This window comes from Tachyglossus aculeatus (assembly GCF_015852505.1).
Source record: "Tachyglossus aculeatus isolate mTacAcu1 chromosome Y3 unlocalized genomic scaffold, mTacAcu1.pri scaffold_183_arrow_ctg1, whole genome shotgun sequence".
Taxonomy (NCBI): Eukaryota; Metazoa; Chordata; class Mammalia; order Monotremata; family Tachyglossidae; genus Tachyglossus; species Tachyglossus aculeatus.
This window is the reverse complement of record NW_024044832.1, coordinates 169,761-313,939: the sequence shown is the minus strand read 5'-3', so window position 1 is coordinate 313,939 and position 144,179 is coordinate 169,761. Positions and strand designations below refer to the sequence as shown.

Below are 144,179 nucleotides of genomic sequence, written 5' to 3'. Positions count from 1 at the left end.
ATGAAGTATGGACTGGAGTGGGGAGAGGCAGGAAGTTGGGAGATCATTCATTCATTCATTCATTCATCCATCCATCCATTCATTCATTCATTCATTCAATCAATCAGCAAGGTCAGCAAGGAGGCTGATGCAGTAATCCAGGGGAAATAGCTTGAGTGATTATAGTAACATGGTTGCAGTTCGGATGGAGAGGAAAGGGCAGATTTTAGCGATATTGTGCAGGTGGGACCGAGAGGATTTTGTGACGGATTGAATATGAGGGTAGAATGAGAGAGAGTAGTCAAAGGTAATGCCAGGGTTACGGGCTTGTGAGACAGGATGGATAGTGGTACTATCTAAAGCGATAGGAAAGTCAAGGAGAGGACAGGGTTTGGGTGGGAAGATAAGGCTCTGTATTTTGAACATGTTAAGTTTGAGGTGACAGGAGGACATCCAAGTAAAGATGTCTTGAAGGAAGGAGGAGATGCGAGCCTGGAGAGAGTGAGAGAGATCAGTGGGAAGATGTAGGTTTGAGTAACACCTGCATAGTGACGGTAGTTGAAGCCATGAGAGCAATTGAATTCTCCAAGGGAAAGAGTGTAGATGGAGAATAGAAAGAGGCAGAGAACTGAACCTCGAGGGACCCCCACAATTAGAGGGTGGGAGGCAGAGAAGAAGCCCATGAAGGAGACTGAGAATGAACAGTCAGAGAGATAGGACAACCAGGAGAGGACAGTCAGTGTAGCCAAGGTTGAAAGCATTGGCTTTCCAGGAGAAGGGGGTGGTCACAGTGCAGAAGGCAGCCGAGAGGTTGAAGAGGATTAGGATGGAGTAGAATCTGTTGGATTTGGCAAGAAGGAGATCATTGGTAACCTTTGAAAGGGCAGTTTCTATGGAATGCAGGGAACACAGCCAGATTGGATGAGGTCCAGGAGAGAATTGGAGGAGAGGAATTTGAGACAGCAAGTGTAGACGACTCACTCAAGGAGTTTGGAGAGGTATGGTAGGAGGGAGAGGGGGTAATAACTGGGGTCAAGGGAAGGAGTTTTAGAATAGGGGAGATGTGTGCTTGTTTGAAGGCAGAGGGGAAGAAGCCATTGGAGAGTGAACGGTTGAAGATGGTTGTTAGGGAGGAAGGGAAGGAGAGAGGGGGCGAGAGTATAAGGTGCGAAGGAATGGAGCCTGACATTCATTCATTCATTCATTCATTCAATCATATTTATTGAGCACTTACTGTGAGCAGAGCACTGTACTAAGGGTTTGGAAAGTACAAGTCAGCAACAGATAGAGACAGTCCCTACCCACCAATGGGCTCACAGTCTAGAAAGGGGAGACAGACAGATAACAAAGCAGGACAAGTAGACAGGTGTCAATATCATAAAAATAGATAAACAGAATTATAGCTATATATATATACATCATTAATAAAATAGAATAATAAATATGTACAAATATAGGGCAGAGGGAGGGAGTGGGGGGCAATGGGAAGGGGAGGAGGAGCAGAGGAATAAGGGGGAACTCAGTCTAGGAAGGCCTCCTGGAAGAGGAGAGCTCTCAGTAGGGCTTTGGAGGGAGGAAGAGAGCTGCGTGTGAAGGGCATGGCATTGAGAGGAGGCAGCAGATCTCCTCTGGAAATACTGCTGGGAAGGATAGTAAAGTTGAAGAGGGGGGCCAGAATGGTGAAGGACCGAGGAGGGGCAGTTGTGAATGTTTTGAATGTTGAACCAACAAGATCTAGTGGCAGACTGATTAAGCGAGTTGAATGAGAAACAGAAGTCAAGGATAAAACCAAGGTTTCAGGCTTGTGAAAGGAAGGATGGCATTACCATCTACAGTGATGGGAAACTCAAGACAGAGTTTGTGTGGGAAGATAGGATTTCTGTTTTTGACATGTTAAATCTGAGGTGACTGGAGGACATACAAGTAGAGATATCTTGAAGGCAGTAGGAAATGAGAGACTGCAGAGAGGAGAAGGAGAGAGATAGAGCTCTCCATCAGCTTGCCCCTTCTTACCTCACCTCCCTTCTCTCCTTCTACATCCGAGTTTGCACACTTCACTCCTCTGGTGCTAACTTTTTCACTGTGCCTCAATCTCACCTGTCTTGCTGCCGACCTCTGACGCATGTCCTATCTCTGGCCTGGAATGCCCTCTCTCCTCAAATCCACCAAACAATCACTCTTCCCCTCTTTAGAGCCCTACTGAAGGTGCACCTCCTCCAAAAGGCCTCCTCAGATTTCCTGCAACCCGCTCCCTTTGCTTTCCCCTCCGCCCCATAGCACTTATTTATATAGTTATATATCTATAATTCTATTTACTTATATTGATGCCTGGGTACTTGTTTTGATGTCTGTCTCCCTCCGTCTAGACTGTAAACGAAATGTGGGCAGGGATTGTCTCTTTTTACTGCTGTATTGAACTTTCCAAGCACTTAGTACAGTGCTCTGCACATAGTGAGCAGTCAGTAAAAGTGATTGAATGAATGAATGAATGAATGAATGAATGAGTGAATGAATGAATGAATGAGTGAATGAATGAATGAATGAGTGAATGAATGAATGAATGAATGAATGAATGAATGAATGAATGAATGAATGGGGGAGGGAGGGAGGGGAAGGGAGGGAGGGAGGTTAAGAGAGAGAGAGAGAGAGAAAGAGAGAGAGAGAGAGAGAGAGAATAAGGCTGGAGGTGTAGATTTATATAGAAATGGTAGTTGATGTCATGGAAGTGCATGAGTTCTTCAAGGGAGTGGGTGTAGCTGGAGAAGAAAAGGGGGGCCAGAACTGAGTCTTGAGGGACTCCGACAGTAAGGGGCTGGGAGGCAGAGGAGGAACCCATAAAAGAGACTGCTTGTGAGAATCGTGTAAACTTCCCTCTACAATCAAATTTATTCCCTCATCACTACCCTCTCTACCGAACTCAATTCACTAGCTCCCCTATCCCTTTGCAGTTCTCATACCACCAATCCATAGACCTGGATCACCCCTATCTCTGCCTCCTTCACTCCTGTGCATGAGCTATAGAGCGCTTTTGGTGGAAATCCAGATAAACCCCCTTACCTGTTGTAACTCTGTCCTCTCCTTATCCCAACATTATTGCTCCATCTTTATTGACTACCATGCCCATTCCCCTCACCAGGTGTTTCAGATATTTAACTTCCTCTTCAAACCCCCTGCCCTCCTGTCTCACCCATCTCTTGTACTTAATAACCTGGCCACATATTTTATCGAGAAATTGAACCCACCAGAAGACCAGATGTGATCTTCCTAAAGTCTTTTAAGTAGTGGGGGGGGGGGGGGGAAGTGTGTGTGTGTTTTGAGGGGGGGAGGTGTGGGGTGTCATGGGAGGTGGTGGTATTTGTTAAGTTCTTACTATATGCCAGGCACTGTTCTATACACTGGGACAGATACAACTGAATCACATTAGACACAGTCCATGTCCCACCTGAGGCTCACAAACTTAATCCCCGTTTTACTGATGAGGGGATTGGGGCACAGAGATATTAAGTGACTTGCCCAAGTTCACCCAGGGGACAAGTGGCAGAGCCGGGACTAGAACCCATGTCCTTTGGTCTCCCGGTCCCATGCTCTATCTCCTAGGCCATGCTGCTTCGCTTCCTTGCTAATCTCCAGTTCCTCCCTTGCCTTCCAAAACACTCATTCTTTAACACTCCCATTTTTAACAGCAGTATCTCAAGAGGAGATTTCATTCATTCATTCATTCAATTCATTCAATCATATTTATTGAGTGTTTACTGTGTGCAGAGCACTGTACTAAGTGCTTGGAAAGTACAATTTGGCAACAGATAGAGACAATCCCTACCCAACAACGGGCTCACAGTCTAGGAGGGGGACACAGACATCAAAAGAAAACAAGTAGACAGGCATCAGTACCATCTATCTATATCTATCTATCTATCTATCTATCTATCTATCTATCTATCTATCTATCTATCTATCTATCTATCTATCTATCTATCTATCTATCTATCTATCTATCTATCTATCTATCTATCTATCTATCTATCTATCTATCTATCTATCTATCTATCTATCTATCTATCTATCTATCTATCTATCTATCTATCTATCTATCTATCTATCTATCTATCTATCTATCTATCTATCTATCTATCTATCTATCTATCTATCTATCTTATCTATCTATCTATCTGTCTATCTGTCTGTCTGTCTGTCTGTCTGTCTGTCTGTCTGTCTGTCTGTCTGTCTGTCTGTCTATCTATCTATCTATCTATCTATCTATATTAATATGCATATTAATAAAATAGAGTAATAAATATGTACAAATATACACAAGTGCTGTAGCGGGGAAAAGGGGTAGAGCAGAGGGAGGGAGTAGGGGTGATGGGGGAGGGGAGGAGGAGCAGAGAAAAAGGGGGGCCCACTCTGGGAAGGCCTCCCGGAGGAGGTGAACTCTCAGTAGGGCTTTGAAGAGGGGAAGAGAGCCAGTTTGGCAGATGTGAGGAGGGAGGGCATTCCAGGCCAGAGGTAGGATATGGGCCAGGGGTCGATGGTGGACAGGCGAGAATGAGGCACAGTGAGGAGGTTAGCGGCAGAGAAGCAGAGGTTGCGGGCTGGGCTGTAGAAGGAGATAAGGGAGGTGAAGCAGGAGGGGGCAAGGTGATGGAGAGCTCTGAAGCCTGCCTTCTCTCAAAATCCATCCCATTTCCCTTGCCACCAACTCCATCCCTTTGCACCTTACCAAAGTGCTTTCTCCTCCCTTCTTCCCTCCCTGACTGCCATCTTCATAAGCAGCATTGTTTAGTGGAAAGTGCACGGGTTTGGGAGTCAGAGGACATGGGTTCTAATCTCGGCTCTCAAGGTCTGCTGTATGACCTTGGGCAAGTCATTTAACTTCTCTGTGCCTCAGTTACCTCATTTGTAAAATGGGGATTAAAACTGTGAGCCCCCATATGGGGCAACCTGATTACCCTCTATCTACCCAGTGCTTAGAACAGTGCTTGGCACCTAGCAAGTGCTTAACAAATACCATAATAGTGATAGTAAGTAATCTTCACCTGTTCACTATTCAGTGGCTTCTTTCCCACTGCTTTCCTTCCTACCATCCTTTCCAAACATCTTGAGCAAGTTGTCTATATCCACTGCCTCCTCTTCCACTCCTCCAATTCTCTCCTTGACCTCCTTCAGTCTGGCTTGTGCCCCCTTCATTCCACTGAAACCACTCTCTCAGTGGTTATAAATGATTTCCTTTTTGCCCAACGTCATAATCCTTCTCAACCTCTCAACTGCCTTCAACCGCTGTTAACCACCCCCTACTTCTGGAAACATTATCCAATCTTGTCTTCTAGGACACTCTTCTCTTCTGGTTCTTCTCTTGTCTCTCTGTCAGTTCCTTCTTAGTCTCTTTCTCAGGCTCCTCTCCTACCACCCACCATCTAACTGTGGGGATTCCTTAAGTCTCAGTTCTGGTCCCCTTCCCACTCCCTTGGTGAACTCATTCACTGCCATGGCTTCAACTACCATACAAGTACAGCTACATTGATGATTCCCAAATCTACTCCTCCAGCCCTTAAAATCTAAAATGGGAGTTGAACATTCCTGTTTTTCCTTCAACTGAGAGTCCAATATAGGACAGGGATAGGAGCCATTCTTATTATCCTGTGTCCACCCCCAACACTTAGTACAGTGTCTGGCACATAGTAAGCGCTTAGCAAGAACTATTAAAATACCAAAAACTAAAAAATAAAATGTGAAGGGAGGTGTTCCAGGGAGAAGGAGGGTGTAATCCTGCCTGTTGTTCCTTCACAACGTTTCTAAGTTCACCTTGTAACAGAACTCACTGCCCTAATCCAAGCACTTGTAATGTCCCAGTTTGATTAACTGCATAATCTTCCTTTCTGGCCTCCCCACCTCCTGTCTCTCCTCACTCTAGTCGTCTCTTAACTTTCCTTAACTTGACCATTTTGACTGTGTCCAGACAGTCCTCTGGAGATAGTTTCTGTTTAAGTTTGGAATTTGATTCTAAAAGAATTCTATCAGTACATTTTTATACTATTGCTGATTATGTTGTCCTTTATATATTGTATGATACCCTTGACTGTCAGTCTTCTCTATCCTGCCTCTGATCTCTTCCCCATTTTCTTTCCCTGGCCTGGACCTCTATCCTTTATTATCTGACAGAATAAAATTACATCTCCCAAAGGACTTCTCTGATGGACCCCTCATTTCCCCACCCTATTCATCCTCCCCTCTGCATCTTGGGTCTGTACCCTTAAGATGCATCTCCAGCCTCACAGCAGTTATGTCCATATGCTATACTCAGTTCACTTCCCCTGTCTGAAATTCATGGCTTAGTGAGAAGCAGCCTTGCTCAGTGGATAGAGCATGGGCTTGGCAGTCAGAAAGACTGGAGTTCTAATCCCGGTTCTGCTTTTTGACCTTGGGCAAGTCACTTAACTTCTCTGGGTCTCAGTTACCTTGTCTGTAAAATGGGGATTAACAGTTACCTCGCCTGTAAAATGGTGATTAAGAGTGTGGGAGAGGGACTGGGTCCAAACTGATTATCTTTGTATGACCCCCCGCACTTAGAACAATGCTTGGCACATGGTAAATGCTTAACAATAATTATTATTATATATTTTAATGTCTGTCTCTCCGACTACATTGTAAACTCCTTCTGGGTAGGATTTATGCCACCGAGTCTCTTGTATTGAGCTCTCCCAAGTACCTTGTTAGTACAGTGCTTTGCACACAGTCAGCACTCAATAAAAACCCTTGGTTGAATGATTATTTCAGCTCTATCCAACTGAATATTTCTCATTATTCCTACCATTTAGAATGTAAATCCTCAGTCTGTCTCTTTGGGAAATCTCACTTTGGGAAATAATGGGATGGGGCTAAATGGTTCCCAAAATAGTAAGCACCTCAGGCAGTTAAAGGAAGCAAACTCATTCATTCAGTCATATTTATTGAGTGTTTACTGTGTGCAGAGCACTGTACTAAGTGCTTGGTAAGTACAAATCGGCAACCTATAGAGACAATCCCTAACCAACATTGGGCTAACGGTCTAGAAGGGGGGAGACAGACAATAAAAGAAAAACAAGTAGACAGGTGATAATACCATCAGAATAAATAGAATTATAGCTATATACACAGCATTAATAAAATAGAGTAATAAATATGTACAAATATACACAAGTGCTGTGGGGAGGGGAAAGGGTAGGGCAGGGGAGGAAGTTGGGGTGATGGGGTGATGGGAGGAGGAGCAGAGGGAAAGGGTGGGCTCAGACTGGGAAGGCCTCCTGGAGGAGATGAGCTCTTTGCTAGGGCTTTGAAGGGAGGAAGACAGCCAATTTGGCTGATGGGCGGAGGAAGGGCATTCCAGGCCAGAGGTAAGACGTGGGCCAGGGGTCGACGGTGGGACAGGCAAGAACGAGGCCCAGTGAGGAGTTTAGTGGCAGAGGAGCGGAGTGCGTGGGCTGGGCTGTAGAAGGAGAGAAGGGAGATAAGGTAGGAGGGGGCAAGGTGATGCAGAGCCTTGAAGCCAAGAGTGAGGAGTTTTTGCTTGATTCGAAGTTTGATAGGCAACCACTGGAGATTTTTGAGGAGGGGAGTGACATGCCCAGAGTGTTTCCGTAGAAAAAAGAGCATTTCTCTAGAAAGAAGAGCGTTTCAGTACAAAGAGAGCATTTCCGTAGAAAGGGAGCATTTCTGTAGAAGCAAATGAATATGATTGGAAGACTACCAATCTACCAAGACTACAAAGATTACCAAGAGAATTTCCCTCTCCACAAATGTGGCAACAGTATGAAAATTATTCCTAAATGTATTTAACCACATTTAAAAACAGTGCTTGGATTAAGCAAACTGTATTAGATCTTTTTTCATATCTTACAATCATTAATCAGTTACTCAGGCTTACACTAATGAACTGGTGTATGAAGTATGAACATCCATACTTCATGCTGCTGCCCGGATTATCTTTGTCCAGAAACGCTCTGGGCATATTACTCCCCTCCTCAAAAATCTCCAGTGGCTACCAATCAATCTGCGCATCAGGCAGAAACTCCTCACCCTGGGCTTCAAGGCTCTCCATCACCTTGCCCCCTCCTACCTCACCTCCCTTCTCTCCTTCTACTGCCCAGCCCGCAACCTCCGCTCCTCCGCCGCTAATCTCCTCACTGTACCTCGTTGTCGCCTCTCCCGCCGTCGACCCCCGGCCCACGTCATCCGCCGGGCCTGGAATGCCCTCCCTCTGCCCCTCCGCCAAGCTAGCTGTCTTCCTCCCTTCAAGGCCCTGCTGAAAGCTCACCTCCTCCAGGAGGCCTTCCCAGACTGAACCCCTTCCTTCCTCTCCCCCTCGTCCCCCTCTCCATCCCCCCATCTTACCTCCTTCCCTTCCCCACAGCACCTGTATATATGTATATATGGTTGTACATATTTATTACTCTATTTATTTATTTATTTATTTATTTATCTTACTTGTACATTTCTATCCCATTTATTTCATTTTGTTGATATGTTTGGTTCTGTTCTCTGTCTCCCCCTTTTAGACTGTGAGCCCACTGTTGGGTAGGGACTGTCTCTATGTGTTGCCAATTTGTACTTCCCAAGCGCTTAGTACAGTGCTCTGCACATAGTAAGCGCTCAATAAATACGATTGATTGATTGATTGATTGATTGGTGGAACTTCAGAAGAGATTGATGGCACTTCGGGAACACAACATACTTCAGCAGGTGAATGATCTTTTTAAATTCATTAATTTATTTAAGGTGCTTGTTAAATGGAGGATTAGAGATGAGTGTGATTCGTTGTAAATTTTGTTATTTCCCTTTAAAGGAGAAAATTCTACTTTTCACTATAAAGCCTTGAGTCCCGTGTAGTAACAGTAGTAATAACTGCGGCATTTGTTAAGCGCTTACTCTGTGCCAGGCACTATTCTAAGAACTGGGTGGATAGAAGAAAATTGGGTTGGACAGTGTCCCTGTCCCACCTGGGGCTTGTAGTCTTAACCCCCATTTTACAGATGAGGTGACTGAAACCCAGAGAAGTTGGGACTTGATCAACGTCACACAGCAGATACGTGGCTGAGCCAGTATTAGAACCCAAGGCTTTCTGATTCCCAGGCCCATGCTCTAACCACTAAGCCATGCTGCTATTCTAATAGACTGTGTCCGACTTTATTATCTTGTATCTACCCTTGCACTTAGTACAATGCCTGGCACATAGTAAGCACTTCATTAATACCATTAGAAAAAAAGATTGGTGTTGAGATTGATGTTCTGCAGGCTAAAAGATTATGTTTGACTGCAGCAATTTTCACAACCCAATGGCCATTCCAGGACTTTTTCTTTTACTGCAGCTGAGTTCCAGCTCAATTCCAGTTTACTTCCAACACTGTTCACATTCTGACTGTTGCAGAATTAGTATTAAACTTGACAATTCTTTATGTCATTTTTTTTTCATTTGTTCTGTTACAGTACTTCATTTGTGTGAATTCAGGGCTGTTTGGGTACATTACTTTTGTTGTACTTATTAAGCATTTACCCTGTGCTAGCACTGTTCTAAGCACAGGATAGACAGAAATTTAATAATAAAGATGCATTCCTGTCCCACCAAGTGTTCACCATGTAAATGAAGTAGGACAGGGATATAGGAAATAGGAATAAATTTCCAGAAACAAAATGAAATTTAGAAATTCAGTAATTAAAATTTAAATTTAAATTAATTTGACAAGGGAGCTCTTCAAAGGATCAATTTCCAAATTCTCCCCACTTACAAAAACAGTCTTTGGCATGCTTCAGCCTCATTCCCTCAGTGTCCTTCAAATAAGGAGAGACAGCCCTAGCCAACAAACAACCTCTCACATATCTTAAAGCTCCCAGTTTTATGGAAATTCCAACCAAAAGCTATTTCCTCATAAACTTGCTGTCTTAATGGATTTGCATCCTTTTATTTATGTCTCCTCCTTTGTCTTTTCAGATTGTTAATCTAATTGAAGAAACTGGCCATTTTAATGTGACCAACTCAACTTTCTACTTTGATCTTTTTTCTCTGGATGAGATGACCATCCGAAAGTTGCAGAGCTATCTGGATACAGTAGCAATATGACACCTCAATGTAAAAGTGGGTTGTCTCTAAAATTAAAAATAAAATTTCCCAAAATACTGAACCAAATTCCAAAAAGTTCCTTTCAAGTTTGCTTTTCCTGGAACACTGCACTGCCATAGAAGGCAGCTCAATACTTGTAAATATTGTAAACAGACACAAGTTCCAATATGTTGAGCCTGTAGTTCCTACTAATTAGTCAAGGGAATTTGGTCATAGATACTGAGCAAAATGAAAATGTACTCCCTATTGCACAAAATTAAATATTTGGTCCTACTTTTAGAACTAATTAATTGTAAAAATTGCATTTTCAGATAAGAAGCTTATTCCAGAAAATGTAGAATTTGGAAGAAATCTGTTAACCAATCCTGATAATAGTGTGTCCCTGGAAGCCAGCTTTACTGTCATCCAGAGAATTATTTTTGCAAGAAATTTGATTTTGTCAACCTTCTGGCTGAGGTCCATCAAGATCTTAGGTTGGTTGCTCTGGAATATATAGCTCAAGGGGTCTTATCTACTGTGGGATAAATGTGTAACGAGCACTTGAGAAGTACAACAGTTAGTAGGAGATCTCATCGCTCAAGAAGCTTTCAATCAGTTCGGAGTACAGCACAGACTCCACCACTTGTCTGCTGGGCCATCTTGGGCAAGTCACTTCACATCTCTTTGCTTCAGTTTCCTTATCTGTAAAATGGGAATTAAAACTGTGAGCCCCAGGTGGGGCAGAGACTGTGTCCAACCCAATTTACTTGTATCTAAAGAAAAAATGGGTAAAGTAGATAGGTAGAAGGGAGAGAGCTGATTTAATTCATTGTATCCAGTGGACAAGCGTTTCTGCTTGATACAGGCAGGGATGGGTAACCAGTGAAAGTTTTTGAGGAGAAGGGAAATGCATGAAGTTTGTTAATGTTTTTCTAATGTTAGAAAGATATCCAGAGAAGCAGCATGGCTCAGTGGAAAGAGCATGGGCTTTGGAGCCAGAAGTCATGGGTTCAAATCCCAGCTCCACCACTTGTCAGCTGTGTGACTTTGGGGAAGTCACTTAACTTCTCTGGGCCTCAGTTCCCTCAGCTGTAAAATGGGGTTTAAGACTGTGAGCCCCCCACGGGACAACCTGATCACCTTGTAACCTCCCCAGTGCTTAGGACAGTGCTTTGCACATAGTATGCACTTAATAAATGCTATTATTATTATTATTATTATTATTATTATTATTATTATTATTATTATTATCATTATTATTATTCCAGGTAGCAAAGTGAATTATGGATTAGAGAGGGGAGAAAACTGGAGGGATAGAGGTAGGCTGGCAAGTAGGCTATTGCATTAGTGAAACTGGCATATGTGGTTGTGAATTTTGTGGTTTGGGTAGTGATGGTATTCTCAGAACAAATTTATTCTGCCTAAGACTGGAGGGGAACTGGCTAAAATGACTCCACACATTTAGTGTTTGGTGGGTGTACACAAAGATCAATCAATCAAATGTATTTATTGAGCACATTCTGTGTGCTCAGCATTATACTAAGCACTTGGGAAGCAGCGTGGCTCAGTGGAAAGAGCACAGGCTTTGGAGTCAGAGGTGGTGGGTTCAAATCCTGGCTCCACCAATTGTCAGCTGTGTGACCTAGGGCACGTCACTTAACTTCTCTGTGCCTCAGTTACCTATTCTGTAAAATGGGGATGAAGACTGTGAGCCCCCCGTGGGACAACCTGATCACCTTGTAACCTCCCCAGCACTTAGAACAGTGCTTTGCACATAGTAAGCACTTAATAAATGCCATTATTATTATTATTATTATTATTGGGAGGGTATCATATAACAATGTAACAGACGTTCTCTATGCACAAGAAACTTACAGTCGAGTCCAGAGAAGTACAAAAACATACCCTACATAAAAAAAATCTATAGAATATTAAAAAAAAATTATTGCTTCCTGAGAATTGCATACTGATTACATTTGGAATCCAAAATGAAATTCTTCTACCTCCTCTTTCTAAGCATCTTAAGGCTAATTGTTCCATGGATTGAACTTTTCCCCCATTTTATTAGAATTTAAACTGAAATACAAGCTTTTGCCAAATAAGCAATTGCTTGCAAACTATGTAACTGAAAAGATCAGATCAGACTCACCTTGAAAAAAAATATTCATTTGATTTCTGTTCTTCAGTTTTCAGCTTTCAATCCACAAATAGGCAAAGAGCAGGAAACCTTGGCTGCTTGAACTCTTTTAAAGCCCTTTATCATTCTGAGTCGCTTGTAATGGAAAATGAAATCTGTCATTGTCATTTGTCAATTTCTATATCATCACAGTGTTAATTTCATCATTATACAATGGTAAATTCTCACTAACCTGTAAGCTTGGTGTTCAGTCATTCATTCAATCATATTTATTGAGCACTTACTGTATGGAGAACACTTTGCTAAGCACTTGGGAAGTACAAATCGGCAACATATAGAGACAGTCCCTACCCAACAATGGGCACAGAGTCTAGAAGGGGGAGACAGACAACAAAACGAAACGAAACAAGTAGACTGGTGTCAATACCATCAGAATCAATAGAAGTATAGCTATGTACACACCATTAATAAAATAGAGTAATAAATATGTACAAAATGTTGTGGGGAGTGGAAGGGGGTAGAGCAGAGGGAGGGAGTAGGGGAAAAGACGAGGGGAGAAAGAGCATAGGACAAGGTGGGGGGCTCAGTCTTGGAAGGCCTCCTGGGGGAGGTGAGCTCTCAGTAGGTCTTTAAAAAGGGGAAGAGAGCTAGTTTTGCTGATGTGAAGAGGGCGGGCATTCCAGGCCAGGGGTAGGATGTGGGCCAGGGGTCGAGAGCGGGACAGGCGAGAATGAGGCACAGTGAGGAGGTTAGCAGCAGAGGAGTGGAGTGTGTGGGCTGGGCTGGAGAAAGAGAGAGGTGAGGTAGGAGGGGACGAGGTGATGGAGAGCTTTGAAGTCGAGAGTGAGAAGTTTTTGCTTGATTCTAAGGTTAATAGGCAATCACTGGAGATTTTTGAGGAGGGGAGTGATATATCCAGAGAGTTTCTTTAGAAAGGTAATCTGGGCAGCAGAGTGATGTACAGACTGCAGTGGGAAGAGACAGGAGGAAGGGAGATCAGAAAGAAGGCTGATGCAGTAATCCAGTCGGGATAGGATGAGAGATTGAACCAGCAAGGTAGTGGTTTGGATGGAGAGGAAAGGGTGGATCTTGGTAATATTGTGGAGGTGAGACCGGCAGGTTTTGGTGATGCACTGGATGTGTGGGGTGAATGAGAGAGAGGAGTCGAGGATGACACCAAGATTGCGGGCTTGTGAGACAGGAAGGATGGTAGTGCTGTCTGCAATGATGGAAAGTCAGGGAGAGGACAGGGATTGGGAGGGAAGATAAGGAGCTCAGATATCCTTGACATTATCCTTGGCTTTGCCCGTGGCATTATTCTTGACTCGTCTCTCTCATTCAACTCGCATATTCATTCCATCACATAATCCTCAGTTCCACCTTCACTACATTGCTAAAAGTCCCCCCTTTCCTCTCCATCCAAGCTACTACCACGTTAATACAATCACTCATCCTATCCCACATGGATTTCTGCATCGTTTCCCTTGCTGACCTCCCAATCTCCTGTCTCTCATCACTCATTCATTCATTCATTCATTCATTCATTCATTCATTCATTCATTCATTCATTCATTCATTCGTTCGTTCGTTCATTCAATAGTATTAATTGAGCACTTACTGTGTTCAGAGCACTGTACTAAGTGCTTGGAAAGTACAAGTCAGCAACATATAGAGACGGTCCCTCCATTCCAAACTTCACTCTGCTGCCTACATCAGTTTTCTACATAAATATTCAGGACATGTTTCCTCACTTCTCAAGCATGGTTGCCCAACCACCTCCTCATCAAACAAAAACTCCTCATCAATATTTTAAAGTACTCAATCTCCTTGCCCCTTCCTACCTCACCTCACTACTCTCCTAATGCAATTGAGCCTGCACAATTTGCTCCTCTAATGCTAACCTTTTCACTGTGCCTCAGTCTCATCTTTCTGACTGCCAACCCCTCATCCATGTCCTGCTTCTGGTCTCCAATCCAACAATTACTCTCCCTGCCTTCTAAGCCTTACTGAAAGGACATCTCCTCCAGGAGGGCTTCCATTTGAGTAAACCCCACTTTCCTCTTCTCCTGCTCCCTTCTATGATGCCCTGTCTTGCTCCCTTTGTTCATCCCCCCTCTCAGCCCCACAGCACTTATGTACATCTGTAATTTTTTAATTTATATTAATGTCTGCCTCCCCCAAACCAGACTGTGAGCTCATTATGGGCAGGAATGTTTCTGTTTCCTTCTGTACTGTACTCTCCTAAGCACTTTGTACAGTATTCTGCACATAGTAATCACTCAATAAACATAACTGAATGAATGAATGAATGAATAAAGTTGTAAGTATTGTCATGTTGTCAATCTTGTTTATTGAGTGTTTACTGTGTACAGAACACTTTAATGAGCTCTTGGGACAAAACAGCATAACAACTGGCTGACAGGTTCCCAGACAACAACACATTTTCAATTTAGAGAATTTCATTCATTCATTCAATTGTATTTATTCAGCATTTACTGTGTGCAGAGCACTGTACTAAGTGCTTGGGAAGTACAAGTCGGCAACATATAAAGATGGTCCTTACCCAACAATGGGCTCACAGTCTAGAAAGAGAGACAGACAACAAAACCAAACCTGTAGACTGGTGTCAAAATCGTCAGAACAAATGGAGTCATAGCTATATGAACACCATTAACAAAACAAATAGAATAATAAATATGTACAAGTAAAATAAATAGAGTAATAAATCTGTACAACTATATACAATGGCTTTAAAATAAATTATGGGCTTGTACAAGGCAGAAGCAGCATGGCCTGGTGGATAGGAGCCTGGGAGTCAGAAGGAACCTGGGTTCTAATCCAGGTTCTGCCAGATGTCTGCTGTGTGACCTGGGGCAAATCACTTAACTTCCCCGTACCTCAGTTACCTCATCTGTAAAATGGGGATTAAGACTGTGCGCTCTGTCTGGGACAGGGACCATTTCCAACCTGATTAACTTTTATCCATCCAAGTACTGAGTATAGTGACGCACAAAGTAAGGGATTAATAAAAACTATGAAGAAAAAAAGAAAAAATGTACATGTACACACAAAAAGAAGGATGGCCTATTGGAAAGAGCATAGACCTGGGAGTCAGAGGACCTGAGTTCTAATCCCAGCTCTACCACATGTCTGCTCGGTGATCTCGGCAAGCCCCTTAACTTCTCTGTGATTCAGAAACCTCATCTAGGACGGTGGAGCTCCATGAGGGACATGGACTTTTTCCAAACCAGATTATCTTGTATCTACCCCAGAACTTAGTGCATTGCCTGGGATATGGTAAGCACTAGACAAATACCCTTAAGAGAAAGTGATGTGGAGCTGAGGATGGGTAAACCTAAGGGTAACTCAGATGAGAGAGAGAGTAGGGAAATAAGGGTTTAGTCGGGGTAGGTCCCTTGGAGTAGATGTAATTTTAATAAGACTTTGAGGGGAGAATGATAATCTGTTGGCTATGAAGAGGGTGACCATGTGGAATCAGAGGCAGAACATGAGAAAGTTGTTGTTGGTGAGATAATACTAATAACTGTGGTATTCGTTAAGCACTTACTGTGTGTCAAGCACCGTCCTAAGTGCTGGAATGGATACAGGGTAATCAGGTTGTTCCTCGTGGGACTCACACTTTTAATACCCATTTTACAGATGAGGGAACTGAAGCTCAGAGAAGTTAAGTTGCCCAAGGTCCCATAGCAGGCAAGTGGCAGAACCAGGATTAGAACCCAAGTCCTCTTACTCTCAAGCCCATGCTCTTTCCATTAAGCCACGCTGCTTCTCTAGTAGCAATACTAGTAGCGATAGTAGAGATTGAGGTACATTGAGGCATGAGAGGAGCGAATTGTGTAGGCTGGATTGTAGTAGGCAATCCCCTATAAACTGACAGCTAGTTGTGGGAGTTCAGCAAGGAGACTGGAGGCTGAAGCAAGGATGTCAACACGGTGGGATAGGGTAAAGTGCTTGGATCAATGTGGTCAGTTCAGAGGGAGAGGGAAAGACTGATTTTAGAGATGTGAAGGTTGAGCCAACTCTGGGTCCCCTTCTGTTCTCCATCTACACCCACTCCGTTGGAGAACTCATTCACTCCCAAGGCTTCGATTTCCATCTCTATGCAAATGATTCCCTAATCTACATCTCCAGCCCTAATTTCTCTTCTTCCCTGCAATCTCACATATCTACCAACCTTCAGGACATCTCTATCTGGATGTTCGACCAACACTTAACAATTTTTGTATATATTGTGTATATTTAGCGTTTTCAAAGCAACTGCTTATTCTCTTTCCCATCGCTGTGGACAATACTACAATACTACTGTCCTCCATATCTCACAAACCAGTGACCTTGACATTTTCCTCGATTTAGCTCTCTCATTCAACCCACATACTCAATCTGCCATGTTCTACCTTCATAACATTGCTAAAATCCAACTTTTCCTCTCAATCCAACCTGCTACTTTGCTGATCCAAGCCAATTATTCTATCCCAACTTGTCTAGTCTATCGGCCTCCTTGCTGACCTCCCTGCTTCCTTTTTCTCCTCACTCCAGTCCATACTTCATTCTGCTGTCCAGATGATTTTTAAAAAAAAATGTTTCAGTCTATGTCTCTCCAATCCTCAAGAATATCCAGTGGTTGTCCACCCACCTCTGGATCAAACAGAAACTCCTTACCATTGGCTTTAAATCCTTCAATCAGCTCACCCCCTCCTACCTTTCCTCACTGATCTACTACAGCCTAATCCACCCACTCCAGTGGATCTGTCATGTGGATATCGCTGTATACATCTCAACTCATGTGTATATAACTAGAATTCTATTTATCTATTCTGATGGTATTGACACCTGTCTACTTGTTTTGTTTTGTTTTCTGTCTCCCGCTTCTAGACCGTGAGCCTGTTGGTGGGTAGGGACCCTCTCTATATGTTGCCGATTTGTACATTCCAAGTGCTTTCTGGGAAGCAGCGTGGCTCAGTGGAAAGAGCACGGGCTTTGGAGTCAGAGGTCGTGGGTTCAAATCCCGGCTCTGCCACTTGTCAGCTGTGTGATGTTGGGAAAGTCACTTCACTTCTCTGGGTCTCAGTTCCCTCATCTTTAAAATGGGGATGAAGACTGTGAGCCCCTCGTGGGACAACCTGATTACCTCGTATCTACCCCAGCGCTTAGAACAGTGCTTTGCACATAGTAAGCACTTAACAAATACCAACATTGTTATTATTGTTACAGTGCTCTGCACACAGTAAGTGCTCAATAAATAGGATTGAATGAATGAATCTGTCTAGTTGCTGACTCCTTTTCCACAAGCTCTCCTAGCCTGGAACTCTCTCCCCCTGCAGACCATCGTTCTCCTCACCTTCAAAGCATAATTAAGAGAAGCAGAGAAGCAATGTGGCTCAGTGGAAAGACCCCGGGCTTGGGATTCAGAGGTTGTGGGTTCTAACCACGATTCCACAGTCTTAATCCCCATCTTCCAGATGAGGTAACTGAGGCTCAGAGATGTGAAGTGACTTGCCCAAGGTCACACAGCAGACATGTGGTGGAGCCGGAATTCAAACCCATGATCTCTGACTCTTAAGCCCATGCTCTTTCCACTGAGCCACGCTTCTCTCATCCTATCCCGACTGGATTACTACACTAGCCTCCTCTCTGATATCCCATCCTCCTGTCTCTCCCCACTTCAGTCTGTACTTCACACTGACACCCAGATCATCTTTGTGCAGAAACGCTCTGGGCATGTTAGTCCCCTCCTCAAAAATCTCCAGTGGCTACCAGTCAACCTACGCATCAAGCAAAAACTCCTCACTCTCGGCTTCAAGGCTTTCCATCACCTCGATCCCTACTACCTCACCTCCCTTCTCCCTTTCTACAGCCCAGCCCACACCGTCTGCTCTCCTGCCACTAACCTCCTCACTGTACCTCGTTCTCACCTGTCCTGCCGTCGACCCCTGGCCCATGTCCTCTCCCTGACCTGGAATGCCCTCCCTCCACCCATCGGCCAAGCCAGCTCTCTTCCTCCCTTCAAAGCCCTACGGAGAGCTCACCTCTTTCAGGATGCCTTCCTAAACTGAGCCCCCTTTTTTCCTCTCCTCCTCCCCATCCCATCCCACCCCACCCTACCTCCTTCCCCTCCCCAGGGCACCTGTATATATATATATATATATATATATATATATATATATTTGTACAGATTTATTACTCTATTTATTTTACTTGTATATATTTACTATTCCATTTATTTTGTTAATGATGTGCATCTAGCTTTACTTCTGTTTATTCTGATGACTTGACATCTGTCCACATGTTTTGATTTGTTGTCTGTCTCCCCCTTCTAGACTATGAGCCTGTTGTTGGGTAGGGACCGTCTCTATATGTTGCCAACTTGTACTTCCCAAGCGCTTAGTACAGTGCTCTGCACACAGTAAGCGCTCAATAAATATGATTGAATGAATGAATAGAAGCAGCACGGCCAAGTGGAAAGAGGTTGGGCCTGGGATTCAGAAAGACCTGGGTTCTAATTCTGACTCTGCCACTTGTCTGCTGTGGGATCTTGGCCAAGTCACTTAACTTCCCTGTGCCGCACTTACCTCATTTGTAAAATGGGGATTAATGTTGTGTTTAATCTTCTGATAAGTTTATATGTACCCCGGCACGTAGATCAGTCAGTGCCTGGCACTTCCTAAGGGCTTAACAAATACCTTTAAAAAATCAAATAAAATAAACTCTGTGTTATTGGAACACTGACTGTCCTGACAAAAAGTATGATTTTTTTTGGTCAATTGAGTTTGCTCTTTTTAAATGAAAAACTATAGGCTCTCCCCAATTTTTTTATTAAATTGCAACAAACCTGCTTCAAGGCATAATCCCTAAACCATCAATTGGCCAGCTAAAGGGAAAACAGTGAAAAACATTGTAAAAAATAAAACATGCTAAAGTCATGCAAAAACTATTTAAAAGAGGTTTTAGGAAAGACTGACACTGTACTGAATATAAAGCATAGAAAAATCTCCTTACTTGCCATCTTCAGATCCTTACTTCCATTTATTTTGACTAGATTGGTTAATGATCAAGAGACTCTTTCCTGAAAAAATTTGAATGAACCACAAAAGGTGAGCCTGGGCCATTTGTGTTGCCTCTGTGAATACACAGTACCAGCAGATATAAGGATTCTACAGTCTAGACCAACTACACGCCAAAACACACTATTCATTGTGTTACTATCACAATCACAATCCAGCAATATTAAGGGAAGGATTCAAGCAGTCCCTGTTTCTGATTTGGAGTGGTATGAAGCCAGAAGACTGCCCAAATATAGCAGCCCATGGAGACAGCAATGACCACAAACTGCAGTACCTTGCCCCTGAAGTAAAAGGACACCCTTCATAATCCAGCACTGAGGCCTTCTCCATGTCGGGCTGGATTTGCCCAAATGATATGTTTCTGTGCAAAAGCAGCATTGGGTGACAAGAAAAAGTCAACTCCTCCTCTTTACTCAGGGAACACTGGGGAGTGGGAATGAGTCCCCTATAGTGGGAGAGAAGGGAGGGTAGTGTATGAGTCCCCTATATTGGGAGAGAAGGGAGGGCACTGTGGGGGAGAACCAGGTTTCAACAACGTCAAGAAGGAACACATATAAATCCTTAATACCATCCTCTCCACTGAATTCATCTCTCTCGATCCCTGTCCCTCCATTATCTCTTAACCTGCATCCCTGGATCACATCAGTACACTTCCTCTGCTCCTGTGCACAAGCTGCAGGGAGTTGTTGGCAGAATGAGGTCTGACCTCAGTCATCTCAAAATTATCCTCCCCTGCTTTAATTCTGCTCTCTCCTCTTCCAGACAACAATTCTTGCCCATCTTTAGTGACTCTCCCAAGCATTTAGTACAGCACCCTGCACCCAGTAAGCACTCAATAAATACAATTGAATGAATGAATGACTCCCTTACCCATTGCCCACACCAGCTGTTTCAGAAATTTAACTCCTTCCTCAAAGTCCTCCATCCCCTCCTTTCCCTATCTCTTGCCCCAGTGACATGCCATGTTATTTACAGATAAAATTGAAACCTTGATCTCTATAAAACCTGTCCTGTTCATCTCCAGGTGCTCTCTCCTCCTTCCCTTTCTTGGATTTTCCTATCATTCCTTACCGTATTTAAAGAGAAGGTCTGCTGTCACGTATCACAATCTATACCCTCCACCTGATCCTGAGGAGCAGCATGGCTTAGTGGAAAGAGCAGAGGCTTGGGAGTAAGAGGTCGTGGGTTCTAATCCCGGCTCTGCCACTTATTAGCTGTGTGGCTTTGGGCAAGCCACTTAGCTTCTCTGTACCTCGGTTACCTCATCTGTAAAATGGGTAGTAAGACCGTGAGCCCCATGTGGGACAACCTGATAAATTTGTATCTACCTCAGCATTTAGAACAGTGCTTGGCACATAGTAAGTGCTTAACAAATACCATCATTATTATTATCCTCTACCTACGCTTCCAGAGTCCATTAATCAATCATGGTATTTATTGAGAGCTTATAGTTTGCAAAACACTGTTGTAAGTATTTAGAAGAGTACAATACAATAGAGTTGGTAGGCATACACCTTTCTCTCAAAAGGTTTATAGTCTAGAAGAGGAGGAGACAAACATTAATATAAATACATAATTTATGCATGTATTCCTAAATGTTGCAGGGCTGAGGGTGGAGTGAATATCAAATGTCCAAAAGATTTGGCTCCAAATGTGAAAGGGAAATGGAGTTGGATAAAGGAGGCTTAATTAGGGCAGACCTCTTGGAGGAAATGTGATCTTAAAAAGGCTTTGAAAGTGGGGAGAGTAGTGGTCTGGAGCATTTGTCGTGGGGAGAGTCCCAGCCAAAGGGAGGACACGGGTGGATAGATAGACAAGATCAGGGCAGTAAGCACACTGGTGATAGAGGAGCTAAGTGTGTCGGCCGTGATGCAGTAGGAGATCAGTGAGGTAAGGTAAGATTCAGCCAAGCTAACTGAATGTACTCTAGGCATGTTACTCTCCTCCTCAAAAATCTCCAGTAGCTGTCTGTCAACCTATGAATCAAATAAAAACTCCTCATTCTCGGCTTCAAGGCTCTCCATCACCTCGCCCCCTCCTACCTCACCTCTCTTCTCTCCCTCTACAGCCCAGCCTGCACTCTCCTCTCCTCTGCCACTAACCTCCTCACTGTACCTAGTTCTCGCCAGTTCCCACCATCGACCCCGGGCCCACGCCCTTCACCTGGCCTGGAATGCCCTCCCTCCACACATCTGCCAAGCTAGCTCTCTTCCTCCCTTCAAAGCCCTACTGAGAGCTCACCTCCTTCAGGAGGCCTTCCCAGACTGAGCCCCCTTTTTCCTCTCCTCCTCCCCATACCCCCCGCCTTACCTCCTTCCCCTCCCCACAGAACTTGTATGCAGTTGTACAGATTTATTACTCTATTTATTTTACTTGTACATATTTAGTGTTCTATTTATTTTGTTCATGATGTGCATCTAGCTTTACTTCTATTTATTCTGATGATTTGACACCTGTCCACATGTTTTATTTTGTTGTCTATCTCCCCCTTCTAGACTGTGAGCCCATTGTTGTACATCAAAGCTGTAAAGTAGGGACCATCTTTATATGTTGCTGACTTGTACTTCCCAAGCACTTAGTACAATGCTCTGCACACTGTAAGCGCTCAATAAATACGAATGATTGAATGAATGAATGAATGAATGAATGAATGAATGAATGAATGAATGAATGAATGAACGAACGAACAAAGAGTTTCTGTTTAATGTGGAGTTCGATGGACAACCTCTGGAGATTCTTGAGGAATGGGGAGAAGTAGACTGTAACCTTGCTGTGGGGAGGGAATGGAATCTACCAACTCTTGTTGTATTGTACTCTCCCAAATACTTAGTACAGTGCTCTGCACACAGTAAGCACTCAACAAATATAATTGATTGATTGAATGATTCTTTAGAAAAAAAGGGTAGGGCAACAGAATGAAATATGGATTGGGGTGGGGAGAAACAGGGTGCAGAGAGATCAGCAAGAAAGTAGATGCAATAGTCCAGGTGGGATATGATACGTACTTGGAATCAGCATAGTAGCAGTTTGAATCAATCAATCAATCAATTGTATTTATTGAGTGCTTACTGTGTGCAGAGCACTGTACTAAGCGCTTGGGAAGTACAAGTTGGTAACTTATAGAGACTGTCCCTACCCAACAGTGGGCTCACAGTCTAGAAGGGGGAGACAGAGAACAAAACCAAACATATTAACAAAATAAAATAAATAGAATAGATATGTACAAGTAAAATGAATAAATAAATAAATAAATAGGTAGATAGATAGATAGATATATATATAGATAGATAGATAGATAGATAGATAGATAGATAGATAGATAGATAGATATAGATAGATAGATAGATAGATAGATAGATAGATAGATAGATAGATAGATAGATAGATAGATAGATAGATAGATAGATAGATAGACAGACAGATGGACTGAGTATTGAATGAACAGGAAGGATTATTTTAACCATTTGTGAAAGTAGACTGATAGGACTTTTCGATATATTGAATTTGTGGGTTGAATGAGAGACCAGAGCTAATGACAATGCCAAGGTTTCACGCCATTTATATTGGTATTTGGAAAGTACTTAATATGTTTCAAAAACTGTTCTGTGCGCTGGGTGCAAGTTAATTAGGTTGGACACAGTCCCTGTCCTGCATGGGTCTCACAGTCTAAAAAGGAGGGAGAACGGGAGAACTAAAGCACACAGATGTTAAGGGAATTGCCCAAGGTCACAGAGCAAGCAGTTTGACAGGGCCAGGATTGGAATCCAGGTGTACTAACTTGCAGGCACATGGTCTTTTCCTGAAGCCATGTTGCTTTTGATAAGACAGGGAGAAGTGTATTGCCTACAGTGATAGGAAATATAGAGAGGACAGGGTTTGGGTGGGAAGATAAGGAGTACAGTTTGGGGCGTGTTTAATTTGAGATGTCAGTGGGACAACCAGGTAGAGATAACCTGAAGGCAGAAGGAAATGTGAGACTACAGAGAAGGTAAAAGCTAGAGATGTAGATTAGGGAATCATCCACATAGAGATGGTAGTTGAAGCCTTAGGAGTCAACAAGTTCTCCAAGGGAGTAGGTGTGGATGAAGAGGTAATGGGGACCCAGAACTGAGCCCTGAGGGACCCCCCACTTACAGAGGGTGGAAGGCAGAGGAAAAGCCTGAATAAAAGACTGAGAAGGAGCAGTCAGAGAGACAGGAGGAAAACTAAGAGACGACAGTCTCATTGAAGCCAAGGTGGGATAAAGTTTCAAGGAGATGAGGATGATCTAGGAGACGGTTCTCAAAAGCAGCTGAGCAGTCGAGTGGGATTAGGATGGACCAGAGGCTATCAGACTTGGTGAAAAGAAGGTCGTTGGTTACCTTAGAGAGGGCTGTTTTCATAGCGCGAAGTGGGTGGAAACCAGATTGGAGAGGTTCAAAGAAAAAATTGAGAGAGGAAATGGAAACAGTGGGTGTAGACAACTCTCTCAAAACGTTTGGAAGGAAATTAATTTATTCATGTATTCAAACTGTATTTACTGAGCACTTACTGTGTGCAAAACACTGTACTAAGTGTTTGGGAGAGTACATACAACAGTGAACAGGCACATTCCCTGCCCACATCGAGCTCACAGTCTGGAGGGGGAGAGAGACAAACAAACAAACAAATAAATAGCCAGTTTATAGATATGTGCTGTGGGGATGGGAGGGAGAATGAATAAAGGGGCCAAGTCAGAATGACACAGAAGGGAGTGGGAGGAGAGGAGGGCTTAGTTAGGGAAGTCTTCTTGCTCAGTAAATATGATTGAATGAATGAATGAGATGTGTCTTCAAGGCTCTGAAGTGGGGGAGAGCAATTCTCTGTCTGATATGAGGAGTGAGGACATTCAAGGCCAGAGTAGGGTGTGTGCAAGAGGTCACTGGTGAGATAGACAAGATCGAGGTACAGGGAGAAGGTTAGCATTAGAGGAAAATGGTAGGAGGGAGATGGGGAGATTACATAAGAGCTTCTTAGGATCAAGGGAGGGTTTTTTGGGATAGGGTTACATAAGCATGTTTAAAAGCAGAGGGAAAGAAGCCATTGGAAAGCCAATGATTGGAGATGTTAGTCAAGGAGGGAAGAAGGCAGGGGGCAAGTGATTTAATAGGATAAGAAGGGATAGGGTCTGAAGCACAGGAGGGGATGGATTTTGAGAGGAGAGAGATCTCATCTACTAAGAGGAGAGGGAAATTGGAAAGGAGCAGGGGAGAATTTAAGGAGATCCTGCCTGATGGTTTCAATTTTGTTGAGGTAATATGTGGCCAGTTCATTAAGGGGAAAGTGATGGTGGGTGAGAAAGTTAAATGTCTGGGTGGGAGCAATAGATATGGGAGTGAACTGGGAAGGAAAGGTATCATTGTTGGGCAAGGAAAGGACTGAGTTGCAGCATTTAAGAATGAATTTCAAGTGGACAAGGTCAAAAAAAAAGTCTGCATTTCCTCCAGCCACACTATGTGGCTGGAGGACAAGAGCTGAGGTTTTTGTGGAGGTGATTCAGGGTTGCGGGTTAGTGGAGCGGGATCAGGGGAGGGATAGGGGAGTGAGGGAGTTGAGTTCAGTGGGAGTTGAGGGTGGTGTTTAGGGCGTTTATTTCTGCACTAAGAGAAGATAATTGACGTATGAAGACCAAATGGGACATCAAAGCTGTAAGAGTATTGGCGGGGATCAAAAGATCTTTGTGAAAAAACTAGGCAAATACGTTGGGAAGTGATGTTTGGGAAAGAAAGCAGGTGAGAAAGTTACAGTCTGATAGAGGGATTTCAGAGTTGGTTTGAGTGGGAAGATGAGAAGGACATGTTAAGTTAGAGTTGCCTGCAGGAAATTCAAGGTGAGATAGCCTTAAGGTGGAAGGAAATATGAGATTGCAGAAAGAGAGGGATCAGGGCTTGAGATGTAGATTTGGGGTCATCCACCTAGAGGTGGTAGTTGAAGCAATAGGCGCAAATGAGTTCTCCAAGGGAGTGGCTGCATACGGAGAATAGAAGGGGACCCCGAACTGAACCTTGAAGACCTCCCACAGTTAAGGGTGTGGGAGGCAGAAGAGGAGACTGTGAAAGAGTTGGAGAATGAGTTGCCAGAGAAAAAGACAGTGTCAGTGAAGCCAAGGATAATGGGATATGGGATAATGTTTCCGCGAGAAGTGGGTGGTTGACTGGAAGCTGAGAGGTCTAGGAGGATTAGGGTGAAGTAGGGGCCATTGTATTTGGCAAGAAGGAGACAATTTATCAATAACAACAATAACAATAATAATAATAACGGCATTTGTTAAGTGCTTACTCTGCACCAAGCACGGCTTTAAGCACTGGGGAAGATTCAGAGTCATCACGTTGCCCCAAGTGGGGTTCACGGTCTTAATCCCCATTTTACAGATGAGGTTACCAGAGCCCAGAGAAGTTAAATGACTTTCCCAAAGTCACACAGCTGATAAATGGCAGAGCCAGGATTAGAACCCTCAGCCTCTGAATCCCATGCCTGTGCTCTTTCCACTAAGCCACTAAACCACATTGCTTCTCAGGAGCTCATCCCTGTACTCCTCCCTTCCTTCTTCAATCATATTTATTGAGCACTTACTGTGTGTAAGGCACTGTACTAAGCACTTGCGAGAGTACAATATAACAACAAACAGACACATTCCTGATCACAACGAACTTACAGTCTAGGGAGGGAGACAGACATTAATTTAAATAAATAAACAAATAACATATATTTACAGATATATAATAATACTAATGGTATTTGTTAGGCACTGTTCTAAGCACTGGGGTAGATACAAGGCAATCAGGTTGGACACAGTCCCTGTCCCACATGGGACTCAAAGTCTCAATCCCCATTTTACAGATGAGGTAACTGAGGCCCAGAGAAGTGAAGTGACTTGCCCAAGGTCACACAGCAGGCAAGTGGTGGAACCGGGATTAGAACCCACATCCTCTGACTCCCAAGCCTAGGATCTTGCCTCTTGGCCATGTTACTTCTCATAATAATAATTAATAACAATTATGGAATTAGTTAAGCGCTTACTTTGTGCCAACCACTGTTCTAAACTCTGAGGCAGATACAAGGTAATCACATGGGGCTCACAATTTTAATCCCCATTTTACAGATCAGGTAACTGAGGCACAGGGACTTTAAGTGGCTTGCCCAATGTCACACAGCAACAAGTGGTGTATAAGAATCCGTGTCCTCTGACTCCCAAGTCTATGCTCTTTCCACTAAGCCATGCTGCTTCTCCAAGGCACATATGTGTACTAAGGATTTAGTACAGTGCTCTGCACACAGTAAGCGCTCAATAAATACGATTGAATGAATACATGCAGTGGGGATGAAAGGGAGGGCGATTGAAGGAACAAGTAAGAATGGCACAGAAGAGAGTGGGCAAAGAGGAGAGGAGGACTTAGTCAGGGAAGGCTTCGTGGAGGAGACGTGCCTTCAACAAAGTTTTGAAGTGGAGGAGAGCAATTATCTGTCTGATAGCAATTATTTGTCTGATATGAGGAGGGAGGGCATTCTAGGCCAGAGGCAAGGTGTGAGCAAGTGCTCAGTGGTTAGACAGATGGGATCAAGGTATAGTGAGAAGGCGAGTACTGAAGAACCAAAGTGTGCAGGCTGAATTGAAGTAGGAGAGTAGCGAGGTGAGGGAGGAAGGGGCAAGATTATTAAGGGCTTTAAAGCCAATGGTGAGGAGTTTTTGTTTGATGCAGTGGTAGATGGGTAACCGCAGGAGTTTCTTGAGGAGTGGGGAAACATGGTCTGAAGGTTTTGAAGGCAAATGAATCAGGCAGCAGAATGAAGTATGGACTGGATTGGGAGAGACAGGAGGCAGGGAGGACAGCAAGAAGGCTGATACAATAATCAAGGTGAGCTAGGATAAGTGCTTGCTTTAATGTGGCCGTTTGGACAGAGATAAGAAGGGTGGATTTTGGCGATGTTGTGGAGGTAGAACTGACAAGATGAAGTGATGGCTTGAATATGTGGGTGGAATGAGAGAGAGGAGTCAAGGATGATCCCGAGACTGTGGGCTTGCAAAACAGGAAGGATGATAATATCATCAATGGTGATGGGAAAATGAGCAGGAGGACAGGGGTTGGGTGAGAAGATAAGAAGAGTTCACTTTCAGCCATATTAAGTTTGAGATGACAGGAGGATATCCAAGTAAAGATGTTTTGAAGGCAGGAAGAAATGCAAGACTGAAGAGAGGGAGAGAGATGAGGGCTGAAGACATAGATTTGAGTGTCATCAGCGTAGAAGTGGTAGTTAAAGCCATGTGAGTGAATGAATTTTCCAAGGGAGTAGGTGTAGATGGAGAAAAGAAGGGCACCCAGAACGGAACCCTGAGAGACACTCACAGATAGGGGATGGGAGGCATTCATTCATTCATTCAATCGTATTTATTGAGTACTTACTGTTTGCAGAACACTGCACTACGTGCTTGGGAAGTACAAGTTGGCAACATATAGAGACGGTCCCTACCTAACAGCAGGCTCACAGTCTAGAACGGGGAGACAGACAACAAAACAAAACATATTAACAAAATAAAATACATAGAATATGTAAATATGTACAAGTAAAATAAATAGAGTAATAAATTTGTACAAATACTATACAGGTGCTGTGGGGAGGGGAAGGAGTTAAGGCAGGGGGATGGGGAGGGGGAGGGGAAGGAAGGGGCTCAGTCTGGGAAGGCCTCCTGGAGGAGGTGAGCTCTCAGTAGGGCTTTGAAGGGAGGAAGACAGCTAGCTTGGCAGATGTGCAGAGGGAGGGCATTCCAGGCCAGGGGGAGGACGTGGGCCGGGGGTCGACAGCCGGACAGGCGAGAATGAAGCACAGTGAGGAGGTTAGCGGCAGAGGAATGGAGGGTGCAGGTTGGGCTGAAGAAGGAAAGAAGGGAGGTGAGGTAGGAAGGGGCGAGGTGATGGAGAGCCTTGAAGCCGAGAGTGAGGAGTTTCTGCCTGATGCACAGATTGATTGGTAGCCACTGGAGATTTTTGAGGAGGGAAGTAACATGCCCAGAGCGTTTCCGCACAGAAACAATCTTGGCAGCAGCTTGAAGTATAGATTGAAGTGGGGAGAGACAGGAGAATGGGAGATCAGAGAGGAGGCTAATGCAGTAATTCATTCATTCATTCATTCATTCATTCATTCAATCAATCGTATTTATTGAGTGCTTACTGTGTGCAGAGCACTGTACTAAGCGCTTGGGAAGTGCAAGTTGGCAACAAAGAGAGACGGTCCCTACTCAACAGCAGGCTCGGCAGAGGAGGAGCCCATGAAAGACACTGAGAATGAGTAGTCAAAAAGGTAGGAGGAGGACCAGGAGAGGACACTGTCAGTTTAGCTGAGGTTTGATCATGGTCCCAGGAGAAGGTAGTGGATGACAGTGTCAAATGCAGCTGAGGGGTTGAGAAGGATTAAGATGGATTAGGATGGCCAGGAGATCATTGGTGACCTCTGAGAGGTGACCTTTAACCTCCCTTTTTAACAGTTTCATCTCTCTTCATCCAACTTCTTCCCACCCCTGTGCTATCCCCTTCCCCATTCATTCATTCATTCATTCATTCATTCATTCATTCATTCATTCATTCATTCAATCGTATTTATTGAGCACTTATTGTGTGCAGAGCACTGTACTAAGCGCTTGGGAAGTACAAGTTGGCAACATATAGAGACGGTCCCTACCCAACAGTGGGCTCGCAGACTAGGAGGGGGAGACAGAGAACAAAACAAAACATATTAACAAAATAAAATAAATAGAATAGATACGTACAAGTTAAATAAATAAATAGAGTAACAAATATGTACAAACATATATACAGGTGCTATGGGGAAGGGAAGGAGGTAAGGCGGGGGAATGGAGAGGGGGAGGAGGGGGAGAGGAAGGAGGGGGCTCAGTCTGGGAAGGCCTCGTAGAGGAGGTGAGCTCTCAGTAGGGCCTTGAAGGGAGGAAGAGAGCTAGCTTGGCGGATGTGTGGAGGGAGGGCATTCCAGGCCAGGGGGATGACGTGGGCTGGGGGTCGATGGCAGGGCAGGTGACAACGAGGCACGGTGAGGAGATTAGCGGCAGAGGAGCGGAGGGTGCGGGCTGGGCTGTGGAAGGAGAGAAGGGAGGTGAGGTAGGAGGGGGCGAGGTGATGGAGAGCCTTGAAGCCAAGGGTGAGGAGTTTTTGCCCGATGCGTAGGTTGATTAGTAGCCACTGGAGATTTTTGAGGAGGGGAGTAATATGCCCAGAGCGTTTCTGGACAAAGACAATCCAGGCAGCGGCATGAAGTATGGATTGAAGTGGGGAAAGACAGGAGGATGGGAGATAGGAGAGGAGGCTGTTCTCTTGTCCCAGGGCTGCCTAACATCCCCTTCTCCCTGTTGCAGACCCACCAATTTACTCTCATTCAAACCCTCCCCACCTTTGTGCCTTCCCCTCTCCCCTTCCCCTTGGCCAGCCTCAATCAAGTGTGACCTTTGGAACCGCCACTCCTTTATGGGAAAGCTTCCCTTCATCCTTAACTTGTTCCTGACCCAGTCACTGCTCCTCCTAAGCAACACTGAATCCTGGCTCTCCCTGTGCTGTTATCTCCAGAGGGGGGCTCGTTTCCTCCCACTTTTCCAGACTCAGTGGTTAAGGAGGAGGAATCAACTTCCTTCTCATTCCCCAGTGTCCCTTGTGCACCATCCTACCACCCCCAACCTTCTCTTTCATTCATTCAATCATTCATTCATTAACTCAATCAATCGTATTTATTGAACGCTAGTAAGCGTTCAATAAATACGTGTACATAGCCTTAAATGTGGTTACTTCCCTCACCTGTAATTTTTTTAATGTTTGCCTCCCGCTGCAGAACTGTAAGGTCCCTGACAAGGAGGGATCATAGCTACCAACAACTTTTTCCAGCCTTGCAGTACTCTGCACAAAAGAAATGTTCAATGTTCAATGTTCAATAAGTACAGACTGAAGTGGGGAGAGAGAGCAGGTTGGGAGAGCAGAAAGGAGCTGAGGCAGTAATCCACTTGGTTTAGGATGAGAGATTCAACCAGCAAGGTAGCGGTTTGGATCGAGAGGAAAGGGCAGATCTTGGCAAAGTTGTGAACGTGAGACGGGCAGGTTTTGATGACAGATTGGATATGTAGGGTGAATGAGAGAGCCGAGTCAAGGATGATACAAAGGTTTCAGGCTTGTGAGACAGGAAGGATAGTAGTGCCATCCTCAGTGGCAGGAAAGTCAGGGACAGGACAGGGTTTGGGAGGGAAGATAAAGAGCTCCAAACCACTCTTTCTCCTTTATTCTTCAATTGTGAACACCTTGGGGACTAGAAACCATGTCTAATTCCCACAGAGCAATGGACACCACAGGTTCTGAATGAATAATATTACTAAATTAAAAGTAAAGAGTTTTTATTTTGAAACTGATGAAAAGTCAAATTATTTGCAGCATAAACTGAAACAGATGTATCTTTAATAATAAAAATAATAATAATAGCATTTATTAAGTGCTTACTATGTGCAAAGCACTGTTCTAAGCACTGGGGAGGCTACAAGATGATCAGGTTGTCCCATGGTGGGGCTCACAGTCTTAACCCCCATTTTACAGATGAGGGAACTGAGGCACAGAGGAGGTAAGTTAAGTTAAGCCCAAGGGCTGACTTAAGAGCTGACAATTGGAAGAGCCAGGATTATAATAACAAAAGTTAAAAGTATCCTAATGACAAATCCAAAAAGGTTCTTGGTGGAAATTTGCAGAATCTACATTGTAAGGTGATTAAAAAAAATTCTCAACTACCCTGATGCATAGGAGGTCCCTGAAGCTATGTCCATCCTGGGGACTTCAAGGCGGGAAGGGTTGGCTGAGTTACGGATTTATTTATTTATTTATTTGTTTTGTAATTTGAAAATCAGCAGTGGGCTGGGGTGGGATCCTCTCTGTCTCACAAGTCCATAATGTTGGCATTATCCTTAACTCCAGCCTTCATTCAACCCACACATTCGATCTGTTGTCAATTCCTTTAGGTTCTACCTTAATGATATTACTAAAATCTTAAGCAGCATGGCTCAGGAAAGAGCACGGCCTTGGTAATCAGAGATAATGGGTTCTAATCCCGGCTCCCTCACTTGACTGCTGTGTGACCTTGGGCAAGTTACTTAACTTCCCTGAGCCTCAGTTACCTCATCTGTAAATTGAGGATTAAGACTGTGAGCCCCACATGGGACAACATGATCACCTTGTAACCCCCCAAGTGCTTAGGACAGTGCTTTGCAAATAGTAAGCGCTTAAGAAATGCCATCATTATTATTATTATTCCTTTTCCTTGCCAACCAAACTGCTACGCCTTTGACAACTGAATTATCCTCCTCCCTGACCTCCCCTGTCCCCTGTTTCTCTCCACTCAAGGTCACACTTCACTGTGCTGCCCAGATGATTTTTCTACAAAAATGTTCAGTCCATGTCTCCCTACTCCTCAGGAACCTCCAGTGGTTATCCACCCAACTTTGCATCAAGCAGAAACATCTTACTCTCAGCTTTAAAGTACACAATCACCTTTAGGAAAAGCCATTTAGGAAAAGACAAACATTTCCAAAGCATGTTTAACAGGTTAAGTGCTTGGCCCAAACTTATTTAATAATCACGTGCCTTTTCCTAACCCATTTTTCAATGAAAATTGGTAGGAAGAAATATCTATGTCACTAAACCGTCATGACCCAGAGGGTAAGGAAATGGAAATCCAAGCTGTCACCAAAACCTGCCAGTCTCAGCTCCGCAACATTGCCAAGACCCGTCCTTTCCTCTCCATCCAAACTGCTAACCTGCTTGTTCAACCTCTCATCCAATCCTGTCTGGACTACTGTACCAGCCTCCTCTCCGATCTCCCATCCTCTTGTCTCTCCCCACTTCAATACTTACTTCAAGCTGCTGCCCGGATTGTCTTCGTCCAGAAATGCTCTGGGCATGTTACTCCCCTCCTCAAAAATCTCCAGTGGCTACCGATCAACCTACGCATCAGGCAGAAACTCCTCACCCTCGGCTTCAAGGCTCTCCATCACCTCGCCCCCTCCTACCTCACCTCCCTTCTCTCCTTCTACAGCCCAGCCTGCACCCTCCGCTCCTCTGCCACTAATCTCCTCACCGTGCCTCATTCTCGCCTGTCCCGCCATCGACCCCCGGCCCGCGTCATCCGCCGGGCCTGGAACGTCCTCCCTCCCCACATCCGCCAAGCTAGCTCTCTTCCTCCCTTCAAGGCCCTACTGAGAGCTCATCTCTCCAGGAGGCCTTCCCAGACTGCGCCGCCCCCCTTCCTCACCCCCTCCTCCCCGTCTCCATCCCCCCGCCTTACCTCCTTCCCTTCCCCACAGCACCTGTTTATATGTTTGTACATATTTGTTACTCTATTTATTTATTTAACTTGTACATATCTATTCTATTTATTTTGTTTTGTTAATATGTTTTGTTTTGTTCTCTGTTTCCACCTTCTAGACTGTGAGCCCACTGTCGAGTAGGGACCACCTCTATATGTTGCCAATTTGAACTTCCCAAGTGCTTAGTACAGTGCTCTGCACACAGTAAGCACTCAATAAATACAATTGATTGATTGACTGATTGGAATTTCAGGAGTTCAAAGCAGAAATACCCAGTTACTTGCAAAAGTATACCATCAGGGTAACTTTATTCACAAGTCATTTGGGTGGAAAGAACGATGACAATCATACCATTCCTTCCTTCCCCAAAACTCTGCTTGATTGGAAAGGAGAGGCAGAACACCCTCACGTGCAGCCTCCCCACCCTCTGAAGTCACTGATTTCAGTTTAGGAGGAGGTGACATAAAGCGGACAAATTCAGCACTAACTCTGAGATAGGAAGATAAAAGACTGTGGAAGAATCGGGGCCACAGAAGTAACCCTTCTCACCCATCCATGCTATCTATGGCCTCCTCCGTTCTGGAGGCCTGTAACCACTGAGCTGTGTTTCTTAGGGCCTCTTCTCCCTCACCTGCTGGATGGAAGTGGCTTCTCCTACAGCAAACTCCTTCTGCTTAGCGTCTTCACAGTAACTTTGGTAATCTCGACTCCTTTGGCGAACTCATTCGCTCCCATGGCTTCGACTACCACCTTTATGCAGATGATTTCCATAACTACATCTCCAGCCCTGATCTCTCTCCCGCTCTCCAGTCTCACAACTCCTCCTGCCTTCAGGGGATCTCTATTTTGGATATCCTTCAATCACCTCAAACTTAACATGTCTGAAACAGTGCTCCCTCCCGTGCCACACAAACCCTATCCTCTCCATGACTTTCCTGTCATTATAGATGGTACCACCATCCTTTCTGTTTCACAAGCCCATAACCATGTTTTCCTTGACACCTCTGTCTCATTCAACCCACATATTTCAATCTGTCACCAAATTCTGTCAGTCCCACTTTCAGAACATCACTAAAATCTGCCCTTTCCTCTCCATCCAAACTGCTGCCATGTTAATAAAATCACTCATCCTACCCCACCTGGATTACTTCATCAGTCTCCTTGCTTATCTCCAGCCTTCTGTCTCTCCCCACTCCAGTCCATTACTTCACTTCTGCTGCCCAAAAACGTTCAGGACATGTCACACCCCTTCTCAAAACATTCCAATCGTTGCCCTTCCACCTCTGCATCAAATGAACTCCTCAGCATTGGCTTTTAAAGCCCTCCATCACCTCAGCCCTCTACTTCACCTTGCTTCTCTCACTTCTCACCCAGCCCACACACTTTGCTCCTGTAGTGCTAACCATCTCACAATGCCTGACATATTGTAAGCATTTAAACAAGTACCATTAAACAAAACAAATCTAAACTAAACAAAAAAAAAAAACCCAACTACTCACCCTTATCCTGCCTCTAGCTTGGAAACTCCCTCCCTCTTCATATCCAGCATACAATTACTCATCCCACCCTCAAAGTCTTATTACTGGTTCATCTCTTCCAAGAGGCCTTTCCATACTAAGCCCTCATTTCCTCTTCTTCCACTCCCTTCTACATTCTCCTCACACTTGGATTTGCACCCTTTACTCACCCCTCCCTCAGCACCACCTCACTTATGTATCTATCTGTACATTACGTTATTATGTAATAACATAATTTATTCATTGATTTTAATGTCTGTCTCTCCCTCAAGACCGTAAGCTGTTGTGGGTAGGGATTATGTCTACTAACTCTGTTAAATGGTACTCTTCCCAGTGCTTCGTACAATTCTCTGCACAGTAAGTGCACAATAAATACAACTGATTGATTGACTGCTCTACAACACCCTCTTAGCATTCAGATGAGAAGCAGCAGATGTCAATAACAAAGCTGAATTTATTTTGGTTTAAGAAAAACTATAAAATGTAGAAAACAGCTTCAGAACCTTACAGATTGGCAAACTTCTGTATAAGGGAGGAAATGGTATAGGACATGGTTACTCGGTCTGGTTGATGCTGCCACCAGAGAAATACTTCAAGGAGCACACAAAATGGAGGAAAATTCATACAGGTCACAGTTTAGAGTGCGATTATCTACCTCACAGTTGGAATCGCTGGTAAAGATCTGGAACAAATATACCTGTGGTAGTTTGGAAAAAGCCAATAAACTATGAGCTCTACTTGGATATTGATCCCAATAACAAGTTCTTTGTTTCAGCATGGAAGGAAGATTCTTTCATTTTTTACCATTAAAACATAAACCTTGTGAAAACTAGAATATCAAAGAATATACCCCTACTAAAATAGAACTATACAAGGAAAGTTTCTGGGAAGAAAGATTTGGGGCAGGGTCCAGGGTTTCTAGCAGGTGAAACAGATGACAGAGCTGATAAAATGGGGAATGAGACCCTCTTCAATCCACATTTGGGGCCAGTGTCTTCTACAGTTGAATCTGATATCTCTGCCTCCTGAGTGAATTGAAGCTCTTCAGAAAGCTAGAAAATTGTTTCACAGGATAGCACCCCCTAACACAGCTTCATGAACTGAGGTGACAATGGAGAAATAAATTTCTCTCCCTATTTTTAATAATTAGAGGCAAAAGCTTTCTTCTTTCTGGTGCCCATCCTTGGTGCCCCAAAATGAAGGAACAAATCATACTTCAGCAAGGACTGAAACAACAAGGTAGGTAATTCATTGACAGCAGGAATGAGAGGTTAAAAATGGAACTAGGAAGGTGAAGGAAAAATGGAGGGCAGTAAAACACTACGAATGGCAAAGCGAGTTTTAATGACCTGGTCTATGATGTGATTTCTTTCTATGATCCCTTTCTACCCACCATGAAGAGAAAGCACCTAGTACATCAGGGCATCAGCCTCTGCTCTGGAATCTGACTTCCCTTCTCCCATCCAAAGTTCTCTTTCAGCATGTCCTGGAATGAAAATAAGGGACACATTGTAGTGCTCAAGAAAGCCAGGGCACCATTGCACTGCCAATTGCTGAGTAACCAGCAGGCCTGTGGCAGGTAGAATTAGCAGTGAAGCTCTTCACAAATTCTACTAAGTCTTTGTCAGGATCTGCACCAATTTATATTCCTTTTTCAAGTGCAATTAAAGCAGCTCCTTGAACTGTTCTAAGATAATAACTACCTTCCCAGTCTCTTGGCTTGGTTTTAATGTTTGGGCAAGCTGAAAGATTGGAGAGACAGCAGAAGGTAAAGCAGGGTGGTAAGTTACTACAAAAGCTAAAGGTGGATGTGGAGGATGAGGTAAGGCACATTCAACTTTCTCAGTCAGGACAGTTTGTGCCATGGAGGGAAAATCACTGAAATTAGTTAATTCTTCTTACTTGCTTTTGCCCTGACTTGGCCTAATACAGCTACTGAGAATGCTATAAAACATTTAATCTAGGCTAATCTAAATATACCCATCTCTTGCTTGCAGCCCCACAAACTATACTACAAATCAGACCTTTGTGTCAAAAACTGTAGCTTCAGGAAGCTGGGAGGGCCCCCTTACCTCATCTTTGTAATCTCATTCCCCGCACTGCTCATAAAGGGCAGGTCAAAAAGCCACCAATTAGAGAAGGAGGGAAGTGCCCACAAACTCCACACCCATATGCGAGGCAAAACAAAGGAAAACAAACCCATACAAGCTATATAGGCCTTTATAAACGAGACTTTAGTTTGGTTATATTATATACCTGGGATGTGGTACAGTAATTAGTAAAAAGGTGAAGGGAGGCAAGGGACTCTTTAGTGAAAGCCTGAACTACTTGTAACCGATTCTAAAGAACATGGTGGAATGCTTAATGCCCTCTGAGATGGCACCAATAGAGGGCAGGAGGGAAAAAGGTACAGGTCAAGTTTTGGACTCATCCACTAAGGGTTATTTAGTTAGAAAGCATGACTGAAGGAAGATGGCCTCTCCATCTATTCTCAGCAACTTGGTCGCAGGCTCCAGAGATTCCGAGTGGAGTGGAGTTGATTCACTGAAGTCAGAAGAAATTTCCTGGGCCAAGTCACCTATGTTCTCCACTTCTTCCTCCTCTTCCTCATCTGGGACAAATGTAGGACAAGATTAGGGATAACTGGGTCATTTAGCCCCTTACATTCATTCCAAAGTCTCTTGGCTCCTCAGACATAACAACCTTCTAGTGAAGAATCAGTAAGTTCCTAAGATCAGAAATGGGAAGGAAACCTAGGCACACAGGCCCTGCCCAACCAAATAAAGAAGATGCTCCTACCTTTTTTTTCAGGATCCAGGTGGTTTAGGGAGCAGGCCAGGCTGGTGAACTGCACGGAAGAGAAACCCCACAGGTTGTTAGAGTGGTTTGATCCCTTTATGAATTCTGTTCAGTCCTTGTAAGCCCCATTCCCATAATTTCACTGACCTCACCCATGATAGCAATAGGGGTCTTGCTCCTGTCCTGTGCCACACGATGTTCAATCAGATAGTACATGTATTCATCACAGAACAGCCAGATCAGGTGGAAGGAACCAAAGCTGGCAGCACCGTGCAAAGTCAGGTCCCGAATCACTAGGGAGCTATGGGAAATCCACATGTCAACTTCACTCAGTTTTGGCTCTAAAATCCTGCTTCTGAGTCCATTCGTAACTCTAGTCCTACCCATTTCTCTGATTCTAGTTCCAATCTGGCTCTGAGCTGTACTAGTGGTGATACTTATTAAATACTTATTTGGTGTAAAGCTCTGTACTAAGCATTGGTAAAAAGGCACGGGTGAATGGCCCCGGCCTTCAAGGGGTTTACAGTTTAAAGTGGCACCTTAACCCTAACCCCTACATCCTTGATCTTCCCTGAAATATCAATCTTGCTCTCCTATTTCCATTCCTGAATCTCAAATTTCTTATACCTGATTATGGCTTTCTATAATTCAATTCACTTCTGAAAATACCCTTCTCCACCCCTTACAAAACCTTTCCCTGATCATGTTCTAAGTGCCAAAAACATCAGTTCTTAGTGAGTGTCTCTGGACCCAGGCCCAATCTTTTGCCCACCTGTAGAAGGACCACTTGAGGATGAAGAGCTTGGCAGCCTTGGGGAAACTGGGGCTACCCTCGTATGGCTTGAGTACCTGGCTGACCACACAGTCCAGCCAGGATGCCCACTGCTCCAGGGAGTACTGTTGCTGTAGTGTCACCTTGAAGTCCTGCTCCAGTTGTTGCACTATACTGTTCTCACAGTGGCCCACCCATGAAGCCTGCTCCTAGAAGGGTATGGAGGAGGGGCAAGGTATTAGGGACCCTTTAAAAGCGGATAATTGCATTTTGAAATGCACTGAGCGTCTTCTCCATAATTCACCCCAAAATTGGAAATTCACTGATAACACAAAAGCATAAAGGGTGAAGCCTGGTTTAGGAATCAAGGAACTAAGATTATAGCATCAAATATGGATGGAGACAGTAAAAGATGAAAGAAAAGGAGGAAAGATTTGTGCCCCAAATAAATATGTTCCCATCCCATTCCTCTGGCCTCTCTGACATTCTGGGGTTTCCTGTGCTTCCTTGATTCCAGGCAGGACCGCACAAGAGGGTACCTGGATATCTGCAAAGTCAACATGGTTGAGGTCATTGAGCATCTGGTTAATCTGCACTGTATTCTGCAGCACGCCTCGAGCTCCTTGTGCCAGATGATTGAGAGAAGTGTAGCGCCGCAGAGTCTGGGCGAAGGTACTTGCAGTTGCCACCTGTAGGTCAGGATTCTACAATGAGTGGGTTCAGGGTCTCCTTACCTTTTGTCTGCCTGGTTGTCAGCAGATGGAAGGAGAAGCCTGCACCAAAAATCTACTAGAACCGACTAACAGTTCACCGAGTGGGAACTCACTTCCTGGGGAAATTTGGGAAATGAGTGGAGAAAGCTCAGGTAGTGTTAAACAGGGATGACAAGGGATCTCTATGGTGAGAGGATCTGAGATTGAGAGACTGAGGACCCTCCTTCCACCTATCAATCACTTTACCTTCACAAACACCATCTCCTCTGGAATATTCATCATGGCATTGGTGAGCCAGCTTTCCAGGCTTTTGGCAAAATTTCTGATAGCTTGCATCAAGATACCTGAGCGATAGGTAGGCAGTAATGAAGTCATTCCAACCCCCCAGGAAAGCTCCACCTTCAATGTCACTGTCCTCCCTTTTTCTAATACCCTGGTCACTCACTGGGGATAGGACGTAGCACATCTGGAATGAGAATCTCCACTAGGCCCTGGTACAGCAGGTTGTCACAGTCTTTGGTCCACCTGAGCACAGACTTATACTTGGATAAGATAACCAGACGATTCTTAGGTAACCGCTTCTCAGCTTCATCATAGCTACAAATATGGATGCAGAGAAACCCTTAGAGTCATTCAGAGTAAAAGTAAATTTGTCAGTCCAACACCAATCTCCCACCCAACCCCAACCCTCTCTCAGTCAGGCATTCATCCTCCAACTCAGAACCTGGCTTTGGTCTATTCCAAGACTCTACCTAGCTAACCTACCCTCAACTTCATGCCATAGCAGTTTGATTCCAAACACCTCTCCAACCTGCTTCCAACATCCTGTCCAGACTAGCTAACTTGCTTGTAGTACTTGATCTAGGACAGTTTTATTCCCTATGGCCAGCAACATGCCATCTTCTCTAATGTAGTTCTCTCTATTCCAGCCCCAGGACTCACATTTCTTGGAGCATTGGGATACTCACGTTACCATGAAAGGACCCTCCTTGGGCTGGGCAAGATTGTATCTCCAAAACGTTTTCCATAAGGACTCCAGCAGGGTGAACTTCAGGTTGATTATCATGTTGATAATGGCCTGGGAGGAGGACAGAGGATGAAAGCACTGCCCATTCAGTGCTCTATTAGTGGGGAAATAAATGTGAATGTCATTATATCTAGTCTCCTGCTCTAAGTAGTGTGCTGCTACATTTGCTACTAACTGGAGTACCATAATGGATCCCACAGCCCTACCCAGTCTCTTACTCAATCCTATCTCCTTACCCAACTGCACCCATACCTCGCAGTGTTCCCGGTACAGGATCTGAAAGGCCTTCACATCCTCAACCCCGATACCCTCCGGTAACATTTTGCCCTGCAGATTGAGTTCCGTGAAGTCTGGGAGGCTCCATGATGCATCTGAAGGATGGAAAAGCTTAGAATGGTTAGGATGGTCCCAAATGATCCCTCTTTCTCTTCCATCTTCGTGCTTGCCTCTCAGTTGTTACTGGTGGTTCTAGAAGGATTCAAAGCATTGCTGTTGTAATCAAGTCTAGGATGCAGAGTGTCTCAGGACCCTGAGGTTCAGGATTCTAGGACTAACGGAGAAAGGAGTGACAGCACGAGGGGAAATGGGCTCTTACCCAAGAAATGCTGACACTGCTGGATTTGTGAATTGATGTCAGAAAGTCCTGACTCCTGCTGCTGGCACTCAGCCACACCACTGATCAGTCGATCCACCGTCTGGATAGGCTTGAGCCTATAAACAATGAAGACCAAGGATATTTTACCTGGGCCTTCTTTCAAAGCCTGCCAGCTACCCCTTTGGTTGTATCAAAGCATTTGCCCCTCCTTTCTTTCCTCACTGAACACCAGCTTCAACTATTCACTCTCCAGTGGCTTTTTCCCCCATTGCTTTCAAACATTCTCATTTCTCTCCTATTCTAAAATACTCCTCCCTTGACCATAATGTTCTCTCCAGTATTCACCCCAATTCCCTCCTACCACTCCCATCGCCCCTTTGCCAGAGAAACTGTGTGGCCCAGAGGATAGAGCACAGATCTGGGAGTCAGAAAGACCTGGGTTTTACTTCTGGCTCCGCCACTTGTCTGCTGTGTTATTTGGTCTAGTCACTTCACTTCTCTAGGCTGCAGGTACTCCATCAATAAAATGGGGATGGAAATTGTGAGTTCCAATGGGGTTGGACTGTGTCCAACCTGATTTGCTTGTATCCACCCCGGAGCTTTGGTACAGTGCAAATGCAAGATACTCTGGGCCCTCCAACACCTTCCCCTCACACTGGAGGTCTGTGCCTGACAGAAAGGCAGCATCCACCCAGTGGTCACTCGGCAAACCAGAGCCAAAAAACTGAATAATGGGGAGGGTCTTCTCCACTGATGCAGGTGTCCAAGGATCTACCTGGGGGAGGGACCCCGAACCCTCCGGCCCCCTACTCTCACACCAGAAGCCTAAGATTGAGCCAGAGAGAAGGGCCGATTACCACCCCAAGACCCACTGGGCAAGACAGGGGACCTACACTGAGGCAAGGAGAGAGTCTTTGCCACAGCTGCTGGTGACCTAGGACCTGCCTGGGGAAAGGGACACCGAACCCTCCCTCTCACACTGGAGGCCTAAAATCAAGCCACAAAGGAGGGCTCCCGACCACCCCAGCACCCAGTCGGCAAGCCAAGGGCAAAAAAATAAAAAATAAAACTGATACAAAGGGAGGGTTTCCACCACCCCATGGCTCCTTCCTCCCCCCACCGTGAGGGACCTGGGATCACCACGGAGGAAAGGTAAGCGGGGACCTCTGGCACCTCCGCTCCCCATTCAGGCCTAACACTGCTCCAGAGAGAAGGGCCGCTGACCACCCCAGCACATACTCGGTAAGCCGTGGCCAAAAAACTGAAGCAAGGGGAGGGTCTCCACCACCTGGTACCCCTCTCGCCTCATCCCGGTGGCCCGAGATCATGCTGAAGGGATGGGTCATCCCTGTAATATGAATGCCTGAGGACTGAACAAAAGGGAGGGTCGCCCCAGCCATGCCAACTGGAGGGCCAGTACTGCTGAGAGAGAAGAGGCCCCCCCTTCTTCTCAGCCCCATGCACCAAGGGAGGGGACAATGTCTTTGTCATTGCCCCCTCCCTCCATCCGTACACCAAGGACTTGGGTCTGCACGAGGAAGGACTCCCCAATCCCCACCCCTCCATACACCAGGACCCAGATCCCTGCCCAAGAAGACGGACAGTGAGATGGAAACTAAGGAGATAATGTGACTGTTCGCTCCCCTCCCCAGGTATCTCTGCTCCCTGACCCCCCCTTAACTGGCCCACCCTACTCCAGCTCTTAATAGTTTTTATCTGCTCACTGTGGCATCATTGTCTGCCAATTCTATTATTGCCATAGCATAATGATTGCTCAACTACACCCTGTGATGCCATCGCCTACTTTTATCATTGCTACTGTTTTATTGCTTCTGCATCTCAATTGTTAACCCCCCGCGGTACTGTCACTCGCCCTGCTGACCTCACCATGAACTTTCAGTTCCCTTGCTCCCAACTGCCATTCCCATTCCTCACCTTCCCCTTCCCCTCTCCCACCCAGCTGTTTCCCTCCCTCTCACCCACCAAGACCGCTCCCCCTCAACCCCTACCAAGGATTCCTCTGTACCAGTGCAGGTCCTCCGCTTCTCCCGCCCGGCCCCCGCCCCCCTTCTCCCCGCCCCCACCCCATCCCAGTTCTCCTTTCCAATCGCCACCCCCCTTCCCACTCTCCCCACCCAGGCCCCCGCCAACTCATCCCAATCCAAACCCTCCCCACCCCTCGCACCCTTCCCCCTCCCTCCCCTCCTTCGACAGCTGATGCCAAGTGTGGCCTCTGGAACCCCCGCTCCGTTTTAAGTAAGATCCCTTTCATCCTGGACCTTTTCCTTTCCAGTTCTCTACTCCTCCTTGCCCTAACTGAAACATGGCTGTCTCCGGACGACACGGTCTCTTCTGCTGCTCTCTGCAGTGCAGGCCCCTTCTTCTCCCACTCCCCCAGACTCACCGGAAAAGGAGGAGGTGTCGGTTTCCTTCTCGCCCCCCAAAGTCGCTTTCGCACTATCCCTCCTCCCCCTTCCCTTTCCTTCCCTTCCTTTGAAGCCCACATTATTCGCCTCTACCACCCCCTCCAGATTCTTGTAGCCGTCATCTACCGCCCTCCGGGCCCCACTTCCAACTTCTTTAACGACTTTGACCCCTTCCTCACATTCCTTCTCTCCTTCTCCATGCCCACTCTGATCCTCGGAGACTTCAATATCCACATGGATATCCCTAACGACTCCTCTGCCTCCTGCCTTCTATCTCTCCTTTACACTGCCAACCTCTTCCTCCACCCCACCTCACCCACTCACCAACTTGGTCATACCCTCGACCTCATCATCTCCTACCGCTGCACTGTGTCCACCCTCACCAACTCTGTGATCCCTCTCTCTGATCATAATCTTCTCACCTGCCTCCTCACTCACACTCCTTTCCCCTGTAAATCCGTATTACTCCCTCACAGAGATCTCGCTCTCTGGACCCCACCCATCTTTCGGAGCGCCTCACACCCCACCTTGCCACCCTCTCCTCTCTACCCAGTCTTGATGATCAGATTACTGCTCTCAACTCTACCCTTTCTACTCAGCTAGACTTGCTCGCTCCCCTTTCCCTTCGCCGCTCTCGCACCACTAACCCACAGCCCTGGATCACTGCCACTGTCCACCTCCTTCGCTCTTATGCTCGAGCTGCCGAACGCTGCTGGCGAAAGTCTAAACACCATGCCAACCTCGTTCACTTCAAGTTTATCCTTTCCTGCCTTAACTCAGCCCTCTCTTCTGCCAGACAAAACTATTTCTCCTCCCTTATTGACACCCATGCCCATCACCCCCTCCAGCTCTTCCGTACATTCAACTCCCTTCTCAGGCCCCCGGTTCCTCCCGCTCCTCCTTCCCTCACCCCCAACGATCTGGCCTCCTACTTCATTAACAAAATTCAATCCATCAGGTCCGACCTCCCCAAAGTCTCTTCCCCCCTTTCTCCAACCCCCCGGCTCTCAACACTCTCTGCTACTCTCCCATCCTTCCCAGCGGTATCCTCAGAGGAACTCTCCTCCCTCCTCTCAAGTGCTACTCCGGCCACCTGTGCTTCTGACCCCATTCCCTCTCATCTTATGAAATCTCTCGCTCCATCCCTTCTCCCCTCCTTAACTTCTATAACTCCTTAACTTCGTCCCCATCTCCATCCCCCCGTCTTACCTCCTTCCCTTCCCCACAGCACCTGTATATATGTATATATGGTTGTACGTATTTATTACTCTATTTATTTATTTATTTATTTATTTATTTTACTTGTACATTTCTATCCTACTTATTTTATTTTGTTGGTATGTTTGGTTCTGTTCTCTGTCTCCCCCTTTTAGACTGTGAGCCCACTGTTGGGTAGGGACTGTCTCTATGTGATGCCAATTTGTACTTCCCAAGCGCTTAGTACAGTGCTCTGCACATAGTAAGCGCTCAATAAATACGATTGATTGATTGATTGATTGTGTCAACAGTCATCCAGGAGGAACCAGGGATTTGAGGGCACTGACTCATTCGCTCCAGACAGACGCTTTTAATGACTCGCTAATCTTAGCTCAGAACTTGTGCAGTCCCGCAGCTGGGAGCCACTGACTCGCCACTTAATAAAGGAATTAGCCAGAGCCCACTGGGTTTAAAGATCAGTGGCTGCAGCTCCGGACCTCATTTCTCTTACTCCCTAGCCCCACCATGTTTCTTCAGTCCTAGCCCTCTCTTCTCCCCTCCCCTGTCCCCTGCACCCAGCACTCCTCTTTATCCCCTCCTCAAACGCCGGCCCTCCTCAGTGCGCTCCCACCCAACCCCTTCCCACCCCGTGTGTCATCCCCACTCGTCTCCCCTGCCTCATCCCTGTCATCCAGTCCCACCGCTGCCCCTTGTCCCCCTCCCTCCATCCTGGCCCCCACCAGCTCACGACCATTCATCCCCTTCCTACCTCACACTACGCCCGCCCCACACACTTTCCCCACAGCTCCAGCAAAATGTGCCCTGTGGAACACCCACTCCATCATAGGGAAGCTTCCCTTCATTATTGACCTGTTTTTGACCCAATCACTGCTCCTCCTCGTCATCCCTGAAACCTGGCTCTCCCTAGATGACACAGTCTCCCCTGCAGGTCTCTCCAGAGGGGGCCTTTAATCAGTCATATTTATTGTGCACTTACTGTGTGTCTAACACTGTACTAAGGGCTTGCAAGAGTGCAATAAAGCAATAGACACATCCCCTGCCCATAACCTGCTCACAGTCTAGAGAGACAGACATCAATACAAATACATTTATTAAAGATATATACATAAGTGCTGTGGGGCTGGGATGGGGGAAGAAGAAAAGGGAGCAAGTCAGGATGACACAGAAGGTAGTGGGAGAAAAGGTATTAGTCAGGGAAGGCCTTCCAGGGGAGATATGCCCTCAACAAGGCATTGAAGTCGGGGATCGTAATTGTCTGTCAGAATTGAGAAGGGAGGGTATTCCAGGCCAGAGGCAGGACACAGGCTAGAGGTTGACTGTGAGATAGGCACAGTGAGGTTACCATTACAGCAGGAGAGTGTGTAGGCTAGGTTGCAGAAGGAGAGCAGCAAAGTGAGGTAGGAGGGGCCAAGGTGATGGAGTGCTTTAAAGCCAGACTCACTGGGAAAGGAGATGGCAGCTTCCTTTCCATGCCCCAGTGCCATTTTCTCATCATTCCACCTACCACATCCTTTTCTTTTCCTCCCTTTGCAGCCCATATCATCAACCTCCAGCTCCCACTCCTGATGCTACTAAGGATCATCTACCACTTCCTAGGTCTCACCTCCAACTTCTTTAACGATTTTGGTCTCGTTCTCACATTCCTTCTCTCTCTACCCCATGCCTATGTTGATCCTTGGGGACTTCAACATCCATACAGAAGTTCCTGTTGACCTTTCTGCTGCCTACCTTCTATCAATCCTCAACCCCACTGACCTCCTCCCCCCACCCTACCTCACCCACTCACCAACCTGGACACACACACCTTCACCTCTAGCCACTGATCACTCTCTACCCTCACCAACTCTGAAATCCCTCTGACCACAATCTCCTCACCTGCCTTCTCTCCCACACACCTCCTCCTGCCATTTCTATACTGTTCCTCCACAGAGACCACCATCTTTTGACCCCATTCAGTTTTCTCAACTCATCATACCCCATTTAGACTCCACACCCAAACTACCTTCCCTTGATGACACTCTTTTGACATCACTCTTTCCACTCAACTTGTCTCACTTCCTGCCCGATCCCTTTATCAATCCCGCACCACTAAGCCACAGCCCTGGATCACCTCCACAGTCCTCCTCCTTCACTCTTGTACATGAGACGCAGAGTGCTGCTGGAGGAAATCTAGGTATCAGGTCACCTTCTAGACTGCGAGCCTGCTGTTGGGTAGGGACCATCTCTTTATGTTGCCGACTTGTACTTCCCAAGCACTTCCTACAGTGCTCTGCACACAGGAATTTGCTCAATAAATACAACTGAATGAATGAATGAATGTGGTCATTGTAGCCATGGTAGTGAATGTGTTTTCCAAGGGAGTGGGTGTAGTGGAGAAGAGAAGGGGACCCAGAACTGAACCTTGAGGGACACCCACAATTAAGGGGTGGGAGGCAAAGGAGGAGCCTAAGGAGACTGAGAATGAGCAACCAAAGAGATAGGAGAGCAAGGGGAGTCCAGTGTCAGCGAAGCAGAGGATGCATAATATTTCTAGGAGAAAGGGTGGTTGACAGTGTTGAAGGTAGCTGAGTGGTCGAGAAGGAGTAGAGGTCACTGAATTTGGCAAGGAGATCATATGTGACCTCTGAGAGAGTGGTTTCTGTGTAGTGAAGGGGATGGAAGCCAGATTGGTGGGGATCAAGAAGAGAATTAGAGGAGAAGAACTTTAGACTATGGGTGTAGACAACTCACTCAAGGAGTTTGGAGAGGAATGGTAGGAGAGAAATGGGGCAATAAATGGTTGGAGCCATGGTGTTAAAGGAGGATTTTTTAGGATAGATGAGAACTGAGCATGTTTGAAAGCAGAAGGGAAAAGCCCAGTGGAGAGTGAACAGTTGAAGAGGGTATTCACGGAGGGAAGAAGAGAGAGGGTAACTGTTTGATAAGGTGTGAAGGGATGGAATAGGGTGCACAGGTGGAGGGCCTGGATTTTAACAGTAGGCTGGAGATCAGTCAATCAATCGTATTTATTGAGCGCTTACTGTGTGCAGAGCACTGTACTAAGCGCTTGGGAAGTACAAGTCGGCAACACATAGAGACAGTCCCTACCCAACAGCGGGCTCACAGTCTAGAAGAGCGGGCTCACAGACTAGAGATCTCCTCTAGAGATACTGCTGGGAAAGATGGGAGAGTTGCAAAAGGGGCAACAGGAGGGAGGGACTGGAGAGGAGCAGGGGGGATTTTAGGGAGACCATGCCGGACCATATTTCCTTCTGCTGCCTGGATCATTTCTCTAAAAAAATATCCAATCCATGTCTTTCCACTCCTCTACTTTATGTGGTTGCCCACCCACCCCCCTGGAAAACAAATCTCTTTGTCACCGGCTTTAAAGCATTCACTCATCTCTCCCACTCATACCTTACCTCTTTGATTTCCTACAGCAGCCCAGACCATACATTTCACTACTGCAATGCCAACCTACCTGCTGTTCCTTGATCCTGTTTATCCTGACATCAACTGCTTGGCCGCATCCCCGCATTGGCATATAACTTCCTCCCCCTATATTGTGATGGACCACCACACTGTCTCCTTCAAAAATCCTCCTAAAATTACATCTCCTTTAAGAAGTCTTCCCTGACTGGGCCCTCAACTCCCCTTCTTCCTCTCCCCTCTGCATCATCTATTCACTTGGATTTGTACCATTTAAGCATTTGATATTTACTCCACCTCAGGTCCACAGCACTTATGTGCATATCCACATAACTTTAATGTCTGTCTCCCCTTCTAGATGGTAAGTTCCTAGTGGGAAGGAAATGTGTGTATCAATCTCTGTTGTTTTGTACTCCCCCAAGCGGTTAGTACAGTATTCTGCATACATTAAGGGCTCAAGAAACCTCATTGATTTAAAAAATAGAATCTGTTTGTTAACAGATCCCGGGACCAAGGATCAGCTTGGGGATATTGAAATTGGTAGTTGATTTCCCTTGCTATGAACCATTCTAGGACCATTCTCATTACCCTATTTTGGAAATTTTGAAAGAGATTAGGAGGGGGAGAAAGGAAATCTCCAGAAAGGACTTTGCGTTGTACTGAGGTCTCTTCAGCCACTTTCTTAGGTCTCCAGTTTCTCCTTTTGCTAACAGAAAAGGTTGGGAGTCCCAGCTACGCAAATCTCATTCTTTTACATATATTAAGCAGTTCAACTTCCTCTGCTATAAAATAAGCACTCCATCAACCAAAAAGGTTGGTTGCAGAAAATTCAGAACAGTTTATTCTCCCTCATACCCCTTAACTTTCCAGGAAATGCATTCTTTTGGTATCGAGAAGTCAATCAAAATCAATCATATTTACTGAGTCCTTACTCTAGACCATGAGCCTGTTGTTGGGTAGGGATTATCTCTATCTGCTACCGAACTGTACTTTCCAAGTGCTTAGTACAGTGCTCTGCACACAGTAAGCACTCGATAAATAGTACTGAATGAACGAATGAATGAACTCTAGGCAGAGCATAGTACTGTGTGCTGTGAGAGTACAACAAAACAGAGTTACTGGATATGTTTCCTGCTCAGGAGGATCTTACAGTTTAGAGCCACTTGAGCCTCTTCCAAATGCAGATATAGGGGGCACAACTCTAACTTGTTTTTTAATAAGCTGAAAAGATATTTAATTAATCCATTAGTGAGAAACATTTTTAAAAATCACTTTCCCCTACCTCTAACAGGTTTCCCTTTCCCAGGATCACTTCTGCTTTCCCCCAAACATCTTGGTGTTCTCTTTTTTGTCATCCCCATCACCACCTCTCAGGGAATTCCAGGTTTCATATTCAAACCCCTTCTGGGTACTTTCTTCAGTATTTCCATAAAATAATGGGAATAACTAAAATAGCAATACTAAGTATTAGGGAAGTTCCTTCATTCAGTCGTACTTATTGAAAGCTTACTGTGTGCAGATCACTGTACTAAGTGCTTGGAAAGTACAAAGACTAAGCCCCCTTTCCCAAACTAAGCCCTCTTTTCCTCAGCTCCCCCTCCCTTCCATATCATCTCAACTTGATTCCTTTGCTCTTTCCCCCAGCCCCTCGGCACATATATATATATTTATATATATATACACATATATATGTATATGAATATGTATACATATATATACATACATATATATGTATGTGTGTATATATATATATACATATATATATATATGTGTATATCTATAATTCTGTTCATTTAAATTCATGTCTTTACTTGTATTGATGTTTGTCTCCCCCTTTCTAGATGGTAAGAATGCTGTAGGCAGGGATTGTCTCTCTTCATTGCTGAATTGTATTTTCCAATTAATTAATTAATGAATGATGGTATTTGTTAAGTGCTTACTATGTGCAAAGCACTGTTCTAAGCGCTGGGGAGGTTACAAGGTGATCCGGTTGTCCCATGGGGGGGCTCACTGTCTTAACCCCCATTTTACAGATGAGGTAACTGAGGCACTGAGAAGGTAAGTGACTTGCCCAAAGTCACACAGCTGACAGCTGGTGGAGCCGGGATTTGAACCCATGACCTCTGACTCCAAAGCCTGTGCTCTTTCCACTGAACCACACTGCTTCTCTTAGTAGAGTACTCTGCACACATTAAGCACTCAATAAATACGATTGAATCAATGAATGGATGAATGAATGAATGCAAAATAATCATGTTGGTCACTGTTGCTGGCCCAAACCAGATTCACAGTCTAAGGAGGAGGGAGAATAATGGAACCTCCAATTTAGAAGTGACAAACTGAGGCTCAAAAAAGTTAAATGACATGCCCAAGGTTAAACATCAGGCAAATAGTGAATCTGGGATTAGGACCCAGGTCTTCTCACTCCCACTTCTAAGGTTGTTGTCTTTAAGGTCCTATGCCTCTCATGCCAAATCAGCTGATTCACATGATTGCTTTCGCCAATCAAGATTATAAGCCTTTTTCTTCATTCTATTCACTCCTTAGATCCCTACTCAAGAACGTACAGTGGTTGCCCATCCACTTCCACATCAGTCAGAAACTCCTAACCATCGGCTTTAAGGCACCCAGTCCCCTAGCCCCCTACTACCTTACCTCATTGAATTCCCACTACAATCCAGCCCATACACATCACTCAGCTCCTGCAACAATCTCACTGTGTCTCGATCTCATCTACCTCACTGCTCACACCTTGCCCGTTTTCCTCCCTCTGACCCTCCCCTTTATATCTAGCAGTCCACCACTCTCCCTACTTTCAGAGCCTTGTTAAAATCATATCTCCTTCAAGAGGCCATCCCAGACCTAAGCCATTTATTTCAGTGTCGGCTGTTTCCTCTGCATTAACTGTGCACTTATTTTGTGTGTCACTTAAGGACTTTGACACTCCTCATGCCCCCAGAGTACTTATGGAAATGGGAAAACAGTAGAGTATGAGGACATTCCTTTGCATAATTGCTATGGGGTTTGGGTTAGAGTCAAGTGTGTATGGGGTAATAATAATAATAATGATAACAATAATAATAATAATAATAATGGTAGTAATATTGGTATTTGTTAAGCACTTCCTATGTGCCAAGCACTGTTCTAAGCGCTGGGGAAGATACAAAGGTAATCAGGTTGTTCCATGTAGGACTCACATTCTTCATCCCCATTTTACAAATGAGGTAACTGAGGCACAGAGAACTGAAGTGAATTGCCTGAAGTCACACAGCTGATAAGTGGCGGAGCCAGGATTAGAACCCACGACCTCTGACTCCCAAGCCCGACTTCTTTCCACTAAGCCACGCTGCACACACCAAGTGCATAGTTGATGGTGAGGGCAGAGTAGCTAAGGGAAAAGGAAGTTTAGTCACTGAAGGCCTCTTGAAGGAGAGTTTACAGGGTACTTTCTGTCTAGGTGACAAGAAACTCACGGGAGGTCAGAGTTTAGGTAGAAAATGAAGAGGTCTATTTTAGACATATTAAATTTGAGGGGTTGGCAAGGCATGTATAGAAATGCAGAACTGCATAAATAGATCTGGGAATTACCCACATAGAGAAGGTAGCTGAAGCCAAGGGAGTGAATGAGTTCTCCAAGGGAGTGAGTGTGGAAAGAGAATTGAAGGGGACCCAGGTCTGAGTCTTAAGGGACTCCAGACTGTACCTGGACTGTATCCAGCCTGCTTAATTTGTATCTATCCCAGTGCTTAGAATAATGCTTGACACTTGGTAAGTGCTCAACAAACAGGGCATGTAGTAAGTGCTCAACAGATACTACTAAAAAAAGGACTCCCACAGTGAATAAAGGGGGCACGTCCAAGTACAAGGGCAACACAGAAGGGAGTGGGAAAACAGGAAATGAGGGATTAGTCAGAAAAGACCTCTTGGAGGAGGTGTGCCATCAATAAAGCTTTGAAGGTGGGAAGAGTGATCCCCTGACAGATAAGTACTGTGTGACCTTAGACAAGTCACTTCACTTCTCTGTGCCTCAGTTACCCCATCTGTAAAATGGGGATTAAAGCTGTGAGCCCCACGTGGGACAACTGATTACCTTCTATCTACCCCAGGGCTTAGAGCAGTGCATAGGAAGTGCTTAGCAAATTCCATAATAATAATAATAATAATATGAGGAGGGAGGGCATACCAGAACAGAATCAGGACATGGGCAAGAGGTCAGCAGTGAGAGAGATGAGGTCAAAATACAATACAGCCAGCACACTTCGCTCCTCTAATGCTAACTTTCTCACTGTACTTCGAGCTTGTCTATCTTGCCCCCAGTCTCTTGACCACTTTCTGCCTCTGGCTTGGAACACCCTCCCTCCTCCTATGCGACAGATAATTAGTCCCTCTGCCTTCAGAGTCTTGTTGAAGGCCCATCTCTTCTAAGAGGCCTTCACTGACTAGCCCTCCTTTCCTCTTCTCCCACTCCCTTTTCCATCACCCTGACTTGCTCACTTATTCATCTCCCTTCCCAGTCCCATGGCCCTTATGTGCAGATCTGTAATTTATTTATTTAATATAGACTGTAAGCTCATTGTGGACAGGGAATGTGTCTATGTATTGTTAAACTCTACTCTCCCATGCACTTAGTACAGTGCTCTGCACACAGTAAGCACCCAATAAATATGACTGACTAAACTGCCTGACGTTCTCCCCCGGCCTGGACCTTCCTCCCCATCGATATACACCAGACCACCACTCTCTCCACCTTCAAGGCACTGTTACAGTTACACATCCCCCAAGGGGCCTTCCCTGATTGAACCATTTTTTCCTTGGCTTGCTCTCCCTCTGTGTTGTCTATGCACTTGGATTTGTGACCTTTGGACATTTGATATCTGCCCCATGCCTAACTCTAAAGAATTTATGCATATATCTTTAAAGTATGTATTATAAGTTATTTATTTATATTATTGTCTCTCTCCCCCTCTAAACTGTAAGCTCAATATGGGCATGGACGCTCCCCAGCCTTGGCTTCACAGACTCCGTCCTTTCCTGGTTCTCGTCTTAGCTCTCCGGCCGTTCATTTTCAGTCTCCTTCGCAGGCTCCTGCTCCCCCTCCCATCCCCTTACTGCAGGGGCTCCTCAAGGGTCAGTTCTTCGTCCCCTTCTGTTCTCTATCTACACTCACTCCCTTGATGAACTCATTCACTCCCATGGCTTCAACTATCAGCTCTATGCTGATGACACCCAAATCTACATCTCTACCCCTAACCTCTCTTTCCCTCCCTCCAGGCTCATATCTCCTCCTGGCTTCAGGACATCTCCATCTGACCATCTAAAACTCAATACGACCAAGACTGAACCCCTTATCTTCCCTCCCAATCCCTGCCCTCTCCCTGACTTTCCTGTCACTGTAGACGGCACTACCATTCTTCCTGTCTCATCAGCCCGCAATCTTGGCGTCATCCTGGACTCTGCTCTCTCGTTCACCCCACACATCCAATCCATCACCAAAACCTGCAGGTCTCACCTCCACAACATTGCCAAGCCCGTTGTTGGGTAGGGACCGTCTCTATATATTGCTGACTTGTACTTCCCAAGTGCTTAGTACAGTGCTCTGCACACAGTTAGCACTCCATAAATATGATTGAATGAATGAGTGAATGCCCTTTCCTCTCCATCCAGACTGCTACCTTGCTGGTTCAATCTCTCATCCTATCCCGACTGAATTACTGCATCAGCCTCCTCTCTGATCTCCCATCCTCCTGTCTCTCCCTACTTCAGTCTATACTTCACTCTGCTGCCCAGATTATCTCTGTACAGAAACGCTCTGGGCATGTTACTCCCCTCCTCAAAACTCTTCAGTGGTTGCCTGTCAACCTACGCATCAAGTAAAAACTCTCACTCTTGGCTTCAAGGCTCTCCATCACCTCGCCCCCTCCTACCTCACCTCCTTTCTTTCCCTCTACAGCCCAGCCCGCACCCTCCGTTCCTCTGCCGCTAACCTCCTCACTGTGCCTCGTTCTCGCCTGTCCCACCATCGACCCCTGGCCCACATCCTTCCCCTGGCCTGGAATGCCCTCCCTCCACACATCCGCCAAGCTAGCTCTCTTCCTCCCTTCAAAGCCCTACTGAGAGCTCACCTCCTCCAGGAGGCCTTCCCAGACTGAGCCCCCTTTTTCCTCTCCTCCTCCCCATACCCCCCGCCCTACCTCCTTCCCCTCCCCATAGCACTTGTATATATTTGTACAGATTTATTACTCTATTTATTTTACTTGTACATATTTACTATTCTATTTGTTTTGCTAATGATGTGCATATAGCTTTAATTCTATTTGTCCTCACGATTTTGACACCTGTCTACATGTTTTGTTTTGTTGTCTGTCTCCACCTTCTAGACGGTGAGCCCATTGCTGGTTAGGGACCGTCTCTATAGGTTGCTGACTTGTACTTCCCAAGCGCTTAGTACAGTGCTCTGTACACAGTAAGTGCTCAACAAATACGAATGAATGAATGAATGAATGAATGAATGAATGCATGAATGCATGAATGCATGAATGCATGAATGAATGAATGGATCATGTCTATGATCATCTCCTCCTTTTAGACTGTGAGCCCCTTGTTGGGTAGGGGCCATCTCTATATGTTGCCAACCTGTACTTCCCCAGCGTTTAGTACAGTGCTCTGCACACAGTAAGCACTCAGTAAATACGACTGAATGAATGAATGAATGAATGTCCTTTGATTCTGTTGTATTGTACTACAAGAATTGTCCGTTTATTGTTGTATTTACTCTCCTAATAACAATAACTGTGGTAGTCTTCAAGTGCTTACTATGTGACAGGCACTGTTCTAAGTATTGGGGTGGACATAAGCAAACTGGGTTGGACAAAGTGCCTATCCCGCATGGGGCTCACAGCCTTAATCCCATTTTAAAGATGAGGCAACTAAGGCACAGAGAAGTGAAGTGACTTGCCCAAGGCCAAACAGAAGACAAGTGACGGAGCCAGAATTAGAATCCATGACCTTCTGACTCCCAGGCCCAAGCTCTATCCACTATGTCATGCTTCTTCTCCCAAGCACTTAGTAATGTTCTGCCAGTTGAACTGCCAAAAAGAAGGTAAAAATAGGTTTTGGGTCAGAGAGGTATGGATGAGGTGGTAGAAGGAAGAAAGAGAGCTCAGATAGGCTGTACATCAGATAATAAACAGGCTGCCTGAGGAATTGTACTCTTCCAATTGTTTAGTACAGCGTTCAGCACCCAGTAAGCACTCAATAAATACCATTGATCATCATCATCATCATCAATCGTCTTTATTGAGCGCTTACTATGTGCAGAGCACTGTACTAAGCGCTTGGGAAGTACAAATTGGCAACATATAGAGACAGTCCCTACCCAACAGTGGGCTCACAGTCTAAAAGATCTGTATAGGTAATGACATCCAGCGCTTAGAACAGTGCTTTGCACATAGTAAGTGCTTAACAAATACCATCATTATTATTATTATTATTATTATCTGGTTTAATGCAGACTGGAAAATAGACTCCTTTGCATTCCCAGAAGATGGGTAGCCACCTAGCAAGGGGCCCCAAAACTCCTCCTTCCACCGGAGGAGGGTCACTGAGACCCCGTGTTTGGCTCAAGATACACACCACCTGTCTCATCTGCAGCCTGACATTCTCCTGATGATGATGATGATGATGATGATAATGATGATGATGATGATAATGATGAGGTCAGAGCTGATCCCTATGCATCCAAGTGTTTCTGGGGATTCTGTGTAATGACCCCAAAAAAGAACAGGTTTTTTACCCTTGTTTTTGGGAGAAGGGCTGTCCCTGCATGGCTATTTGCTTCTGGTCCCCAGTCAAACGTGGCAATGGGGAACTGGCTTTGATACGGAGGCCATAATAATGGTACTTGGAGTTTCCCCTAGAAAGAAAGAGAAACCTCAGGTTACAGATTAGCTTCCAAATTCACCTATGAAGGATTTCCTACATAAATAAAGGAAGCTTCCATGACTTAGCTTTAATTCCCCTATCTGTTCTTCCCTTTGCATCAGCCAAGTATTTGGCTGTTTCTCCCTGAAAACTAATCTCCTTGTGGACAGGGATCAAGTCTACTATGTATACTTACCACAATGCTCTCTCGCAGTAAACAGGCAATAAATAATATTATTTGATGGATTCACGGCCTTGGCTTCAACTCCCACGTCTGTGTGGAATTATCCCCAAATTTACCCAAGTCCTTTTGACTTCCAGGCCCACGCTCTCAACTATAACATGTTGCTTCTCCATAGTATATATAATAATAAAAAGAAGAAGAATAACAACAAAGGTGGCATTTGTTACGTGCTTACTGTGTGTCAAATATTGTTCTGTCAAACATGTACTGACGTAGGTACATGTTAATTAGTTCGGCCACAGTCCCTGTCCCATAGCGGTTTCACAACCTCAGCAGAAGAGAGAATAGATATTTAATCCCTATTGTGTAGTTGAGGAAAGTGAGGCACAAAGAAGTTAAGTGACTTGCCCAAGGTCAACCAACAAACAGTGGAAGAGCTGAGAGTAGAACCTATAACATCTGACTCCCGAGTCCATGCTCTTCCCACTAAACCGTATTGCTTCCTGAAAACCATTTCACTTCGTTGCTCTTCTGCTGCTCCATTAATCAGAAAAGTCTTACTATTGGCTCTAAAACAATCAGCTCTTCCCGGACTACATGACCTGGCTGATCTCTTACTCCAACTCAGACCACTCATTCCACTCCTTTAATGCCAACCTATTATTGTACCTTATTTTCACCTGTCTTGCTGCTGACACCTGCCCATGTCCTTCTTCTGACCTAGAACTTCCTCCCACTTCATAGCCTTTAGATGTCCACACTCAACTCCAAAGCCCTTCTAAAATCATAGCTCCTCCAAGTGACCTTCCCTTAAAGCACCTCCCTTACTAATAACTCATTTTCTGCATTACTAGACAGTCTGTTCCTGTGAAATTAACCCCACCCCCAGTGTCACGGCATATCTCTACATACCCTAATGCTCAGGGATATTAGGAGCAGTGTGCCCTAGTGGATAGAGCACAGGCCTGGGAGTCAGAAGGACCGGGGTTCTGTTGTCTGCTGTGTGACCATGGGCAAGTCACTTCCCTGTGCCTCAGTTACCTGATCTGTAAAATGGGGATTACGACTGTGAGCCCCACGTGGGACATGGACTCATGACCAACCTGATTATCTTGCATTTACACCAGAGCTTAGAATAGTGCCTGGCACCTAGTAAGCGCTTAAGAAGTACCATACTAAAAACCCTCTGTCACTCTATCTGAAACTTATTTTAATGTCTGTCTTCACAGCTAGAGCCTAAACTCCCCTCCCAACTCAGCTGTTTCGTACTCTACTGAGCACTTGGTGCAGAGCTTAGCACCGAGAATGCTCTCAATAAATAGTATTGATTGATTTATTTCATAAATACCATTATTACTATTGTTTTTTCTCACACTATGAGGATTATTTTTATCCCAGAAAGGGACATGGCAAAGATGTGGTAGAAAACACACCATAGTGTGTGCAAACGACAGCTCTGAACCAAAAGGATTTAAAGCAATGGTTAGAGGAGTACTACCTGGTGCCAAGGCGGCGTGTCCGAAGACCCATGAAGACACAGCGGATAAGCTTGCCAAGAGAAGCAGAGTTTACGGGTTCCAATTTTTGCTCTTGGCAGTGCAAGAGGTAGTGGCAATACAGTGTACTGTGAGGTAAACTCTCACCTTCAGCTGTTTCATAGTTATCCTGCAGCCACTGAACCTGTGGAGTCAGAAATCAGGTTACATCCACTGTCATTGGGGAAGGAAAACATTCCCTGCCTCCCCTTGCTCAGTCAGACTCCAGGTGATCCTCCAGCTTGCTGAGAAGCCCAGTATTCTAAAGAATGATTTTTCAGTTAATACGTACCTTCTCATGATATGGTTTGGGTACAACACAGTGCTTCTGTTACCAATCAAGCGCAGCAGTGGCTTGGATATGCAGGCCATACTAATAAAGACCCATGTGATTAATCTTTTCTAGATAATAGTAATAATAATAATGGCATTTGTTAAGCACTTACTATATGCAAAGCACTGTTCTAAGTGCGGGGGGGTGGATACAAGGTGATCAGATTGTCCCACATGGGGCTCACAGTCTTCATCCCCATTTTCCAGATGAGGTCACTGAGGCCCAGAGAAGTTAAGTGACTTGCCCAAAGTCACACAGCTGACAAGGGGCAGAACCATGATTAGAACCCATGACCTCTGACTTCCAAGCCCGGGCTCTTTCCACTGAGCCACACTGCTTCTCCTGCTCCTTCTGGATAATAATAATAATAATAGTAATAATGATAATAATAATAATAATAGCATTTGTTAAGCGCTTACTACATGCAAAGCACTGTTCTAAGCACTGTGGAGGACACAAGGTGATCAGGTTGTCCCACTTGTGGCTCATAGTCTTCATCCACATTTCACAGATGAGGTAACTGAGGTCCAGAGAAGTTAAGTGACTTTCCCAAAGTCACACAGCTGACAGTTGGTGAAGCCAGGATTTGAACCCATGGCCTCTGATTCCCAAGCCCGTGCTTGTTCCACTGAGCCACACTGCTTCTCTATAACATGATCCACAGGTTGGCACAAGTGAGTTCAAAGAAATGGTTGTGCATAATAATAATAATAATAATAATGATGGCATTTATTAAGCGCTTACTATGTGCAAAGCACTGTTCTAGGTGCTGGGGAGGTTACAAGGTGATCAGGTTGTCCCAAGGGGGGCCCACAGTCTTAATCCCCATTTTACAGATGAGGTAACTGAGGCACAGAGAAGCTAAGTGACTTGCCCAAAGTCACACAGTTGACAATTGGCGGAGCCGGGATTAGAACCCATAACCCTCTGACTCCAAAGCCTGTGCTCTTTCCACTGAGCCATGCTGCTTCTTCACGTGCATATCCTCAGTCAATGTAGGATAGGGCTAAACTTATTAAGGCTCTACTTTAGTCTAACCACAAAGTATTAAGTAACATTTTGTGTTTTTTGGAGTGTCTTCCAAATTTTTAAAATTTAGTAGAAAAGAAGTCAATGAGTTGTAAGATTGTGGGCACTCCATTAGAGATGGACATAACAATAATGATATGGCACTCAGCCTCAATCCTTCAACGTGTAAAATGCAGCCCAGCTCAGTAAAGGAGATCAAAAACTCTCATTGGCAGATGATAGTATGCAAGAGATGTCCAGGACCCCAGAGGTAAGCAGTGGTACTTGAAGATATAAAATACTCATACAATAATACTGATAATATGCTACGATCATTTCATCAGTCCATCAGTCCACTAGTATTAATTGAGCACTTACTTTGTGCAGAGTGTAATACTAAATGTGAAGAAGCATGTATACTTCATGCCGCTGCCTGGATTGTCTTTGTCCAGAAACGCTCTGGGCATGTTACTCCCCTCCTCAAAAATCTCCAGTGGCTACCAATCAACCTACGCATCACGCAGAAACTCCTCACCCTCGGCTTCAAGGCTCTCCATCACCTCGTCCCCTCCTACCTCACCTCCCTTCTCTCCTTCTACAGCCCAGCCCGCACCTTCCGCTCCTCTGCCGCTGATCTCCTCACCGTGCCTCGTTCTCGCCTGTCCCGCCATCGACCCCCGGCCCACATCATCCCCCTGGCCTGGAGTGCCCTCCCTCCCAACATCCGCCAAGCTAGCTCTCTTCCTCCCTTCAGAGCCCTGCTGAGAGCTCACCTCCTCCAGGAGGCCTTCCCAGACTGAGCCCCCTCCTTCCTCTCCCCCTCATCCCCCTCTCCATCGCCCCCATCTTACCTCCTTCCCTTCCCCACAGCACCTGTATCTATGTATATATGTTTGAACATATTTATTATTCTATTTATTTATTTATTTTACTTGTACATATCTATTCTATTTATTTTGTTTTGTTAATATGTTTGGTTTTGTTCTCTGTCTCCCCCTTCTAGACTGTGAGCCCACTGTTGGGTAGGGACTGTCTCTATATGTTGCCAACCTGTCCTTCCCAAGCGCTTAGTACAGTGCTCTGCACACAGTAAGCGCTCAATAAATACAATTGATTGATTGATTGATTGATTAAAGACAGTAGACACATCTTTACCTGGAAGGAGCTTTAAAAGTAGTTGGGGACACAGATAAAATATAAATTACAGATACTATCATGGTATTTATTTAGCTCTTACTGTGTACCAACCACTGAACTAAGAGCTGAGATAGTTGCCAGTTAACCACGTTGGACCCAATCCTTTTCCCAGGGGGCTCACAGTCTCTTGATGCACAAATCAGTGCCTCCATTACCACCCTCTCCCTTGTTCTCCTGCCTCTCCACTGATCTCACACCACTTAACCCACAACCTTGGTTCAGCTCCATAGTACAATTCCTCAACTCCTTTGCCCAAGCTGCAGAGCACTGTTGGTGACTTTGTCCACCGTACATTCATCTAACTTGCTTCAATTTGGTCCTTTCTTGTATCAGACAACAACACTTTTCCTTCCTAATTCACTTCCATACCCATTGCCCCACAGCTCTTCTGGACATTTAACTTCCCTTTCAAGCCTCCTGTCTCCCTGTCTTGGCCATCTCTTTCCCCAAATGCCTTGGCCTCAACGTCATCAACAAAATTGAAACCGTCAGGCGTGATCTCCCTAAAATCTCCCCAGCTCCTCTGCAGTCCCCTGCTCCTCCTCACCTTCTTCTACTCTCCCTACATTCCCTGCAGTGACTCAAGAAGAGATCTCTCATCTAGTCTCTAAATCAGACCCCTCCCCTTGTGCTTCTGACCTCATCCTTTCATATCTTTTCATATCTTTCATATCCCTTCTAGACTGTGAGCCCCTTCTAGACTGTGAGCCTGTTGTGGGCAGGGAGTGCCTCTGTTGCTGCACTGTACTTCCCAAGTGCTTAGTACAGTGCTTTGCACATAGTAAGTGCTCAATAAATACAATTGAATGAATGAATGAATGAATGAATGAATGTATATATATTCATTATACATTTAATATTTTTGATGCATTTTACAGCACTTAAGAGTTTCTCTATGCGTTAGGCACCATGCTAACTCTGGGGTAAACACAGGATCATCCATATTTATTCAGTGCTTACTGTTTGCAGAGCACTGTACTAAAGCAATTAACAAGATGGATACAATCCACGTCCCACATAGGACTGAGAGTCTCAATTCTCATTTTACAGATCAGGTAGCAGAGACACAAGGAAGTTGAGTTAACTTGTTCAAGGTCACCCAGCAGAGACGTGGCAGAACTGAGATCAGAACTCAGGTCCTCTGACTCCCAGCCCAAAACTGCTTCTTCACTTCATCCTGGCATCTTCAACCTACTCCCTTTTTGACCCTTATTATTTCTTCTATTCTTGTTACTTGAAAATAATTTTGCAGGTTGGTACCCCTCCACTGGATTGCAACATCTTTATTTTTGCCAGGGTTATTTTTAGCTAAGCAATGGATACAGCAAAGATATGATGAGAAGTAGTGTGGCCTAGTAGATATAGACTGTGAGCCCACTGTTGGGTAGGGACTGTCTCTATATGTTGCCAACTTGCACTTCCCAAGCGCTTAGTACAGTGCTCTGCACACAGTAAGCGCTCAATAAATACGATTGACTGATTGATATAGCCCAGGTCTGGGAGTCAGTAGGACTTGGGTTCTAATCCCAGCTCCACTATTTGTTGCTGTGTGAAATTCAACAAGTCACTTCACTTCTCTGTGTCTGACTGGAGGGGCAATGGCAAAAATGACTCCACACATTTAGTCTTTGGTGGGTGTACACAAAGATCAATCAATCAAATATATATTTACTGAGTACTTTCTGTGTGCACAGCATTATACTAAGCACTTGGGAAGCAGCTTGGCTCAGTGGAAAGAGTATGGGCTTTGGAGTCAGAGGTCAGGGGTTCAAATCCCAGCTCCACCAGTTGTCAGCTGTGTGGCTTTGGGCAAGTCACTTAACTTCTCTGTGCCTCAGTTACCTCATCTGTAAAATGGGTACAGATGAGTCTGTGAGCAACCCCCATGGGACAGCCTGATCACCCTGTAACCTCCCCCAGCACTTAGAACAGTGCTTTGCACAAAGTAAGTGCTTAATAAATGCCATTATTATTATTATTATCATTATTATTATTATTATTATTATTATTTACCTCAACTGTAAAATGGGGTTAAGACTCTGTGCTTTATGTGAGACAGGGATTGTGTCCAACCCAATTACCTTGTATTTATGGTTAGCACTTAACAAATACCCACTCCTATTACATTGGTGATAATGAAATATATTATCAGACTGGCCCCCAGGGACATGGTTAAAACAACTGCTCTTCAAATCAAAGGTTAAAGCAATACTCTCTGATGCCACAATGAGGTGGTAGAACCGATAAATTTGTCACAGGAAACAATGCTATCAGTGGCTCCCAAATGCTCACACTTGGCATTCAGCAAATGTTCAATACATAGCGCTGCTTGATTGTTAATTGTAATTTTTACCAAAAATGTTTAACAGGTATTTTTGGACCATCCAATCACTACCCATTAATTCCCACTGAATCCAGTTAAATCCATATAATTCTCAAATAATTAATTCCCTTGGAATCCATAGTTATTAATGCTCAAATGTCTTTAAGTATAAGATTCCTCACGAAAATGAAAATCACACTAGAACAGAAAAGACTGTACTGAACTTCCTTGGAGATCTCTCTGAGACGTTCTGAGATCTAGGAAATAAAGCACAAGTCTGGGAGTCAGAAAACCTGGGTTCTAATCCCAGCTCTGTCACTTGCTTTTGTACATATTTATTACTCTATTTATTTATTTATTTTACTTGTACATATCTATTCTATTTATTTTATTTTGTTAGTATGTTTGGTTTTGTTCTCTGTCTCCCCCTTTTAGACTGCGAACCCACTGTTGGGTAGGGACTGTCTCTATATGTTGCCAACTTGTACTTCCCAAGCGTTTAGTACAGTGCTCTGCACACAGTAAGCGCTCAATAAATACGATTGATTGATTGATTGATTGCTTTCTGTGTGACCTTGGACAGGTCCCTTAACTTCTCTGTGCCTCAGTTTCCTCATCTGGGGAATATGGGGAACTCCATACCTGTACTTAGTAATAAATAATAAATAATGATGATATTTGTTAAGCTCTTACTACATGCCAAGCACTGTTCTAAACACAAGGGTAGATACAAGGAAATCAGGCTCTCCCACGGGGGCTCACAGTCTTACTCCCCATTTTACAGATGAGGTAACTGAGACACAGGGAAGTTAAGTGACTTGTCCAAAGTCACACAGCTGACAAGTGGCGGAGCCGGGATCAGAACATCCTCTGACTATCAAGCCTGTGCTCCTTCCACTAAGCCATGCTGCTTTTTAAGACTGAAAGTCCTGTGTTGGACAGGAACTGCATATAGCCTGATAACCTTGTAACTACCTCCAGCGCTTAGAAGAGTGTTGACACGTAGTAAGCGCTTAACAAATACCATAAAAATAAAAAAAAACCCTTATTTACTCCTATGGCTTCAGCTACCATTTTACCCAGATGATTATCAAAATTACCTTTCCAACTCTCTCCTTCTCTGCAGTCTAACATTTCTCCCTGCCTTCAACACATCACTAATTGGGGGTACCATCAACACCTCAAATTTAACATGACGAAGACAGAGCTCCTTATCTTCCCACTAAAATTCTGTCCTTTCTTTGACTTTCCCAAAAATGTAAACAATAGCACTATCCTTCTTAAGCACTCACTCACTCACTTACTCACTCACTCACTCACTCACTCACTCACTCACTCACTCACTCAATCAATCAATCGTATTTATTGAGCGCTTACTGTGTGCAGAGCACTGTACTAAGCACTTGGGAAGTACAACTTGGCAACATATACAGATGGTCCCTACCCAACAGTGGGCTCACAGTCTACAAGGGGGAGACAGAAAACAGAACAAAACATATTAACAAAATAAAATAAATAGAATGAATATGTACAAGTAGAATAAATAAATAGAGTAATAAATACGTGCAAACATATACACATATATACAGGTGCTGTGGGGAAGGGAAGGAGGTAAGGTGGGGGGACGGAAAGGGGAAGGAGGGGGAGAGGAAGGAGGGGGATATTAATTGATATTGATATTAAGCCCACATCCCTCATTTCTTTCCTCTCCAAATGCCTTATGTGAGTTATCTGAACCCACTGTCTCAAGTTCCTCTCTTCCAATTTTCTCCCTGACCTCCTCCAATCTGGATTCCTTCCCCTTCAACTCCACAGAAACAACCAACCCTCTTAAAGGTCACAAATGAACTTCTTGCCAAATCCAACATCAGCTGCCTTCAACTCTGTCGACCATCCTTCTGGAAACACTATCCTGCCTTGGCTTCATTGACACTGTCCTCTCCCGGTTTTCCTCCTGTCTCTGTAGCCAAGCATTCTCAGTCTCTTTCACAGACTCCTCCCTCTGTCTCCCACACCCTAACTGTGGTGTTCCTCACGATTCAATTCTGGGTCCCCTTCTAGGGGAAGCAGCGTGGCTTAGTGGAAAGAGCAAGGGCTTGGGAGTCAGAGGTCATGGGTTCGAATCCCACCTCCACCACTTGTCAGCTGTGTGACCTTGGGCAAGCCACTTAATTTCTCTGGGCCTCAGTTACCTCATCTGTAAAATGGGCCTCAGTTACCTCATCTGTAAAAGGGTCCCTACCCAAACAGCAGGCTCACAGTCTAGAAGGGGGAGACAGAGAACAAAACCAAACATATTAACAAAATAAAATAAATAGAATAGATATGTACAAGTAAAATAAATAAATAAATAGAGTAATGAATATGTACAAACATATATACATATATACAGGTGCTGTGGGGAAGGGAAGGAGGTAAGACGGGGGCGATGGAGGGGGGATGAGGGGGAGAGGAAGGAGGGGGCTCAGTCTGGGAAGGCCTCCTGGAGGAGGTGAGCTCTCAGTAGGGCCTCGAAGGGAGGAAGAGAGCTAGCTCGGCGGATGTTGGGAGGGAGGGCATTCCAGGCCAGGGGGATGACGTGGGCCGGGGGTCGACGGCGGGACAGGCAAGAAGCATGTACCACAATATATGCTTCTCATATATTGAGAAGTAGCGTGGTTTAGTGGAAAGTTCATGGGCTTGGGAGACTGGGGACATGGGTTCTAATCCCGGCTCTACCACTTGTCTGCTGTGTGACCTTGGCCAAGCCACTTCACTTCTCTGTGCCTCAGTTACCTCTTCTGTAAAATGGGGATTAAGACTGGGAGTCCCACCAGGGACAACCAGATTACCCTGCATCTATCCTAGTGCTTGGAACAGTGCTCGGCACATAGGAAGTGTTTAACAAATACCATCATTATTATAGTTTCCTACTCCTCAAGAACCTCCAGTGGTTGCCCATCCCTCTCTGCATGAAACAAAAGCTTCTCACCATTGGCTTCAAAGCACTCAGTCACCCTTGCCCCTTCCAACCTCACCTCACCACTCTCCTACTACAACCCAGTCTGCACACTTCGCTCCTTTAATGCTAACCATCTCACTGTACCTCGATTTCATCTATCTTGCTGTCGACCTCTTATCAACGTCCTGCCTCTGCCCTGGAATACCCTCCATCCTCATATCCAACAAATAATCATTCTCCCCACTTTCAAAGCCTTACTGAAGGCACATCTCCTCCAAGAGGCCTTCCCTGTCTAAACCCTCCTTTCCTCTTCTCCCACTCCCTTTTGCATCACCTTGACTTGCTCCCTTCACTTATTTCCCCTCCCAAGTCCACAGCACTTATGTCCATATCTGCAATTTATTTACACTAAAGTCCATCTCCCCCTCTAGACTGTAAGATCACTTGGGCAAGGAATGTGTCTGTTTATTGTAATACTGAATTTTCCCAAGTGCTTAGCTCAGTTCTCTGCACACAGTAAGTGTACAATAAATACAAATGACTAACTGATTGATCCAGCCTGTATAATGACTTATGCATTTATCGTTACACTATCATTTTCCCCATATGTAACTTATTTTAACAGGTAGTTCTCCTTGCAGACTACAAGTTACTTGTGGGCAGTTAAAATATTTCTCAAGTTTATTATATTGTACTCTCCCAAGCCATTAGAACAGTACAGTACTCTGGATACTGTAAGATCTGAATAATTGATTGATTAGTTTAAGGACTACCCCTTCACCTGCCAACCATGCATCTAAGCATCACTCTCTCTAACCCAAAATTCACCCTGATTTACAGAATATCAAATTCACAATTTAATGATCTTTTTTCCCGAACACGCTTTGAAGCACCTGTTCAACCACTTCCAACCCTTCAAGGCAAGCTCTAGATACCATTAGTTCCCATGGTACCTGTAGAGCAGGTGAAAGGAAACAGCACATTAAGAACAGAGCATATTGTTCTCAGACACACTGTTGTCATCAAATGTATCTTATGTTCTGTCTCTCTCTTTGCCTATCAGAGGGCAGTACATGACAAATTAGAAAAGAAGAAGGAAAAATAGCAAAACAATACTCCATTATATCTTCCCAAGCCTATTACATTGTTCTAAACTACTCAACAAGTCTCTACCAATAACTTCCCAGGCCATTGCTCTCTCAGGGAACTTACAGTAGCCGGTGGGGCACGAGTCGTGTGAGAGTATGGCTGGATTGATCTGTCTGGGATGAATCCACCCTGGATCACATAGGTTCCAGCTTCAATTCTGTCACAACTACCTCCTCTTCCCATGGCACTGGAGTTGGTGACCATCCGGTTCCTGGACACAAATACAGATTCAGAGCAACTGTTGGCCACAGCCTGGGAAGTGGTAGAAATGCTGACCTGAGATTCAAAGTAGCTGGGTCCAATGTTCTGAATGACAAAAGGTCCTCCATGATAGGTTGCTGCTGGGGTGGCTAAACAAATAAAATGGAGGGGTGGAATTGGTGGGGAAGACATAAAAAATAGAATAGGAGTGGCAGCTGTATTTTTTCATTCACCAAATAGATTCCTGGTAACGTATTTGGGAATTTAAACTAGCTCGGGTACCAAAGGTATAGTCATCTTTGTTCAGGAGTCTCTAAAGCACCTCTTGAGAGGAAGAGGCTCACCTAGAGAGTAAGCTCACTGTGGGCTGCGAATGTGTCTGTTTATTGTTGTACTGTCCTTTCCCAAGTGTTTAGTACGGTACTCTGCACATTGTAAGTGCTCAATAAACATGACTGCCTGACTTTAAATTTAGGGTCAAAAGTGTTCTTCTAAGGTCAGTTAGGGGTTTTATGTACTTTGGAATCTTTCGTACTTGAAGACTCATAGGAATGTTAAATTTGACAGTTTTGCATATCCATATGCAAACCTTGTTGTTTATTCATTCAATTGTATTTATTGAGCGCTTACTGTGTGCAGAGCACTGTACTAAGCGCTTGTTGTTCTGGTCTGAACAGGGGAAAAGGAAACTACAGGTAACATAGAGGGAAGTAGTAAACAGGGAAGCAATCAGTCCAAGGTTGAATGGTGTAATAGTCATAATAATAATGATGGCATTTCTTAAGTGCTTACTATGTGTAAAGCACTGTTGTAAGCACTGGGGAGGTTACAAGATGATCAGGTTGTCCCACAGGGGCCTCACAGTCTTAATCCCCATTTAACAGATGAGGTAACTGAGGCACAGAGAAGTTTAGTGGCTTGCCCAAAGTCACAGGGCTGACAATTGGCGGAGCTGGAATTTGAACCCATGACCTCTGACTCCAAAGCCCATGCTCTTTCTACTGAGCCATGCTGCTTCTGTCCAAACAAGGCGTATCCAAACAAGGATTACCAGTTTTTTCTTAGAGATTTTTCCAGGGATTTGCTTGATTCGCTTCCAGGGAATCTGACAGTACTCACTCGGTGCTTGCTGTATAACTGGCAGCAACATCTTCCATGAACTGCACTTGATTGGAATACACATGCTGAACAGGCTCCTGCTGGAGCTGTTGCACCTGGAGCAGAAGGGGATGGTTGTGATTTACCAAGAAGAATGAGGGAGTTCTAGAACTAACCCAATTTGCTCAGTCTGCCCCTTTCTATGGCAAGCTTTTGTGTTAATATGAGTAGAAGGATGACAGAAGTCTCGATTGCTCTGCAACAGAGGAAAGAAATTCACTGCAGTTAAATAATCAAGCTCCATATGCCCTACATGGGGATCCTACAATAATGCTGATTTGTGGATTAGGATCTGGCTCCTGGGACTATCTGATTAGGACTCAATTTTCAATTTTATTTACAAAAATCACTGTTCCTGACTCATACAACACTCAGGAGCTATTTGCTTTCCACAAACAGGAAATAAATTGCTTTTAAAAATAAAGCATCTGCCATGATCTGCCATAATGCAGAGATCCTCTGGAGTTGATTCTAGATATGAAAATGACTTTACAAACTATTAATATGAAGCAGCAGGTTAAATGCTTTAAATGGAACATCTCTCTATTACTGTAGCAGCACGGTATAGTGGTTAGAGTACAAGTCTAGGAGTCAGAAGGTCATGGGTTCCAATCCCAGCGACACCATTTGACTGCTGTGTGACTTTGTACCCAAGTCACTTAACTTCTCTGAGCCTCAGTTATCTTATCTGTAAAATGGGGATTGAGACTGGGAATCTCACTTACGACAGGGACTGTGTCCAACTCAATTTGCTTGTAACCCCAGTGTTTAGTGCTAGTACTATGTGCCTGCAACGTAGTAAGTGCTTAAGAAATACCATAATAATAATAATAGTAATTATTATTATTAAAACTCATAATCAGAAGGAATTGATTACCATCAACAATATGTCCAAACCATTTTGGAAAGCTATGCATAAAAATGTGTGATCAAGTCAGAAGGGACAGCTGAACCTAGGCCCTGAGAATCTAAACTAAGCACTGTGCAGTGGAAATTAGAATAGTTTTTATGGTTTCTGCAACATTGCTTACCCTGCCAACAAGGAGCACACATTTTAGATTGGGAAACAATTTAAAATAATTTAACATAAATTATAACATAAGGGAACAGGAGCGAATAAGTATGAAAATGCTCTTGGGCTGGGGGTAGGATGAATGTCAAGATTTTAAGGGATACAGAGCCAAAGGCATAGCTGACCAAAAAAGGAGGAAGGAGAGAAAAAGTGAGGACCTGGTCATTCATTCATTCATACACTCATATTTATTGAGCGCTTACTGTGTGCAGAACACCATACAAAGCGCTTGGAAAGTACAATTCATCAACATATAGAGAGAGTCTAGAAGGGAGAGACAGACAGCAAAACAGAAAAAGTAGACAGGTGCCAATACCATCAAAATAAATAGAATTATAGATATATACACATTAATAAAATGGAGTAATAAATTTTCACAAGTATACACAAGAGCTGTGGGACGGGGAAGGGGGTAGGGCAGAGGGAGGGAGTGGGGATGATGGGGAGGGGAGGAGGAGCAGAGCATAAAGGGAGGACTTGGTCTGGGTCCGGGAAGGCATCTAGGAGATGTGATTTAAGAGGGTTTTGAAGGTGTAAGATGTAAAAGTGGTGGACTCTCATATATGAAGGCGAGAGAGTTTCATGCCAGAAGAAGTGGAAAAGGGATGGGCTGCAAGATACATTAGACTGAGGCATTAAGAGCAGGCTGGCGTTAGAGGTGCAGAGTGTGCAGATTGAGCTGTAGTGGATAGTAGATAAGTGAGTTAAGGAGGAGAGAGAGAGTTGAGTTACTGTCTTAATTTCAATTGTAAGAAATTTCTGGATGGAAAACTCATGAAGGGTTTTGAGAATTGAAGAGACATGGACTGAACATTTTTTTAGAAAAATTCCCTGGGCAGGAGAGAGATGTGTGGAATGGAGAGGGGAGAGAAAAGAGGCAGGGAAGAGGCTGATGCAGTGATCAAGGTGGGATAAAGTAAGTGCTTAACTCAGGGTAGTGGCAGTGTGGATTCATTTATTCATTCAATCATATTTATTGAGTGCTTACTGTGTGCAAAGCACTGTCTAAGCAAGGAAGATTCAACAGATGACGTGAAGATAAACTGACAGGACTTGACAAATTGGCTGATGGCTGAAAGAGAGAGATGATTTGAGGATTTGAGGATTTGAGGATTGGGCATGTGAGACGGAAGATGGTGGTGTTAACTACATGATAAGAAAGTCACAGGAAAGATAGGGAAGATGAAGATTTCGGTTTGGACATGTTAGGTTTGATGTGTCAATAGGACATCCAAATACAGATGTCCTTAAGACAAGAGGAAAAGCAAGATTGCTGACAAGGAGAGATATCCTCCTCCCCACAGCACTTGTATCTATTTGTATACATTTATTACTCTATTTTATTAATGATGTGTATATAGCTATAATTTTATTTATTGTGTTGGTACTGACACCAGTCTCCTTGTTTTGTTTTGCTTTTTGTATGTCTCCGCCTTCTAGACTGTGAGCCTGTCGTTGGGTGGGGACCATCTTCATATGAGAAGCAGCATGGCTCAGTAGGAAGAGCACGGGCTTTGGAGTCAGAGGTCATGGGTTCAAATCCTGACTCCGCCAGTTGTCAGCTGTGTGACTTTGGGCAAGTCACTTAACTTCTCTGCGCCTCAGTTACCTCATCTGTAAAATGGGGATTAAAACTGTGAGTCCCCCTGGGACAGCCTGATCACCTTGTAACTTCCCCAGCGCTTAGAACAGTGCTTTGCACATAGTAAGCACTTAATAAATGCCATTATTGTTATTATTATTATTATGTTGCCCGTTTGTACTTCCCAAGAGCTTAGTATAGTGCTCTGCACACAGTAAGCGCTCAATAAACACGACTGAATGAATGAATCTGATTGGATATTTATTCATTCTTTCATTCATTCAATTGTATTTATTAAGTGCTGTGTGCAGAGCACTGTACTAAGCATTTGGAAAGTACAATTCGGCAACATATAGCCAGAGTCTAGAAGGGGGAGACAGAGAGCAAAACAGAAAAAGTAGACTGAGGGGGGTGTGGGGGTGTGTGTGTGTGTGTGTGTGTGTGTGTGTGTGTGTGTGTGTGTGTGTGTGTGTGTGTGTGTGTGTGTGCGTGCGCGCGCGCGTGCGCGTGCATGTGCGTGTGTGTGTGCGTGCGTGTGTGTGCGCGCTTGTGTGTGTGTGTGCGTGCACAGAGCACTGCACTAGGCACTTGGAAAGTATAATATAGCAAATGAAGAGAGACAATCCCTGCCACAAAGAGCTCACAGTCTAGAGGAGGGGAGACACACATCAATACAAGTAATCAGGCACTAATATTAATAAACAGAATTATAGATATAAGCATATATACATAAGTGCTGTGGGGCGGGGGGGCGGAAAGAGCAAAGGGAGCGAGCCAGGGTGACACAGGAGGGAGTGGGAGCTGAGGAAAAATGGGGCTTAGCTTGGGAAGGCCTCTTGGAGGAGGGGCACCTTCAGTAGGGCTTTGAATGGGAGGGGAGTGATTGTCTAGTGGATTTGAGGAGGGAGGCGTTCCTGGACAGAGGTAGGACGTGGGCCAGGGGTTCACAGAGAAACAGGCGAGATCGAGGCACAGTGAGAAGGTTAGCACCAGAGGAGCAGTGTGTGTGGTCTGAGAGAAGGGAGGTGAGGTAGGAGAGGGCAAGGTGATGGGCAGCTTTAAAGCCAATAGTGAGGAGTTTTTGTTTGATATGGAGATGGATAGGCAACCACTGGAGACTTTTGAGGAGGGGACTGACATGCCCTGAACATTTCTATAGAAAGACAACCTGGGCAGTGGAGTGAAGTACCTACACTTAAAGTGGCAGCTTGGCTCAGTGGCAAGAGCCTGGGCTTGGGAGTCAGAGGTCGTGGGTTCTAATTCTGGCTCCACCACTTGTCAGTTGTGTGTCTTTGGGCAAATCACTTAACTCCTCTGGGCCTCAGTTACCACATATGTAAAATGGGGATTAAGACTGTGAGCCCCATGTGGCACAACTTGATTACCTTGTATCCACCCATAGGGCTTAGAACAGTGTTTGGCACACAGTAAGTGCTTAACAAATTCCATTATTATTATTAGCTATTATTATTAAGTGTGGACTGAAGACAGAGCTCCTTATCATCCCTCTGAAACCCTCTCCTCTCCTAAACTTTCCCGTCACTACTAACGGCATAACAGGTCTTTCCGTCTTACAAGCCCACAAACTTAGTGTCATCCTTGACTCTGCCTTCTCATTCACCCCACATATCCCATCCATCACCAAATCCCATCGGTCTCACCTTCACAACATCATCAAGATCTGCCCTTTCCTCTCCATCCAAAACACTACTACATTAGTACAATCACTTATCCTATCCTGACTGGATTATTACATCAGCCTCCTTTCTCTTCTGCCTCTCCCCACTTCACTTCATACTTCACTCCACTGCCCGGATCATCTTTCTACAGAAACGTTTTGGGCATGTCACCTCCTTCCTCAAAAATCTCCCGTGATTGCCTATCGACCTCTGTATCAAACAAAACCTACTCACTACTGGTTTTAAAGCTCTCCGTCACCTTGCCTCCTCCTAACTCACCTCCCTTCTCTCCTTCTATATCCCAGCTCGCACACTTGGCTCCTCTGGTGCTAACCTTCTCATGGTGCTTCGATCTCACCTGTCCTGCCGCTGACCCCGGCCCACATCCTACCTCTGGCCTGGAATGCTCTCTCTCCTCAAATCCACCAAACAGTCACTCTTCCACCTTTCAGAACCCTACTGACGGCATGCCCCTTCCCTTCCGCGTCACCTCAACTCACTCCCTTTGGCTTTGCCCTCCGGCCCACACAGTACCTACGCATGCATATATCTATAATTCTATTGATTTATATTGATGCCTGTTTACTTGTACAGATGACTGTCTCCCCCAACTAGACTGTAAGCTCACTGTGGGCAGGGATTGTCTCTCTTTAGCACTGTATTTTACTTTCCAAGTCTTCAGTACAGTGCTGTGCACTCAGTAAGCGCTCAATATATGTGACTGATTGAATTGTTGAATGAGAATGAGAAGTCATGGATAATGCCAAGTTTGCAGGCTTGAGAGACAGGAAGGATGGTGGTGCCATCTACAGTGATGGTGATGTGAGGGGGAGGGCAGGGTATGGGTGGGAATATAAGAAGTTCTGTTTTAGACATATTACGTTTGAGGGGATGGGAGGACATCCATATAGAAATGTCTTGAAGGCAGGAAGAAATGCGAGACTGCAAGAAGGGAGAGAGATCAGGGCTGGAGATGTAGTCGAGGCAGGAAAGGATATGTGCTTGGATCAGTGTGGTTGCACTTCAGATGGAGCGGAAAGGGCTGATTTTAGCAATACTGCGAAGACAGAAGGGAAAGGATGTGGTGACAACGCCAGGTTGTGGGTTTCATTCATTCATTCAATCGTATTTATTGAGTGCTTACTAAGCCCTTGGAAGGTATGAGTCAGCAAAAAAAGAGAGACAATCCGTGCCCACTTTCGGCTTACACTCTAAAGTGAGGAAGATAGACCTCAAAACAAGTAAACAGACATCAGTATAAATATATAGAATTATAGATCTAAACATATGTGTATAAGTGCTAGGGGGAGGGGAGAGAGGGGGAAGAGCAAAGGGATTGAGTTAAGGTGACATGGAAGGGAGGAGGAGTTGGGGAAAAGGGGGGCTTACTCTGGGAAGGCCTCCTGGAAGTGGTGCACCTTCAGTAGGGCTTTGAAGAGGGGGAGACTGACTGTTTGGCAGATTGGAGGAGGGAGGGGCATTCGCATTTAGAGGCAGGATGTGCGCCAGGGGTCAGCGACAGATCAGGGAAGATCGAGGCACAGTGAGAAAGTGGAGTGTGCGGGCTGGGACGTAGAAGGAGATAAGGGAGGTGAGGTAAGAAGGGGCAAGGTGATGGCGAGGTTTGAAGCCTAAAGTGAAGCGTTTTTGTTTGTTAGGAGGTTGATAGGTAACCAGTGGAGATTTTTGAGGAGGGAGGTGATGTGCCCTGAACGTTTCTATAGAAAGATAATCCGGGCAGTGGAGTGAAGTATGCCCTGGAGGGGGAGAGGCAGAAGGTTAGGAAGTCAGAAAGGAGGCTGATGCATTAATCCAGTCAGGATAGGATGAGTGATTGTACTAACACGGTAGTGGTTTGGATAGAGAGGAAAGAGCAGATCTTGGTGATACTGTGAAGGTGAGACCGACAGGATCTGGTGACAGATTGGATTTGTGGGTTGAATGAGAGAGCAGAGTCAAGGATGACACCAAGATTATGGGCTTGTGCGACGGGAAGGATGGTGGTTCCATCTACAGTGATGGGAAAGTTCAGGAGAGGACAGGGTTTGGGAGGCAAGATGAGGAGCTCTGTCTTGGACATGTTGAGTTTTAGCTGGCGGGAGGACATTCAAGTAGAGATGACCTGAAGGTAGGAGTAGGTGTGAGTCTGGAGGGAGGAAGAATGAACGGGGGAGGAGATAGAGATTTGGGTCTCAGCCGCATAGAGATGATAGTTGAACCTGTGGGAGTGAATGAGTTCTCCAAGGGAGTGAGTATGGATGGAGAATACAAGGGAACTAAGAACTGACCCTTGAGGGATGCCCACAGTTTGGGGATGGAATGCGGAGGAGGAGCCCGCGAAGGAGATTAAGAATGAACAGCCAGAAAGGTAAGAGGAGAACCAGGAAAGGATGGAGTCTGTGAAGCCAAGGTTGGATAATGTGTTGAGGAGACGGGGATGGTCCACTGTGTCAAAGGCAGCTGAGAGGTCGAGGAGGATGAGGATGGAGTAGGAGTCATTGGATTTGGCAAGAAGGAAGTTACTGGTGACCTCTGAGAGGGTGGTTTCAGTGGAGGGGATGGGGTGGAAGCCAGATTGAATGGGTCCAGAAGAGAATTGCAGGAAAGGAATTTGAGGCAGCAAGGGTAAATGACTTGCTCCAGAATTTGGAAAGGAAGGGTAGAAGGGAGTTGGGGCGATAACTGGAGGAGGCAGTGGGGTCAAGGGAGGGTTTTTTTAGGATGGGGGAGATGGGGGCATGTTTGAAAGCAGAAGGGAAGAAGCCAATGGAGAGTGAGAGGTTGAAGATGGAAGTTAAGGAGGTGAGGAGGGAAGGGGTGAGAGTTTTTATAAAGTGCGAGGGAATGGGGTCCGATATGCAAATGGAGGTGCTGGCACTTGAGAGGAGGCAGGAGAGCTCCTCTGAAGATACTGCTGGGAAGGATGGAAAAGTACAAGAAGGGGCTGGGAGCAGGGGGGATAGAGGAGGGGGAGGGGTGATTTGGGGGAGCTCCGACCTGATGGTGTTAATTTTCCTAATGAAGTGACCAGATCGTTGGGGGTGAGGGATGGTGGAGGGGAGGTACAGGGGGCCTGAGGAAGGAGTTAAATGTATGGAACAACTGATGAGGGTGATGGACATAGGTGTCAATAAGGGAAGAGAAATAGTTTTGCCAGGCAGAGGAGAGGGCAGAGTTAAGGCAAGGAAGGCCAAACTTGAAATGGACAAGGTTGGCCAGACGTTTAGATTTCTGCCAGCAGCGTTCAGCAGCTCAAGCGTAAGAATGAAGGAGGTGGACAGTGCAAGTGATCTATGGCTGAGGGTTAGTGGTGTGAGAGTAACAAAGGGGAGCGAGTGAGCTGAGTTCAGTAGAGAAGATGGTGTTGAGAACATCTATTTGGTCATCAAGTGTGGGTAGAATCAGTACGGAGGCTAGATGAAGTGTTATGCGCTGAGAGAGATGGATGGGGTTGAGAGAGTGGAGGTCCCTCTGGGAGAATAGTAGAGATTTACAGGGAGGAGGAGTATGGGAGAGGAGGTCATTGAGGTTCATGAGCATTTATGAGATAGAGAAGATTGTGGATTGTCTAAAATGATGGGAAAGACATAGGGAGGACAGAATGTGGATACGAAGATAAGAAGTTGTTTGGGTAAGTTTAGTGTGAGGCGTCAGAGGGATATCCTACTAGAAATCCACAGAAGCAGCATGGCTTATTGATACAGGGTCTGGGAGACAGAAGGACCTGGGTTCTACTCCCAGTTCTGCCACTGGTCTGCTGTGTGAGCTTGGGCAAGTCACTTGACTTCGCTGTGCCTCAGCTACCTCATATGTAAAACAGAGATTAATACTGTGAGCCCCAAGTGGGACAAGGACTATGTCCAACTGGAATAGCTTGTATCTTCCCAGTGCTTAGTAAAATGACTGGCACGTGGTAAGCACTTAACAAATACCATTTAAAAAGAAATATCCTGATAACAGGAGAAAATGTGGCACTGCAGAGGAAAGGCCAGGGCTTCAGCATGGAGCTTGGAACTTGGAGCTTGGAGATATAGATTTGGGAATCATCCACATAGAGATGGTAGTTGAAGCCATGGAAGTACATGAGTTCTCCAAAGGAGTGCGTGTAGATGGAGAATAGAAGGGGACCAAGAATTGAACCTTGAGGGATTCTCACAGTAAAAGGGTGGGAGGCAGAAGAGGAGCCCACGAAAGTGACTGAGAAATAGGCGTCAGAGAGCTAGGAGAACCAGGAGAGGACAGTGTCAGTGAAGCCAAGGTGGTTAAAGATTCAAAGAGAAGGGGATGGTAGACAGAGAGGTCTAAAAGGATTGGAATAGAATAGGGGTCGTCAGAGAAGAAGAGCAATAGTTACCTTAGAAGGGGATCGTGGAATAGAGGAGTAGAAGCCAGATTGGAGAGGATAAAGGAGAAAATTGGAGAAGAGGAACTGGAGTAGCAGCATGGCCCAGTAGATAGAGCAGAGGCCTGGGTACTAATCCTGGCTTGGCTACTTGTCTGCTGTGTGACCTTGGGCAAGTCACTTAACTTCTCCATGCCTTACTGACCTCATTTATAAAATGTGGATTAAGACTGTGAAACCCATGTGAGACATGGACTGTGCCCACCCAACCTTCATTCATTCATTCAATCGTATTTATTGGGTATCTACTATGTGCAGAGCACTGTACTAAGCAATTGGGAGATTACAATACAACAACCTTAGCACTTATTGAAGAGTCTGGCACAAAGGTAGAATTAACAAATACAATTTTAAGACAATTGGAGACTTTTTGGAGATGAATGGTAGGAGGTCGATGAAGCCAAAACAGAAGGGAGCCATTGGGTCAAAGGGAGACTTTATTAGGATAGGGAATAGGTAAGCATGGTTGAAAGCAGTGGTAAGAAGCTGTTGGGAAGTGAAGAACTGAAAATAATTGTCATGGTGGGAAGAAGGGATAGGGCTGGTGTTTCAAAAAGACTCATTCATTCATTCATTCAATTGTATTTATTGAGCGCTTACTATGTGCAAAGCACTGTACTAAGCGCTTAGGAAGTACAGTGCAGCAACAGAGACACTCCCTGCCCACAACGGGCTCACAGTCTAGAAGGGATATGAAAGATATGAAAAGATATGAAAGGATGAGGTCAGAAGCACAAGGGGAGGGGTCTGATTTAGAGACAAGGTGAGAGATCTCTTCTTGAGTCACTGCAGGGATTATAGGGAGAGAGAAGAAGGTGAGGAGGAGCAGGGGACTGCAGAGGAGCCGAGGAGATTTTAGGGAGATCACGCCTGACGGTTTCAATTTTGTTGATGACGTTGAGGCCAAGGCATTTGGGGAAAGAGATGGCCAAGGCAGGGAGATAGGAGGCTTGAAAGGGAAGTTAAATGTCCAGAAGAGCCGTGGGGCAATGGGTATGGAAGTGAATTAGAAAGGAAAGGTATTGTTGTCTGATACAAGAAAGGACCAAATTGAAGCAAGTTAGATGAATGTACGGTGGACAAAGTCACCAACAGTGCTCTGCAGCTTGGGCAAAGGAGTTGAGGAATTGTACTATGGAGTTGAACCAAGGTTGCGGGTTAAGTGGTGTGAGATCAGTGGAGAGGCAGGAGAACAAGGGAGAGGGTGGTAATGGAGGCACTGATTTGTGCATCAAGAGACTGTGAGCCCCCTGGGAAAAGGACTGGCTCCAACCTGGTTAACTAGCAACTCTCTCAGCTCTTAGTTCAGTGGTTGGTACACAGTAAGAGCTAAATAAATACCATAATAATATCTGTAATTTATATTTTATCTGTGTCCCCAAGTAATTTTAAAGCTCCTTCCAGATAAAGATGTGTCTACTATCTTTAATACATGCTACTTCACGTTTAGTATTACACTCTGCACAAAGTAAGTGCTCAATTAATATTAGTGGACTGATGGACTGATGAAATGATCATAGCATCTTATCAGTATTATTATATGAGCATTTTATATCTTCAGGTACCACTGCTTACCTCTGGGGTCCTGGACATCTCTTGCATACTATCATCTGCCAGTGAGAGTTTTTGATCTCCTTTACTGAGCTGGGCTGCATTTTGAACTACCAAGTGCTGGAAAGAAAAAAACTGGGCTGAGCGAAACTGAAAGTCAAACCAGGAGACAATGGAGGAAACAATTTTTGGGAACTGGCTACCCGAAAAAATTTCTAGGGCTGCAGTTAGGTCTGGGAAGTTGAGGATGATGTCTGCCGTAATTAAGTATGGTCGAGAAATTGCTCTCTTCTGCTAACAAGATGAGAATAATTGCCCTGATTGGATGGAGGTGAAGAGGTCTCTAGTTACCCAATGGGCAAATATCCCAGCCCTAACACTGCCCCAGCCTAATTAACATTATTAATAAAGACAGCATAAGCCTTCCTCTGAGTCTAAAGGGAAGTGAATAAAAGGTAATGTTATTCGGTCTTCCATTGGGACTTGAAGATCAATTATTTGAAGCTGAGCTTTGACTTCTCGCTCTCCTTTTTACAAAACCTCCTTATCACCTAAATGAAGTATAAATCTGCCACAATTTCCCACTCTATATTTTCCTAGTTGGCATATTATGGTTACCTCAGTACTTACACATTTACTTAGATTTGATATTTCCTTGTTTATTTTGCCTGTTTTTATTATTTACTCCCAGTTCTCTAATTCTTCAATTGGTATAGTCGTTAATTTGAATCAAATAGTTTCTCCTTTAAACTAAAAAACCTCTGAGGGAATAAATTACTTCACTTGCCTCTCTGGCATACTATTAAAGTTGCAAAATCAGTGCTGTGACCCAGTAAATGACTAGTAAGTTTGCTGATACTGACATTGCTGCTAAATAGTGGTCGTGAATAACATGGGGTTAATGCTCATTTTTTTTCACACCTACAACATAGTAACTATTTCTCTCAACAAAATCGGAAAAGGTGGTTGCTCAACCTGAAAGTTCTAATTCCCATTTCTTGAGAAGACAAATTGTGTAGTCCAACAGAGGATAAGGTTATTGACTTCAGAGAAAGGAAGAATTGAACTGGAGATGGGAGGAGGAAACCATTAACCATTAAAAGCCTGGAGCTGAGGCAAAAGAGGAAAATGGGCAGTGAAAAACTTTTTTGCAGACCCAAAAGCAACCAGTTGATATGCTGCGCCATACAGGCACTCAAAACCCTGGAAAAGAAACATGACAGTGAAACCTGAACTGACCAGTTGCCTGTTCCAAAAGCTGCTTTCAAACCAGAGCAAAGGGAAAGGAAAGTGAGTGCCATGGACTGTCTGACAAACTTAACAAAACAGAAAGTATAGAAATCAACATAGCCAGAGTCCCTAAGATTGGGAGTATATTTTCAAAGAATGAGAGACTTTCTTGGAATGACACAGCGGGAAAAGGGGAAGCTGGGAGGGAGGAGTTATGATCTCAAGTTTATTAACATTTTAAAAAAGACTTCAAAAATGGTTTTGCAAAAATTTACATTATTTTAAAATTATGGCATTAAATACTTAAAAATTATTACTTTAAAATATTTAATACATAAGCAGTGCTTCATATATCATTCAGATAAGCACTGTATTTTTCCTTATTTATCTTGAGCAAATTAGCCAACTTCTCATTCCTTTCTTTGTTCTTCCTTTGCTCTTCCTACGGGTTTTTTTAAAAATAGGTCATCATAGGAAACTCACAGTCTCCTAGTCTTCTAAGCCATTTTGGAAGCGACTTCCTGGAAGGGAGGCAGTCCCTTTTCTAGTAGGTTGCTTCCATATAGCCATGGCCACCTAGGGCTTCCAAGGCTACAGAGATGGAATCAGTCAGTCAGTCAGTGGTACAGATTAAGCATTTACTGTACACAGAGCACTGCACTAAGCACGTGGTAAAGTGCAACACAACAGAATTGGTAGATGCAATCCCTGAACAAGGAGCTTACAGCCTACAAGGAGAGGCAGATATCCTTCCCCTCCCCACACCACCTGTATATACGTATATATGTTCGTACGTATTTATTACTTTATTTGTTTTATTTGTACATATTCATTCTATTTATTTTATTTTGTTAATATGTTTTGTTTTGTTGTCTGTCTCCCCCTTCTAGACTGTGAGCCCAGTGGTGGGTAGGGACCATCTCTATATGTTGCCAACTTGTACTTCCCAAGCACTTAGTACAGTGCTCTGCACACAGTAAGCAATCAATAAATACGATTGAATCAATCAATGAATGAATTATGGAAAGGAGAAATAGTTGTTATTATTATTATCTAGAGCTGTTGAGTTGTTTTTAATTCACAGTGACCCTATGGATATATTTTCTTCAGAACGTCCTGTCTTCTGCTATGATCCATAACCTTTCTAATAGTTCTTCCTTTACCGCTGTTACGGTCTCTATCCATTTAGCTGCTGGTCTGCCTCTTCCACAGTTTCCCTGGACTTTTCCCAGCAGTAAGTGTCTTCTCCAGAGAATTGGTCCTCCTGATTATGTGTCCAAAATATGCTAATCTAAATCAAACCGTTTGGTCTTCCAAAAACAACTTTGGCTTAATTTTCTACAAAATCCATTTGCTTGTTTTTTGGGCAGTCCCAGGAATTCACTAAAGCTTTCTCCATTACAAAAGAATCGATGTTCTTTTTCTCTGTCTAACTCAGACACATACATTGTCACTGGAAACACCACAGAACTGACACATTGTATTTCTGTGACAATTGTTGTATTGGCATATTTCATGACTTTTTCCAGGATCGTCATAGCAAACTCTTCCTATTTCTTAACTACTTGTTCCTTTGTTACTGATTATTGATCCCTGGAGAGAAAAATTGTCAACTATTTCAATCTTCGCTCCATCAACTACAAATGTGTTACAGTTTCCAGTTGTCAAGATCTTTGTTTTCTTGACATTCAAATATAGGCCCATGTTTTTGCTGTGTTAATAATAAGTAATTCAAATCTTCTGCTAGTAGGGTAGTATCATCAGCCTAATGAAGGTTGTTTACATTCCTTCCTCCACTTTTTACTCCACATTCGTCTTCATCCAATCTGGCTTCTGTCATTAGGAGAAATAGTACCACATAAAAATATTTTCCCAGGTATTGGGTTGGAGTGAGATCAAAGTGCTTAAGGAATACATAGCCAAGTGCATCGTTGAAAAACAGGGGAGGGACATAGAGGAAATGAGGGCTAAGACAAGGAAGGATACTTGGAGCAGATGCGATTTGAGGAGGATTTTGTATGTGCGGAGAGTGGTGGACTGTTGTTTTTATTCATTCATTCATTCATTCATTCATTCAATCGTATTAACTGAGCACTTACTGTGTGCAGAGCACTGTACTAAGAGCTTGGGAGTACAAATCGGCAACATATAGAGATGGTCTCTACCCAACAATGGGTTCACAGTCTAGAAGGGGGAGACAGACAGCAAAACAAAACAAGTAGAAGAAATGCACATCATTAATAAAATAGAGTAACAAATATGAAGAAATAAATACAAGTGCGGTGGAGCGGGGAAGGGGGTAGGGCAGAGGGAGGGAGGGGGGTGATGGGGAGGGGAGGAGTAGGAGGAGAGGTATAAGGGGGGCTCAGTCTGGAAAGGCCTCCTAGAGGCTGTGAGCTCTAAGTAGGGCTTTGAAGGGAGGAAGAGAACTAGTTTGGAGGATGTGTGGAGGGAGGGCATTCCAGGACAGTGGTAGGTCATGGGCCAGGGGTCGATTGTGGAGCAGGGGAGAACAAGGCACAATGAGGAGTTTAGTGGCAGAGGAGTGGAATGTGTGGGCTGAGCTGTAGAAGGAGAGAAGAAAGGTGAGGTAGGAGGGGGCGAGGTGATGGAGAGCCTTGAAGGTGAGCGTGAGGAGTTTTTGCTTGATTCGAAGGTTGATAGGCAACTACTGGAGGTTTTCGAGGAGGGGAGTGATATGCCCAAAGCGTTTCTTTACAGAGATAATCCGAGCAGCAAAGTGAAGTAAAGACTGAAGCAGGGAGAGATGGGAGGATGGGAGATCAGAAAGGAGGCTGATGCGGTAATCCAGTTGGGATAGGAAGAGAGATTGAACTAGCAAGGTAGCGGTTTGGATGGTGAGGAAAGGCGACGTTTTTGTAGCGAGATCAGCAGGTTTTGGTGACGGACTGGATGTGGGGGGTGAATGAGAGTGCGGAGTCAGGGATGACACCAAGGTTGAGGGCTAGTGAGACGGGAAGGATAGTAGTGCCGTCTACAGTGATGGGAAAGTCAGGGAGAGGTCAAGGTTTGGGAGGGAATATAAGGAGCTCAGACATGTTGAGTTTTAGGTGGCGGGCAGACATCCAGACATCCCTTCAAGGCCCTGCTGAGAGCTCACCTCCTCCAGGAGGCCTTCCCAGACTGAGCCCCTTCCTTCCTCTCCCCTTCGTCCCCCTCTCCATCCCCCCATCTTACCTCCTTCCCTTCCCCACAGCACCTGTATATATGTATATATGTTTGTACATATTTATTACTCTATTTATTTATTTATTTATTTTATTTGTACATATCTATTCTATTTATTTTATTTTGTTAGTATGTTTGGTTTTGTTCTCTGTCACCCCCTTTTAGACTGTGAGCCCACTGTTGGGTAGGGACTGTCTCTATATGTTGCCAATTTGTACTTCCCAAGCGCTTAGTACAGTGCTCTGCACATAGTAAGCGCTCAATAAATACGATTGATGATGATCCAGATGGAGATGTCCTCAAGGCAGGAGGAGATACGAGCCTGAAGGGAGGGAGAGAGAACAGGGGTGGAGATGTAGATTTGGGTGTCATCAGCATAGAGATGACAGTTGAAGTTGTGGGAGTGAATGAGTGCACCAATGGAGTGACTATAGATGGAGAAAAGAAGGGGACCAAGAACTGACCCTTTTGGAATCCCTACAGTAAGGGGATGGGAGGGGGAATAGGAGCCCACGAAGGAGACTGAGAATGAACGGCCAGAGAGATAAGAGGAGAACCAGGAGAGGTCGCAGTCTGTGAAGCCAAGGTTGGATAGAGTGTTGAGGAGAAGGAGGTGGTCCACAGTGTTGAAGGCGGCTGAGAGCTCGAGGAGGATTAGGATAGTGTAGGAGCCACTGGATTTGGCAAGAAGGAGGTCATTGGTGACCTTTGAGAGGGCAGTTTCGGGGGAGTGTAGGGGACAGAAGCCAGATTGGAGGGGGTCTAAGAGGGAGTTGGAGTTGAGGAACTTGAGACAGCGTGTGTAGATGACTTGTTCTAGGACTTTGGAAAGCAAGGGTAGGAGGGAGATAGGCCGATAACTGGAAGGGGCAGTGGGATCAAGAGGGGTTTTTTTGGATGGGGGAGACGTGGGCATGTTTGAAGGCAGAAGGGAAGAAGCCATTGGAGAGTGAGCGGTTGAAGATGGAAGCTAAGGAGGGGAGTAGGGAAGGCGCAAGAGTTCATAAGATGAGAGGGAATGGAGTCCAAAGCACAGGCCCAATTTAAACAATCATATTTATTATGCATTTACTGTGTGCAGAGCACTGTACCAAGTGTTTAAGATCAAGTTACAGAGAGTCAGGTAGGCTTTAGAGAAGTAGAGTGTGCAGGCTGGCTTGTGGTAGAAAATCAGGGAAGTTAGGTAAGAGGAGGAGGAGAGCCAATTAGTGTTTTAGGGTCATGGTAAGGAGCTTCTGTTTGATATGGAAGTGAATGGGTAACCTCTGGAAGTTCTTGAGGAGTTGGGAGATGAGGACCGAACATACATTTCACAAAAAAGGCTTGGGCAGCAGAGTGAAGTATGGACTGGAAAGTGGAGGAGAGACAGAAGGCAGGGAGGTCAGCTATGAGGCAGATGCATAGACAAGGTGGCATACGATAAGAGTTTGGATCAACAAGACAGCATTTTAGATGGAGAGGACAAGGCAGATTCTAGAAATGTTGTGCAGGTAAAACCAAAAAGATTTCATGACAGAATAAACATGTGGATAGAATGAGAGAGATGAATCAAAGATAATGCCAAGGTTATGGACTAGTGAAATAGGGAGGATGGTGGTGCTATTTACAGAGATGGGAAAGACAGGTGGAATAAGAAGCAGTGCAGCATGCGCCTGGGAGTCAAAAGGACATGGGTTCTAATCCCAGCTCTGCCACATATCTGCTGTGTGACCCTGCGGAGGTCACTCAACTTCTCTGTGCCTGTTACCTCAGCTGTAAAATGAAAATTAATAGTAATTATGATATTTGTTAAGTGCTTACTATATGCCAAGCACTGTACTAAGCGCTGAGGTGGATACAAGCAAATTGGGTTGGTCATTGTCCTTGTTCACTTGAGGCTCATACTCTCGATCCCCATTTTAAAGATAAGGTTACTGAGGCACAGAAAAGTTATGTGACTTGCCCAAGGTCACTCAGCAGACAAGTGGCAGTGCCTGGATTAGAACCCATGACTTTCTGGCTCCTAGGCCTGTGCTCTATCCACTACGCTGTGCTGTTTTTATGAGACTCTGAGCTCCATGTGGGACAGGGACTTTGTCCAAACTGATTAACCTGTACCTGTACCAGAGTTTAGAACAGTACTTAGCATAGAGTGAGAACTTAATAAGTACCATATTTATTATTATCATTATTCATTTCATTCATTCATTCAATCGAATTTATTGAGCACGGTACTAAGCGCTTGGGAAACACAAGTTGGCAACATATAGAGACGGCCCCTACCCAACAACCGGCTCACAGTCTAGAAGGGGGAGACAGACAACAAAACAACGCATGTGGACAGGTGTCAAGTCATGAGAATAAATAGAAATTAAGCTAGATGCAAAACCAATCAATCTGCGCATCAGGCAGAAACTCCTCACCCTGGGCTTCAAGGCTGTCCATCACCTCGCCTCCTCTTACCTCACCTCCCTTCTCTCCTTCTACTGCCCAGCCCGCACCCTCCGCTCCTCTGCCGCTAATCTCCTCACCGTACCTCGTTCTCACCTGTCCCACCATCGACCCCCGGCCCACGTCATCCCCCGGGCCTGGAATGCCCTCCCTCTGCCCCTCCGCCAAGCTAGCTCTCTTCCTCCCTTCAAGGCCCTGCTGAGAGCTCACCTCCTCCAGGAGGCCTTCCCAGACTGAGCCCCTTCCTTCCTCTCCCCCTCGTCCCCCTCTCCATCCCCCCATCTTACCTCCTTCCCTTCCCCACAGCACCTGTATATATGTATATATGGTTGTACATATTTATTACTCTATTTATTTATTTATTTATTTTACTTGTACATATCTATCCTATTTATTTTATTTTGTTGGTATGTTTGGTTTTGTTCTCTGTCTCCCCCTTCTAGACTGTGAGCCCACTGTTGGGTAGGGACTGTCTCTATGTGTTGCCAATTTGTACTTCCCAAGCGCTTAGTACAGTGCTCTGCACATAGTTAGCGCTCAATAAATAAGATTGATGATGATGATGATGATCATTAACAAAATCAATAGAATAGCAAATATGTACAAGTAACAGAAATAGAGTAATAAATCTGTACAAACATATATACAGGGTCTGTGGGGAGGGGAAGGAGGTAGGGTGGGGGGGATGGGGAGGAGGAGTGGAAAAAGGGGGCTCAGTCTGGGAAGGCCTCCTGGAGGAGGTGAGCTCTCAGCAGGGCTTTGAAGGGAGGAAGAGAGCTAGCTTGGCGTATGTGTGGAGGGAGGGCATTCCAGGCCACGGGGGTACAGTGAGGAGGTTAGCAGCAGAGGAGCGGAGGGTGCAGGCTGGGCTGTAGAGGGAGATAAGGGAGGTGAGGTAGGAGGGGGGCAAGGTGATGGAGAGCCTTGAAGCCGAGAGTGAGGAGCTGAATGAATTGAATGAAGAATGAATGACTGAAGTGGTAGATTTGAGAATCATCTGTGGATATATGGTAGTTGCAATGAAATAGGATTTCAGTGACATCAGCAGCTTCCCAGGACTCCATTCAACACTAATCCTGACCTTAGCAAGTCATTTAACTTTTCTAAGCCTCAGTTTCCACATCTGTAAAGTGGAGGTCAGTACCTATTCTTCTTCCCATCAGACTGTGAGCCCCACACGGGATAGATACTGATTATTCTTTATCTTCCCCAGTGCTTAGGACAGCTCTTGGCAGGGTAAGTGTTTAACAAGTACCATTAAAAAAAAAGAAACAAAACAAAAAGCAGAGGTAGCCACAGTGCAGCAAGGTAAAAAATAACAACTACATCTCTCAGTGAGTTGCACTGTAGGTACAAGGCCAATCCAGAAAGGAATGGGCTCTAATCCCATCTCTACCACTTACCTGCTCTGTGATCTTAAACGAACCATTTAGTTTCTCCGTATGTCAGTTTCCTCATCTGTACAGATTGTGAGCCCTATGTGGGTCAGGGACTGTGTCTGGTCAGATCATACTGTATCTAACCTGGTCCTTACTAAAAAACTTGCACTGGGAAACAGCATAGCCTAGAGAGTCAGAGGGCCTGGGTTCTAATCCTGACTCCACCGCTTGTCTGTTGTGTGACCTGTCAAGTCACTTAACTTCGTAGGGCCTCAGTTCCCTCAACTGGAAAATGGGATTAAGACTGTGAGCCCCATTCAGGACATGAACTGGTCCATCCTGATAACTGTGTATCTACTCCAGGGACTAGTACAGTGTTTGGCACACAGGAAGTGCCTAACAAGTACCATTAATTAATTAATCAATCAATTCATCACTTGTATTTAATGAGTGCTTACTAGGGGCAGAGCTCTGTATCAAGCACTTGGGAGAGTACAAAGTATTAATATGACAGAAACATTCCCTGACGATAAGAAGGCTAAAGTTAAAGGTTAAAGGTTAAAGTTTTTTTAAAATTTTTTCAATAAAGAATCGACCTATATGACCAACCCCTGGCTCAAAAACTGGATAGCTCGTCAAATATAAAGCACGTGGTCATTCAGTTATATTCATTTCAATTTTATCTATTGGGTGCTTACTGTAAGCAAAGCCCTGTATTAAGCACTTGGGAGACTACAATATAACAATATATAACTATACAATATACAATTATACATTATACAATATAATCTCATCGTGAGCAGGGACTGTGTCTGTTTCTACACATTATATTGGGCATTTTATATTGCTGGGCCTTTAAATTTTCCCTAAAAGGGCCAGCTGAAACAACTCTTCTTGGATCATGACAGGGTGCCAGAAAATGAAGGAGACTCATACCTGTTGCATGACCTGTACCTGTTGGATCACTTGCATTGGCACCTCAGATTGGCTGGCTGTGGAGCTTGGGCTAGATTTATGTAAGGTGTCACTACCCATCATGACGCCTTCTGCTGGAACAGAATGAAGGAATAAATTTAATCCCTTTGGAGGAGATTATTCAATAGGATCATTACCTGGCTCAAAAAAAAAATTTGACGGAGATGTTTGTCAAACCTGTTTGAACAAATGCTGGAACACTCACTCCCTTGGTGACCTCATTCACTCCCACGGCTTCAACTATCATCTCTACGCTGATGACACCCAGATCTACATCTCTGCCCCTGCTCTCTCCCCCTCCCTCCAGGCTCGCATCTCATCCTGCCTTCAGGACATCTCCATCTGGATGTCTGCCCGCCACCTGAAACTCAACATGTCCAAGACTGAACTCCTTGTCTTCCCTCCCAAACCCTGCCTTCTCTCTGACTTTCCCATCGCTGTTGACGGCACTACCGTCCTTCCCATCTCACGAGCCCGCAAACTTGGTGTCATCCTCGACTCCTCTCTCTCCTTCACCCCTCACATCCAAGCTGTCACCAAAACTTGCCGGTCTCAGCTCCACAACATTGCCAAGATCCGCCCTTTCCTCTCCATCCAAACCGCTACCCTGCTCGTCCAAGCTCTCATCCTATCCCATCTGGACTACTGCATCAGCCTCCTCTCTGATCTCCCATCCTCGTGTCTCTCCCCACTTCCATCCATACTTCATGCCGCTGCCCAGATTGTCTTTGTCCAGAAACGCTCTGGGCATGTTACTCCCCTCCTCATAAATCTCCAGTGGCTACTAATCAATCTGCGCATCAGGCAGAAACTCCTCACCCTCGGATTCAAGGCTCTCCATCACCTCGCCCCCTCCTACCTCACCTCCCTTCTCTCCTTCTACAGCCCAGCCCGCACCCTCCACCGCTAATCTCCTCACCGTGCCTCGTTCTCGCCTGTCCCGCCATCAACCCCCGGCCCACGTCATCCCCCTGGCCTGGAATGCCCTCCCTCCCCACATCCGCCAAGCTAGCTCTCTTCCTCCCTTCAAGGCCCTACTGAGAGCTCACCTCCTCCAGGAGGCCTTCCCAGACTGAGCCCCCTCCTTCCTCTCCCCCTCGACCCCTTCTCCATCTCCCCCGTCTTACCTCCTTCCCTTCGCCACAGCACCTGTATATATATATATATATATACATATATATATTTATATATATTTGTACATATTTATTACTCTATGTATTTATTTATTTTACTTGTACATATCTATTCTATTTATTTTATTTTGTTAATATGTTTGGTTTTGTTCTCTGTCTCCCCCTGTTGGGCAGGGACTGTCTCTATACGTTGCCAACTTGTACTTCCCAAGCGCTTAGTACAGTGCTCTGCACACAGTAATCGCTCAGTAAATACGACTGATTGATTGATTGATTGATTGATTGATTGATTGATTGATTGATTGATTGGAAGTTGGGTGCCCTTTGTCTTAAGCCTTCTTAAGATTCACTGCAAGAGGCACTTACTAAATGTCAGGCACTGTTCTAACCACAAGGAAAGGCACAAGTTAATCCGGTTAGGCATAGTCCCTGTTCCACATTGAGTTCACTGTCTAAATCAGAGGGAACCAATGAAATGACTGAGGCACAGGGAATTTAAGTGACTTGCCCAAGGTCCCCCAGTAGACAAGTGGCAGTCACAAGATTAGAACTCATGTCCTCTGACTGTCATGCCTGGACTCTTTCCACTGCTTCACATTTTTTCTCTATGGTAATAATGAATATTTCCATTCATTCAACTGTTTTTCAATTGTATGTATTAAGCTCTTAGCACTTTGCTAAGCAGAGCACTGTACTTGGTGCTCGGGAGAGTGCAATATAACAATAAACACACACATTCCCTGCCCTACAAACTTATAGTCTAACATCAATAGTCTACCCTTAATTTCCTATTAAGAAACATGGCAGAAATCTTTAGAGACTATCCCTCTAAAAAAAGGGATTCTTCATGGCCTTGTGGACAGAACACTGATCTGGGAGTCAGAAAGACCTGAGTTCTAATCCCAGCTCCACCATCTGTCTGTTGTGTGACCTTGGGCAAGTCACTTAATTTATCTGTGCCTCAGTTACCTCATCTTAAAAATGGGAGTTAAGACTGTGAACTACATGTGGAACAGACACTGTGTTCAACTTGATTAGCTTGTGTCTACCCCAGCGCTTAGAACAGTCCTTGACACACAGTAAGCACTTAACAAATACTACTATTATTATTATTGTTATTATTATTTATTCCTGAGAAGAGGTAGCTGGTGAGAGGCCAACTAAAGCATCACAAAGTAAAACATGTCAGCAAAATGGCTAAAGGGCCAGGGATTAGCAACATAAGGAAAATTTAATTATATTCTAAGTTCAAAGGATATCAATTTTAATTTCGTTTTTAGCTGGGGGAAAAGCTCAGTGAAAAAAAAAACAATTCAAAAGACTTCCTCCAAGCTTCTCTTTCCATTCTAATTTGGTCCTCAGAATTTAAATATGCTTTTCAACTTTCTGTTGCCATTTCTTAATGGTATTTGTAAAGCATTTACTATGTGTCAAGCACTGTTCTAAGCAATGGGGTAGATATCAGTATATTAGGTGGTACACAGTCTCTGTCCCACATGGGGCTCACAGTCCAAGAAGGAGGGATAACAGGTATTCAATCCCCAATTTATATATGAGGCAATTAGACACTAAGAAGTGAAATGACTTTGACCATGGTCTCAGAGCAGGCAACCGTCAGAGTCAACGTTAGAACTCAGGCCCTCTAATTTTCAGGTCATACTCCTTCCACTAAGCCACACTGCTTCCCATGCAATTACTTCAGGAAAGCAAGCCCTTTGGATCCAGGGGGAAGAAGGGGATCAGAAGAACCTTATGCCTGGAAATAGTTCTTAGCCAATATCAGGCGCTCTTCTGCTCCATCTTGTGTTTAGGCTTTAGTACTGTCTGCACTACTTACCTGCCAAGCAACTTAATGTCTTTAGGCTTTAGTTTCCTGATCTGTAAAACAGGGCTATGGTACCTACTCTCCCTCCCGCTAAGATTCTGAGCCCTCTTTGGAAGCAGTTCTACACCAAATCTGATTGCCTTTAATGTGCCACACGATTCAGTACACTTCATGGCAAACAGTAACAATGTATTAAAAGTTATTATACTATAATAATAATTAAAAATAATTGTTCAGCTAATGTCTCACCACTCCTCAAAAATCTCCAACTGTTGCCCATTCCTCTTCTCATCTAACAGAAACACCTAACCATCAGGTTATTAAATTGTGAGTCCACCAGAGGACAGGTCCGGGTCTAATTTAACCTTCACAACATTGCTATAATCTGCTCTTTCCTCTCCATCCAAACTGCTACATTAATCCAAGTACTTGTCTTATCCCACCTTAATCATTTTATCAGCCACCTTGCTGAATTCCCTGCTTCCCATCTCTCCCCATTCTGCTGCCCAGATCATTTTCGTACAAAAATGCTCAGGATGTTTCCCCAAGAAACTCTAGTGGTTGCCCACCCACCTCTACATCAAACAAAAACTCCACACCTTGGGCTTTAAAGCACTCAGTCACCTTGTCCCCTCCTACGTCATCTTGCTACTCTCCTACCCAGCCTGTACACTTTGTTCTAATGTCAAGCTGCTCACTATGCCTCAACCTTGTCTATTTCACCAACGACCTCTCACCCATGCCTTCCCTCTGGCCTGGAATACCTCCATCTTCGTATCTGACAGAAAACTACTCTTCCCATCTTCAGAGTCTTATTCAGGGGACATCTTCCCCAAGAGGCCTTCCCTGAATAAGCCCTCCTTTCCTCTTCTGACACTCCATTCTGTGTCGCCTTGACTTGTTCCCCTCATTCATGCCCGTCCCACCCCACTGGCACTAATGTAGAAGCCAGCTCTCTTCCTCCCTTCAAAGCCCTACTGTGAGCTCACCTCCTCCAGGAGGCCTTCCCAGACTGGGTCTCCTCCTTCCTTTCCCCCTCCTCCCCATCCCCCCACCTTACCTCCTTCCCTTCCCCACAGCACCTGTGTATATGTTTGTCTGTATTTATTACTCTATTTATTTATTTATTTTACTTGTACATGTTTATTCCATTTATTTTATTTTGTTAATATGTTTTGTTTTGTTGTCTGTCTCCCCCTTCCAGACTGTGAGCCCGCTGTTGGGTAGGGACTGTCTCTATATGTTGCCAACTTGTACTTCCCAAGCACTTAGTACAGTGCTCTGCACACAGTAAGCGCTCAGTAAATACGATTGAATGAATTGAATGAATGAAATCTGTAATTTATTTATTTATATTAATGTCTGTTTCCCCGTGCAGACACCTTTTTAATTTGTGAAAGTACTTGTGTGATTTTTTTTTTTCTCTCAGACATTTCAGTGTAATATGTTTGAGCCTATGTGGCTAAAAAGTAGGGAAGAAGTGGTGATCCCCCAAGTTCCGGTCTCTCCCCATTTTAGTCTAAACTTCACTCTACTGCCCAGATTATCTTTCTACAGAAATGCTTTGGGCATGTCACCCCCTCCTCAAAAATCTCCAGGAGTTGCCTATCAACCTTCAAATTAAGCAAAAACTCCTCAATTTTGGCTTCAAAGCTCTGCATCACCCTGGCCCCTCCTATCTCACCTCTCTTCTCTCCTTCTGCAGCCCAGCCCGCACACTCCACTCCTCTGCCACCACTAGCCTCCTCCCTGTGCCTCGTTCTCGCCTGTTCCGCCTTCGACTCCTGGCCCACAACCTACCTCTGGCTTGGAGCACCCTCCCTCCTCAGATCTGATAAACTAGCTCACTTCCTCCAGAAGGCCTTCCCAGACTAAGCCCCACGTTTTCTATGCTCCTTCTCCCCTCCCCATCGCCCCTACTCCCTCCCTCTGCTCTACCCCCCTCCCTGCCCCATAGCACTTGTTTATATATACATGTTTATTATTCTACTTATTTTATTAATGATATGCATATATCTATAACTCTATTTATTTATACTGATGCTATTGATGCCTTTCTATTTGTTTAGTTTTGATGTCTGTCTCCCCCCTTCTAGACTGTGAGCCCGTTACTGGATAGGGATTGTCTCTATTTGTTGCTGAATTGTACATTCCAAGCACTTAGTACAGTGCTCTGCACACAGTATGCACTGAATAAATACAATTGAATGAATGAATGGGCAGGGATTGTGTCTGTTTCACTGCTGAATTGTACTCACCCAAGTACTTAGTATAGTGCCTTGCACACAGTAAGCACTCAATAAATACAACTGACTGACTGACTGACTGATTGACTGACTGACTGAGGGAGGAATGGAAGAGAATCAGGGGAGAGTTTAATGAGATCACTCCAATAGTTTCAGATTTAGCAATAAAATGCATAGCCAGGTCATCAGGATCAAGAGATTACGAGTGTTGAGAGACAAGGGGTTTGAGAGGGGACTTAAATGCCCGAAATGCTGCTAGACAGTGGGTATGGTTTGCAATGGGAATGGGAGCCAATTAGGACGGTTATGTACTGCTGAAGGGCTGGGAGTGGAAAGAGATAAAATATGGGAGAATGAAGCTGAATTGGACTAAGGCAAAAATGATGATGAGGAAGGGCAGTATTGATACTGGTTGGATTACGATCTAACTGATCACACAGAAAATCCATGGGCAAATATTCTCCGCAGTGTATAAGGCCACACTTTCAAGGTACGTGATCCTGTAGTGTCATTCAGTCACCTTTCCCCTATTTTATGATCAGTGTCCTTTGGGACACAAAAAGTCATTGTAATTGGATTGCAAACTTCATCCTTCCTTCAGTATATTCTTCAGTAGTTTGCCCACAATTGGCAATTATGCCTGCAATAGGAAAAAGAGTATGCTCCCTGAACATTCCCATAACCAGCCCATCCTTCTTTCATCTTGAAAAGAGTAATAACAATGGCATCTTTGGATGTCCTGGGTGATGAGGCAAAACATATAAACAGAAGAGAATTCTTCTTGCCGTTAGTCTGTCAGAAAGTTGAGGGCTTACTGTGTGCAGAACACTGCACTAATTGCTTGGGAGAATATGATATACCAATAAACAGACATATTCCCTGTCCACAATGAGTTGGGCTTGGGGGAGACAAGACATTAATGAGAAGAAGGGTGGCTCAGTGGAAAGAGCATGGGCTTGGGAGTCAGAGGTCATGGGTTCTAAGTAAAGTTTATTTACTTTACTTGTACATATCTATTCTATTTATTTTATTTTGTTAGTATATTTGGTTTTGTTCTCTGTCTCCCCCATTTAGACTGTGAGCCCACTGTTGGGTAGGGACCGTCTCTATATGTTGCCAACTTGTACTTCCCAAGCGCTTAGTACAGTGCTCTGCACACAGTAAGCGCTCAATAAATACGATTGATTGATTGATTGATTGATTAATCCCAGATCCGCCACATATCTGCAATGTGACCTTGGACAAGTCACTTAACGTCTCTGAGCCTCAGTTCCCTCATCTGTAAAATGGGGATTAAGACTGTGGGCCCCACGTGGGGCAACCTGACCACCTTGTTTCCCCCCAGCACTTAGAACAGTGCTTTGCATATAGTAAGCAGTTAATAAATGCCATTATTATTATTATTATTATTATTATAGTAAGCACTTAACAAATGCCATCATTATTATTATTATTAATACAAATAAATTACATATATTTATGTAATTTGTAAGATATATACATAACTGCTGAGGGGCTGGGAAGGGGATGAATAAATGGAAAATAAAAGTCATGATGACACAGAAAGGAGTAGGAGAAGAGGAAAGAGGGCTTAGTAAGGGAAGGCCTCTTGGAGGAGATGTGCCTTCAATAAGGCTTTGAAGGAGGGAAGAGTAACCGTCTGGGGGAATATGAGGAAGGCGGGGGTTCCAGGCAGAGACAGTTGAAATCGGGGTACAGTGAGAAGGTCAGCGCCAGAGGAGCGGAGTGTGTGGGCTGGGTTGTGGAGAGAAGCAAGGTGAGGTAGGAGGGGGCAAGGTGATGGAGTGCTTTAAAGTCAAAGGTGAGGAGTTTTGCTTTGATACGGAAGTGGATAGGCAACCACTGGAAATTTTTGAGGAGGGCACATGACATGCCCTAAATATTTCTGTAGAAAGATAATCCAGGCAGCAGAGTGAAGTATGGACTAGAGGGGGGAGAGGCAGCACAGGTTGGGAGGTCAGCAAGGAGGCTGATGCAGTAATCAAGGCAGGTCACGATGAGTGATTGCACTAACATGATAGCAGTTTGGATGGAGACGTACGGGAGGATTTCAGCAATGTTGTGAAGGTGAGATAGGTAGGACTGGTGACAGATTGGATAAGCGGGTTGAATGAGGGCAAGGAGCAAAGGATAACGCCAAGGTTGTGGACATGTAAGAAGGGAAGGAAAATTGTGCTGTCTACAGAAATGGGAAACTCTGGAAGAGGATAGGGTTTGGGTCGGAAGATAAAGAGCTCTGTCTTGGACATGTTGCATATGAGGTGATGGGAGGACGTCTAGGTAGAGATATCCTGAAGGTGAGAGGTGATGTGAGCCTGGAGAGAGGGAAGAGAGAACAGCAGGAGGAGATATAGATTTGGGTATCATCCTTACAGAGATGGTAGTTGACGTCAGGTAGTTCCCCAAGGGAATGAGTGTAGATACTTCTTCTCCTCCTCCTGATGTGTAGGGCGATTTAAAAAAAGGAGGGAAAATAGTATGGGAAGTTGAACAGCCTCTATTACTATTTTGAGCAAATGTTTAACATACCGTCTTGGTCAAAGTAGGCCAAAGATTCTTATTTTTCCAGTTCCGTGGGAATCAGTGACATTTTCTGCATCTTGACACCAATAAAGCCCTCTTCACTGCTCAGTGGAATCTTCCATAATGATAAATTTCCTGATTTTTAAAAATAAATCAACTGTATTATTTCTTCTCCCCATAATGCATACAACGTTCCTTGGCTCCACTGCTGACTTACTGGAACACTCAGGTAACTATTTCCAATTTTTTATTCTGAAATTACTGCATTAGCCTACCTGCTATCTTCCCTTGCTTCCAATCTCTCCCAATTCTCATTGTATTTTTAAATGGTATTTATTAAGCACTTAATATGTGTCAGGTACTGTACTGAGCACTGGGGAGATACAAGATAATCCAGGTGTGCGTAGTCCTACATGGGGCTCACAGTCTTATTCCCCATTTTACAGAAGGGGTAACTGAGGCCCAGAGAAATTAAATGACTTGCCCAAGATCACACAGCAGACAAGTGGCGGAACTGGGATTAGAACGCAGGTCCTTCTGACATACTTCATTCTGATGAATGGATCAATTTTCTTGGGTAAACAAAGATACCTTTCCAATCCTCAAGAACCTCCAGTGGTTGCCCACCTACCTCCCTTTCAGCAGAAAATCCTCACCACTGGTTTAAGGCACTCAAATCAGTTTGCCCCATTCCACCTCACCTCACTGATATCCTACACTTTGCTCCTTACCTGTACTTCCATTTCAGCTCTTCTACCGCTGACCCCCTTGTTCGTGCCCTCCCTTCTACATGGGCCTTGTTTGTGTCCTCCCACTTCTTATCCAACAGTCCATGACTCTCCCCATTTTCAAATCCTTCTCATTTTCCCCCCAAAATCCTTCCCTGATTAACGTCTTTCTTCCCCACCATATCTGCCCTCGCTTCTTCACTGCTTATGCAGTTCAGTCTAAATCCTTTAAGCGCTTTTATATTCATCCCAACTATAGCTCACATCACTTATATACATATCCCTATACTTTTTTAGGGAATTTATTAAGCGTTAACTATGTTCCAGGCACTGAAATATGCACTGGATTGGAAACAAATTAATCAGATTGTACATAAAATGGGGCTCAGAGTCTTAATCCCCATTTAACAGATGAGGAAACTGAGGCATAGAGACTCAATCAATTAATCAATTAATGGTACTTATTGAGCACTTACTATGTGCAGAGCACTGGACTAAGCCCTTGGGAGAGTACAGTAAAACAGAATTATGAGACATGCTCTGTGTCACTACCAAGTTTACAGACTAGAGAAATTAAGTGACTTGCTCAAAGTCCTACAACAGACAAGTGAAAGATCCAGAATTAGAACTCATGTCCAGTGATTTCCAAACCCATGCTTTCTGCACTAGGCCATGCTGCTTATTCTTCACCGCTTCCCTTATTTATAATTAATTTTAATGTCTGCTCTCATACTGGGTTGTGAGCACCTGAAGGCAGGAATCATTTCTACCACCTCTGTTTATTGTATTCACCCAGTGCTTAATAGTGTGCTCTGCCCGCCATAAGTGCTCAATGGTTGCCAATTAATTTCTGTAATGATTAGAAACTCTTCACCCTCTGATTTAGGGAACTTTTAACGGATCTCTTCCTTCTTAGCCTCACTTCTCTCCCAGACCACATACTATTCTCCTCTGATATTAACCTACTCACTATCTTTGGCTTTCAACTCAGCTATCATCAACCATTTGATCATGCCTTCACTTCTGTCTGCAACTCCCTCCCTCCATCCGAAGTATCCAACCAACCATCTCCCTCCCAGCTTCAAACCTTCACTGAAACCTTAACCATCAAGTCTTTCCAGACTATGCTCTCACCCCTCACCCCACTTTCCCTCCCTACTGTCCCTCCTATATACTTAGTCCCCCCTGCTAGGCAATTTGTTATTCACTCCCAATCTCCACCTAAACAGCAAATATGTACAGAGCCTTAAATGTGGTTACTTCCCTCACCTGCAATTTTTTTAATGTTTGCCTCCCCCTGCTGACCTGTAAGGTCCCTGACAACCAGGGATCATGGCTTCCAACAACTTTTTCCAGCCTTACAGTACTCTGCACAAAAGAAATGTTCAATAAATACCAATGATTGACTGATTGGCCCCATATTTTCTACCTGATGTTTAGTTAGCCCTGCCTAACGAAACCTGGCAACACTGGTTTGCAGGGACAGGGACAGGGGAAATGGGGATTAAGACTGTAAACCCCATATGGGACACGGACTATGTCCACCGTGATTTCTTTGTATCTACCCCAGTGCTTAGAACAGCATTTAACAAATACCATTAAAAGAAAAAATGGCAAGAGCCCCATGTGCAAGAGCAGAGTGCTGTAAAAGACTGGATTAGTTCTCCTGGTCTATTTTACAGAGCCTAGCCATTTCTTTTAGAATAATACCGATATTTTGATTAAGGAACACTATAGACTAAGCTCCAAGGCAGGGAAGGCGTCCATTAAGTCCTCTCCCAAGCACTTACTACAATACTACACAGAGAGTACTCAATAGATTCTGTTACTTGATTGTCTGGTTGACTGTGGGAGGGAAATGGTTGAGGGGACAGGTGGAAAGATGTGATTTACCGACAATTAAAACAAACCAGGTTTAACCCATAATAAAAATATAATGCTATGCTCTATATTACCTAAAAATAACTCTTTAGACAACTAAAAAGAATGATTTCCTAAATTAATCAATAAAAGCTATTTATCGAGGGCTTGCTATGTGCCTGGAACTGTACTAAGCAGGGGAGGTAGATACAAGCTAATGAGGTTGGACACAGTTCATATTCCATGAGGGGCTCACTGTCTTCACCCCCATTTTACAGATGAGAAAGCTGAAGTCCACGTAAGTGAAGTGACTTGCCAAAGTCACAGAGCAGACAACCGGCAGAGTCAAAATAGGGGCAAAGGTCCCCTAACTCTTAGCTTCGGGCTCTTTCCACTAGGCCAAACTGCTTTTCATCTTCTTCCACAATGCAGGAATTACAATAAATGGGCTTGCCTCTTTCCTTCCACCTCAGTACATCACCCTCCGTTCCTCAATCTATTCGAAAAACCTTAGCCACGCCGCTTGGCTCCGTCTGGCTATTCATTCATTCAATCGTATTTATTGAGCGCTTACTGTGTGCAGACCACTGGACTAAGCGCTTGGGAAGGACAAGTCGGTAACGATAGAGACGGTCCCTACCCCGTTATCTACTTCTCTCTCACCGATCCAACGATCAGTGACACAAAACTAGGCTGTACAGCAAGATCAAATCGGGGGCAGGATGTTGTTCTTCCCTTCATTATGTCTTTCTCGACTTAACTCCCATGAGATTTCCTCCTCGCCACTCAAGAAAACTCGGACACAAAACAGAAATCAGGCAACCCCCGCCATTTTGGCAGCCAGGTAGTCAAGAAACTAATAGCAGCTTTTGCATGCATTTCTACGGAATCCAGCCAACCGACATCCCTATTTTACCTTAGGTTTCTGTAGCACTAATAGGAAAAAAGAAAATAAGGAATCTCGGGTATTTGAGAGATCCAGAGTTCCGAACTGAAACACGGAAGCAGAGAAAGGGAGTTCCGGGTTACTCACGTTGCCACGACTACCGAGCAGCGGCGCTTCCGCGGAAACTGTTACTACCCAACTCCTTACGTCACAACTAGGAAGGGAGGGCTTCCTTTTCTTGGATGCGCCTTTAGAAATGTTTAGATTACATTTTTTACTTTGGCCATCACACTGGCCAGGAACCGCTCTCTTCAGCATCCCTTAAAATGCCCAGGGCCCTGATCCATTTCGATTTGTCCTATCAAACGGCATTCACGCTGACAAGGAATCCGTCATTTCCTTGAACAAAATAGTTGATCGAAGGGACAGGGGTAGATGTATGAATACACGATTGGTCAATGCAGAGGTAAAAGTTGTCAGTCAATCAATCAATCAATCGTATTTATTGAGCACTTACTGTGTGCAGAGCACTGGACTAAGCGCTTGGGAAGTACAAGTTGGCAACATATAGAGACAGTCCCTACCCAACAGTGGGCTCACAGTCATTTTGAAGGAAGGAAGCCTGGGCTAGAGGAATACTATACGTCGCCACTATTGCACAATACCTCCCCTTCTCGTTTGTAACTTTTCAGAAGTTTACTACCCCGCCCACTCTACCCACTTTCTTGACAGCAGTATATTTCTTAAGCCCCAGACACAGCAGAAATCACCATGCCTTAACCTACTTGGTAAATCACCATTCAATATGATACTTTGATTAATCAATCACTCAATCAATCATTGCTACACATAAGACATTTTCTACTCCACTGTACTCTAACTGCCTTCCACTCACTCTGCTGTCCAGATATAGTGTGGGTGGAAGATAAGAAGTTCAATTTTGGACACATTTAATTTAAGGTGTGGGTGGGAAATAAAAGTAATAGTTATAACAATAATAATAGTAGTAATGACAGTACAGGCACTGTACTAAGCGCTCGGGTGGATGCAAACAAATGGCTTTGGGCACAGTGTCTGTCCCACGTGGCACTCACAGTCTCAATATTCACTTTCCAGATGGGGTAGCTGAAGCCCAGCGAAGTGGAGTGACTTGCACAAGGTGATGCACCAGGCATTTGGTAGAGCGGGATTTAGAACTCAGGACCTTCTGACTCCCAGACCCATGCTCTATCCATTATGCCATGCTGCTCCTACTCAAGTAGTTTTGCCTTGAAGACAGGAAGAATGCAAGATTACAGGGAAGAAAAGTGAGGGCTGGAGCTGTAGTTTTGGCAATCAGCCACATGGAGTTGATAATTGAAATCATGGGGAAGAATGAATTCTCCAAGGGAGTGGGTTTAGAGGGAGAATAGAAGGAGATCTATTCATTCATTCGTTCGTTCATTCTTTCGTTCGTTCGTTCGTTCGTTCGTTCATTCAATCATTTACTGAGTGCTTACTGTGTTAGAGCACTGTACTAAGTGCTTGGAAAGTACAGTTCAGCAATAAAGAGAGACAATCCCTGCCCACACCGGGCTTACAGTCCAGAAGGGTGGAGACAGACATCAAAACAAGTAAACAGTAGTCACTATAAATAAATAGTTATAGATATGTACATATATACACATAGATATATACAAGTGCTGTGGGGCAGGGAGAGAGGGGTCGAGCAAAGGGAGTGAATCGAGGCGATGCGGAGGGGAGTGGGAGCTGAGGAAAAGGGGAGCTTAGTCTGGGAAGGTCTCTTGGAGAAGGTGAGCTTTCAGTAGGGCTTTGAAGGGGGAAAGAGCTTTTGGCAGAGCTCTTTGAGGAGACAGGGTGTTCCAGGCCTGAGGTAGGATGTGGTTGGACAGGTGAGAATGAGGCACAGTGAGAAGGTTAGCACCAGAGCAGTGGAGTGTGTGGGCTGGGATGGGAGAAGGAGAGACGGGAGGTGAGATAAGAAGGGGCAAGGTGATGGGGAGCTTAGAAGCCAGTAGTGAGGAGTTTTTGTTTGATATGGAGGTTGATAAGCACTCAACACTGTTGATAAGCAAACCCTGGAGATTTTTGAGGAGACATTTTTTCAGGACATGTCCTGAACAATTCTGTAGAAAGATAATCCGGGCAGGAGAGTGACATATGGACTGAAGTGGGGAGAGACAGGAGGTTGGAAGGGCAGAAAGGAGGCTGAGGCAATAATCCAGTCGGGATAGGATGAGTGAATGTATTAACATGGTAGCAGTTTGGATGGAGAGGAAAGGGCAGATCTTGGCGATGTCATGAAGGCGAGACCGGCAGGCTTTGGCGATGAATTGGCTATGTGGGGTGAATGAGAGGGTGGAGTCAAAGATGACACTAATGTTGTGGGCTAATTAATTAATTAATAATAATAATAATAATAATAATGTCATTTAGTAAGCACTTACTATGTACGATGCACTGTTCTAAGCGCTGGGGAGGTTACAAGGTGATCAGGTTTTCCCACGGGGGGCTCACACTCTTAATCCCCATTTTACAGATGAGGTAACTGAGGCACAGGGAAGTTAAGTGACTTGCCCAAAGTCACACAGCTGACAATTGGCAGAGTTGGGATTTGAACCCATGACCTCTGACTCCCAAGCCTATGCTCTTTCCACTGAGCCAAGCTGCTTCTCTGTATGTGACAGAAAGGATTGTTGTGCTGTCCACAGTGATGTGATAGTCAGGGAGAGGACAGGATTTGGGAGGGAAGATAAGGAGCTCTGTCTTAGGCATGTTGAGTTTTAGCTGGCAGGAGGACATCCAAGTAGTGGTGTCCTGAAGGCAGGAGGAGATGTGAGCCTGGTGGAAGGGAGGGAGAACAGAGTTGATAGTTGAAGCCATGGGAGTGAATGAGTTCTCCAAGGGAGTGAGTGTAGATGGAGAATAGAAGAGGACCAATAATTTATCCTTGAGGGATGCCCACAGTTAGGGGATGGGAGCGGGAGGAGGAGCCCACAAAAGAGACTGAGAATGAACAGCCAGAAAGATAAGAAGAGAACCAGGAAAGGATGGAGTCAGTGAAGCCAAGTTTGGCTAACATGTTGAGGAGAAGGGGATAGTCCATTGTGTCACAGGCAGCTGAGGGGTCGAGGAGGATTAGGATGGAGTAGGAACTGTTGGATTTGGAAAGAAGGAAATCACTGGTGACCTTCCAGAGGGCGGTTTCGGTGGAGAGGAGGGGGCAGAAGCCAGATTGGAGGGGGTCCAGGAGAGAGTTGGAGGAGAGAAATTCGAGGCAGCGAATGTAGACAACTCGCTGCGGAATTTTGGAAAGGAAGGGTAGGAGGGAGATGGGGCAGTAACTGGAGGGGGGCAGTGGGGTCAGGGGAGGATTTTTTTAGGATGGGGGAGTTGCGGGCATATTTGAAGACAGTGAGGAAGAAGCCATTGGAGAGGGAGAGGTTGAAGATGGAAGATAAGGAGGGAGGAGGGAAGGGGCGATCATTTTTATAAGTTGCCAGGGAATGGGGTCCAGTATGCAAGCGGAGGCGGGGGCCGCGCTTGAGAGGAGGGAGGAGATTTCCTCTGAAGATACTGGGAAAGCAGAGGAGAAGGTTGAGAACAGAGGGGATGGAAGAGCAGGAGGGGTGACTTTGGGAAGTTCAGACCTGATGGTGTTAATTTTCCTAATGAAGTAGACGGCCAGATCTTTGTGGGTCAGGGATGGGGTCGTGGTGGGGGACAGGGGCTTGAGGACGGAGTTAAATGTCCGGAACAACTGGCGAGGGTGATGGGCATGGGTGTCAATAAGGTAAGAGAAATAGTTTGGCCAGGCAAAGTAGAGGCAGAGTAAAGGCAAGAAAGGGAAAACTTGAAGTGGACAAGGTCTACTTGATGTTTATATTTCTGCCAGCAGTATTTAGTGGTTCAAGCATAAAAGTGAAAAAGGCAGACAGCGCAGGTGATCTGGGCCTATGGGTTAGTGGTGCAAGAGCGATGAAGGGATAGGGGAGTAAGAGCGATGAAGGGATAGGGGAGTGAGAGAGTTGAGTCGAGTAGAGAGGGTGGAGTTGAGAGCATCTATTTGGTCATCAAGATTGGGTAGAGTGAGTTGGGAGGCTAGGTAGGGTGTGATGCGCTGAGAGAAATGGAGGGGTCGAAAGAGCAGAGGTCTGTGTGGGGGAATAGAACAGATTTAAGGGGAGGAGGAATGTGGGAGAGGAGGCAAGTGAGTAGGTTGTGGTCAGAGAGAGAGATTTCAGAGTTGGTGAGAGTGGAGATTGTGCAGCAGTTAGAGATGACGAGGTCGAGAGTGTGTCCAAATAGGTGGGTGGGGGAGGTGGGGTGGAACAGGAGGTCGGTAGAGGTGAGGAGTGATAGAAAGCAGGCAGCAGAGGAATCACAGGGTACATCTATGTGGATGTTGAAGTCTCCAAGGATCAAAGGGGCCATGGAAAAAGAGAGAAGGAAGGTGAGAAGGGTAAAAATGGTTAAAGAAGTTGGAGGTGGGACCTGGGGGACATACGAATCCGGAGAGGTAGTAGTGGCAGATGATATGGGCTTCAAAGGAGGGGAAGGGAAGGGAAGAGGGGGAGGGATAGTGCGAAAGTGGCAATGAGGTGCCAGAAGGAAGTCAACACCTCCTCCTTTCCCAGTGAGTCTTGGGGAGTGGGAGAAGAAGGAGCCTCCGCTGGACAGAGCAGCAGGGGAGACCGAGCCATCAGGGGCGAGCCAGGTTTCAGCTATGGTTGGAAGGAGGAGATAGCGGGACAGGAACCATTGCTTAGTAGCAAGAGCATGGGCTTGGAAGTCAGAGGTCACGGGTTCTAACACCGACTCTGCCACTTGTCAGAAGTGTGAATTTGGGCAAATCACTTGACATATCTGGGCCTCAGTTGCCTCATCTGCAAAATTGAGATTAAGACTGTGAGGCTCACGTAGGACAACCTGATTACTTTGTAGCTACCCCAGAACTTGGAACAGTGCTTGGCTCATACTTAGTGCTTAACAAAAACCAATATAATGATGATGATGATGATGATGATGATGATGATGATGATGATGATGATGATGATGATGATGATGATGATGATGATGATGAAGAGGAGCTTACCTATAATGGAGCAGGGATTCCATAGGCCACACTTGGCAGCAGCTGTGGTGGGAGGGGAGGGAGGGGGAACGGTGTGAGGGGAGGGGAGGGTTTGCATCGAAATGAGTTGGCAGAGGCCAGGGCAGGGGGAGGAGGATGAGGGGTGGCGGGGGGTTGGGAGTTGTTAGCCACACCCAGTCCGAATGCAAAGAAGTAGTGAGGGAGAGGAAGATGGCCATTTAGGGATCCCTACTATCACAGGACGAGAGACAGAAGAGGAACCAGCAAAACAGACTGAGAAGGAGGGGTCAGGGAGGACAGTGTCCGAAAAATTCAAGGTTGGATAAAATTTCAAGGAAAAGAGGGTGATCTACAGTATCAAAGGCAGCTGAGCAGTTTAGGGGGATTAGGATAGAGTAGAGGCCATAAGATTTGGCAAGAAGAAGGTCATTAGTTACCTTAGAGAGGGATGTGTCTGTGGAGTGAAGGGAGTGGTAGCCAGATTGGAAGAGGTCTAGAAGAGAATTGGAGGACAGGAAGTAGAGATAGCAGGTGTAAACAACTCTCTTAAGATGTCTGTAGAGCAATGGTAGGAAGGAGATGGGGCGATGACTGGAGGGAGCCCTGGGGTAAAGGGAGGTTTTGTTGTGTTTTTTTAAGGGTAGGGGAGACATAAGCCTGTTTGAAAGCAATGGGGAAGAAGCTGTTGGAAAGTGAGCAGTTAAAGATAGCAGTCAAGCAGGGAAGAAGGAGGGGAGCAAGTCTTTTAACAAGGGATGAGAAGATGGGGCTAGAAGCATAGATGAAGGGGGTAATTTTAGGGAGGAGCTGAGAACACAGGGAGAGTTGGAGATGGTGGAGAAGGATGGAGAGAAGTGTTGGTGGGGGGCGGGGATTTTAGGGCAATCACGCCTGATGTTTTCGATTTTCTTGATTAAGTAGGTAGCCAGGTCATTAGGGGAAAGAGATGGTGAGGGTGGAAGAGCAGGAGTTTGAGAAAAGAGTTAAATGTCCTGGAAGAACTGGTGGAGGTAGTGGATATGGGAGAGAATTAGGAAGGAGAATTATTGTTGTTGGGCAGTAGAGAGGGCCTAATTGAAGCATAAAAGAACAAATTTAAGGTGGACGAGTTCAGAGAGATGCCTTCTTTCTGATCTCCCATCCTCCTGTCTCTCCCCGCTTCAGTCTGCTGCCCAGATTATCTTTCTACAGAAACGCTCTGGGCATGTCACTCCCTTCCTCAAAAATCTCCAGTGGTTGCCTATCAACCTGCAAATCAAGCATAAACTCCTCACTATGGGCTTAAAAGATCTCCATCACCTTGCCCCCTCCTACCTCACCTCCCTTCTCTCCTCCTACAGCCCAGCCCACACACTCTGCTCCTCTGCTGCTAACCTCCTCAATGGGTCTTGTTCTCGCCTGTCCCACCATCCTCCTCTGGGCCTCATCCTACCTCTGGCCTGGAATGCCCTCCCTCCTCACATCCGCCAAACTAGCTCTCTTCCTCCCTTCAAAGCCCTACTAAGAGCTCAACTCCTCCAGGAGGCCTTCCCAGACTTAGCCCCCCTTTTTCCTCTCCTCCTCCTCCTTCTCTGCCCCTTCGTCCCTCTGCCCTACCCCTTCCCCTCCCCACAGCACTTGTATATACTTGTACATATTTATTACTCTATTTATTTTATTTGTACATATTTAATACTCTATTTTATTAATGATGTTTATAGAGCTATAATTCTATTTATTTTGATGGTATCAACACCTGCCTGCTTGTTTTGTTTTGCTGTCCGTCTCCCCCTTCTAGACTGTGAGCCTGGTGTTGGGTAAGGAATGTTTCTATATGTTGTTGAGTTGTACTTTACAAGCGCTTAGTACAGTGCTCTGCACCCAGTAAGGGCTGAATAAATACCACTGAATGAATGAATGAATTTCCTCCAATAGTGCCCTGCAGCTTGTGCAAAGGAGAGTAGGAAGCGAACTGTATAGGTAACTCAGTGGTATGAAACCGGTGGAAGAACAGGGGTACAAAGTGGGTTCAGTTCAGTGGAGAGGGTGGTGTTGAATGTGTCAATCTGTGCATCTGGAGAAGATCATTTAGGTATGGAGACCAGTGAAGTAGAATGGCTGAAGAATACTGGAGGGGGTCAAAAGAATGGAGGTCTCCTGGAGGAAAAAGACAGATCTGAGGTGGGTAGGTTGTATGGGAAAGAAAGCAAGTGAGGAGTTTGTGGTCAGATAGAGAAATTTCAGAATTGGGGAGGGTAGAGATTGTGCAGTTACTGGAAATTATAAAATCAAGTATGTGCACAAATTGGTGAGTGTGTGAGGTGGGGTGGAGCAGGAGTTCACTGGGGTAAAAGAGCTAGAGGAGTCCAAAAGTGGAAAGATGACTGGAGGTATGCACATGAATATTGAAGTACCTAAAGATCAATAAATGGATGGAGAGTGAGGGAAGAAATGTGAGAAAGGGATCAAAATGGTTCAGTAAGTTGGAAGTGAGGCCTGGGGGTGGAGTACTTGACTGTGGCTAGTAGTTGGGTTGGGTGGTAAAGGCAGATAATATGGGCTAAAAGGCTTTAAAAATGGTCTTAATCAGGGCAGGCCTCTTGGAGGAGATGTGACCTGTAAGTGGTGATCTGGCAAAAACATATAGATGCGCAGGAAGTTCCAGGCTAGGGAGACAATGTGGGAAAGAGAACAGAAGCAAGATAGATGAAATCAGGGCACAGTGAGAAAAGTGGAGCTAGAGGAGCAGAGTGTGCAGGCTAGGCTGTAGAAAGAGATTAGTGAAGTGAGGTAGGATGGAATGACCTAATTGACTACTTTAAATCCAATGGTTAAGGAGTTTCTTTTCAATTTGATGAGATCGGGCAACCACCAGTGGGAAATGGGGTGATGTGGACTGGATGGTTTTGTAGAAAAAGTAATTAATTAATTAATTCATTCATTCATTCATTCACTCAATTGTATTTATTGAGCGCTTACTGTGGGCAGAGCACTGTACTAAGCACTTGCACTTTTGGCCACAGATAGAGACAGTGCCTACCCAACAACAGGCTCACAGTCTAGGAGGGGAGACAGACAACAAAACCAAACCAGTAGATAGGTGTCAATACTATCAAAATAGATAAGTAGAATTATAGATTCATTCATTCAATCATATTTATTGAGCGCTTACTGTGCACAGAGCACTGTACTAAACACTTGGAAAGTACAATTCGGCAACAGATACAGTCCCTACCCAAGAACAGGCTCACAGTCTAGAAGGGGGAGACAGACAGTAAAACAGATCAAGTAGACCGGTGTCAATACCAACAAAATAATTACAATTATTTGTAATTATTCATTCATACACGATGAATGAATGAATCCATGTTCATATTCTAACTCAAATTAGGATTTTATATTTAGTGCAAAAAAGGAACTTCTGTAGTTTGATACCTGTTGCCCATCTAGAATACTAGGTGAGAGAACATTATTATTTTTCGTAGGCCACAGCTATCAGGTAAACAGCTTCACCCAATCCGTGGAAGTTATTAGGAAGCTCTCGTCATTTTCAGGAGTCCACAGTTCCATCAATAAGTAGTCATAGAGTAGTACTAATTTTGAGCACCTTATATCAATCACCCAGTGATGTTTACTGAGCACTTACTCTGTGCAGAGCATTGTACTAAACAGCACTCTCTGAATGCAATGCACTGTACTAAATGCTAAGGAATCATTGTCTTGCATAAATGAAAATAAGCAGTGAATGCATTAGATATATACACATCATTAATAAAATAAGTAGAGCAATAAATATGCACAAATATGCACAAGTGCCATGGGGAGGGGGAGGGGGGAGGGTAGAAGAAGGGAGTGGGGGCAATGGGGAGGGGAGGAGGAGCAGCGGAAAGGTGGGGGGGCACTCAGTCTGGGAAGGCCTCCTGCAGCAGGTGAGCTCTCAGTAGGTCTTTGAAGGGAGGTAAAGAGGTAGTTTGGTAGATGTGTGGAGGGAGGCATTCCAGGCCAGGGGTAGAAGGTGGGCCAGGGGTCAAAGGTGGGACAGACGAAAATGAGGCATAGTGAGGAGGTTAGTGGCAGAGGATTGGAGTGTGTAGGCTGGGCTGGAGAAGGAGAGGAAGGAGGTGAGGTAGAAGGGGGTGAGGTGATGGAGAGCCTTGAAGCCGAGAGTGAGGAGTTTTTGCTTGATTCGAAGGTTGATAGGCAACCACTGGATATTTTTGGGGAAAGGAGTGGCATACCCAGAGCATTTCTGTAGAAAGATAATGCGGGCAGCAGAATGAAGTAGAGACTGAAGCGGGAAGAGACAGGAGGATGGGAGATTAGAAAGGAGGCTGATGAAGTAATCCAGTCAGGACAGGATTGAACCAACAATGTAACAGTTTGGATGGAGAGGAAAGGGCGGATCTTAGCGACGTTGTGAAGGTGAGACTGGCAGGTTTTGGTGATGGACTGGATGTGTGGGGTGAATGAGAGAGTAGAGTCAAGGATGACACCAAGGTTGTGGGCTTGTGAGATGGGAAGAATGGTAGTGCCATCCACAGTGATGGGAAGTCAGGGAGAGGACAGGGTGTGGCAGGGAAGATAAGGAGCTCAGTCTTGGACATGTTGAGTTTTAGGTGGTGGGAGGACATCCAGGTGGAGATGTCCTGAAGGCAGGAGGAGATAGGAGCCAGGAGGGAGGGAGAGAGAGAGCAGGGGAGGAGATGTAGATTTGGGAGTCATCTGCATAGAGATGATAGTTGAAGGCTTGGAAGCGAATGAGTTCACCAACGGAGTGAATATAGATGGAGAACAGGAGGGGACCAAGAAGTGACCCTTGACGAACCTCTACAGTAAGGGGATGGGAGGGACATGAGTAGCCCACAAAGGAGACTGAGAACGAACGGCCAGAGAGATAAGAGGAGAGCCAGGAGAGGACGGAGTCCGATCTGGGAAGCAGGGTGAAATATGGACTGAGGTGGGGGGAGACTGTAGGGGGAGAAGTCAACCAAGAGACTAACGAACTAATAGAGGAAGAAAAGGAAAAATCCTTGGATTAATGTGGTAGCAGTTTGAATGGAGATGAAAGGGAAGATTTTAACAATGTAGTGAAGTTTGAACCAAAACTGAATGGTGACAGATTGAATATGTCAGCTGAATGAAAGAGATGAGTCGAGGATAACACTTTCTGGCTTGTGAGACAAGGAGGATGGTGGTGCTGTTCTACAATTATAGGACAGTCAGGTGAGGGCAGGGTTTGGACTGATGAGGATCTCCGTTCTGGGATCTCCACTCTGTTTGAGGCATCAGGGGACATCCAAAATTAAGTATACGTGTACATAAATGTTGTAGGGCTGAGGGAGGGGAATAAAGGGAGGAAATCAGGGCGAGGTAGAAGTAAATGAGGGCTTAGTCATGGAAGGTTTCTTGGAAGAGATGTGCTTTCAGTAACACTTTGAATGGGAATAATGATTGTCAGATAAGTAGAGTGAGGGCATGGAAGGCCAGAGGCAGGATGTGGGTGAGAGGTCAGCGTGGAGATTGAAAAGATCAAGATACAGTGAGTAGGTTGGCATTAGAGAAGCAAAGTGTATGGGCAGGAGTGCAGTAAGTTGAGGTAAGGTGCAAGGTGATTGACTGCTTTAAAGCTGATGGCTGGGAGTTTTTGTTTGATTTGGAAGTGGATAGGCAACCACTGGAGTTTCCTGAGGAGTTTGGACACATGGACTGAACGTCTTTGTAGAAAAATGATCAGGGCAACAGAGTGAAGTATGGACTGGAGTGAGGAGAGCCAGGAGGTGGGGCGGTCAGCAAGGAGGCTGATCAAGTAAGTGCTTGGATTAGTGCAGTAGCAGTTTGGATGGAGAAAAAAGGGTAGATTTTATTGATGATGTGAAGGTTGAAGCAACAGGATTTAGAGATAGATTGAATATGTGGGTTGAATGAGAGAGATGAGTCGAAAATAATACCAAGTCACGGACTTGTGAGATAGAAAGGATGGTGGTGCTGTCTACAGTGATGGGAAAATCAGGGGAGGACAAGCTTTGGTTGGGAAAATAAAGAGTTCTGTTTTTCATATGTTAAGTTTGAGGTGTTGGTGGAACATCCAAGTGGTGATGTCTTGAAGGTAGGAGGAAATGGGAGCCTGAAGAGGAGAGGGATCAGGACTGGAGACGTAGATTTAGGAATTAGTCACATAGAGGTGGCAGTTGAAGCTATGGGAGTGGCTTCAACTGCCATAGCTTCAAAAACTCCTCACCACTGGCTTTAAAGCACTCCATCACCTTGTCTCCTCCCTCCCTCACCTTGCTTCTCTCCTTCTACAACCCAGCCTGCATATTTTGTTCCTCTAGTGCCACTAAACCTTCTCACTGTGCCTCAATCTCACCTGATCGCCATCAACCCCAGGCCCACGTCCTAACTGTGGCCTGGAATGCCCTCCTTCCTCAAATCCGTCAGACAATTACTCTTCCCCACTTCAAAAGCCTTATTGAAGACACAACTCCTCTGAGTCCTTCCCAGACTAAGCCCCATTTTTCCTCATCTCCCTTTCCCTTCTGCATTGCTTTGACTTGTTCCCTTTGCTCTTTCTCCCTCCCAGCCCCACAGCACTTATGTACATAATCTGTAACGGTATTTATTTGTATTGATGTCTGTCTCCCCCATCTAGACTGTACACTTGTTCTGGGCAGAGTATGTCACTGTTTTTTGATGTATTGTTCTTTCCCAAGTGCTTAGTACAGTATTCTGCACACCATAAGTGCTCAATAAATACCACTGAATGAATGAACGGACCTGTGAATAAATTCTCCAGGGGAGCGGGTGCAGAAGGAGAATAGAAGGGAACCCAGAACTGAACCCTGAGGGACTTTCACAATTAGGGGGTGGAAGGCAGAGGAGGAACCCATGAAAGAGTCAGAGAATGAACAGCCAGAGAGATAGGAGGAGAACCAGGAAAGGAGAGTGTCAGTGAAGCCAAGGTTGGGTAATGTTTCCAGGAGCAGAGTGGTTGACAGTGTCGAGGGTAGCTGAGAGGTTGAGGAGAAGTAGAGGTCATTGGATTTGGCAAGAAGAAGGTCGTCTGTGACTTTTGAGTGGGCAGTTTCTGTGGAGTGAGGACGGAAGCCAGATGGGATCAAGGAGAGAATTGGAGAAGAGGAATTTGAGACAGCAGGTGTAGACAACTTGCTCAAGAAGTTCACAGAGGAATTACAGGATTGAAATAGGGCTATAACAACAGGGAGTCCAGGGGTCAAGGCAGGTTTTTTTTTTTAGGATAAGGGAGATAAGCACTTTTGAAAGCAGTGGGGAAAGTGAGCAGTTGAAGGTGGTGTTCAGGGAGGGAAGAAGAGAAAGACCAAATGCTTTGATAAGGTACGAAGGGATGGGGTCGGATATGCAGACAGAGTGGGTGGATTTTGAAAGAAGGCAGGAGATCTCCTTTTGAGATACTGCTGGAAAAGATGGAAGAATTAAGGAAGAAGCAGAGGCAGAAGGAAGGAGGAACTGGAGAGGAGTTGGGGAGATTTTAGGGAGATCGCCCCTGATAATTTAAATTTTTTCAATAAAATAGGTGGCCAGGTCATTGGGGCAAGAGATGGGAATGGCTGGGGGAAGAGGAGTTAAGGAGGGAGTTACATATCTGGAACAACTAGTGAGGGCAATGCGTATGGGTTGAGAATAAGGATGGAGAAATAATTTTGCTGAATAGAGGAGAGGGCAGAGTTAAAACACTAAAGATGAACTTGAAGTGGATGAGGTCAGCCTGATATCTAGATTTTCAGCCAACAGCACTCTGTGACTCCTGCAAAGAAATGAAGGAGGGGGACTGTTGAGGTGATCCAGGAATGTGGGTTAGTGTTAAGAGATTGGTGAAGGGATAGAGGAGAAAGTGAGTTGCGTTGAGAAGAAAGGGTAGTGTTAAGAGCATCAATCTATCACCAAAACCAGCCGGTCTCACTTTTCATTCATTCATTCATTCATTCATTCATTCATTCATTCATTCATTCATTCATTCATTCATTCATTCATTCATTCAGTTGTATTTATTGAGCACTTACAGTGTGCAGAGCACTGTACTAAGCGCTTGGGAAGTACAAATCGTCCACATCTAGAGACAGTTCCTACCCAACAATGGGCTCACAGTCTCAAAGGGGGAGACAGACAACAGAGCAAAACAAGTAGACAGGCGTCTACCTCCACAACATCACAAGATCTGCCCTTTCCTCTCCATCCAAACCTCTACCTTGCTGGTTCAGTCTCTCTTCCTATCCCGACTGGATTACTGCCTCAGCTTCCTTTCTGATTGCCCATCCTCCAGTCTCTCTCCACTTCAGTCTATACTTCACTCTGCTGCCTGGATTATCTTTGTAAAAAAAGTTCTGGGCATGTCATTCCCCTCCTCAAAAATCTCCAGGGGTTGCCTATCAACCTAGGAATCAAGCAAAGACTCCTCACTCTTGGCTTCAAGGCTCTCCGTCAACTCACGCCCTCCTACCTCACCTCCCTTCTCTCCTTCTCTAGCCTAGCCTGCACACTCAGCTCCTATGCCACTAACCTCCTCACTATGCCTCATTTTCGCCTGACCCGCCATTGACCCCTGGCCCACGTCCTACCTCTGGCCTGGAATGCCCTTCCTCCACACATCCGCCAAACTATCTCTCTTCCTCCCTTCATAGTCCTCCTGAGAGCTCACCTCCTCCAGGAGGCCTTCCCAGACTGAGCCTCCTCCTTCCTCTCCCTCTCCTGCCTCTCCCCATCCCCCTGCCTTACCTCCTTCCTCTCCCCACAGCACCTGTATATATGTATATATGTTTGTACGCAATTACTCTATTTATTTATTCATTTATTCATTTATTTATTTTATTTGTACATATCTATTCTATTTATTTCATTTTGTTAATATGTTTTGTTTTGTTCTCTGTCTCCACCTTCTAGACTGTGAGCCTGCTGTTGGGTAGGGACCGTCTCTATGTGTTGCCGACTTGTACTTCCCAAGCGCTTAGTACAGTGCTCTGCACACAGTAAGTGCTCAATAAATGTGATTGATTAAATGAATGAATGAATGAATGAATACCCCTTCCCCTCCAACAGCACTTGTATATATTTGTACATATTTATTACGGTATTTTATTTGTACATATTTATTACACTATTTATTCTATTAATGATCAATCAATCGATCAATCAATCCATCGTATTTATTGAGCGCTTACTGTGTGCAGAGCACTGTACTAAGCACTTGGGAAGTACTAGTTGGCAACATATAGAGACAGTCCCTACCCAACAGTGGGCTCACAGTCAAAGAGGGGGAAACAGAGAGCAAAACCAAACATACTAACAAAATAAAATAAATAGAATAGATATGTACAAGTAAAATAAATAAATGAATGAATGAATGAATGAATGAATGAATGAATAAATAAACAAATAAGCAAACAAACAAACAAATAAATAAATAAATAAATAGAGTAATCAATATGTACAAACATATATACATATATACAGGTGCTGTGGAGAAGGGAAGGAGATAAGATGGGGGGATGGAGGGGGGGAGAAGGGGAGAGGAAGGAAGGGGCTCAGTCTGGGAAGGCCTCCTGGAGGAGGTCAGCTCTCATTAGTGCCTTGAAGGGAGGAAGAGAGCTAGCTTGGCGGATGGGCAGAGGGATGGCATTCCAGGCCCGGGGGATGACGTGGGCCGGAGGTCGATGGCGGGACAGGCGAGAACGAGGCACGGTGAGGAGATTAGCGGCAGAGGAGCGGAGGGTGCGGGGTGGGCTGCAGAAAGAGAGAAGGAAGGGGAGGTAGGAGCGGGCGAGGTGATGGACAGCCTTGAAGCCGAGGGTGAGGAGTTTCTGCCTGATGGCGCAGATTAATTGGTAGCCACTGGAGATTTTCGAGGAGGGGAGTAACATGCCCTGATGTGTATATAGCTATAATTTTATTCATTCTGATGATATTGACACCTGTCTACTTGTTTTGTTTTGTTGTCTGCCTCCCCCTTCTAGACTGGGAGCCCGTTTTTGGACAGGGACCATCTCGGCACAACAGTAAGCACCCAATAAATACATTTTCCTCTCCTCCTCCCCCTCCCCCCGCCCTACCTCCTTCCCCTCCCCACAGCACCTGTATATATGTTTTTGTACAGATTTATTACTGTATTTATTTTACTTGTACATATTTACTATTCTATTTGTTTTGTTAATAGTGTGCATTTGGCTTTAATTCTATTTGTTCTTATGACTTGACACCTGTCCACATGTTTTGTGTTGTTGTCTGTCTCCCCCTTCTAGACTGTGAGCCCACGGTTGGGTAGGGATCTTCTCTATATGTTGCCAGCTTGTACTTCCCAAGTGCTTAGTATAGTGCCCTGCACATAGTAAGCGTTCAACAAATACGATTGAATGAGTGAATGAATGAATGATTGAATGAATGAAAGAGAAGGTTGGGGTCGGTAGGATTGTGCATAAGGGACACTGGGGAATGAGAAGGAAGTTGATTCCTCCTCCTTAACCACTGAGTCTGGGGAAGTGGGAGGAAACGAGCCCCCCTCTGGAAATAGCAGCACAGGAAACCATATCATCTGGGGAGAGCCAGGTTTCAGTGTTGCTTAGGAGGAGCAGTGACTGGGTAAGGAACAAGTTAAAGATGAAGGGAAGCTTTCCCATAATGGAGTGGCAGTTCCAAAGGTCACACTTGATTGAGGCTGGCCAAGGGGAAGGGGAGAGGGGAAGGCACAAAGGTGGGGAGGGTTTGAATGAGAGTAAATTGGTGGGTCTGCAACAGGGAGAAGGGGATGTTAGGCAGCCCTGGGACAGGATAACAGCCTCCACTCCAATCTCCCATCCACCTGTCTTTCCCCACTTCAATCCATACTTCATGCCGCTGCCCGGATTGTCTTTGTCCAGAAACACTCTGGGCATGTTACTCCCTTCCTCAAAAATCTCCAGTGGCTACTAATCCACCTACGCATCAGGCAAAAACTACTCACCCTCGACCTCAAGGCTCTCCATCACCTCGCCCCCTCCTACCTCACCTCCCTTCTCTCCTTCCACAGCCCAGGCTGCACCCTCCACTCCTCTGCCACTAATCTCCTCACCGTGCCTCGTTCTCACCTGTCCCGCCATCGACCCCCAGCCCACATCATCCCCCTGGCCTGGAATGCCCTCCCTCCACACATCCGCCAAGCTAGCTCTCTTCCTCCCTTCAAGGCCCTACTGAGAGCTCACCTCCTCTATGAGGCCTTCCCAGACTGAGCCCCCTCCTTTCTTTCCCCTTCCTCTTTCGTCTTTCCCCTTCCTCTCCCTCCCCATCCCCCCCACCTTACCTCCTTCCCCTCCCACAGCACCTGCATGTATATATACAAACTCCTCACCCTGGGCTTCAAGGCTCTCCATCACCTCGTCCCCTCCTACCTCACCTCCCTTCTCTCCTTCTACAGCCCACCACGCACCCTCTGCTCCTCTGCTGCTGATCTCCTCACCGTACCTCATTCTCACCTGTCCCGCCATCGACCCCCGGCCCACGTCATCCCCCGGGCCTGGAATGCCCTCCCTCTGCACATCTGCCAAGCTAGCTCTCTTCCTCCCTTCAAGGCCCTACTGAGAGCTCACCTCCTCCAGGAGGCCTTCCCAGACTGAGCCCTTTCGTTCCTCTCCCCCTCGTCCCCCTCTCCATCCCCCCCATCTTACCTCCTTCCCTTCTCCACAGCACCTGTATATATGTATATATGTTTGTACATATTTATTACTCTATTTATTTATTTATTTATTTTACTTGTACATATCTATTCTATTTATTTTATTTTGTTAGTATGTTTGGTTTTGTTCTCTGTCTCCCCCTTTTAGACTGTGAGCCCACTGCTGGGTAGGGACTGTCTCTATATGTTACCAACTTGTACTTCCCACACACAGTAAGCGCTCAATAAATACGATTGATGATGATGATGATATATGTATATATACATATATATATATATGTGTATTTGTATGTATTTATTACTCTATTTATTTTATTGTACATATTTATTCTGTTTATTATATTTTGTTAATGTACTTTGTTTTGTTCTCAGTCTCCCCCTCCTAGACTGTGAGCCCACTGTTGGGTAGGGGCCGTCTCTATATGTTGCCAACTTGTACTTCCCAAGCACTTAGTACAGTGCTCTGCACACAGTAAGAGCTCAATAAATACGATTGAATGAATGAATGAGAAAGGTGATATCACAGGGGTGGGAAGAAGTTGGATGAAGAGAGATGAGGTTGTTAAAAAGGGAGGTCAAAGATCACCGCTCAGAGGTCATCAATGATCTCCTGACCATCCTAATCCCCTTAATCCTTCTCAACCCCTCAGCTGCATTTGGCACTGTCATCCATTACCTTCTCCTGGAACCATGACCAAACCTCAGCCAAACTGACGGTGTCCTCTCCTGGTTCTCCTTCTACCTCTTTGACTACTCATTCTCCGTCTCTTTCATGGGTTCCTCCTCTGCCGAGCCTGCTGTTGGGTAGGGACCGTCTCTCTACGTTGCCAACTTGCACTTCCCAAGCGCTTAGTACAGTGCTCTGCACACAGTAAGCGCTCAATAAATATGATTGATTGAATGAATGAATGAATGAATTACTGCATTAGCCTCCTCTCTGATCTCCCATTCTCCTGTCTCTCCCCACTTCAATCTACACTTCATCCTGCTGCCCAGATTGTTTCTGTGCAGAAACGCTCTGGGCATGTTGCTTCCCTCCTCAAAAATCTCCAGTCGCTACCAGTCAACCTTCGCGTCAGGCAAAAACTTCTCACTCTCGGCTTCAAGGCTCTCCATTACCTCGGCCCCTGCTACCTCACCTCCCTTCTTTCCTTCTACAGCCCAGCCTGTACCCTCCATTCCTCTGCCGCTAACCTCCTCACTGTGCCTCGTTCTCGCCTGTCCTGCCGTCGACCCCCGGCCCACGTCCTCCCCCTGGCCTGGAATGCCTTCCCTCTGCACATCTGCCAAGCTAGCTCTCTTCCTCCCTTCAAAGCCCTACTGAGAGCTCGCCTTCTCCAGGAGGCCTTCCCAGACTGAGCCCCTTCCTTCCTCTCCCCCTCCCCAACCCCCTGCCTTACCTCCTTCCCCTCACCACAGCACCTGTATAGTATTTGTTCAAATTTATTACTCTATTTATTTTACTTGTACATATTTACATATTCTATGTATTTTATTTTGTTAATATGTTTTGTTTTGTTGTCTGTCTCCCCCTTCTAGACTATGAGCCCGCTGTTGGGTAGAGACCATCTCTATATGTTGCCAACTTGTACTCCCCAAGCGCTTAGTGCAGTGCTCTGCACACAGTAAGTGATCAATAAATACGATTGAATGAATGAATGAATGAATGAATGAATGAATGAATGAATGAATGAATGAATGAATGAATGAATGAATGAATGAATGCCTCCCATCCCCTATCTGTGAGTGTCTCTCAGGGTTCCGTTCTGGGTGCCCTTCTTTTGTCCATCTACAAGTACTCCCTTGGAAAATTCATTCACTCACATGGCTTTAACTACCACTCCTACGCTGATGACACTCAAATCTATGTCTCCAGCCCTCATCTCTCTCCCTCTCTTCAGTCTTGCATTTCTTCCTGCCTTCAAAACATCTTTACTTGGATATCCTCCTGTCATCTCAAACTTAATATGGCTGAAAGTGAACTCTTCTTATCTTCTCACCCAACCCCTGTCCTCCTGCTCATTTTCCCATCACCATTGATGGTATTATCATCCTTCCTGTTTTGCAAGCCCATAATCTTGGGATTATCCTTGACTCCTCTCTCTCATTCCACCCACATATTCAAGCCATCACTTCATCTTGTCAGTTCTACCTCCACAACATCGCCAAAATCCACCCTTCTTATCTCTGTCCAAACTGCCACATTAATGCAAGCACTTATCCTAGCTCACCTTGATTATTGTATCAGCCTTCTTGCTATCCTCCCTGCCTCCTGTCTCTCCCAATCCAGTCCATACTTTATTCTGCTGCCCGATTCATTTGCCTTCAAAACCTTCAGACCATGTTTCCCCACTCCTCAAGAAACTCCAGCGGTTGCCCATCTACCACTGCATCAAACAAAAACTCCTCACCATTGACTTTAAAGCCCTTAATCATCTTGCCCCTTCCTCCCTCACCTCGCTACTCTCCTACTTCAATTCAGTCTGCACACTTTGGTTCTTCAGTACTCGCCTTCTCACTATACCTTGATCCCATCTGTCTCACCACTGACCACTTGCTCACACCTTGCCTCTGGCCTAGAATGCCCTCCCTCCTCATATCAGACAAATAATTGCTATCAGACAGATAATTGCTCTCCTCCACTTCAAAACTTTGTTGAAGGCACGTCTCCTCCACGAAACCTTCCCTGACTAAGTCCTCCTCTCCTCTTCCCCCACTCTCTTCTGTGCCATTCTTACTTGTTTCTTCAATCGCCCTCCCTTTCATCCCCACTGTATGTATTCATTCAATCGTATTTATTGAGCGCTTACTGTGTGCAGAGCACTGTACTAAATGCTTAGTACACATATGTGCCTTAGAGAAGCAGCATGGCTTAATGGAAAGAGCATAGACTTGGGAGTCAGAGGACATGGATTCTAATACACCACTTGTTGCTGTGTGACATTGGGTAAGCCACTTAACTTCTCTGTGCTTCAGTTACCTCATCTATAAAATGGGGATTAAAATTGTGAGCCCCATGTGAATACCTTGTATCTGCCTCAGAGTTTAGAACAGTGGTTGGCACAAAGTAAGCGCTTAACTAATTCCATAATTGTTATTAATTATTATTATGGGAAGTAACATGGCCAAGAGGCAAGATCCTAGGCTTGGGAGTCAGAGGATGTGGGTTCTAATCCCGGTTCCACCACTTGCCTGCTGTGTGACCTTGGGCAAGTCACTTCACTTCTCTGGGCCTCAGTTACCTCATCTGTAAAATGGGGATTGAGACTTTGAGTCCCATGTGGGACAGGGACTGTGTCCAACCTGATTGCCTTGTATCTACCCCAGTGCTTAGAACAGTGCCTAACAAATACCATTAGTATTCTTATGTATCTGTAAATATATGTTTTTTGTTTATTTATTTAAATTAATGTCTGTCTCCCTCCCTAGACTGTAAGTTCGTTGTGATCAGGAAAGTGTCTGTTTGTTGCTATATTGTACTCTCACAAGTGCTTAGTACAGTGCCTTACACACAGTAAGGGCTCAAGAAACATGATTGAAGAAGGAAGGGAGGAGTACAGGGATGAGCTCCTGAGAAGCAATGTGGTTTAGTGGCTTAGTGGAAAGAGCACAGGCATGGGATTCAGAGGTTGAGGGTTCTAATCCTGGCTCTGCCATTTATCAGCTGTGTGACTTTGGGAAAGTCATTTAACTTCTCTGGGCTCTGGTAACCTCATCTGTAAAATGGGGATTAAGACCGTGAGCCCCACTTGGGGCAACCTGATGACTCTGAATCTTCCCCAGTGCTTAAAGCCGTGCTTGGTGCAGAGTAAGCACTTAACAAATGCCGTTATTATTATTATTGTTATTGTTGTTATTGATAAATTGTCTCCTTCTTGCCAAATATAATGGCCCCTACTTCACCCTAATCCTCCTAGACCTCTCAGCTTCCAGTCAACCACCCACTTCTCGCGGAAACATTATCCCATATCCCATTATCCTTGGCTTCACTGACACTGTCTTTTTCTCTGGCAACTCATTCTCCAACTCTTTCACAGTCTCCTCTTCTGCCTCCCACACCCTTAACTGTGGGAGGTCTTCAAGGTTCAGTTCGGGGTCCCCTTCTATTCTCCGTATGCAGCCACTCCCTTGGAGAACTCATTTGCGCCTATTGCTTCAACTACCACCTCTAGGTGGATGACCCCAAATCTACATCTCAAGCCCTGATCCCTCTCTTTCTGCAATCTCATATTTCCTTCCACCTTAAGGCTATCTCACCTTGAATTTCCTGCAGGCAACTCTAACTTAACTTGTCCTTCTCATCTTCCCACTCAAACCAACTCTGAAATCCCTCTATCAGACTGTAACTTTCTCACCTGCTTTCTTTCCCAAACATCACTTCCCAACGTATTTGCCTAGTTTTTTCACAAAGATCTTTTGATCCCCGCCAATACTCTTACAGCTTTGATGTCCCATTTGGTCTTCATACTTCAATTATCTTCTCTTAGTGCAGAAATAAACGCCCTAAACACCACCCTCAACTCCCACTGAACTCAGCTCCCTCACTCCCCTATCCCTCCCCTGATCCCGCTCCACTAACCCGCAACCCTGAATCACCTCCACAAAAACCTCAGCTCTTGTCCTCCAGCCACATAGTGTGGCTGGAGGAAATGCAGACTTTTTTTTTTGACCTTGTCCACTTGAAATTCATTCTTAAATGCTGCAACTCAGTCCTTTCCTTGCCCAACAATGATACCTTTCCTTCCCCGTTCACTCCCATATCTGTTGCTCCCACCCAGACATTTAACTTTCTCACCCACCATCACTTTCCCCTTAATGAACTGGCCACATATTACCTCAACAAAATTGAAACCATCAGGCAGGATCTCCTTAAATTCTCCCCTGCTCCTATCCAATTTCCCTCTCCTCTTAGTAGATGAGATCTCTCTCCTCTCAAAATCCATCCCCTCCTGTGCTTCAGACCCTATCCCTTCTTATCCTATTAAATCACTTGCCCCCTGCCTTCTTCCCTCCTTGACTAACATCTCCAATCATTGGCTTTCCAATGGCTTCTTTCCCTCTGCTTTTAAACATGCTTATGTAACCCTATCCCAAACCCCCCCCCCCTTGATCCTAAGAAGCTCTTATGTAATCTCCCCATCTCCCTCCTACCATTTTCCTCTAATGCTAACCTTCTCCCTGTACCTCGATCTTGTCTATCTCACCAGTGACCTCTTGCACACACCCTACTCTGGACTTGAATGTCCTCACTCCTCATATCAGACAGATAATTGCTCTCCCCCACTTCAGAGCCTTGAAGACACATCTCATTCATTCATTCAATCATATTTATTGAGCAAGAAGACTTCCCTAACTAAGCCCTCCTCTCCTCCCACTCCCTTCTGTGTCATTCTGACTTGGCCCCTTTATTCATTCTCCCTCCCATCCCCACAGCACATATCTATAAACTGGCTATTTATTTGTTTGTTTGTTTGTCTCTCTCCCCCTCCAGACTGTGAGCTCGATGTGGGCAGGGAATGTGCCCGTTCATTGTTGTATGTACTCTCCCAAACACTTAGTACGGTGTTTTGCACACAGTAAGTGCTCAGTAAATAAAGTTGAATACATGAATAAATTAATTTCCTTCCAAACGTTTTGAGAGAGTTGTCTACACCCACTGTTTCCATTTCCTCTCTCAATTTTTTCTTTGAACCTCTCCAATCTGGTTTCCACCCACTTCGCGCTATGAAAACAGCCCTCTCTAAGGTAACCAACGACCTTCTTTTCACCAAGTCTGATAGCCTCTGGTCCATCCTAATCCCACTCGACTGCTCAGCTGCTTTTGAGAACCGTCTCCTAGATCATCCTCATCTCCTTGAAACTTTATCCCACCTTGGCTTCAATGAGACTGTCGTCTCTTAGTTTTCCTCCTGTCTCTCTGACTGCTCCTTCTCAGTCTTTTATTCAGGCTTTTCCTCTGCCTTCCACCCTCTGTAAGTAGGGGGTCCCTCAGGGCTCAGTTCTGGGTCCCCATTACCTCTTCATCCACACCTACTCCCTTGGAGAACTTGTTGACTCCTAAGGCTTCAACTACCATCTCTATGTGGATGATTCCCTAATCTACATCTCTAGCTTTTACCTTCTCTGTAGTCTCACATTTCCTTCTGCCTTCAGGTTATCTCTACCTGGTTGTCCCACTGACATCTCAAATTAAACACGCCCAAAACTGTACTCCTTATCTTCCCACCCAAACCCTGTCCTCTCTATATTTCCTATCACTGTAGGCAATACACTTCTCCCTGTCTCATCAAAAGCAACATGGCTTCAGGAAAAGACCATGTGCCTGCAAGTTAGTACACCTGGATTCCAATCCTGGCCCTGTCAAACTGCTTGCTCTGTGACCTTGGGCAATTCACTTAACATCTGTGTGCTTTAGTTCTCCTGTTCTCCCTCCTTTTTAGACTGTGAGACCCATGCAGGACAGGGACTGTGTCCAACCTAATTAACTTGCATCCAGCGCACAGAACAGTTTTTGAAACACATTAAGTACTTTCCAAATACCACTATAAATGGCGTGAAAACTTGGCATTGTCGTTAGCTCTGGTCTCTCATTCAACCCACAAATTCAATATATCGAAAAGTCCTGTCAGTCTACTTTCACAAATGGCTAAAATCATCCTTCCTGTTCATTCAGTACTCTATTCATTTATTTATTTATTTATTTATTTATTTATTTATTTACTTACTTACTTACTTATTTACTTACTTACTTACTTACTTATTTATTTATCTATTTATTTATTTATTTATTTATTTATTTATTTATTTATTTATTTATTTTACTTGTACATATCTATTCTATTTATTTTATTTTGTTAATATGTTTGGTTTTGTTCTCTGTCTCCCCCTTCTAGACTGTGAGCCCACTGTTGGGTAGGGACAGTCTCTATATGTTACCAACTTGTACTTCCCAAGCTCTTAGTACAGTGCTCTGCACACAGTAAGCACTCAATAAATACAATTGATTGATTGATTGATTCAAACTGCTACTATGCTGATTCCAAGTACGTATCATATCCCACCTGGACTACTGCATCTACTTTCTTGCTGATCTCTCTGCACCCTGTTTCTCCCCACCCCAATCCATATTTCATTCTGTTGCCCTACCCTTTTTTTCTAAAGAATCATTCAATCAATCAATTATATTTGTTGAGTGCTTACTGTGTGCAGAGCACTGTACTAAGTATTTGGGAGAGTACAATACAACAAGAGTTGGTAGATTCCATTCCCTCCCCACAGCAAGGTTACAGTCTACTTCTCCCCATTCCTCAAGAATCTCCAGAGGTTGTCTATCGAACTCCACATTAAACAGAAACTCTTTGTTCATTCATTCATTCATTCATTCATTCATTCATTCATTCATTCATTCATTCATTCATTCATTCGTATTTATTGAGCGCTTACAGTGTGCAGAGCATTGTACTAAGTGCTTGGGAAGTACAAGTCAGCAACATATAAAGATGGTCCCTACTTTACAGCTTTGATGTACAACAATGGGCTCACAGTCTAGAAGGGGGAGATAGACAACAAAACAAAACATGTGGACAGGTGTCAAATCATCAGAATAAATAGAAGTAAAGCTAGATGCACATCATGAACCAAATAAATAAAACACTAAATATGTACAAGTAAAATAAATAGAGTAATAAATCTGTACAACTGCGTACAAGTTCTGTGGGGAGGGGAAGGAGGTAAGGCGGGGGGTATGGGGAGGAGGAGAGGAAAAAGGGGGCTCAGTCTGGGAAGGCCTCCTGAAGGAGGTGAGCTCTCAGTAGGGCTTTGAAGGGAGGAAGAGAGCTAGCTTGGCAGATGTGTGGAGGGAGGGCATTCCAGGCCAGGTGAAGGGCGTGGGCTGGGGGTCGATGGTGGGGACTGGCGAGAACGAGGTACAGTGAGGAGGTTAGCGGCAGAGGAGAGGAGAGTGCAGGCTGGGCTGTAGAGGGAGAGAAGAGAGGTGAGGTAGGAGGGGGCGAGGTGATGGAGAGCCTTGAAGCCGAGAATGAGGAGTTTTTATTTGATTCATAGGTTGACAGGCAGCTACTGGAGATTTTTGAGGAGGAGAGTAACATGCCTAGAGTACATTCAGTTAGCTTGGCTGAATCTTACCTTACCTCACTGATCTCCTACTGCATCACGGCCAACACACTTAGCTCCTCTATCACCAGTGTGCTTACTGCCCTGATCTTGTCTATCTATCCACCCATGTCCTCCCTTTGGCTGGGACTCTCCCCACGACAAATGCTCCGGACCACTACTCTCCCCACTTTCAAAGCCTTTTTAAGATCACATTTCCTCCAAGAGGTCTACCCTAATTAAGCCTCCTTTATCCAACTCCATTTCCCTTTCACATTTGGAGCCAAATCTTTTGGACATTTGGTATTCACTCCACCCTCAGCCCTGCAACATTTAGGAATACATGCATAAATTATGTATTTATATTAATGTTTGTCTCCTCCTCTTCTAGACTATAAACCTTTTGAGAGAAAGGTGTGTGCCTACCAACTCTATTGTATTGTACTCTTCTAAATACTTACAACAGTGTTTTGCAAACTATAAGCTCTCAATAAATACCATGATTGATTAATGGACTCTGGAAGCGTAGGTAGAGGATAATAATAATGATGGTATTTGTTAAGCACTTACTATGTGCCAAGCACTGTTCTAAATGCTGAGGTAGATACAAATTTATCAGGTTGTCCCACATGGGGCTCACGGTCTTACTACCCATTTTACAGATGAGGTAACCGAGGTACAGAGAAGCTAAGTGGCTTGCCCAAAGCCATACAGCTAATAAGTGGCAGAGCCGGGATTAGAACCCACGACCTCTTACTCCCAAGCCTGTGCTCTTTCCACTAAGCCATGCTGCTCCTCAGGATCAGGTGGAGGGTATAGATGGTGATACGTGACAGCAGACCTTCTCTTTAAATACTGTAAGGAATGATAGGAAAATCCAAGAAAGGGAAGGAGGAGAGAGCACCTGGAGATGAACAGGACAGGTTTTATAGAGATCAAGGTTTCAATTTTATCTGTAAATAACATGGCATGTCACTGGGGCAAGAGATAGGGAAAGGAGGGGATGGAGGACTTTGAGGAAGGAGTTAAATTTCTGAAACAGCTGGTGTGGGCAATGGGTAAGGGAGTCATTCATTCATTCAATTGTATTTATTGAGTGCTTACTGGGTGCAGGGTGCTGTACTAAATGCTTGGGAGAGTCACTAAAGATGGGCAAGAATTGTTGTCTGGAAGAGGAGAGAGCAGAATTAAAGCAGGGGAGGATAATTTTGAGATGACTGAGGTCAGACCTCATTCTGCCAACAACTCCCTGCAGCTTGTGCACAGGAGCAGAGGAAGTGTACTGATGTGATCCAGGGATGCAGGTTAAGAGATAATGGAGGGACAGGGATCGAGAGAGATGAATTCAGTGGAGAGGATGGTATTAAGGTTTTATATGTGTTCCTTCTTGACATTGTTGAAACCTGGTTCTCCCCCACAGTACCCTCCCTTCTCTCCCAATATAGGGGACTCATACACTACCCTCCCTTCTCTCCCACTATAGGGGACTCATTCCACTCCCCAGTGTTCCCTGAGAAAAGAGGAGGAGTTGAATTTTTCTTGTCACCCAATACTGCTTTTGCACAGAAACATATCATTTGGGCAAATCCAGCCCGACATGGAGAAGGCCTCAGTGCTGGATTATGAAGGGTGTCCTTTTACTTCAGGGGCAAGGTACTGCAGTTTGTGGTCATTGCTGTCTCCATGGGCTGCTATATTTGGGCAGTCTTCTGGCTTCATACCACTCCAAATCAGAAACAGGGACTGCTTGAATCCTTCCCTTAGTATTGCTGGATTGTGATTGTGATAGTAACACAATGAATAGTGTGTTTTGGCGTGTAGTTGGTCTAGACTGTAGAATCCTTATATCTGCTGGTACTGTGTATTCACAGAGGCATCACAAATGGCCCAGGCTCACCTTTTGTGGTTCATTCAAATTTTTTCAGGAAAGAGTCTCTTGATCATTAACCAATCTAGTCAAAATAAATGGAAGTAAGGATCTGAAGATGGCAAGTAAGGAGATTTTTCTATGCTTTATATTCAGTACAGTGTCAGTCTTTCCTAAAACCTCTTTTAAATAGTTTTTGCATGACTTTAGCATGTTTTATTTTTTACAATGTTTTTCACTGTTTTTCCTTTAGCTGGCCAATTGACGGTTTAGGGATTATGCCTTGAAGCAGGTTTGTTGCAATTTAATAAAAAAATTGGGGAGAGCCTATAGTTTTTCATTTAAAAAGAGCAAACTCAATTGACCAAAAAAAATCATACTTTTTGTCAGGACAGTCAGTGTTCCAGTAACACAGAGTTTATTTTATTTGATTTTTTAAAGGTATTTGTTAAGCCCTTAGGAAGTGCCAGGCACTGACTGATCTACGTGCCGGGATCCATATAAACTTATCAGAAGATTAAACACAACATTAATCCCCATTTTACAGATGAGGTAAGTGCGGCACAGGGAAGTTAAGTGACTTGGCCAAGATCCCACAGCAGACAAGTGGCAGAGTCAGAATTAGAACCCAGGTCTTTCTGAATCCCAGGCCCAACCTCTTTCCACTTGGCCGTGCTGCTTCTCATTCATTCATTCAATCATATTTATTGAGCGCTTACTGTGTGCAGAGCACTGTACTAAGCGCTTGGGAAGTACAAGTTGGCAACATATAGAGACGGTCCCTACCCAACAACAGGCTCACAGTCTAGAAGGGGGAGACAGACAACAAATCAAAACATGTGGACAGGTGTCAAGTCATCAGAATAAACAGAAGTAAAGCTAGATGCACATCATTAACAAAATAAATAGAATAGTAAATATATACAAGTAAAATAAATAGAGTAATAAATCTGTACAAATATATATACAGGTGCCCTGGGGAGGGGAAGGAGGTAGGGTGGGGTGGGATGGGATGGGGAGGAGGAGAGGAAAAAGGGGGCTCAGTTTGGGAAGGCCTCCTGAAGGAGGTGAGCTCTCCGTAGGGCTTTGAAGGGAGGAAGAGAGCTGGCTTGGCCGATGTGTGGAGGGAGGGCATTCCAGGTCAGGGAGAGGACATGGGCCAGGGGTCGACGGCAGAACAGGTGAGAACGAGGTACAGTGAGAAGGTTAGTGGCAGGAGAGCAGACGGTGTGGGCTGGGCTGTAGAAAGGGAGAAGGGAGGTGAGGTAGTAGGGAACGAGGTGATGGAAAGCCTTGAAGCTGAGAGTGGGGAGTTTTTGCTTGATGCGTAGGTTGACTGGTAGCCACTGGAGATTTTTGAGGAGGGGACTAACATGCCCAGAGCGTTTCTGCACAAAGATGATCTGGGTGTCAGTGTGAAGTACAGACTGAAGTGGGGAGAGACAGGAGGATGGGAGATCAGAGAGGAGGCTAGTGTAGTAATCCAGTCGGGATAGGATGAGAGAAGCGTGGCTCAGTGGAAAGAGCATGGGCTTAGGAGTCAGAGATCATGGGTTTGAATTCCGGCTCCACCACATGTCTGCTGTGTGACCTTGCGCAAGTCACTTCACATCTCTGAGCCTCAGTTACCTCATCTGGAAGATGGGGATTAAGACTGTGGAATCGTGGTTAGAACCCACAACCTCTGACTCCCAAGCCCGGGGTCTTTCCACTGAGCCACATTGCTTCTCTGCTTCTCTTAATTATGCTTTGAAGGTGAGGAGAACGATGGTCTGCAGGGGGAGAGAGTTCCAGGCTAGGAGAGCTTGTGGAAAAGGAGTCAGCAACTAGACAGATTCATTCATTCAATCCTATTTATTGAGCACTTACTGTGTGCAGAGCACTGTAACAATAATAACAATGTTGGTATTTGTTAAGTGCTTACTATGTGCAAAGCACTGTTCTAAGCGCTGGGGTAGATACAAGGTAATCAGGTTGTCCCACGAGGGGCTCACAGTCTTCATCCCCATTTTAAAGATGAGGGAACTGAGACCCAGAGAAGTGAAGTGACTTTCCCAACGTCACACAGCTGACAAGTGGCGGGGCCAGGATTTGAACCCACGACCTCTGACTCCAAAGCCCGTGCTCTTTCCACTGAGCCACGCTACTTCCCAGAAAGCGCTTGGAATGTACAAATCGGCAACATATAGAGAGGGTCCCTACCCACCAACAGGCTCACGGTCTAGAAGCGGGAGACAGAAAACAAAACAAAACAAGTAGACAGGTGTCAATACCATCAGAATAGATAAATAGAATTCTAGTTATATACACATGAGTTGAGATGTATACAGGGATATCCACATGACAGATCCACTGGAGTGGGTGGATTAGGCTGTAGTAGATCAGTGAGGAAAGGTAGGAGGGGGTGAGCTGATTGAAGGATTTAAAGCCAATGGTAAGGAGTTTCTGTTTGATCCAGAGGTGGGTGGACAACCACTGGATATTCTTGAGGATTGGAGAGACATAGACTGAACATTTTTAAAAAAAAAATCATCTGGACAGCAGAATGAAGTATGGACTGGAGTGAGGAGAAAAAGGAAGCAGGGAGGTCAGCAAGGAGGCCGATAGACTAGACAAGTTGGGATAGAATAATTGGCTTGGATCAGCAAAGTAGCAGGTTGGATTGAGAGGAAAAGTTGGATTTTAGCAATGTTATGAAGGTAGAACATGGCAGATTGAGTATGTGGGTTGAATGAGAGAGCTAAATCGAGGAAAATGTCAAGGTCACTGGTTTGTGAGATATGGAGGACAGTAGTATTGTAGTGTTGTCCACAGTGATGGGAATGAGAATAAGGAGTTGCTTTGAAAACGCTAAATATACACAATATATACAAAAATTGTTAAGTGTTGGTCGAACATCCAGATAGAGATGTCCTGAAGGTTGGAAGATATGTGAGATTGCAGGGAAGAAGAGAAATTAGGGCTGGAGATGTAGATTAGGGAATCATTTGCATAGAGATGGAAATCGAAGCCTTGGGAGTGAATGAGTTCTCCAACGGAGTGGGTGTAGATGGAGAACAGAAGGGGACCCAGAGTTGGCTCAACCTTCACATCTCTAAAATCAGTCTTTCTCTCTCTCTCTAAACTGACCACATTGATCCAAGCACTTTACCCTATCCCACCGTGTTGACATCCTTGCTTCAGCCTCCAGTCTCCTTGCTGAACTCCCACAACTAGCTGTCACTTTATAGGGGATTGCCTACTACAATCCAGCCTACACAATTCGCTCCTCTCATGCCAACCTCCTCAATGTACCTCAATCTCTACTATCGCTACTAGTATTGCTACTAGAGAAGCAGCGTGTTTTAATGGAAAGAGCATGGGCTTGAGAGTAAGAGGACTTGGGTTCTAATCCTGATTCTGCCACTTGCCTGCTATGGGACCTTGGGCAACTTAACTTCTCTGAGCTTCAGTTCCCTCATCTGTAAAATGGGTATTAAAAGTGTGAGTCCCACGGGGAACAACCTGATTACCCTGTATCCATTCCAGCACTTAGGACGGTGCTTGACACACAGTAAGTGCTTAACGAATACCACAGTTATTAGTATTATCTCACCACCAACAACTTTCTCATGTTCTGCCTCTGATTCCACATGGTCACCCTCTTCATAGCCAACAGATTATCATTCTCCCCTCAAAGTCTTATTAAAATTACATGTACTCCAAGGGACCTACCCTGACTAAACCCTTATTTCCCTACTCTCTCTCTCATCTGAGTTACCCTTAGGTTTACCCATCCTCAGCTCCGCATCACTTTCTTTTAAGGGTATTTGTCTAGTGCTTACCATATCCCAGGCAATGCACCAAGTGCTGGGGTAGATACAAGATAATCTGGTTTGGAAAAAGTCCATGTCCCTCATAGAGCTCCACCGTCCTAGATGAGGTTTCTGAATCACAGAGAAGTTAAGGGGCTTGCCGAGATCACCGAGCAGACATGTGGTAGAGCTGGGATTAGAACTCAGGTCCTCTGACTCCCAGGTCTATGCTCTTTCCAATAGGCCATCCTTCTTTTTGTGTGTACATGTACATTTTTTTCTTTTTTTTTCATAGTTTTTATTAATCCCTTACTTTGTGCGTCACTATACTAAGTACTTGGATGGATAAAAGTTAATCAGGTTGGAAATGGTCCCTGTCCCAGACAGAGCTCACAGTCTTAATCCCCATTTTACAGATGAGGTAACTGAGGTACGGGGAAGTTAAGTGATTTGCCCCAGGTCACACAGCAGACATCTGGCAGAACCTGGATTAGAACCCAGGTTCCTTCTGACTCCCAGGCTCCTATCCACCAGGCCATGCTGCTTCTGCCTTGTACAAGCCCATAATTTATTTTAAAGCCATTGTATATAGGTGTACAGATTTATTACTCTATTTATTTTACTTGTACATATTTATTATTCTATTTGTTTTGTTAATGGTGTTCATATAGCTATGACTCCATTTGTTCTGACGAATTTGACACCAGTCTACAGGTTTGGTTTTGTTGTCTGTCTCTCTTTCTAGACTGTGAGCCCATTGTTGGGTAAGGACCATCTTTATATGTTGCCGACTTGTACTTCCCAAGCACTTAGTACAGTGCTCTGCACACAGTAAATGCTGAATAAATACAATTGAATGAATGAATGAAATTCTCTAAATTGAAAATATGTTGTTGTCTGGGAACCTGTCAGCCAGTTGTTATGCTGTTTTGTCCCAAGAGCTCATTACAGTGTTCTGTACACAGTAAATACTCAATAAACAAGATTGACAACATGACAATACTTACAACTTTATTCATTCATTCATTCAGTTATATTTATTGAGTGATTACTATGTGCAGAATACTGTACAAAGTGCTTAGGAGAGTACAGTACAGAAGGAAATAGAAACATTCCTGCCCATCATGAGCTCACAGTCTGGTTTGGGGGAGGCAGACATTAATATAAATTAAAAAATTACAGATGTACATAAGTGCTGTGGGGCTGAGAGGGGGGATGAACAAAGGGAGCGAGACATCATAGAAGGGAGCAGGAGAAGAGGAAAGCGGGGTTTATTCAAATGGAAGCCCTCCTGGAGGAGATGTCCTTTCAGTAAGGCTTTGAAGGCAGGGAGAGTAATTGTTGGATTGGAGACCAGAAGCAGGACATGGATGAGGGGTTGGCAGTGAGAAAGATGAGACTGAGGCACAGTGAAAAGGTTAGCATTAGAGGAGCAAATTGTGCAGGCTCAATTGCATTAGGAGAGTAGTGAGGTGAGGTAGGAAGGGGCAAGGAGATTGAGTACTTTAAAATATTGATGAGGAGTTTTTGTTTGATGAGGAGGTGGTTGGGCAACCATGCTTGAGAAGTGAGGAAACATGTCCTGAATATTTATGTAGAAAACTGATGTAGGCAGCAGAGTGAAGTTTGGAATGGAGGGACCGTCTCTATATGTTGCTGACTTGTACTTTCCAAGCACTTAGTACAGTGCTCTGAACACAGTAAGTGCTCAATTAATACTATTGAATGAACGAATGAATGAATGAATGATTGAATGAATGAATGAATGAATGAATGAATGAGTGAATGAATGAGTGAATGAATGAGTGAGGAGAGACAGGAGATTTGGAGGTCAGCAAGGGAAACGATGCAGAAATCCATGTGGGATAGGATGAGTGATTGTATTAACGTGGTAGTAGCTTGGATGGAGAGGAAAGGGGGGACTGTTAGCAATGTAGTGAAGGTGGAACTGAGGATTATGTGATGGAATGAATATGCGAGTTGAATGAGAGAGACGAGTCAAGAATAATGCCACGGGCAAAGCCAAGGATAATGTCAAGGATATCTGAGCTCCTTATCTTCCCTCCCAATCCCTGTCCTCTCCCTGACTTTCCATCGTTGCAGACAGCACTACCATCCTTCCTGTCTCACAAGCCCGCAATCTTGGTGTCATCCTCGACTCCTCTCTCTCATTCACCCCACACATCCAGTCCATCACCAAAACCTGCCGGTCTCACCTCCACAATATTACCAAGATCCACCCTTTCCTCTCCATCCAAACCACTACCTTGCTGGTTCAATCTCTCATCCTATCCCGACTGGATTACTGCATCAGCCTTCTTCCTGATCTCCCTTCCTCCTGTCTCTTCCCACTGCAGTCTGTACATCACTCTGCTGCCCAGATTAGCTTTCTACAGAAACTCTCTGGATATATCACTCCCCTCCTCAAAAATCTCCAGTGATTGCCTATTAACCTTAGAATCAAGCAAAAACTTCTCACTCTCGACTTCAAAGCTCTCCATCACCTCGCCCCCTCCTACCTCACCTCTCTCTTTCTCCAGCCCAGCCCACACACTCCACTCCTCTGCTGCTAACCTCCTCACTGTGCCTCATTCTCGCCTGTCCCGCTCTCGACCCCTGGCCCACATCCTACCCCTGGCCTGGAATGCCCTCCCTCTTCACATCAGCAAAACTAGCTCTCTTCCCCTTTTCAAAGAACTACTGAGAGCTCACCTCTCCCAGGAGGCCTTCCAAGACTGAGCCCCCCACCTTGTCCTATGCTCTTTCTCCCCTCGTCTTTTCCCCTACTCCCTCCCTCTGCTCTACCCCCTTCCACTCCCCACAACATTTTGTACATATTTATTACTCTATTTTATTAATGGTGTGTACATAGCTATACTTCTATTGATTCTGATGGTATTGACACCAGTCTACTTGTTTCGTTTTGTTTTGTTGTCTGTCTCCCCCTTCTAGACTCTGTGCCCATTGTTGGGTAGGGACTGTCTCTATATGTTGCCGATTTGTACTTCCCAAGTGCTTAGCAAAGTGTTCTGCATACAGTAAGCGCTCAATAAATATGATTGAATGAATGAGTGAACACCAAGCTTACAGGTTAGTGAGAATTTACCATTGTATAATGATGAAATTAACACTGTGATGATATAGAAATTGACAAATGACAATGACAGATTTCATTTTCCATTACAAGTGACTCAGAATGATAAAGGGCTTTAAAAGAGTTCAAGCAGCCAACGTTTCCTGCTCTTTGCCTATTTGTGGATTGAAAGCTGAAAGCTGAAGAACAGAAATCAAATGAATATTTTTTTTCAAGGTGAGTCTGATCTGATCTTTTCAGTCACATAGTTTGCAAGCAATTGCTTATTTGGCAAAAGCTTGTATTTCAGTTTAAATTCTAATAAAATGGGGAAAAGTTCAATCCGTGGAACAATTAGCCTTAAGATGCTTAGAAAGAGGAGGTAGAAGAATTTCATTTTGGATTCCAAATGTAATCAGTATGCAATTCTCAGGAAGCAATAATTTTTTTTTTAATATTCTATAGATGTTTTTTATGTAGGGTATGTTTTTGTACTTCTCTGGACTCGACTATAAGTTTGTTGTGCGTAGAGAACGTCTGTTACATTGTTATATGATACCCTCCCAATAATAATAATAATGATGGCATTTATTAAGTGCTTACTATGTGCAAAGCACTGTTCTAAGTGCTGGGGAGGTTACAAGGTGATCAGGTTGTCCCACGGGGGGCTCACAGTCTTCATCCCCATTTTACAGAATAGGTAACTGAGGCACAGAGAAGTTAAGTGACGTGCCCTAAGTCACACAGCTGACAATTGGTGGAGCCAGGATTTGAACCCACCACCTCTGACTCCAAAGCCTGTGCTCTTTCCACTGAGCCACGCTGCTTCCCAAGTGCTTAGTATAATGCTGAGCACCCAGAATGTGCTCAATAAATACATTTGATTGATTGATCTTTGTGTACACCCACCAAACACTAAATGTGTGGAGTCATTTTAGCCAGTTCCCCTCCAGTCTTAGGCAGAATAAATTTGTTCTGAGAATACCATCACTACCCAAACCACAAAATTCACAACCACATATGCCAGTAGCCTACTTGCCAGCCTACCTCTATCCCTCCAGTTTTCTCCCCTCTCTAATCCATAATTCACTTTGCTACCTAGAATAATAATAATAATAATAATAATAATAATAATAATAATAGCATTTATTAAGTGCATACTATGTGCAAAGCACTGTCCTAAGCACTGGGGAGGTTACAAGGTGATCAGGTTGTCCCGTGGGGGGCTCACAGTCTTAAACCCCATTTTACAGATGAGGGAACTGAGGCCCAGAGAAGTTAAGTGACTTCCCCAAAGTCACACAGCTGACAAGTGGTGGAGCTGGGATTTGAACCCATGACTTCTGGCTCCAAAGCCCATGCTCTTTCCACTGAGCCATGCTGCTTCTCTGGATATCTTTCTAACATTAGAAAAACATTAACAAACTTCATGCATTTCCCTTCTCCTCAAAAACTTTCACTGGTTACCCATCCCTGCCTGTATCAAGCAGAAACTCTTGTCCACTGGATACAATGAATTAAATCAGCTCTCTCCCTTCTACCTATCTACTTTACCCATTTTTTCTTTAGATACAAGTAAATTGGGTTGGACACAGTCTCTGCCCCACCTGGGGCTCACAGTTTTAATTCCCATTTTACAGATAAGGAAACTGAAGCAAAGAGATGTGAAGTGACTTGCCCAAGATGGCCCAGCAGACAAGTGGTGGAGTCTGTGCTGTACTCCGAACTGATTGAAAGCTTCTTGAGAGATGAGATCTCCTACTAACTGTTGTACTTTCTCAAGTGCTCGTTACACATTTATCCCACAGTAGATAAGACCCCTTGAGCTATATATTCCAGAGCAACCAACCTAAGATCTTGATGGACCTCAGCCAGAAGGTAGACAAAATCAAATTTCTTGCAAAAATAATTCTCTGGATGACAGTAAAGCTGGCTTCCAGGGACACACTATTATCAGGATTGGTTAACAGATTTCTTCCAAATTCTACATTTTCTGGAATAAGCTTCTTATCTGAAAATGCAATTTTTACAATTAATTAGTTCTAAAAGTAGGACCAAATATTTAATTTTGTGCAATAGGGAGTACATTTTCATTTTGCTCAGTATCTATGACCAAATTCCCTTGACTAATTAGTAGGAACTACAGGCTCAACATATTGGAACTTGTGTCTGTTTACAATATTTACAAGTATTGAGCTGCCTTCTATGGCAGTGCAGTGTTCCAGGAAAAGCAAACTTGAAAGGAACTTTTTGGAATTTGGTTCAGTATTTTGGGAAATTTTATTTTTAATGTTAGAGACAACCCACTTTTACATTGAGGTGTCATATTGCTACTGTATCCAGATAGCTCTGCAACTTTCGGGTGGTCATCTCATCCAGAGAAAAAAGATCAAAGTAGAAAGTTGTGTTGGTCACATTAAAATGGCCAGTTTCTTCAATTAGATTAACAATCTGAAAAGACAAAGGAGGAGACATAAATAAAAGGATGCAAATCCATTAAGACAGCAAGTTTATGAGGAAATAGCTTTTGGTTGGAATTTCCATAAAACTGGGAGCTTTAAGATATGTGAGAGGTTGTTTGTTGGCTAGGGCTGTCTCTCCTTATTTGAAGGACACTGAGGGAATGAGGCTGAAGCATGCCAAAGACTGTTTTTGTAAGTGGGGAGAATTCGGAAATTGATCCTTTGAAGAGCTCCCTTGTCAAATTAATTTAAATTTAAATTTTAATTACTGAATTTCTAAATTTCATTTTGTTTCTGGAAATTTATTCCTATTTCCTATATCCCTGTCCTACTTCATTTACATGGTGAACACTTGGTGGGACAGGAATGCATCTTTATTATTAAATTTCTGTCTACCCTGTGCTTAGAACAGTGCTAGCACAGGGTAAATGCTTAATAAGTACAACAAAAGTAATGTACCCAAACAGCCCTGAATTCACACAAATGAAGTACTGTAACAGAACAAATGAAAAAAAAATGACATAAAGAATTGTCAAGTTTAATACTAATTCTGCAACAGTCAGAATGTGAACAGTGTTGGAAGTAACCTGGAATTGAGCTGGAACTCAGCTGCAGTAAAAGAAAAAGTCCTGGAATGGCCATTGGGTTGTGAAAATTGCTGCAGTCAAACATAATCTTTTAGCCTGCAGAACATCAATCTCAACACCAATCTTTTTTTCTAATGGTATTAATGAAGTGCTTACTATGTGCCAGGCATTGTACTAAGTGCAAGGGTAGATACAAGATAATAAAGTCGGACACAGTCTATTAGAATAGCAGCATGGCTTAGTGGTTAGAGCATGGGCCTGGGAATCAGAAAGCCTTGGGTTCTAATACTGGCTCAGCCACGTATCTGCTGTGTGACGTTGATCAAGTCCCAACTTCTCTGGGTTTCAGTCACCTCATCTGTAAAATGGGGATTAAGACTACAAGCCCCAGGTGGGACAGGGACACTGTCCAACCCAATTTTCTTCTATCCACCCAGTTCTTAGAATAGTGCCTGGCACAGAGTAAGCGCTTAACAAATGCCGCAGTTATTACTACCATTACTACACGGGACTCAAGGCTTTATAGTGAAAAGTAGAATTTTCTCCTTTAAAGGGAAATAACAAAATTTACAACGAATCACACTCATCTCTAATCCTCCATTTAACAAGCACCTTAAATAAATTAATGAATTTAAAAAGATCATTCACCTGCTGAAGTACGTTGTGTTCCCGAAGGGCCATCAATCTCTTCTGAAGTTCCACCAAGGGGGAGACAGAGAACAGAACCAAACATACCATCAAAATTAAATAAATGGATAGAAATGTACAAGTAAAATAAATAAATAAATAAATAAATAGAGTAATAAATATGTACAAACTTATATACATATATACTGGTGCTGGGGGTAAGGGACGGAGGTAAGATGGGGGGGATGGTGAGGGGGACGAGGGGGAGAGGAAGGAAGGGGCTCAGTCTGGGAAGGCCTCCTGGAGGAGGTGAGCTTCAGCAGGGCCTTGAAGGGAGGAAGAGAGCTAGCTTGGCGGAGGGGCAGAGGGAGGGCATTCCAGGCCCGGCGGGATGACGTGGGCCGGGGGTCGACGGCGGGACAGGCGAGAACGAGGTACAGTGAGGAGATTAGCGGCTGGAGGAGCGGAGGGTTGCGGGCTGGGCAGTAGAAGGAGAGAAGGGAGGGTGAGGTAGGAGGGGGCGAAGGTGATAGGAGAGCCTTGAAGCCCAGGGTGAGGAGTTTCTGCCTGATGCGTTCATTAGTGTAAGCCTGAGTAACTGATTAATGATTGTAAGATATGAAAAAAGATCTAATACAGTTTGCTTAATCCAAGCACTGTTTTTAAATGTGGTTAAATACATTTAGGAATAATTTTCAAACTGTTGCCAAATTTGTGGAGAGGGAAATTCTCTTGGTAATCTTTGTAGTCTTGGTAGATTGGTAGTCTTCCAATCGTATTCATTTGCTTCTACAGAAATGCTCCCTTTCTACGGAAATGCTCTCTTTGTACTGAAACGCTCTTCTTTCTAGAGAAATGCTCTTCTTTCTACGGAAACACTCTGGGCATGTCACTCCCCTCCTCAAAAATCTCCAGTGGTTGCCTATCAAACTTCGAATCAAGCAAAAACTCCTCACTCTTGGCTTCAAAGCTCTGCATCACCTTGCCCCCTCCTACCTTATCTCCCTTCTCTCCTTCTACAGCCCAGCCCACGCACTCCGCTCCTCTGCCACTAACCTCCTCACTGGGCCTCGTTCTTGCCTGTCCCACCGTCGACCCCTGGCCCACGTCTTACCTCTGGCCTGGAATGCCCTTCCTCCGCCCATCAGCCAAATTGGCTCTCTTCCTCCCTTCAAAGCCCTACCAAGAGCTCATCTCCTCCAGGAGGCCTTCCCAGTCTGAGCCCACCCTTTCCCTCTGCTCCTCCTCCCATCACCCCCTCACCCCAACTTCCTCCCCTGCCCTACCCTTTCCCCTCCCCACAGCACTTGTGTATATTTGTACATATTTATTACTCTATTTTATTAATGCTGTGTATATTGCTATAATTCTATTTATTCTGATGGTATTATCACCTGTCTACTTGTTTTTCTTTTATTGTCTGTCTCCCCCCTTCTAGACCGTTAGCCCAATGTTGGTTAGGGATTGTCTCTATAGGTTGCCGATTTGTACTTACCAAGCACTTAGTACAGTGCTCTGCACACAGTAAGCACTCAATAAATATGACTGACTGAATGAATTTGCTTCCTTTAACTGCCTGAGGTGCTTACTATTTTGGGAACCATTTAGCCCCATCCCATTATTTCCCAAAGTGAGATTTCCCAAAGAGACAGACTGAGGATTTACATTCTAAATGGTAGGAATAATGAGAAATATTCAGTTGGATAGAGCTGAAATAATCATTCAATCAAGGGTTTTTATTGAGTGCTGACTGTGTGCCAAGCACTGTACTAACAAGGTACTTGGGAGAGCTCAATACAAGAGACTCGGTGGCATAAATCCTACCCAGAAGGAGTTTACAATGTAGTCGGAGAGACAGACATTAAAATATATGATAATAATTATTGTTAAGCATTTACCATGTGCCAAGCATTGTTCTAAGTGCTGGGGGTCATACAAAGATAATCAGTTTGGACCCAGTCCCTGTCCCACACTCTTAATCCCCATGTTACAGGCGAGGTAACTGTTAATCCCCATTTTACAGACAAGGTAACTGAGACCCAGAGAAGTTAAGTGACTTGCCCAAGGTCAAAAAGCAGAACCGGGATTAGAACTCCAGTCTTTCTGACTGTCAAGCCCATGCTCTATCCACTGAGCAAGGCTGCTTCTCACTAAGCCATGAATTTCAGACAGGGGAAGTGAAAAGAGTATAGCATATGGACATAACTGCTGTGGGGCTGGAGATGCATCTTAAGGGTACAGACCCAAGATGCAGAGGGGAGGATGAATAGGGTGGGGAAATGAGGGGTCCATCAGAGAAGTCCTTTTGGAGATGTAATTTTATTCTGTCAGATAATAAAGGGTAGAGGTCCAGGCCAGGGAAAGAAAATGGGGAAGAGATCAGAGGCAGGATAGAGAAGACTGACAGTCAGGGGTATCATACAATATATAAAGGACAACATAATCAGCAATAGTATAAAAATGTACTGATAGAATTCTTTTAGAATCAAATTCCAAACTTAAACAGAAACTATCTCCAGAGGACTGTCTGGACACAGTCAAAATGGTCAAGTTAAGGAAAGTTAGGAGACGACTAGAGTGAGGACAGACAGGAGGTGGGGAGGCCAGAAAGGAAGATTATGCAGTTAATCAAACTGGGACATTACAAGTGCTTGGATTAGGGCAGTGAGTTCTGTTACAAGGTGGACTTAGAAACGTTGTGGAGGAACACCAGGCAGGATTACACCCTCCTTCTCCCTGGAACACCTCCCTTCACATTTTTTTTTTGGTATTTTAATAGTTCTTGCTAAGCGCTTACTATGTGCCAGACACTGTACTAAGTGTTGGGGGTGGACACAGGATAATAAGAATGGCTCCTATCCCTGTCCCATATTGGACTCTCAGTTGAAGGAAAAACAGGAATGTTCAACTCCCATTTTAGATTTTAAGGGCTGGAGAAGTAGATTTGGGAATCATCAATGTAGCTGTACTCGTATGGTAGTTGACGCTATGGCAGTGAATTAGTTCACCAAGGGAGCGGGAAGGGGACCAGAACTGAGACTTAAGGAATCCCCACAGTTAGATGGTGGGTGGTAGGAGAGGAGCCTGAGAAAGAGACTAAGAAGGAACTGACAGAGAGACAAGAGAAGAACCAGAAGAGAAGTGTCCTAGAAGACAAGATTGGATAATGTTTCCAGAAGAAGGGGGTGGTTAACAGCGGTTGAAGGCAGTTGAGAGGTTAAGAAGGATTATGACGTTGGGCAAAAAGGAAATCATTTATAACCACTGAGAGAGTGGTTTCAGTGGAATGAAGGGGGCACAAGCCAGACTGAAGGAGGTCAAGGAGAGAATTGGAGGAGTGGAAGAGGAGGCAGTGGATACAGACAACTTGCTCAAGATGTTTGGAAAGGATGGTAGGAAGGAAAGCAGTGGGAAAGAAGCCACTGAATAGTGAACAGGTGAAGATTACTTACTATCACTATTATGGTATTTGTTAAGCACTTACTATGTGCAAAGCACTGTTCTAAGCACTGGGTAGATAGAGGGTAATCAGGTTGCCCCACATGGGGGCTCACATTTTTAATCCCCATTTTACAAATGAGGTAACTGAGGCACAGAGAAGTTAAATGACTTGCCCAAGGTCATACAGCAGACCTTGAGAGCCGAGATTAGAACCCATGTCCTCTGACTCCCAAACCCGTGCACTTTCCACTAAACAATGCTGCTTATGAAGATGGCAGTCAGGGAGGGAAGAAGGGAGGAGAAAGCACTTCGGCAAGGTGCAAAGGGATGGAGTTGGTGGCAAGGGAAATGGGATGGATTTTGAGAGAAGGCAGGCTTCAGAGCTCTCCATCACCTTGCCCCCTCCTGCTTCACCTCCCTTATCTCCTTCTACAGCCCAGCCCACAACCTCTGTTCCTCTGCCGCTAACCTCCTCACTGTGCCTCATTCTCGCCTGTCCACCATCGACCCCTGGCCCATATCCTACCTCTGGCCTGGAATGCCCTCCCTCCTCACATCTGCCAAACTGGTCTCTTCCCCTCTTCAAAGCCCTACTGAGAGTTCACCTCCTCCAGGAGGCTTTCCCAGAGTGGGCCCCCCCTTTTTCTCTGCTCCTCCTCCCCTCCCCCATCACCCCTACTCCCTCCCTCTGCTCTACCCCTTTTCCCCGCTACAGCACTTGTGTATATTTGTACATATTTATTACTCTATTTTATTAATATGTATATTTATATATATATATATATATATATATATATATATATATATATAGATGGTACTGATGCCTGTCTACTTGTTTTCTTTTGATGGCTGTGTCCCCCTCCTAGACTGTGAGCCCGTTGTTGGGTAGGGATTGTCTCTATCTGTTGCCAAATTGTACTTTCCAAGCACTTAGTACAGTGCTCTGCACACAGTAAACACTCAATAAATATGATTGAATGAATTGAATGAATGAATGAATGAAATCTCCTCTTGAGATACTGCTGTTAAAAATGGGAGTGTTAAAGAATGAGTGTTTTGGAAGGCAAGGGAGGAACTGGAGATTAGCAAGGAAGCGAAGCAGCATGGCCTAGGAGATAAAGCATGGGACCGGGAGACCAAAGGACATGGGTTCTAGTCCCGGCTCTGCCACTTGTCCCCTGGGTGAACTTGGGCAAGTCACTTAATATCTCTGTGCCCCAATCCCCTCATCAGTAAAACGGGGATTAAGTTTGTGAGCCTCAGGTGGGACATGGACTGTGTCTAATGTGATTCACTCGTATCTGTCCCAGTGTATAGAACAGTGCCTGGCATATAGTAAGAACTTAACAAATACCACCACCTCCCATGACACCCCACACCTCCCCCCCTCAGAACACACACACACTCCCCCACCCCCCACTACTTAAAAGACTTTAGGAAGATCACATCTGGTCTTCTGGTGGGTTCAATTTCTCGATAAAATATGTGGCCAGGTTATTAAGTACAAGAGATGGGTGAGACAGGAGGGCAGGGGGTTTGAAGAGGAAGTTAAATATCTGAAACACCTGGTGAGGGGAATGGGCATCGTAGTCAATAAAGATGGAGCAATAATGTTGGGATAAGGAGAGGACAGAGTTACAACAGGTAAGGGTGTTTATCTGGATTTCCACCAAAAGCGCTCTATAGCTCATGCACAGGAGTGAAGGAGGTAGAGATAGGGGTGATCCAGGTCTATGGATTGGTGGTATGAGAACTGCAAAGGGATAGGGGAGCTAGTGAATTGAGTTCGGTAGAGAGGGTAGTGATGAGGGAATAAATGTGATTGTAGAGGGAAGTTTACACGATTCTCACAAGCAGTCTCTTTTATGGGTTCCTCCTCTGCCTCCCAGCCCCTTACTGTCGGAGTCCCTCAAGACTCAGTTCTGGCCCCCCTTTTCTTCTCCAGCTACACCCACTCCCTTGGAGAACTCATGCACTCCCATGACATCAACTACCATTTCTATATAAATCTACACCTCCAGCCCTATTTTCTCTCTCTCTCTCTCTCTCTCTCTCTCTCTCTCTCTCTCTCTCCCTCCCTCCTTTCCCCCTCCCTCCCTCCCTCCCCATTCATTCATTCATTCATTCATTCATTCATTCATTCATTCATTCATTCATTCATTCAATCACTTTTACTGACTGCTCACTATGTGCAGAGCACTGTACTAAGTGCTTGGAAAGTTCAATACAGCAGTAAAAAGAGACAATCCCTGCCCACATTTCGTTTACAGTCTAGACGGAGGGAGACAGACATCAAAACAAGTACCCAGGCATCAATATAAGTAAATAGAATTATAGATATATAACTATATAAATAAGTGCTATGGGGCGGAGGGGAAAGCAAAGGGAGCGGGTTGCAGGAAATCTGAGGAGGCCTTTTGGAGGAGGTGCACCTTCAGTAGGGCTCTGAAGAGGGGAAGATTGATTGTTTGGTGGATTTGAGGAGAGAGGGCATTCCAGGCCAGAGATAGGACATGCGTCAGAGGTCGGCAGCAAGACAGGTGAGATTGAGGCACAGTGAAAAAGTTAGCACCAGATGAGTGAAGTGTGTGAACTCGGATGTAGAAGGAGAGAAGGGAGGTGGGGTAAGAAGGGGCAAGCTGATGGAGAGCTCTATCTCTCTCCTTCTCCTCTCTGCAGTCTCTCATTTCCTACTGCCTTCAAGATATCTCTACCTGTATGTCCTCCAGTCACCTCAGATTTAACATGTCAAAAACAGAAATCCTATCTTCCCACACAAACTCTGTCTTGAGTTTCCCATCACTGTAGATGGTAATGCCATCCTTCCTTTCACAAGCCTGAAACCTTGGTTTTATCCTTGACTTCTGTTTCTCATTCAACTCGCCTAATCAATGTGCCACTAGATCTTGTTGGTTCAACATTCAAAACATTCACAACTGCCCCTCCTCGGTCCTTCACCATTCTGGCCCCCTCTTCAACTTTACTATCCTTCCCAGCAGTATTTCCAGAGGTGATCTGCTGCCTCCTCTCAATGCCATGCCCTTCACACGCAGCTCTCTTCCTCCCTCCAAAGCCCTACTGAGAGCTCTCCTCTTCCAGGAGGCCTTCCTAGACTGAGCTCCCCCTTATTCCTCTGCTCCTCCTCCCCTTCCCATTGCCCCCCACTCCCTCCCTCTGCCCTATATTTGTACATATTTATTATTCTATTTTATTAATGATGTATATATATATAGCTATAATTCTGTTTATCTATTTTTATGATATTGACACCTGTCTACTTGTCCTGCTTTGTTATCTGTCTGTCTCCCCTTTCTAGACTATGAGCCCATTGGTGGGTAGGGACTGTCTCTATCTGTTGCTGACTTGTACTTTCCAAGCCCTTAGTACAGTGCTCTGCTCACAGTAAGTGCTCAATAAATATGATTGAATGAATGAATGAATGTCAGGCTCCATTCCTTCGCACCTTATACTCTCGCCCCCCTCTCTCCTTCCCTTCCTCCCTAACAACCATCTTCAACCGTTCACTCTCCAATGGCTTCTTCCCCACTGCCTTCAAACAAGCACACATCTCCCCTATTCTAAAACGCCTTCCCTTGACCCCAGTTATTGCCCCATCTCCCTCCTACCATACCTCTCCAAACTCCTTGAGTGAGTCGTCTACACTTGCCGTCTCAAATTCCTCTCCTCCAATTCTCTCCTGGACCTCATCCAATCTGGCTCTGTTCCCGGCATTCCATAGAAACTGCCCTTTCAAAGGTTACCAATGATCTCCTTCTTGCCAAATCCAACAGATTCTACTCCATCCTAATCCTCTTCAACCTCTCGGCTGCCTTCTGCACTGTGACCACCCCCTTCTCCTGGAAAGCCAAGGCTTTCAACCTTGGCTACACTGACTGTCCTCTCCTGGTTGTCCTATCTCTCTGGCTGTTCATTCTCAGTCTCCTTCATGGGCTTCTTCTCTGCCTCCCACCCTCTAATTGTGGGGGTCCCTCGAGGTTCAGTTCTCTGCCTCTTTCTATTCTCCATCTACACTCTTTCCCTTGGAGAATTCAATTGCTCTCATGGCTTCAACTACCGTCACTATGCAGGTGTTACTCAAACCTACATCTTCCCACTGATCTCTCTCACTCTCTCCAGGCTCGCATCTCCTCCTTCCTTCAAGACATCTTTACTTGGATGTCCTCCTGTCACCTCAAACTTAACATGTTCAAAATACAGAGCCTTATCTTCCCACCCAAACCCTGTCCTCTCCTTGACTTTCCTATCGCTGTAGATAGTACCACTATCCATCCTGTCTCACAAGCCCGTAACCCTGGCATTACCTTTGACTACTCTCTCTCATTCTACCCTCATATTCAATCCGTCACAAAATCCTCTCGGTCCCACCTGCACAATATCGCTAAAATCTGCCCTTTCCTCTCCATCCGAACTGCAACCATGTTACTATAATCACTCAAGCTATTTCCCCCGGATTACTGCATCAGCCTCCTTGCTGATTGAATGAATGAATGAATGAATGAATGAATGAATGAATGAATGAATGAATGAATGAATGAATGACCTCCCAACTTCCTGCCTCTCCCCACTCCAGTCCATACTTCATTCTGCTGCCTGGATCATCTTTCTACAGAAATGTTCAGGACATGTCACCCCACTCTTCAGAAATCTGCAGTGGTTGCCTTTCCACTTCCATATAAAACAAAAACTCCTCATCGTTGGCTTTAAAGAACTCCATCGCCTTGCCCCCTCCTACCTCTCCTCACTTCTACAACCCAGCCTGCATATTTCACTCCTCTGGGTGCTAACCTTCTCACTGTGCCTCAATCTTATCTGTCTCACTGCTGACCCCTGGCCCACCTCCTGCCTGGAATGCCCACTCTCTTCAATCCAATAGACAATTACTCTACCCGACTTCAAAGCCTTACTGAAGGCATATCTCCTCCAACAGGCCTTCCCTCACTAAGTCCCACTTCTTCTCATCTCCCACTCCCATCTATATCCCAATGATTCATTTTCTTAGCTCTTCTCCCCCACTTCCCAGCCCCATAGCACTTGAGTATATATCTGAAATTTTATTCATTTGTATCGATGTCTGTTTATTTGTACTGACATCTGTCTCCCCTACTCTAGAATGTGAGCTAGTCATGCGGCAGGGACTGTCACTGTTTATTGTTGTATTGTATCTTCCCAAGCCCTTAATAAATACAAATGAGTGAATGAACGAATGAATTAATAAACATGCCTGAAATCTGCCCTTTCCTTTCCAACCATACAACTACACATTAATTCAAGCACTTTTCCCTCAATTATTGTTTCAGTCTCCTTGCTGACCTCTCTTCCTACCCTTTCTCCAGACTTCAGTCCATTCTTCACTCTGCTGCCTGATTCATTATTCCACACAAATGTTCAATCCAGGTCCCCACTTCTCAAGAGTCTCCAGTGGATACCAATCCGCCTCTGCCTTGAACAGACACTCCTTATCATTGCCTTTAAAATACTCAATTACCTTGCCGTCTTCTACCTCACCTTGCTGCTCTCCTAATACTACAACCCAGTAGTAGTAGTACTACTCCTCCTCACACTCACACTTCACTCCTCTAATGGTAACTTAGTCCCTGTACCTCAATCTCATCTAACTCACTGATAATCTCTTGCCCATGTTCTCCCTCTGGCCTGGAACACCTTCCCTCCTCAAATCCAACAAA

General features: G+C 44.8%; 1 protein-coding gene across 7 annotated transcripts; it reads right to left on the bottom strand.

The window, feature by feature from the left end:
- Positions 1 to 36,241: 36,241 nt before the first annotated feature.
- LOC119921738 (MHC class II regulatory factor RFX1-like) lies at positions 36,242 to 97,871 on the bottom strand. Of its 7 annotated transcripts, none has more exons than XM_038741784.1 (18): positions 97,791 to 97,871; positions 94,293 to 94,421; positions 86,500 to 86,612; positions 77,360 to 77,455; positions 67,011 to 67,105; positions 65,754 to 65,901; positions 56,702 to 56,883; positions 54,892 to 55,011; positions 40,048 to 40,163; positions 39,705 to 39,823; positions 39,394 to 39,503; positions 38,871 to 39,022; positions 38,672 to 38,769; positions 38,252 to 38,401; positions 37,713 to 37,921; positions 37,088 to 37,241; positions 36,941 to 36,989; positions 36,242 to 36,752 (listed from the first exon to the last, which is right to left on the bottom strand). In XM_038741784.1, exons 3-18 carry the CDS (start codon positions 86,599 to 86,601, stop codon positions 36,583 to 36,585), a joined length of 2,070 nt encoding a protein of 689 aa, XP_038597712.1. In that variant the 5' UTR covers positions 86,602 to 86,612; positions 94,293 to 94,421; positions 97,791 to 97,871; the 3' UTR covers positions 36,242 to 36,582. The 7 variants fall into 7 exon arrangements, with proteins under 7 accessions (XP_038597712.1, XP_038597713.1, XP_038597714.1 ...); XM_038741785.1 differs by having other exon boundaries at positions 86,500 to 86,609; XM_038741786.1 differs by lacking the exon at positions 97,791 to 97,871 and adding an exon at positions 96,284 to 96,320.
- Positions 97,872 to 144,179: the final 46,308 nt, after the last annotated feature.

Coding starts and splice junctions, on each gene's coding strand:
- LOC119921738 (XM_038741784.1), bottom strand. CDS start 86,601: ATGATGGGTAGTGACACCTTACATAAATCTAGCCCAAGCTCCACAGCC. Junction 67,106..77,359: donor AGATGTCCAGGACCCCAGAG/GTAAGCAGTGGT, acceptor CTTCTGCTCCAG/GTGCAACAGCTCCAGCAGGA. Junction 38,402..38,671: donor AGGAGATGGTGTTTGTGAAG/GTAAAGTGATTG, acceptor CCTGACCTACAG/GTGGCAACTGCAAGTACCTT.